This window comes from Centruroides vittatus, unplaced genomic scaffold (assembly GCF_030686945.1).
Source record: "Centruroides vittatus isolate TY-2023 unplaced genomic scaffold, ASM3068694v2 scaffold_899, whole genome shotgun sequence".
NCBI lineage: Eukaryota > Metazoa > Arthropoda > Arachnida > Scorpiones > Buthidae > Centruroides > Centruroides vittatus.
The window spans coordinates 532297-664680 of NW_027122719.1; the positions used below are offsets into that span (position 1 = coordinate 532297).

Genomic DNA, 132384 nt, shown 5'->3' on the forward strand with positions numbered 1-132384 from the left:
ATAGAAAACATTATGACATCATTATTAAGTAGTTTATTGGAATAATCATTTCTGAAAGAGTAGTCAAGTCGAAATATTACATAGATTTATTTTAAACAACGTGGAAATGTTGAAAATATCTCCAATAATCTGAATATCATTTAAATATAACGTAACTTTTAAGGGTCAATTTGTAAGAATATTCTCTAACTTATCTAATACTTTCATCTATTTTTTAGTTACAGTTAACCTTATTAATTATTTTAATTCCGTCTATTTTATTGTAAATGTAAATATTTAGCATAAAATATTAATCTGGTGTTTATTGTATTAATTATATATATATATTTATAAACATTTAAAAAAAATTATCCTGTCATTATTAAAGTCTTATAAAAATCAGCAATTAAAATTTTTGAGCATGTTAATTAATGATTCAATGATTCAAATTAAAGAAATTGCAATAAAATCGAAATTAAAATATTTTAGTTATCCGAGTGAATACGAACAAGGGGCCGTTCGAGAATTATATTAACAAAAATTTGCCCTTTTTGATCCCCTTCCTCCATCATCACCATTCATCAGAAATCAAGCTATCCCCTTCCCCTAATTATGTCATCAAGGCAGAAGTTAAAACCGTTCTCAAATACAGAAGAATTATTTCCAGACAATTTTGTGATGACTGGAGAGAAAAATAAACGACGGCTGCAACTTTACGTCATCAAAAACTCACCCTGTTTCTCCCCATCATCTACAATCCCCTCCCTCATAAACAATTGATGTAATACTTGAATGGTCCCCAACTTTCAAATAGATAGAACTTAGAAAAGTGGAAAGTTTTTCTATAAATTTCATTTCGGGGAAAACTTCGGAAGTTTTATCCAAATAAAAGCAAGTATATTTTCAAAATCCATAATGTAGAGAATGTCTACACTTATCAACATCAAAGTGATCAGCGAAGCATTAAATATTTTATATCCTGGTCCTCTGTCCGTTTTTTGATATGGGTTATTTTTTTATAATGACCTTTCATTATACCTTCTATAACTGCGTATGGGGTAAGCACGAATAAATCTTTGAAAATGGATCTATATTAAGTAACACACTTTCCACTTTGTGATTTTAGATCATTTTTAGAAACCCCGATGCCGAACATTGTAATTCTTGACGTTTTAATGATGGAAACTTCCGAAAAAGATTTATTAAGGATTATCAAATAATATATCGGTATGTTTTTAAGTCGAACCTCTCACATTTATTGACAAAGTCGGTCGGAAATTTGAAACCATGACCGTACCTAAAGGTCTTTCATTGATAAGAATACGTGAAGTTATACATGAGTAATTCCTTTTTGTTTGTTTTTTTTTATCTCAAGATAGAGAATTTTTTATTCGAAAGTTTTGAGATGTAAGAAATGATTTAATGATAACCTTTCTATTGTGTCTTGCCAACAAAAATCTTACTAAATAAAAATGCTTAATAGTATTTATAGATTTATTAATCTTGATGTCTGTCGATTATTGAACTCATATTAAGATTTCGGCCTACTATTTAAAAATTAAAATCAAATAAATTTATTTTTTACTTTAATGTTATTTGTGATTAATGTGTTTATTTTCGAATTTTTAACAATTAATTGTTACCATAAATTAAATGATAAAGTATATTACAAAACACTAAATGATAAAATATAGAACAATAAAATATATAAATCCGACAGAACAACACGAATTCTTCTGTCTAATTTATACATTATATAATTTTTTACCTGATTTAATTTGAAATAAATACATTTAACGAATCACTTATGGACATTTATGCATTTCAAACTGTGTTAAGTTTATTATAACAATTAATAGGTAAAGATTTGTTTCTTTGAAGCAAATATATAATGGAGAAAATAATAGAGACCGAAATATTTTTCCTATAAATAGGCATTTTAAAGAGAATAGGATAAATAAATTACAGGGTAAATAAATGTACAATTTATTACACTCTTTTGTATGTAAATTTTTTCATAAATTTCTGAAAAAGTCATATATTTTCTTAAATACTTGTTCAAAAATTTGTAATAGAAATTCTATAAATCAGTGTTATAGAATTTTGTTTCAAAATTTTCCTTGGTAACATATGTTTCATTCTCTTAAATTTGAGTCTTTTTATCTTGAAAAGGATAGACATAAAATCAAGTCTATATCTAAATTGCCTGAAAATATAAATAATTAAAAATTCTAATAAAATTAATAGATCATTAAAAGTCGTTGGATCCTCTATTATTTTAAGCTCATAAATTCTAAAATGATACAAAAAAAAAATATTTTTAAGCTTCATTTTATATTTTAAAAAATGCTAAAAATGATATTATCTAGTAGTTTTCATAACTCTGGATAATTTTTTATTTATTAAACATATTATTAAACATTCATAAAATTATAATAAATTGTCATATTATTCAAAGCACTTTGATAATAGCTTCATCAACATCATATGAAATATTAAAAATCAAATTTAGAAGTTTTAAATTAGCTTCCATTAAAGTTTATTCTTCTTAAAAATAAGAATAATGTGTAAAAAATTAAAGTATTATACTGCTTTACACCATTCTAAAATTTAATTATTTTCTTTTCACGACTTTTTTTTTTGCATTAAATAAAATGAATATTAAAAAATGTTTATTTGCTTAAAATTTTTATAAATATTTTATAATAAATGCCTTAAGCAACAAAAAATAAATTGAATCCATACAATCGCCAAAATTATGCAAGTACAAATAGAGTTTAAATTTCATTTATTATATTTTCTGCATATAAGCGAGAATTCATTTAAAATTTAATTTAATTTAATTGTAAAAGAACTTCATATAAGTGATTGTTTAAACTTTTCTTACATTGTAGGAATTTTTTTTTTCATTTTTATTTCTACAAATACAAAAAGTAGTCCCAGTTCCGCATGGCACTGCTAAGACAATAGAAATTGCATATTTAGATATATTATTGTTTTATATTGTCAAGTTCCAAATGAACAGAATTAACAAATTATTCTTATTAAATAAGAATAAAACTTACGTATGTAAATAAATAACATGATAGAGTACGATGTAATAAAACAATGGTATTTTTTAAAACTCTTTCCGCTCTGTGGACACTAACAGGGCCACTTTTAGCAAGCCCATTATGGGTTCGGCCAGCCCCACAATGGGGCCTGGCCGAACCCATAATGGGCTTGTTAAAAAAGGTCCTCACTACCTGGCCGAACCTGGCCGCGTAGTGTGGAACGAGGTCTGACATATCCGGGCGGACCACCTCCGAAAAATTCTTGGAGATGTTTTGACCCATCCGCATTCGATCCCAGGTTCCCAGAGCGGTAGGCTGCATTTTAACCTACAGGCCATCTGAAGATCTGAGGGTTCGATCTCATACAACAGACTGAAAGCTGCTATGACAATTTGGCCGACTCATATAAAACGGATATATTATGTGGACCAAACCGGCCATCAATATGCATAATTCATCCGGCCGTTTGATTTTTTTTTCTGTTTTAATTCCGCAGGATGTTAGAAACATTGATTTTTTTAGAAATTGTCAAGGCGCGGGCCGGATATGAAGCGTTAACGGGCCATATTCTGCCCGCGGACCGCCATTTTGCGTGCGACCCCTGATCTAGACTCAAACTAAAGCAATAGGCTTGTTTTTTCTTTTCGTTTTTGACGTTTTCTATTCTGAGCACATTAAAAGGGCTTGTTTATGTCCATTGCGAGTTGAATCAAGTCCATAACAAAGGTGGTCAAGTAGTGATAGATAGGAACAATGTATACCGGACAGACCTCTCCTGAGGATCTGAGGATCGATCTCATACAACACTGATAACTGCTATGACAATCCGGCCGACTTATATAAAACGGAAATATTATGTGGACCAGACTAAATTTTGTGATTGAATCTAAGCAAAAACTATAGACATTTTATTTAAACTAGCACTGTACTCATCCCAGGACTTATTGGAGCAGCGGCCTGATACTTTTTTAAAAAAGACATCAGGACGCTGCCCCAATAAATAAAGCAGGCGAATCTCTTATACTTTTTGAACATCTATGTTGTACTTTAGACTATGTACCTCGGCCAAAAAACTGAGAAAATTATTTTTTGCGCAGTATTTTGCGCCGATTAAGAATATAAAGGCGATTTTAGGCCATTTAAGCGGTTTCGCGAATATTGCGCCACAAATTTGCGCTTTGCCCATACAAAACTCCATAGACGGTGATGATTCAAACTCGGGCCGCCGGTTTTATTATATTTTAAAACTCTTTCCGCCCTGTGGGCCTCTTTTTAAAGCCCACAGAGCGGAAGGGGGCTTCTTTTTAGCAAGCCCATTATGGGTTCGGCTAGGCCCACAATGGGGTGGCCGAGTGGTGAGGGACGGGGCCCGACTTATCCGAACGGACCACTCCCCCCAAAAATTCTAGGGATTTATCGACCTGTCCGAATTCGAACCCGGATCCCCCAGAGCGATAGGCTGTCACCTTGACTGCTCGGCCATCCAGCCGTCGACTGGACAGCCAGTTAGCGTCCTGGCACTTTTTAATGTGCGACTATACTCCAAAGTTATCAGATAAGCAATTAACATCGATTCTTGTCACAATAGTTCATTAAATCAAAATACAATATTCGAACTTTATTTGATTAAAAAGATGCGAGTACTGAATTCAATCGATTAAAATACGCAAATGTATTCACATTCATTACATTTTTATAGTAGGCTTGTTCATTGTCCACAAAAACATTAATCCATCCGAATCGTATCAATTATATCATCGTTATAAGATTATTATTAAAGCCACTGCAGACGGGTGGCCGAGTGGTTAAGATAGCAGCCTGTTTCTTTGAGGGAATTCCGGAATCGAATCCGAACAAGCAACTCTAGGAATTTTTCATGAGTGATATATCCTCGATTTGTTAGGCTCCGCCCTTCAACACCCGACCGCTCTCACTGTTGTCTTGGTCAAACCCATGATGGATATGTGAAAAAAAGCCCATTAATGCCCACAGGGCGAAAAAGTAAAAAAAAAAGTCAAGTTATGCTAATCCAGATATTTATTGTATCAAAATATATTCAAATGTATAATGTAATCGAATAATTATTTATTTTATAATAAAAGTACCTAAATCGAAATTCTCGAAATATAGTTCAGAAAAAAATGAAAGTTAAATTCATATAGATGGCGACATGTAGTTAATGTTTATCAAACACGTGACGTTTAGAGACGATGGATTCTGCGGTAGGGCAAGGTAATTGTAATTAAAGAAAAACATTAAAATGATTGTCTGTTTCAGACGGTGTAAATTAAAACAATTCAAAACTAATTAACCTATATAACATTTTAATTATAAAAAAGTAATTTTTCAAGAATTCCATGCTATGTAACATCCCATTAGCAAATGTAAATAATGTTTAATAATTACTGTACTTTCATATTTTAAATGATTTAAAACAATTCTTAGATGAAATTTACATAGCTGAAATTGATATAAGGTAACTAATATATATATTATAACTAAATAATAAAAATTAAAATGCTTTTTTTTACAGAAAATGCAAAAACTATGGAGATGAATACTTATCATGGCACATGTAAAGAAATTGACAATCTTTTATTAAAGTTATTTTCTCTCATGGATGCATTGATGGAAGAAAGGAATGAGATGAATAACTTAATGAAGTATGCTTATGTTGACATGGCTAAAGCTAGATATAGCCTTGGTAATGCTAGAGTTAGTTCTTTACAATTTAGTATGGAGGAAATATCAGCACTGAAACATGTAATAGCAAGAAAAGAATCTAATGATGGTTATTCGTTTATATCATATTTGGTGATTGATTCAAAAATTACAGGAAAGAATGAAAATAATACTACTATTAATGAAAACTATATGAGGAAAAAAATTCTAAACAATGAAAATAATGAAATTGATCAATTAATTGAAAAAACTTCAGAATTAGAGATGAAAGAAGAAAAGATTAAAAAGGAAAGTAAAGATACAAAAAAATCTCATGAAAAAATACAAGATCCTCTAAAGTGGTTTGGAGTTTTAGTACCACAAAGTCTAAAAAATTGTCAAAAGTATTTCCAGCAGAATATTGATAGAATTGTAACTATTGCATCAATTCAAAATGAAATTAAATCCATATTAGACAAAATTGAATATTTACAAACAGAAAAAATAAAAATGAAAAGCAATAAAACCTAAAAATAACAATAATAAGTTATGATAACTTTTTAATAATATATTTTATATTTAATTATTTGGAAATCAGTACATAATAATAAATAGAAAAATGTAAATGAAATATGTATGTAAATGGAATTAAATATATTATTGTAAATATTTAATAAGCTGGAGCTTTTGAAATGAGTTATATTTTTTTGTAATTTATGGATGTGAATCAAATAAAGGAATGTACAGTATTTTTAATTATAAAAATGGAGATTCATTAGTTATTGTATATATTACTTTAATGAAATTTATTAGTTAAGATTTTTGTTTAATGTGGTATGATCACTTATAAATCTGAATAATAACTTTAATTTCACAATTTATATAAATAGTCTAATATTCAGTTATCAATAATTGAACTATTGAATAATGAACTATTAATAATACAACATATTCAACATGAAAGATCCCTAGTAAAAGTATTGACATTACTTACACATTGAAATAATGCAAAATGATAGGAATAGATTTCAGATGATATGAATGACTTGTCAGCAGAATATTTTACATCTTTTCACCTATTAAATGTTAGACTTTAGAAATATTTCAAATCTTTGGCTAACTTTATGTCATTTTACATCCATATCAATTATAACCAGCTGAAATAATTTGAAATTAGAATGAAAGAAGCTCATACCTTGAACCTAGCAATAAATTTTAGTAGAATAAAAATTTTTTCAGCTTTTATGTCTTTACCAGGGACCTATATAACTTTAATTTAAAATTTTTTGAAACAAATTTTAAATGAAAAACAGCACACAAAGATTCCAAATAAAATTTAAGTGTAAAATTTTAATTAAATGAAAATAAAAACACAATACTAAACATAAAAATGAACAATGATTAAACAAAATAAAATTAAAAAGGCACATGCAAACATTGTAGGACAAAGAAAAAGTTAGAGTTTGTACAATAACTTTACGCTGTCAAATAAAGAGTTGACGTCCTTGTGGTTGATACAAAATCACTTATTTTTTGCTTTATAAATTTGTATCATCTCTAAGTACTTGAGTGAGTTAGGGTTCTTGGAGGCTTAATGATCCTAGCCATTTAACAGGTACACCTTGCTGGGTGGCATAGGCTGCTAATGCAGTATTATATAGATGTTTCTCCACTGTGTGAGATGTTGGAAATTTGCAAAACAAATGAACAATTTTGTATCAACTACAGAGATGCTGATTCATTATTGACGACATGTATGAATGCTAACTTTTGCTTTGTTCTATGATATTTATTTATAGGTACTTTTATTTTATGTTTAATCATTATACAATAAAACCTATCCAAAACAGAAATTGCTTAAATGGGAAAAATTCTTAGGAACTGATTTTCTGTTAAGGAAGAACTTGTTCAAAATGGAAATCTGCCAAACTGGAAGAAAATATTCGATATCATAGGAGTCTGGTTTACACAGGTTTCATTGTATTATTTATTTTTGTTTATTTTTATTTCTGTTGTGTTTAAATTTTACACATATTCTGTTTTAATTAGAATGCTTTTGTGTTCTTTTTTGTTAAAAATTTTTTAACATGCAAGTCTTTCAGCAAATAATATATATTGGAATTAAATGAAAATGGAATGTTTTTGATCTCCCAAGGGACTAAAAAATATGTTTGGCTCAATGCATCTGTATTACATAAAATACAAAGTTTGGAAATTGGTGATTTTTATAAAAATATGTGACAAGTGGTTAGGAGAGGAACTGATTAGACTAATTAGGGACTTAACAACTAAGTTGGGAATTAATAGTTAAGAAAGATTTAAAGGAGTTACAGTTAAACTGTGCAAAGTAGAATAGTTTGGAGGGTTAGCATGTTAAAACACCTCTGTCAGAAAGAAAAAAGTCTGGGTGGTGATGATAAAGATGTAGTTTACAAACTATAATGATTAATCTTTTTCAATATTATTTAACACGAATTATGTATTTTGTTTTATCTATACAAATAAATTTTTCTTGAATTTCAACAATAGATTTTACTGAAATTATAGGTTGTTTAAAAGTTTTTTATATGAGTAAAGTTTGATTCTTTATGGACAAGACTATTTTTACAAATTAACTGATTATAAATAAAATGCACCATTGTTCAAGAAAACTATCTATTAATACAGTAGATGGCACTTATTGTAATCATTTTGAGACTAACTTATTTTGATAATAACAAAGTGATAAAATTAAGTTATGAAAGAAATTAGACCATAATCAGTGAAAATTCTAGTTTCATTGAATCAGATAATTTAAAACCAAGTTAAAACAAAAAATATTAAAAATAAATTTAAGAGATAACCATTTATTAATTATTAAGAATCGTTTATTAAGAGTTAAACATTTATTAATTATAATAAAATTATTCAAATAGTTCATTTGTTTTATTTGTCAGCTATTTTTGGCAATATTTTATCAATAAAAAGTTCATAATGTTTTTGAAACACTGATGAAGTACTTGCAAAGCTATCACATCTGAGCATTTGTTGGGAGGATCTACACCATTATCATGTTGATTTCTTTCAATTTAATCAGATAATTGAAGAGCTCAGAAGTAAAAGATTGTAAGCTCCACTTCCATGAATTTCGAGTTATACAAACTAGGAGCCACTGTTGTAGGTGCAAATTGTCATGAGAAGTTGAAATAATTGAAATTCTATTAATATTAACAGATTGCATGGAAAGTTTGGTATGTCATACTTGTTTGGAGTAGAAGAAGGTAAGTGCCAAAACAATAGTTACCAATTGTGCATTAAAGAGATTATTTTTGCCAGGAAAATACATACATTATGAAGATAGTAGCCTGGAAGATCTCTTAGGAGGTTGCAGTGAGTTTGAGCCATCAGAAGATAATAAAGGAAATGACAGTAATGAGGCCATAGGCATACCAAGGTATGTTATAATAGAAGTTTTGGTTACCAAGTTTTACATACCAGTAATGTAACTGCATTCTTTGTGCCAAACCAACCTTCTCTTGCTCTAATTTTTTCAAAGTTGCTGAGACATATTTGCAAGAAATTGATTCTGTTATGGAGGAAAATAAGGTGCAATGGAAGACAGCAAGATGCAATGAAGAGAAATGATTCTGGTTTATCTTACAAGAAGCAAAGGAGAATAGGCCAGGAAATGGTAGACAGAGCTATGGGTGCAGATTGTAAGTACAGTACATCTTAAAATGTGTTGAGAGGTTTGGTGAGTAATGTTCTTATGATGAGAAATACCATTTTCCAGAAGTTTTGGAAATACAGTTTCTTTGATGTTCAAAATGCTTACCTTGCACAATTGGAGGTTTCTCTGTTTCTATTAGGAATCTATTATAGTGATTACAATTTTATTGGTCTGCAATTTGAAAAAATTGTAGACATAAATTCTCACTGTTGTCCATTTATCTTTCTTTAATCTCAAAAACAGAGTCAGATAGATGAAAGATGAGACCAGATATGGAAACCTTAGGGAAAGGAAGCTTTGATTAACTATATACAAACTTCCAATGCAAACTGAAAGTCATGTTATTTCAATTTAAAAATTTCCCCTGAAAGGTGTTAGATAGGTGACTGGCACAATTATTGATTGAAAAGTATGATGTACAGGGGCAAGCCACTACTAATTTCAGGTAGAGAGCATATATTTTAAATTAAATAAATTAAAGATATGACTAAAAATTGCAGCCTTGCATTGTGACAATGTCACAATAAATAATTGCTTGTTAATTTAAAAATTTTATTTTACTTGTTTTCTGTTTGTTTTTATCTTAGCTATCTGTTTTCTAATAACATATATCTGATATTTGCTTCTCTTAAGTTCATTTATCTTATCTTGCATTAACTCCTTTTATATTAATGAATAATTTAATCAACATTTTCATTTTATATTGTTTTATTTAGAATCATTGGCTGATAGGTAAATAGGTGTTTTATAACACTTTAATGTTATTTGGGGAATATGGTAGGGTGACTTGAATTATGCCAGAATGAGGTACAAATTTTGACCATAAGAAATAATCAATAAAACTCATCCCTATTTATAAGATTTTGATTTACAAGAGGTTTTCAAAGATGAGATTTGTTTTGTAATTCAAGATTACACAATATCAGTGGTGGATCCAGAAATACCCAAAGATGGAGCTAACTCAAAAATTAAAAATACTTGAATAATCAATAAATACCTTTCATTAACATGTGCATGACAATTGTACTGCAGATGGTCTGGTACTATATTTATCATTACAAATGTTTTTAAAAACAATATTTTGAAGTTTGAATAAATAATTTTATTTTTGTTTCAGTGGGGAGAGCCCATGTATCCTTCTCTTTGTATCCACCGTTGCACTGTATTGAATTGGAAAGTGTTGAGATTACTGTTAAGATTTAGGAAAATAACCCCAAAGGTTAGGATTACAGAAAAAAGTGCAAATAATATTTGTAATTTAATATTACTAATATATAAATAATTTTCATGCTACTGCTCATGTTGATATCAGACAATTTTCTAAGACTCCTTAATTTTTTTTCTTCAAACACATCTGTGAAAATGATTGGAGTGTTCTATTCTGTATCATTTCATTTTTAGAATCATTTATAATCCTGCTCTTTTTATCAAAGTACAGGAATACTCTGCTTAATTTGTTCCAGAAAATTACCACACTAATTGAATCTGCACTAATCAAGGAATATATTTAATAGGAAAATGATGATTTATTTGAAAAGAGAAGTATTTTTATTCATCTGAAAAATAATTAGAATTGATTTGATGGTCATAAAAATCTGTAAAAAAAAAAAATACAACTATAAAAAGAATGAAATGAATATCTAAATTTAATGAAATCTAAATTATAAAATGCTTTTTCTTAAGTTCACTTAGCCCTTTTATTGCCTGTTCTATGTCAGGAGTGATCTTTTCATACGTGTAGTATATATTTAGGGCCAAATTTGCAGGCCTCATTGCTTTTATTAAAAGAGCAAAATTATTTAATATATTTGGATTTCTCCCTCTTCATGGTCTCAACAGTACCAAATTGTATTTTCTAATGCTATTTTGTATAAAGTCTGCATTCTTCATTGGGATTGTTACTCAAAATTATGTCAGAAGCAGATCTTTTAAAAATTTGCACAATAAAGTTTGAATTATAGTACCAAAAGGTAATAGGTAGGTAGTAGGAAGTGAGTGGTATGAACAGAGTGCCACTAGAGTTTTGCCAATTCTTCTCAATCTGAATTGATAATATTGTTGCCAGTATGTATTTAGTGATTAAAAACTTTAAAAACTTTATAATAAAAAATGTTGTAATCACTAAATATGTGCTTATGTACAATTATGAATTTTCTTTGCATTTTCCTAAAGTATATGTAACTTTTTATTAAAATAAATTAATAATGTACATTAACAGTTCATTTAAAATGGCATTGATCTGCTTTTTAGCATTTATATCATTTTAAAGCCAAATGATCTTTTCAGGGCTTCTTTTGGATTACATTAATAATTAATTCAACTAGAAGTAGATGTTTAAGTTGCTATCTTGTATTAATTTTAATAATTATAATTGTTAAAATTAATAATAATAATAAATTTTATTATTATTAGTGCTTAACCACCTACCTCTAGTTGAATTAATTATTAATGTAACCCAAAAGAAACCCGAAAATTCAAGATTGTTTTGCTTAATCAATTAAAATTGGGTTAGGAGTTGTTTATATATGTCATTTTTTATCATCATTTACTTTTGAAACTAGTTGTAAATTCTGTTATATATATTAAGTTGGCAGTGGCAGAATTATAATGAACCAATCCTTTGGCACATACAATGATAGAATGGAGAGTAGGCTATCTTGCTGATAGGATCATCCTATTTGTGTAGTTAGCCTGCTTGTGTTAGAGCTACACAAATAGAATGATTCTCCAGAAATACACCAATATTCCAGATGGCCTTCCTACTGGTAGGATGGACAGTAGGATAGCTGGAGAGAGAAAGAGGGTGAGTCAAGGACACTGGAAAACTGTGAATCTTGGCATATTATAAATATATAAAAATATAATAATTTATCATAGGGATGCTTGTAAAAAAACCTTCTAGTCTTCATGAGTTGACAAGATTGTATTTGGCTCCCATTTGAGTACTAGTATACATACAGTACATACTGTATAATGAGTAGTCCAAGAATGAAAGAATGAACTTTTATTACTGAATTCCATTTATTACCAAAATGGGCTTTGCTCCACTTGTTACTTTTTTAGATGTCAAAATACTTCACTGAGATGAACACACAGTCTCCTTGCCTATAGGAGCCATTATGTTTAATTTCACAATTCTTAGCATCCAGATTACAAAGTTGCATATCTCTGTTGCTTAAAATGCTTGCTGTTGAACTACAAGATGTAATATAGTTCATCCTGCTGGTGTGCTTTGTTGCTGTACAATAAAGCAATTAAAATCATCCTACCATTAAAATGCTGTCCATTCTATCAAATAAACTTCACTAAATGAAGTTCCACTAACAGGGCCATTGAGAGCTTGTATGGGGCCCAGGGTAGAGTGAGACCTTTGTGCCATTTTTTTGAACAGATGAAATACAGAATATTTCTTTATTAACCCCTTCCCTTTGGCAATTCAAACAGAAAAATGTTTTTATGTTAACAAAATTTACAACTTATATTTATTTAGTACTGTACCTGTTCAGTTCTTCTGTAATCTATTGTATTGTAAATATTAATAAATTTACATTAAAAAGAAACATAATTTTTTCTTAAATCCCATTCTTTTAAAAATCCTGTGCACAGGCATGTACCTTCCTGTTATACAAAAACTTTTTGTAACAGCAGAGGATATACAAAAATGAGTGTAAAAAATTAATTATTTTATTTCAAATAACCAAACTAACATCTTCACTTTTACAAGTAATTGCTTGTTTTCTTTAAAAAATGATTCTTAAAATGTTAAAAACATGAATATATAATAATATATAATTTTCCAACCTTACCCAATGTTAAATGTAATCAATATGCTTTTAACAGTGTATTGATTACACTTAACAAGGTTGGAGAAATGTTAATGCTTTCAACCTAGTTTTTAGTCTTCAGAGATCAATAGATGTAAGAGCAATCATTCCTCTTACATCTTTTCACTCTTGAAGATGGTCTGTTAATTGAGTAAATAGTTATTATTGGGTATGAGATTTTGTTTAAAAAATCCAGCAATAAATGTTGCATAACTTTCCCAGCTGTTATGAGGTTTTATTAAAAAAAAACTTTTATATCATTAAGGAAAATAAATAAAATTGTGTGTGGCACCATTTGTTATGAGATTTTGTTATAAAAAATTTTATATTTTTAATTACTATAAAATGGCAAAAAGTTTAATTTTGAGGATGGAAATCTGTTTTATAAAAATGCATAAGTGTTAATAATGAATAAAATCTTCATTAAGTCCTACCCCTCTTGAGATGACACATGACACCCCATTATCTCCTCACCCTCTCAACCTTTAAGCACCAAAATTTAATAGTATCAGTGCCCCTCAAATATAAGCCATCATGCCAAATTTCGTTACTTAATCTTTACCCCATCCTGAGATATTAAGCAAAATAGACATGCACACACACACACATCCAAACAATGATTTTGCCATTTTTTTACTTTTTTGGTTCTGGAAGTCTCAAAACATGGAGATTTGCAAAAAACTGAAGGTCAAATTTGACACAATTCCAATACTTTCCCAGCTGTTATATATACATAACAAGGGAAAGTAAAACAGGATGATGATGAACAAAGCTTGTTACAAAAAAAATCAAACATTAATTTGCCATTTATGGAAAATTATAAACAGAACTAGAATTAATAATGAAATGATTATATTTTGAATAAATGTTTTCAATCTATTTATTTAGTGCATCATATTCAGTTATACTTTTCTTTTTAAGGAAGATTATCTTAATATAATTAAACTAATTCCAGAAGTCTTATTTCTCATGTTGATTTTGGTTTCTAAAATTTTCCATCTATTGAATAATAGCATCCAGAAATTCTAAATCTATTCCGAAAGACAAATTTTAAACACTGCAAATTGCAGATAATCCATTGAAGGATTGAAAACATTACCAACAAAAAGTTGTGATTTGTTTGTTTATGGTAGTTGTTTAATATTGAAATTTGTTTTGTGTTAAATAATACATGAATTTAAACTTGTTTCATTATCTTATTTTTAATGTAATTTCTGAATACATCAGAAAATTAATAGAAATATTTACCATGGATATTGTATTTATTATTTAAATCATGCTTTTATATTTAAAAAAATTGGTTTAATAAATCTGACTGACTATGAATTTTTATAAAGTTTTGATGAACAAAATAACAATACTTTTTAATAAATATCATTTATTAAAGTCAAAAATTTTATCAACTTACTCATATACAGCTCAAATTCCTTGAAAGATATGGCACATCTCTTAATTACACTAATTTTTAAGAATAATTCCCAAAATTTTGAAACACACTTCACTATGAATTATCCAAACAACTTCTCAAAAAAAGACACTGTTAAATCAGTTTATATATCAATCCAAACTTGAATATTTATTATATTTGAAGTATTTTTGACTAAATATTCCTTCTTGTTTACTTTTACTATATTTTAAATTAAAACTACAAAATATTTTTGCCATATTAGAAATATGAATAATTGAGACCAATTATTACCACAGTTGAAATAATTTCAAAAATTCTATACATAAAATGTGAAATAACTACTAAAATAACAATCAATTTTTACTGTAACAAACTGTAACAAATTTTTAATAAAATATAAGGCACTTTTAGAATTAAATTTATCTTTTAAATATGAAATATTTTATCATTTCACTGACAAAATTTTAAAATATCACAATGATTTATGCTGCACCGATTAATCAATTTCATAAGAGTTTATATATCTAATGCATTAATTTTCTTTGTATCTTCAGCACGATAAACTTTCACCTTTGGTACTAAAAACAACCCCTGGAATATATAAAAGGGACCCTTTTACTTGAAATAATTAATTCATGCATGAAGACAAATTCTGGAAGAACAACTATATACAAGCAAACACTAAGTAGAAAAGTTTGATACAAAGTTAAAGTGGGAGTGATACTTAAAAGTTTGTTGAGCACAAAAGTTGGAAATTTATAAAACACATCAAACAGGTGATGTTGAATTATGACTGTTTCTCTTATGATTCCTGAGAATACTTGAAAGACGATGTGGTTCTGGAATGTCTTCTGGTTCTGACTGTGTATCTGCTTCTGAAGGAGCTTCAGAAGGTGCCTCAGAAGGTGGTTCTGAAGCTCTGTCTAAATGATGATGCCCACTTCCTGAAAGGACGCTACCTTCACAAGGAATGGGAGTTGATCTTATAAATCCTCCACTATGCATTTTTTCAATTGATTGACGTACCTGTAAAATATTTGATATACCTGTATATACTTGAAAATTTTTATAATTTAAATCTTAATATAGTTTATTTTTAATTCATAATTTTATTCTTTAAATATTATGAAATTTATGTTTTACCTTGAGGAATCAAGTACAATCTTCAAATAATTAATATTTTAATTAATACAATTAACCTAAAATTTCAGCTTTTAAGTGAGAGAAAACTTAAATGATAAACTAAATCAAAGTCAATTAATCCTTAGCAAAATAGTGAATGATTTTATATGTAGTATGTTGTATATACTCACATTTTATTTAGAATGCTTTCTTTATTCCATTAAATTCCTACTATTTTTAGTATGAATTTAATAAAAGCAAAGAAGAACTGAATATGAGTAAAACAGTAAAGATGTGTAATTTTTGAAAAATTTTCAATGTATAGTTTGTTTTCTTCTATGTTTCTCGATAATTTATTACTATTGCAAAATGTGAAAAAATATATATATTATAAATATCCGTTTATTGATAAATTGATACATGTAGTTATTTTTATTAACTAGTTAAAATATAGGCACTGTCCATAAAGTCCTAGACAGTTTTCAAAGATGTTATGTACTATTGACATGATTATAGTGTTTCAAATGCAACAAATATCAATTATCAAACACTAATAAATTTTTTTGTTTAAAGATATTGGTTATTGGTATTATTGGATGATCTACAAATTTAAATGAAATTAAAATAAAACAGATAGAACTATCACATAAATTCATATAGTAATTTCCTGTGTTACATTCAAGTTGAACAATAAAATTATAAAAGAGAATTCCAATATGACTATTATATGTATCAAATATAACAAAATTTATTTTTCTATTATACTGTATGTAATTTTTACATAATAAAATTTTGAAAACTTTCAAAGACTTTAGGTACATTCTATATTTTCAAAAATACAATTTCTTCTTCATAAACTATATATTTTTTCAAATGTCATCAGTTGTGAAAGTTTTGCTTGCTTTTTTAACAACAATTTGAATGTTGCAGATCTATGGCTACTATTTTGCACAAATATCGAGTAGAGCAACACAGTGGCGTAGCGTAGTGGAGGCGGCACAATTTCACAATAAATAATAATATCTTGTAAAAATACCTAAATAAGGGGGCGGCAAAATTTACTCCACCCCAGGCGGCTGACACCCACACTACACCACTGGAGCAACAGACAAAAAAATATTCCTCAGATTAGTTTGTGACTACTTTTTGTTTGTGTAATTGTAAATACTATTCAGTTTTATTTATTATTACATAGAGTTCTTAGATTTAAGAAGCTTTTTCTGATATATAATAGACTAGAGAAGAATGATAAGTATATAAAATAAATAAATTCTTACCTCTTTTAATGCAACAACTCCAACTAAACTTCCTGTTGCAGTGACATATGCATGATTCAATCCTAACAATGAAAACATAGAGTGAACCTGTAAAACAAAATTGGTTTTATTAAAAATAAAAAATTTTAAAAAAGAACAATTATAATTATATTTCTAATATATGGTACCTTTATAAGAGAAGTACGTTCTACCAGCTGGAATGGAGCTGGATCTACATGACATTTACTGAGATCTAATGCTGTATTAAGTTGTTCTTCTTCCCAAGCTAATTGCTAAAATGATCAAGTTATTTTAATAGTAAAATTAATAAATGAAGCAATAAATATTACATTAAATTAATAATAATTGAACTTTTAGTTACTTTTAATGATAAATCAAATTTTGAATCTTACCTCCTCTTGCGACATATCAATTACTCTCTCCCTTGGCTAAATAAATAAAATAATGGAATAATCCATAAGAAAAAAAAACATACATTTTTATATTAATTATGATAATTCAATAAATTAATTACCAGCTGAACCCTTTTTGGCATAGTTGGTGTAGTTGGAGCACTTCCTTCTGCCTGTACAAGTAATCAAGATTAATTTGTATAATTAAAATGAATTATAATTTATTAAATTCCTTTTCTGAAAAGTTTTCATGATTTACAAATTATGTTGTAAGTTTCTTACAAGTAACTTCTAACTAAATATTCAATTTTTAATTTTAACTGTGAAAGATTAACATTAAAGTAAATAAAGGACATTTAATTTTCAACAAATTAAATCTAGATTTTAAAATTTTTAACTTACTTTGTCACTTGGATATGCATCTTGTAATGTCAATGCCTTTCTAAAAATAGCTTCAAAAGCTTGTCGTAATCTGGAATCTATTGATAAAAATAATATTTTATTAACTGATATACATAAAAAAAAAGAGCAAATCATGATAATTCTTCACATACTACATTATTTTAAAAAAGAAATTATCAATATTAAAAATAAATATTTTTAAAAACTTAATTTCATAATAAACTCTATTTTTTTTCTTTATCATATATCATTGATCATTTAAATTTTAGAATAAAATTAGAATTTTTAATATTCAGTTAAATTTGAAATTTAGCATATCTAAAAATATATAAAATTTTAATTAGGATGAGCAATAAATAGAATATTTTGTATGATCAGAAATAAATATATCAGATTAAAAAATTATAAAAACTGGTTTTTGTTTTGCTATCTTCATATAGCAATTGATTCATTTTTCTTTTAATCTTGCTATTATATTGCCAATGCTCAGATTTTCAAAATCCAGCCATACTGCACTATTATTCAGTTTGATGCGAATTATTCAAACAAAATTTGGAATAAATACATTTTTAGTTTATAAATGTTTTCACTTAAAATTTAGTTAAATGATTTGAATGATTATTAAATCAATATACAAGATAAGGGCATTATGCATATTGGTATTTTATATATATATATAATAAATATAATAAAAATGCATCTACAATATTTGTTATAAATGGTAAATATTTTGAATAAACTGTTAAATACAAGATGGTGCTCAAGTTTCAGACAACTCACTCTTTCATACATATTTTGATATCTAAATCATTGTATGTACTGTACTACATGTGCTCATATGTTTTTAGCTAACATTTATTCAAATTATTGTGCATCAATACTTTCTGTCAGTTTTGGTTAAGATTGGTCATTCTGTCAAGTATTAATATCATTTGCAAAAATTAATTTTTATTGTCTGTTTTCTGTTTAACGTATTGTTTTAATTGATGTTTTATACATTGTATTATATTCATTGAAAAAAGCTAAATCTTTTCTACTTTAATAAGAGATTTTTATAATTTTAATTTTTAATCTCTAGGAATAGCTTTTTCTTTCTTAATATATAAGTCAACTTGTCACTCAGACACTCAACATTCATACAAATTTTTAGAAATGCATTATGTCTGAAAGTTAGACTGTCTGTACTCAAAGTACTATTTCATCTAGACAACAGTACTTTCGTTTTTCTTTACACATCAGAAAACCCACTAATGACTGAGTAGATAAAACCACTGAACACTGGTTGCTGATGTTGGATTCACATCCTCACCAATGGGCTGGCCATGAATTTTTCAGGTTTTTTCATTTGTCTAACACCTAAGCAGGAGCCAGTTATCCATAGAAAGTCCCCCAGGAAGCATCCCTCCTTGGCAGATCACCTGTGTGTTTATACCCCAACAAACCAACACATCAGAATTGATCAATCCCAATACATTAGAATCAAAACACATTCAAATTTTTAGGATCTTGGCAATATGAGGTTCTAATGATGTCTAATCATTAGAATCTTAAGGACAAAAGAAATATTTTTATATAATAATCTTTATTTCATATATATGTTACCGGCAAAACCCGATTTTATGCCAAACTAGTTTTGCCTAGGCCAAACTAGTTTGGCGTAAGCGTGTCAGGCCAAACTAGTTTAGAATTATCATTCAAGTATATTAATGGTTAAATATATTAATAGTTAAAATAAAATTAAAAGGCAATCAATTAGATGAACAATATTTATTCATAGTCTACTTAATTATAAAAAACGGGGTTGATATTACCCTAGATATCAAAGGTGGCGGCTCGTCTCCGATTTCAGCAATCAGAAGACAGGGAACAGTAGGGAAGCACGTTCTAACCTAACCTAACCTATTCTAATAAATTACCATAATTATTAGAATAGGTTAGAACGTGCGTCCCCACTGTTCCCTGTCTTCTGATTGTTGGAATCGGAGATGAGCCGCCATCTTCGATACCTAGGGTAAAATTAACCGAAAACGGTATTGATTAGAAGTGACACAACACTTGTACAAAACTATAAAATAAAAATAAGCTAATCAGTACTTATCAATTTGTATTTTTTTATTAAGCCATGCACTTTTAAAAGTAATTAACTTTCAAAAATATTTTCAAAAATTCAAACGAAATAATAAAAATAACTTTTAAAATCAAACTAAAATTAAAAATGAAGTTATTTGTGTTTTATGATGAACTTAAATTAACCATTAATATACTTGAATAATAATTCTAAACTAGTTTGGCCTGACACGCTTACGCCAAACTAGTTTGGCGTAAAATCGGGTTTTGCCGGTAACATATATATATATATATATATATATATATATATATATATATATACATAAATGAAAAAAAAGAAATACGGTGTGTATATATATATATATACACACCGTATTTCTTTTTTTTTCATTTATGTATATTGCTGGTTACGGTGTATATATATATATATATATATATATATATATATATATACATACACCGTATTTCTTTTTTTTTTTCATTTCAATTCTTTCCATCTTGTAGGCATTAAGAGGGCCTTTTTCTTCCATAGCAATCATGTGTTTGGCCAGGCCACAATGGAGGCATCAGGATAGTGAGGGACAGAGCCTGATGTATCCAGGACAGATGATCCATGAAAAATCCTGAATATAATATAATATTTTGATGTAATCTATTGTAGTCAAATCTATACTGTGTTTATCATTATGTAATGATAAACACAATATAGGAATTGCAAAAATAGTACTTTTAACTAAACAGAGTATTACATTCAAATATTTGTCATATTAATCCCATGTATTATTTTGCCCATGTAACTAGTTACATATAACATACTTAAAATATATATACAGTCAAACCTGTTTTTATGCGGGGGATAGGGACCGCATTAAAAAAAACGCATAAAAAAAATCTCACGAAACTTCACGAATGGCTGTAAATAATAGTTTTCGCAACACAATTAAAAAATATTTTTTTTATGCGGTCAACAGGGACTGCATAAAAAAAGTCTCACATAGAAAATAACTCAAAACCGTACGAAATAGAATTTATTGACAACAGATGTCAGCACTTGACTGCATCGTCTGGTCTATCGTCTGTTTTACATATTTTTGTCCAGGTGGTGTTTTGTTGACTTAAAAAGTAAATTATTTCATTTTTCGCATATTCATGCAATAATATTACTATAATAAGTGCATTTATGCTATAATAAGTCAACGTAAGACATGACGAATCGCACGAGACTAGTCGCCAACTATACCGCACAAATTAAAAATTCGCATTAAAAAAATCGCACAAATAAAAATCACACATAAAAAGAGCGCATAAAAACAGGTTTGACTGTATATATAATATATATATAAAACATATATATATATATGTTTTACATGTTTTCAAAGATAATTACATTAAACTTTCATGTTTGTATAAAATATTTATTTTCTTATGGTTTTCTAAATCATTTTTAATACAAGAAAGTTAATATAATAGAAAAACTATACCATGTGAAGCTATGCTCATGGATGTAATTGTAGAATAAGGGGAATGCATTGGAGAATGTTTTAAAATGGATTTTTTTGGTGTTGTTGGTGTTGCAGGAGGTGAAGGAGGGGGAGATCCTTTTGGAGAGTGCTAGAAAAAATGACAACATATTTTTAAATTACATTTAAGTTAAATCATTTTTTATTCTTTAAATTTAAAAATTACTTTACCTTTCCAACAAAGGAAACAGGAGTGATTTCAAACCTAGATGTCCTTCTTTGTTCTTGAATTCCTTTCAATATTCCATCATCTTTTGACTGTCGTCTTGCAACTTCCTTCAGGCGGCGTTCTCTTCCTAAATGTCTTTCTAAAAGACGAAGAATTTCCATTCTTTGCATGGAACCAAGAAGGATCATGGAATCTATTCAAATGTTAAAAAATTCAAAATTTATTTTTATTTGCACTTTAAATTTCAAACAAAAATAAAAGATTTGTGAATTATTATTTTTTAATAAAATTTACCAGAAGATTCCACAAGTGGAAATGAATGCAATCTTTTATTGGCTTTCAAAATAGCTTTTGCTTCTCGATATGTTATGCCTTGCCAAACATACACAACATCTCTTACCATGATATCTTCCACATAGATGTTGTGAGCTCTAAAATTTAAAATTAAATTTATATATTATTTTTAGTTGTAAAAACAATTAAGAAATTAATCTATTTAAAAAAAAATAAATTTGTTAATCAATATTAATAATAAATTATTAATATTGATATATGATATATAATATATAATATACTATATAATACATTATATAGTATATAATATTAATAATAAATTATTAATATATAAATATTATTATTATTATTATTTATTCTTAATTGGGTTGCAATTTTCAAATTGCAGACCTGTGCATTCCAATTTTTGTCCCTCTCAAGAACAGAGTTAGATAGATAAAAATCAAGACCAGATATGGAAAGCTTATTTTTAAATTAAAATATAGTTTGATTAAAAATTTCAGCCTGGCATTATGACAATGTCACAATAAGTAATTCCTCCTCCTGTTTGTATTTAATATTCAGAACTGAATTTACATAAATGTCAAAGAAAAAAGTTGAAACTTCTGAGATATAAGTAATGATATAAAACATCTAGAATAATAAAAATTATTGGATCTTACAGCAAATTATTTATTATAGTATCTTAATATATTTAAATAAATTTATCTCAATTTCTTTTATTCTTTTTACTATTGTTAGAATAGAATAATAAGTAAATGTTTCCATTTCATTAAATTATATTCTAAATTTAAATTTCATATTCTGTTTAAAAATAAAATTCAAAATTTTATACTACTCAATCAGTAGTTAGTTTTATTTGAATTTAATTTTTGTATGTGTATAATATATACTTATCACTGGAAGCTCTCTCTCTCAAATTGCAAGAAAACTAAATTTTTATTCTTTATAATTTGATTATCTTTGTAATCTGATCAAGAACCTACAATATAATATAATCTGCTGTTTTGTCAAATTAGTCATTTGGCATCATTTGTATCATTTACATCAACTATTATTATTACTTGTAATATTTTTAAAATTACACTCTTTAAATAAACAATAATATAAATTATAAAAAATCAAAATTTATGATTTAATCTTACTCTGATGATGTTGATATGATTGGAGGCAAATATGGAAGCTTCTTAATTTGAATTATACTATCATAAATAGATGGTTGTAGTGACTGAGCAACTGCATTTGCTATTAAAACTGCTATCTAGAATATTTTTTATTATTTTAATTATTTGAATATATTAAATTAAAAAAATATGACTATATTACATATAACAATTTAATAATAAAGTTTTTATTTTTACAAATATTAAGTAAAATTAGCAAAAATATTAATAAATTAGCTTAGAATATGAATAATTGCTTAGATTAAAAATTTTTTAACCTATAATAACAGATAAATTTAGTAATATGTTAATCAAAATGTTATCTGAGTTTAGATAAGTAAAAGAATAATGGTTACTTACAATTACTGGTAATATATGTGACATTTGACCAGTTAATTCAAAAACAATGACTGATGTGGAAACAGTGTGAGTAGCACTTCCAGATAAAGCAGCAGCACCTAAAATTTTCAATTGTTTTAACTCTTTGTATTTATATTATAAATAAATAATAAAGATAAATATATAAAATTAAATTATAATTTTCATTATAATAAAAATGTATAAAAACCAAACATGCTATAAAATAAAATGATTATAAAAAATAAGAATAAGGTTGAAATTGATATAAAAAACTCAAAGAATGCAGATCTTAGTTTTTCATATCTACTCCAGTATTATTCAAACTAACAATTAAGAAGATAGTGGAAAAAAGTCAGTATTCAGTCTGTTCTGATTATCAGTTCCATTAAAATTTACCTTCATATTCATCCATATCTAATTAGTTTTGGATAATTTCAATCGGTTTATTGAAATTTGTATCTAGTCATTAACTGAGCCATACAGAATCATTTAAGGAAGAATATTTCTCTCATTATTATTTAAATAATCAAATTTTATTAGCTCTAGGATATTTTGAAATTGATAAAATATCTTAAACATTAAATTAAAACATTTTGAAAACTTGAGAAAAATATCATTAAAAACCATTAATTCTGTAACAGGAAATTCTATTTATCCCCCATCTATGGACACTAAGTGGACTTTATTAGGTTCATTATGGGTTCAGCCAGGCCACAATAAGATAGCTAGGGTGGTGTGAGATGGAGCTTAACATATCCAAGATAGACTATCCCAAAAAATTCCTGGGGCTTTCTAACCCAACCAGATTCATTCCCAAGTTCCCAGAGCAGGAGGCTGACACCTTAACTGCTGGGTCATACAGCCATCCATGAAATTATATTAGAAAATGGCTTGCCTGTAAATTAATAGTAAATCTTAATCTGTACAATCATAAATTTAGTCTGGCATAGATTTCATAAATAATTAATAGAATATAAGTTTCATAAAAAGCTAAAATTAGCAATATTAGCCAGATGTAATGTATTACTTTTCTAACCACTTAAAAGAGGTTTTGGACGAATAATAAAACAAAAATTGTTATGTCATTCAAATCCAACTTTCACCCACATTCAATAATTACTCAGAGACAATTAATTTCCAGATGTTTTATTTATATGCATTTCAGATCTAACTTTACATCGATCTGTTCTCAGTAATAGGTACAATCTGTGATCTAGCTACACCAGCAATTCATATTCAGAAATTATTAGTCTAATTATTTACTGAAAAAATAGATATCAGAATTGGATATCTTTATTTACAATAATATTCTTAAGAATTTCCCTATTCTTTTACATTTAAAAAAATATATTACTACACAGCAGATTTAGGTCATCTGGACCTTTGGCCAATGAGAGAAGGCCAGTGTGGCCTTCTCTCATTGGCCAAAGATCTTTGAAAAATCTGTTTGAATGAGAGGAATATTTGTGAAACCATTCTATTCCAGAACTTTTTGAGAGCAATCTCTGTTCATTATTATTATTATTTTTGTTTTCTGGAATTCTTGTGTTTTCAGGACTCATGCTAGACTTAAAATATTCTGTCATTTTGACTTGTAATGACTCACATTTTTATGATCCACAAGTCAAATTTAAAAAATTTATTTCCTGATAGTCATTGATTTCATAAAATTAAATTCATATTTATGACCAAGTTTGATTCAGATTTCTTATTTACAATAATACAAAATTTTAATTAATTTATGGGCCATTTAAGATGCTTGCCATCAAAGTTTATAGATTATCCTCTTTCAAACAGCACATTGAGAGCACTTTATTTAATTCTCTGCACTAAATGCTCCCACATGATGTACTGTTCAATGGTAAAACTAGAACAAATGTGATGTGGTTGCTACAATACATTTATTAATCAAGTTTCTAATTCATTGAAGCTTTTATTTAATTATTTTATTTAATTTATTTACGTTTTTACAAAATTTTATAATTTACAAGTATTAGTTACAAAATATCTTAAAATTATTTTCTATTCCTGCTAGTTATTTTGCTATGTCAATTCACCAAATTAATCCATTCCTAGAGGCCATTTGTTATAGGTTTTTGTGTTAAATATCTTTAATTACTTAATACAATACAAACAATTAACAAAATTAAAAGAGTAATGTATGATAGTATGTTTACTTATTGTTAATAAGCTTTTATCTATTGGTAGTTTCATTAAATCCAGATAATTTTATTCATCAGAAAAAACTAAGTAGCCCAAAAAGTCATCCAAATGACAAAAAAGTTACAAAACCTTTATCATTTGGCCAACTCAAAAAATAGCTCAATTCACAATTTTTCAATATTGGCCATGTTACTGATGTTAGTGAAAGAACAGTCATGTGCTTTTGTTATAGTGATTATTCATAAATCAGGAAGTGCATGAACTTACGATGTTAGACTATTAAAAGTCAAAGTTGATCACAAGTGAAATTTTTCTGAGACAGAATTTCCCAAAATTTCAAAATTCTTAGAAATTTGCCCTGTGTTTTAATAAGTTGTTCTAAGTACTTTTTCACTTGTTTTTATTCAATTTCTATTTCATAAACATTGTTTTGTTCTTAACAAAACTGGCCATAATCTTTCATTCCACAGCAATATAAAAATTTTACAAAAATTTCAATATAATTTATTTAAAGTAACATATAAATTATTAAGAAAAATAAATATTTAAAAATTTCTAAAAGATTTTGTGAATAAAAAAATAGAAGAAAATAAAATGCTTTCTCTTGTTTATATGACAATAAATAACTTCATAATCACTTAATATATTAAGAAAACTGCCACTTAAAACTGGTTAAATTAGAATTAAAAACACTAAACCTATACCATATGGTTTATAGGTTTAATGTTTTTAATTTTAGTATATTAGTTGCAAACTATTATATAAAATAGTTTCCATTACTTTTTGATAAAATCTTACCAACAACAGCATAACCACCAGGAATAATCTTCAATACTCTATCACCTAAATGTAAATTTTCGGGTAACCAAATTGCCAAGCACTCCCCAACCAGACGACCAAAAGCTGCCCCTGTAATATAAAATTTATTTAGTTCTTAAAGGATAAAAATCTGTTTATGAATTACAGTATATAAAAGAAAAACTGTGAAAGTACCCATTTTAAACAGAGGAATAAATAATCCTGCAGGAACTGGAAGTGTAACTGCCAAAGCTGTCATCATAAACTAAATTTAAAAAATAAATTTAATTATTACAATTATTTATGCTTTTAAATATAGATAATTTTTAATTGCAATAGTTCTATACTTATGTAAAATTAATATATTTTTCAATTTTTCAAATAGCTAATTACTTAAAAAGTTTCTCAAAGGAAAAAAAAAAACAAACTGGAATAAGTTCAAATTGAGTTAAATGAAAAATTTTCTAAATTGTCAGATTAAATGGCATGTTCTTTTGTATATTTTTGAAATATAAACTCTTAAAAATTTATCTTTAATTCTATAAATCTTTTATCAAAAATCACCTTGCCAAAAGATATCATTTTTAATTCCATATAATTCAATATAAAGTATATTGGCAGTTTTATATAACTATTGATATATTTTTGATGGAATAATACTAAATTACTGATATTGTATATGAATCTTAAATCAATTGTTACATATGCAGTGGTACAAGTTCTAACCAGGAAACCTTTGTAAATACATTTACCATGCCCAAGAGTTGGCAAACACTAGTGTGTTCTATAAATAAGTTTAGTAGTAATTTATATAAACAAATAAGATTTTAACAATTGAAAACTGTTTGTATTTTAATTCCTAAATATTGATACTCCAGCTTCTTTTGAGTATTTTCAATATATTTTTATCATGGTTTTTAATGTTATATGTATGCACTTTTATTTGATTAAAAGTTTTTATATAATTCAAGAATTATTTTAGACATATTTTACACTTATCTCCATATTTTCTAAAAATACTTTTATAAATCAATTACAAATCTACATCATCAGATCATTATATTTTAAGTTACATTAAGTTTTAATCAATCAAATAATTTGGTCTAAAAAATAAGCAGTTGTGCCGCCATCTTACATTAAGCTTAATTATTACAAATTTTGAATTTTAATTGTAATATATAATCCAGTAATTTATATTCATAAATTTTTAGATGTTCTGAGTCTTAACTGGAATTTTTGTCATTAAAATGAAGAAGGGATATGATGAACTTAAAAATGGATGTAATTAATAAAATCTATTAGATCATTTTAAAATAATTGCTTTTTTTTATTTTATTTAAGAAAAATGAACAGTGAAGTTTACTTTTGTATAAACATGAACACCAATTTCTATTAGCTGACAAAAAATATGAGGTGCAATCAAAAAGTTCTGGAACTGGTCCAATAAAAAATGTCTGATGTACATATTAATTTATTGAGAACCATCATCTTCAAAATAAGTTCCTTCTGCAGCTATACATAGATTCCAACACTTCTCCCAGTTTTTTGTGATGCTGTTAAGCACTCGCTGCAATTCTGTTTGAATGCCATCAATGTTTCAAATCGTTGTCCTTTCAGCACTTTTTTCACCTGTGGAAATAGAAAAAAGTCACACAGTGCCAAGTCTGATGAATTAAGGACTGTAGGGTACCACAGCTATTTTATTTTTGGCAAGAAACTGTTGAATAGAGATCGCTGTGTGAATGGGGGTGTTGTCATGATGAAACAACTAATTCTGAGCTTTCCAAAGATATGGTCTTTTTTGTCTGACATTTTCATGAAGGCAGCTCAAGGCATCCATATAAAAATTTTTATTCATAGTTTAACCTTGTGGAATAAATTCTTGGAGAACAATCCCCTCCCTATCAAAAAAAAAAAAAACAATAAACATGTTCTTGAAATTGAATCTCACTTGGTGTGTTTTCTTTGGTCTGGATGATCCACAATTTTTCTACTGAGTCAATTGTTCTTTGGTTTCAGGGTCATAGCTGTAAATTCATGTTTCATATCCTGTAATCACTTTCTTTTCTGTTGCAGTATTGCCAAGTTTGAACGAAAATTTCACACACACACTGTTCCTTAAAATAATTCATTTTAAAAAGTGATCAAAATCGCAAATCTGCAAAAATCATAAATCGGCAAGGACATGGATCTAATCTAAATAGCAAGAAACAAACATTACATAAGATAATGGCACAAAATTTGATGGGAAGCTAAATAACAATGTCTGTTATGCATCCTAGTTTGTGCAAGTTCAGCAGGTGGCCGATTGTCACGCCATATCACCAGTCCTGGAACTTTTTGATTGCACCTCATATATATATTTTAATTTTAAAACTTTTTATATATATTTATAATTACATTTGAAATACATTATTAAAAAAATATTACATAAAAAATTTTTTGAATTAATTAATTTTTTGAATTATATTGACTATGTAAGACATTATAGTTCATATAACCAGCTTTTATCCTGTTCTAAAAAAAGCCTTTTTTTTTAACTCTTTCTGCTTTGTAGGCACCAAGAGAGTCTTTTTTTTTATCAAGCCTTTTATGAGTTTGGCCAGGTCCATAATGAGGCAGCTGGGTGAGGTTTCTCAACCTGTCTGAATTTGATCCAGAGTACCCCAGAGCAGTAGGTTGCCACTTTAACTGCTTGGCATCAAACTGTTGAAAGACTTATGCTAAGGAGAGTAATTAATATGCTTTTAAAAAACAAAAACAAATTTGAAATAATGATTCCTAGTGGTCAAGAAAGTTGTCTATCTGATAAGTTTACTTTAAATAGAAAATCACTGAATATAATTAAAATTTAATTATTTCAATATGCAGTATGTTTCTTCTATGATGAGGATCAATGCTGAAATATCAGGAAGATGCCTGATTTTAAATCTTATGAAATAAAATATAAATTTTTAACTTTATAGGACTATTATCAAAAAAATAGTTAACTTATTATTGTACAAATAGGAACATCCATTAAATCCAAATAATTAACGTAGTGAATTTTTCATATTACAAACTAGAAGCTATGTCCCTAATTGCCTTTGATGATTCAATGTTTTGTGAGGCTCTTCACATTCACATTGCAGTTTATAATAAATTTTTTATAATATTATTATTATTATTATTATTAATCTTTATTAGCGTATTATGGGAAACTCCCGTTACAAGGGGGGAAATCATAGAAAAGCGGAACAATAATAAATAAGGTTGTACAATTCTGCATTATTTCTAAATTACAATTTATATCAGTTAACTCTATGATTCGCTTACTATGTTATTACTTACATGTTCAGACATTTTAATATATTTATTGAAAAAGTTATATAACCTAATTAACACTGTTGCACTTATTTGAAATAAGTTGATATAGAATTTCGTGGTTGATTTACTGTTAGACAGGGCAGTAATACCAAATTGATATCTGATCTCTGTACATTCCTTACATACACAAATTATATGATAAATCGAATTTTGTTCTTTACATAAGTTACACAAATTGTTCTTGATATTCAGATAATTCTGATTGACTATTACATAAAAACTATTCAATCGGAGTTGCATGTAAAATCTTTTCATCGCGAATGGAATGGGAAAATGCAAATAAACAGTCGAAGGAGGGAAATTAAGATTATCAATATACCAGGGATGAAATTTAGAGCTCTGTAGTTTATCCATTTCTTGATGGATTGAGTTGTTATACATGTTTTCTATTAGAATGGAGTACCCAAAATTCCAATCTGCTTCCGTATTATTAAATAGTGTAGGTGATATTCCATATTTTGCCAGCATTTGACAAAATTTATTATACCAATTATTTACGTAATTTTTCTTTGTCTCAGTTAGACTCTTAAGTTTTTTTAATATAATGTCTATCCAAATATTATGACTATTAGTCAATCTTTTATAGAATTTTAGTATTCTTAATACCAGATAAGACTCCAGTTGTAAGCGATTTGTATCATGTCGGATCGCATATCCGGGTACAGCTCTGTCTAAGCCATATATTTTCCTTATATATAATAATTGAATTTTTTCCAGTCGGGATATCCAGTCCATGCCCCATATCGGAAAGCCATAACATATTGAGTTTATGACTATTGTTGAAAATAGCTGCATTTGTTTCTGTATAGAGTTTATTCTTATTTTAGTTAATAAGTAAATAAGGTTATTAATTAATTTGTGTGCTTTGTTCCATACATATTGCGCATGAGCTTCAAAGGATAATGTTGAAGATAAGCTGATTCCCAGGTACGAAACCTCCTCGACTACTTTTAGTTTATCATTTAAAAGGTAAAAATTATGATCTTGTCTAGACAGTCTTCCACCCCTTCGGAATATCTGTACATACGTTTTGTTTGGATTGATTTTTAAACCTAGTTGTAAGAAATATTTCTGCATTAAATTAATTTTTCTCTGTAGACCCATTTTAGTGTTCGAAATTAACACAATGTCATCTGCATATTGAATTGAGTGAATTAACTGATTCTCTATCAAAATCCCATCCTCTTCTTTTTTAAATTGCCCATTAATGTCATAAATCATAAAATTGAATAAGTGAGGCGATAGTGGGTCACCCTGCAGAAGACCACCATAAATATCAAATGGTGGGTATACATTTTTTCCACATTTAATTGTAACAAAGTAATGACCAAATAAAAATTTTATAGCATTGATAAACAAAGTATCCACACCATGGTTTTTTAGTTTATCACATAGTGTTCCTATTGGCACCGAGTCAAAAGCCTTTTCTAGGTCCAAATAGACTGTATATAATTTGTGTCTTTTTCTGGATAAATGGATTTGAATGATTGATATTAATGTAAATAATGCTGTTTCTGTTCCAGTCTTTTTAGTAAAAGCAAATTGGGTGTCTGAAATCAGGGAATTTGCTTCCGTCCATTGAATAAATCTTGACGCCAAGATTGATGTAAAAATCTTCCTTAATGAAGAGAGAATTGCAATAGGTCTATAGTTGCTAGGATTTAAATCATCGCCTTTTTTAAATATCATTCGGAAATATGACGAGCTCCATGACTTAGGGTAAATACTATTTTGATACATATAATTAAAACTAAGTGCTAACAATTCAGCCGTTTCGAATGGTAATCTTTTTAAAAAACTATTTGGAATGGAATCAGGTCCCACAGCAGTGGTTTCTTTTAATTTTTTTATAATATTTACTATTTCTAGAGCCTGAATTGGCGAATTTAATACACCCTCATTTCTGTTCATTGTATCCTGTCCTGATTCTAGAGTATTATTCATATTATTTGCTTTCCTTTTTCCAAAAAATTCAAACCATTTTTCAAAGACAACAAACACTTGCTTTTCCTCATTTATTCTCGGTCGATATTTTTTAACTGTTGACCAGAAAAAATTATTGTTTTTCTCAGTAAGTAATTTTTGATTGATCATATTGAAATATTTCTTTTTCTTCGCCTTTATAAGATTATTATATCCTTTTTTTGAGTCTATATATTCCTTTAGTTGTTCTCTTAATCGATGTTTACGAAATAATACCAATGCATGTTCTTTTTTTCTCTTTGCTCTATAGCACTGCATATCAAACCATTCTTGCTTAAATTTGTATTTCTTCTTATTTAAGTTTTTAGTTTTATGACAATTCGGTTCTATAATATAGTCTTTAAAAATTTTTATTAAAGAATTATATATTTCTCCAATCTGTACTCTATGGATTAATTTGATTCTTTCTCCTATTTCACTTTCGTATTTTCTAATGTTAAATCTACATTTCATCTCTTGTAATTTCTCTTTTATATTTTTCCTTTCGCACAATAATAAGTTAGGCAGGTCTTCTCCTATAATTAATTGTAAAGGGAAGTGATCGGATAGATCGTTATCTAACACCTTAAATTCAGTACAGTGGTCCAATATAAATTCTGAACATATTATATAATCTATAACCGATGCTCCTCTTGGAGACAGAAAGGTATGTCTGCCAGGATAATCCTCTATAGTACGACCATTTAGTATGTAAAAATCGTGACTTTTGGCCAATTTAAGTAACAAGTTTCCTTTTTTATTACTTCCTGTGTCAGAGCTACTCCTTATATTGTAAATTATTCGATTGTTTCCTTTATAGTATGAATCGTTGTAATTTCCAATTCTGGCGTTAAAATCGCCTATAATTAGCCATAATGGAGTAAAATTTAACCAGTTCGATAAAATCTTTTCAATTTCTTGATAAGGACTTTGAAGCGTTTCATAGGGCGGAATATAATTGACTATTATTGCCAGATATCTTTCGGAAAAACTACTAAGTTTTTTTGTTTCCAATTTAATCAATGAGAATATTAAATATGAACTTGTATAAGAATAAATCAAGCTCCCCAAAGTTTTATTCATTATTAACATAATTCCACCTTTAGGCCTACCTACACCGGGATTTTTTATTGCAGGGACCATTATATAATCAAAAGCCCGCAAAATATGTATGTCGTTTGTGGTTAGTTTATTAAGCCAAGTTTCTTCTAAACCTATTATATCATACTTCTCCATCATCTTTTTTAAATAAGTTGAAGAAAACTTATTTCTGAATCCTTGGACATTCCAAGTGAGTATCCTAATTCCAGACTCTTTCATATATTCCATTTTAGATTTATCATACTTACTGCTGTTATTATTAAAAACATTATTATTATTGGGTAAATTTAGTAGTTGAAATTTACATCTAAAAAAGTGTTAGTATCCACTAGGCAGTTATTTGCAAAACTGTATGTAATTTTCTTATTCTTATAAATGATATAGTCATTTCTTAGTAAAATCTGTACACCTTTTTTCTTAGCCTCTATATAATATGGAAGAATTTTGGCTCTACGATCTCTTGTTTCTTGGGTAAGGTCAGATGACATGCGCAAATTATTATATGGCTCTTCCAATGAAACTTTTTTATAATTATAAAAATAAGATATTATTTGGTTCTTCCTTTGGACAGTAGTTAAAGAAATTTTTAGAATAGTAGGTTTTTCCTTTTTAATTATATAAATGTCTTTAACTTCCTCTAATTTAAAGTCTGTTATTTTTAAGGTTTCCTGAATAAATTTGACTAGGCTTTCTTTTATAATTGTATTTTCTTCTATTGGGTATCCGAATAACATTAGGTTAGCTTGCTTAATTATATTTAAAGTGTTATTTACCATATACTGCTGGGCTTCGATTTTTCTGTCAAGGTCAGGAACTATTACTTCAAGTTGATTTACTTTCTGCTCCAACCGGCCAAACTTTGTTTTGAATTCCTTTAACTCCTGGTGAATTAAACTTATTTCGGATTTAAGATCCAAAATTTGTTCAGTTATGGATTTATGAGAAGCTTGTACTAGTTTTGACAGTTGTTCTATGCTGGTTGTTATCGGATTGTCATCTGTCTCCCTCACTTCATCATAGTTTTCCAACATAGCCTCCTTTTCCTTTTCTCTCTTATTTTCTTGTGTTATTTCCGTCCTTTCCTTCTCCTTGGATGATGTATGTTGTCTACGGAGCATTGTATCCACACAGGCTGCTTTAGACATCTTAACTGTACTTGTGCTTCTAGTCAGTGGCGGTCGTCCTCTCTTTGGCGGAGAATGTGACAATGGTCCTGGGTTTTGTTCTATCCCAGCCATTATCAGCTTAATCCGTATAATTAACAATAAATATACCTGAATTAACCACAAATTTATCGATAAAAGTTTCTTTTTTTCATACCAAAAAAGCTCCGACTTAATTCGCACCCTCATGATCAAACGCCTGTAGCGCCCCCCAATTTTTTATAATATTAGTTTTATATATATATATTAATTAAACAACTATAAATAATATTTTAAAAATTTAGTGCTCCTTCATCATTGCTAAGACCAAAGAAATATATTACAATTTAAAATAATACAGAGCCACTAATAAAATTAAAAAATTTTAAAAGTAGGTACATAGGTATGCCTAAATTAAATCACTTGCATGAATATCATGGTTATCTATGAAATGTCAAAGATAAACCTCTGAAATGTATGGCTTAAAATATTTTACTTCTTTGAAATTTCAGATTTTTATATGTATTCAATGTTGTCTTTCAACGATATCATTTTATTTTTCTGTACAAAATTTGTTTTTACTCAAATATTTCATATCAATGAGCGAGTGAGTGAGTAAATCAATCAGTCAGTCACCATCCATGTAGCTTTTTACAATAAATTTTTTATGGAGGATTTACTTGTTTAAATATTTGTACTTTAAAATTATTCATTTTGAACCTGGTATCTTTTACTCTGATTTATCATTATATCTTAACATTATTAAAAAAATTATTTAATTTTGTATTTGTAATATTTATTAATAAATAAATATTTAGAATAGAATAATTTCCAAAAATACTTGCATTCATTACAATGAATATCATCAAATTAATATGAATACTTGTATGTGGTGTTGACCAATGGCCAACTATAATTGCATCATCTACTTCTTGATGCTTGCTACTCCATGTAATATTGCTAAATAATTCATGCATTGCTTCATGGGTTGTCAACTGAAAATAGTAAAATTTTAATGATGAGTTTTATCTGTAAATTTAGAAATAGATTGAAATGTTAAATGAAAGTTATTTCATTTCAAATAATATAATTCTAACCTCAGCAGCCATAAACTGTCCTAATCCATTTGGAAATGTGATGCTTGCAATGATAGTTGTAACAATGGCAGGATATAAGAATCGACTGTCATGAAAAGAATTAGAAATTTAATTAAATGGTAGCAAATTTATCAGTTTATAATAATATTTAGTTATAAAAAAATATTAGACAAATAATGATTAAAAGATCTCCTGTCATATAACACAAGCAATACAAATCTATATCAAGCTAAAGCAATCAAATTAAAAACAAAGAATGTGTAATGTAATATAAGATGGCCAACAATTTGTTTGTTCAGGAGCAAATGCAGATTAATGCACACTACTGGAAATCAGTGATTGCTGTGCAGAGATAGTGGTGTATATTGAAGGGACATCATACCACAGTCCATCTGGAAATAATCAAGAATTGTCATTTGACCACAGGTTTGGTTGTGGATACACATTAATGGTTGTCAATCCACATCATGATCTGAGAATAACATGTCATTGGTGGGTGGTGCCAATGCCTACATTGAATTTTAAGGTATGTATCCATATTTCCATTTAATAAGGTACATGTCAAATTTTTTTCAACAACATTGCATTAGAAATGTGGAAGTTATAGTGATTTTCCAATACCTAGTTACTTTCCATCCACCCTATTTATAATTAGCTGTTATGATATAAATTATTACTCTGTTGATTTTACAATGCGAATAACTACATTAAACTATTTTTGAATGTTATATTGTTGTAAAATTTAAGAGTTAAAATACTTATAAAATTTACCTTGTTTTCTACATTTTGTAAATATTAGTATTTTCATTATGTTTGTTAACTTAATATTTATTATAATATATGTACTTAGTGATTTAATTGCTAGAAACAAAGTGTGAAAGGTTTTTTGTGTTACTGATGTTATTATAATATAAATATTTATATATAATATAATATTATATTATAAATAAAATAATAAATATTAATTTTTAATTAATTGTTTTACTTAATATATATACATATATATATATTTTTTAAATATTTACTTTTTTTGAAGAAATGCATTCATTCTCTTATGTTTTCTGTTAAAATTGACAATTTGTCTATGAAGCCAAACAAAAAAAGCACCAGCAAAACCACAGGCAACCCTAAATAATTTAATAATTATAACCTGAATATTTTAAAAATTTATTTAAATCTATATTTTCTTAATATCAATAAAGTTTGCTTACCCTATTAAGCAATAGGCAATTAATTCTATAGGATCATATGGAAAATCCACAGGAAAATTAGTTTTAAACAAAGCAGTAATTGTTTCTAAAAAAAAGGGATATATCTTGTAATATAATTATTAATCTAGAAACTGAAGTAATTCATACAGGTTTAAAATCATAATGCAGGATTTTTTATGTACTATAATGATTTTTAAGAATAAAAAGACAAGAAAAAATTAAACTTTATATTAACAATTAAATTTAAATTATTTTAAATTAATAATAATGTTATTCATAAGAAAAATCTACTAATAATTAGTTCTAATTATTGATGATTTAAAAAAAATAGTAATAAAATTTGTGAAAAATAGTCCAATATTTTATTATTTTAAATTAAAGTATCAATTTTTGTAAAATATTGGCTTTACAATTATTTTTTTATCATCAATAATTAGAACAAATTATTAATAAGCTTTCCTTATGAATAACATTATTATTAATTTAAAATAATTTAAATTTACTTTTTAATGTAAAGTTTACTTTTTTCTTGTCTTTTTATTTTTAAGAATAATTATAACACATACATATAATGCATTGCTTTTAAATACTGTTAGTCAGTTTTATTTTTATTGCACAAAAATATTTATCCATAACTTGCATAAAATCATCTTCAGATACAAAAGAATTTGACTCTAATGGCAAGAAATACAATGATAATACTCTATTTTATTAAATTGGATATAATTTTTATGTGCTTGAAGATGATTTAAATCAGCTAAAAATCTTTGTAATAAAAATAATTTGTGATATTAAAAGCAATGTGTAAAGAATCATAAAGTGTAAAATATTTTCTGAAGAACTGAAAATATTTAAAAATGATTGCCAAATATCTGGATTACAAAATACCAGATTGTTTATAATTTGACTGCAAGCATTAACGGATATTTATCATAAAATTGAAGACCTTGAGGCAACAACTCAGTTTCTCTGTTGAATATCTAAACACATAGGGCAGATTTGATTCATGACCCATAATTTCTCATAGACTGACCTATCAACTTCTAATATAATTAATCACCTGTGACCTGTCCTAAATACAGGGCAAATTCAGAACTTTAAGGTGATTTTCCCAGAAATGTGAAAAAATGAGTTAACATGTTCTCGCCCAAAGGTTTTCAATTGTCATGATGAAAATGTTTTGTTATAGTAATAATATAAAACTTAAACAAAGTGTATCAAAAGCAAATAATTTCTATTAACTTTTTTTAACGGAAAATTAAGTTATTTTTTTTTACATTTAGAAAATTTTTGTAATTAAAATTATCACTATTACTATTACTAATTCAAATACAAAGTAAAATTTGAATAAAAAACTTGTATAAATAATAAAAACTGCAAACAAGTCAATTTATTTTATTTTATTGTCAATATTTAATTGTTTTTCGTACTGTTGAAGATTACTTAGTTGTTATATTTTAAATAGTTCAAAACTATAAAAAAATCTTAAATAAAATAATAAGATTCAGAGTATGTCAACTCCAGGTAATGTGAGGAAAAAACAAACACTAAGAAAATTATACAAGTCAAAGCTTTTTATTTGGTCAAATGTTTTTTGGGACCTCTCCATCCCATCATCAGATCCAACAATATTCAAAGTATGTATCCAAATTAGACCATCTGTATGTTTTCATTGAGTGTTCTGGAAGAATTCAAAAGTGTAAATAGTTACCTAAACACTCAAAAAACCATTAATTTCAGCAAAAACTATAATTACTATAATGTTTTTGTCCATATTTTAGCAACCTTCCTCAGGTAGAACATAAAATTGAATGAAAGGTAAGATTGAACAAAACAGTAATTTAAAAAATAATGTTATAGAATAAATATTTGAAATGTGGAAAGTTGGATAATTTAAATTACAAATAAACAAAAATATAAGTAGTACTGAACTCAAAAAATATAAAATACATAAAGTTTACAAAAACATAATACATAAATACATAAAGTTTAATTATTAAAGTTTTTGATGCAATTAATGGTTTTATTTTTTGGTGTTTCGGTACTTGTCACTGCAGTTTCCAGTTGTTATGTTTTCTGAACAGTTTTAGACCTTAAAAGGGAGTTTCTGTTTAATTTAAAACATCTCAGTGTAATAGCATCAATTTTTAAAAGTATATATCATAAATTTAGAATTTATGATTCAAACTTGTTTGGGTTTGATAGTGGGATGAAGAAGTTTAAAAAAATGTTTGACCAAATAAAAGCTTTGACTCCTAAAATCTTTTTTAGTGTTTTTTTTTCTTTTGATAAAACATTTGTTATTAATTAAAATAACTTTAGTTATTTATATAAAAATTAATATGAAAAAGTTTTTTTATTATGAATTACAAAAATTTTTTCTATCATATTTATTCTTAAGATTATTGCATAATGAATTTAAAAACTTTATTAGACAAACCTTCGCCTTTAAACCAGACTCCCAAAAGCCTCCATACCATGGCACCACAACATGCTGCAAAAAAACCTCTCCAATAATTTCTCACAGCAAAAAACACAGATGTTACTTCAATGCTAAATAATACACCTAAAATTTAAAAAAAATACTTGATTAATTATTCTAAAAAGTATTCAATTTGACAACTGTAAATAAATTCAAGTGTCTTCAAAAACTTATATTTTTGAAAAGAATGATTCAAAACAATCATTTTTTATTTATGTTGAAAAATAATTGAATTATATATAAATATGATTTAAAAATTTTGTTAGCATATTAAAATGTGTTATATCTACATTAACAAGGCCCTATATGCATTTGCAACAGATAATGTCAAAATCCCTCTATGACTATAACCCAGATTGGCGAAATCCCTCTATGACTATAACCCAGATTGGCGAAATCCCTCTATGACTATAACCCAGATTGACGAAATCCCAGAGCAGTATAGTTGAACGAAACTAAAACCATGAGATATGAAATAAAGCAGTGATCACCAACTGGTGGTCTGTGGACCACTGATGGTCTGCAAGAAAATTTTGATGATCTGTGGAAAAATTTCAACATTGATTAACTCAAGGTTACACAAAGTATTATGAAAGAAATGCAAAATGCTTGGTTGCTTTTTCTCTCTCATTGGGGGTTTTTATTTGAATCTAAAATCAAACAAAAAATGGCTGTTGTCAATAAATCAATAAATAATGTTGTGAGTGTGATTGTAGTCCTTCATGGAAAAGAGCCAAGAATCCATAAACTTATTTCAAACAAGCAACAAACTTTACACTAATTTATTATAATTAAACAAGTGAATTTCATATTATACAGTAAAATAATAGTAAAATATACAAGTAAAATATAGATGTTAACTACTTTGCAATTTGTTTAAAATATTGTTGCTGGTTTATTAGGTTATTGCAGTGTTTATTAATTTTATATTCTATAAATGTTTGTATCATTTAAAAATAATTCATGATAGTGGTCCATGGATTCAAAATTGAGTTTAGTGGTCCATGAGGTCAGAAAGGTTGGCAATCTCTGAAATAAAGAATTGTTATAACATGTATTATAAAAGATAGCTTTGTTTTCTGATTATTAAGATGATAGTTCTAAATGAGAAGGTAGGTTGATTATTATTACTGTCAAACAGTAGTAACAAAACAAAATATAAGAATAATTAACTATTTTAATGTAACTAAATATCTTGCATTTTTTCATTAAAAAAGACTAAAGAAAACTACTGATATTTCACTTCACTTACAAACTAAATATACTTGTGATTTATTGAAAATATTTATGTTTTAAATTTTATAATTTTATTCTATTTTCCTCACACTTGAATCTAATATGGTTTATAAAGTAGTTACATTTATGTGATGTAAATGAAAACACTGTATATTTAATATATATTATTAAAGTAAAATATAAGTTTATATATAAAATTTGCACAGCTTTTAAAATTTCTCAGAAAATAAGTTATGATAATTAAAAACTGCTAGTAATCTTGCTTTCAATAGAAAAGTAATAATGAAATATTTTTCTTTATACCTACTGTGCAATTTATATAAATGTAGCTGGTCACATTTTCTTATGAATACATTACAATAATTTAATACAGAATACAAAAAGTCTGGAAACATTTAAACAGTTTGAATTCTTAATCAATTCTATCTTCAGAAGTAATTCTGTAACAAAACTAAAATGAAAAAGCAATCTACTTTCCTCACATATTCAATGTTCATATATATAAATTAACAACCATTTTTGAATATAATTTATATCAGATTTTTTCAAAACTAAAGTTTTTATAAATAAAAAAATCATTTTCAAATTTAAAGTTACTTTGTTATTAAGTCACTTTTTTAAACTGAACCAATATAAAAAACTTAGTTTTTTTTTTATAGATTAAAATTTTTTAAAATCATATTTCAGAATTGTAAAGTTATATAAACTTTACAATTCTTAGAGAGTACAAATAAATTTTAAGTACTCTCTTTTCTATTTATAGTTAACTAAATATATTTAATAATCATTTTTTACAAAATTAAATTAATATACGAATGTCTCTTAAATTAAAATTTCTAAAAATTGATCATCTACTGGTTTCTCCTTGGAAGATTAATAAGGTCCAAAGTTTTTGGTCAGATCTTCATTTACTAGAGGAAAATAAATTTGTTTTTATTTTTCAATATAGTAAAGTGCTGTAAGAAATATGTTACATATTTGCTGTAAGAAATATGTTAACATATTTCTCACAGCACTTTATTAGCAGTTATATGCTCTTAGAGAAATAGATTGAACCCTCCTCTTGACTGCACTTTATCAATCTTGAATCTTTTCCCCTGTAAATCCATCTTCATATTTAAGAATAAATAGTAATCATTTTGGACCAGATCAAAAGTATAAAGTGAGTGATACAGTTACTTGAAGCCACATTTCTGACTAGCAGCCTTTGCAATAATTGATATGTGTTCCAATGCATTGTCATGCAACATACTGCAAGCTAGCCTGACACATCATTTTTCTTTAATGGATCCCTTGATTAATGCATTAAAGAAATATATTATTATCTGGTGATAAAAGTATTATGTTCTTTGAAATCAGTCTGACCCCTTCAGAATCCCAAAAAATTTGTGGCCATGATTTTCTTTTGAGAGTACAGTATATCATCTTTGCTTTCTTGGGTCTTCAGATGATGTCATTTCATTGATTCTGTAGTGCCCAGGCAATATATATATTTTTTTATTATTATTAATTTTGTTTTTTTTGCATTACACATGTCGTGTTGGGTTTTTATTTTGTTTTGTTTATGTTTTGCAATTCCGTTTTGTGTTATGGTATTGGTTTTTGGATGGGTGTTGCCCATCATGGACGTTGATTGGTCAGTGGCCTAGACCATGTGTATTGTACTGTACATCATGTCTAATGGCGGGAGATATAAAAGCAAGGAACTTTTGTAGAGAGGATCATTCTGGTTCCGTCTTCGAGCTATTCAACGGTTAACACAAACTAGGAGTTTTCCGACCAACAAAGGAAAAGGGCTATACGTGCGAGTTTCGAATGGAGAGGTAGAATCCGAATACATCAAAGTCAAGACATCAAAATCTTACGAAGTGAGTACTAACAAAGGAAAAGGAAGCTCTAAGGAACTTGTGTAAGACTTCATTTTCACTGTCATACGTGATTTTCATCCTATTTCGAAAAACCCATGTATAGTGTATATATCATTAGTTTATAAGAATTACGTTTTCTGTCCTCCCATGATTCTTTTTGTACAGAAAATTATCTGTAATTGTCTACTATTAAATGTCTATTGTTGGATATCAAAGAGTGTGTAAGGTCCTTATTTATTGTCTTACATATCTTTACCCTTCAAGTTCGCCTAACAGACTCGGGTCTACTACAGGTGATACAATTCTCTATTTGGTAGAGGATCACAATAAAGAACATAGTTTCAATAACAACTTGATTCAATAAATTCTTTATCTTAGGGATAAAGAATTTATTGAATAGGGATAAAAACTCTCTGCAACATCTCATTCACTGTTCCTTTTGAATCAAAGAAAGAAGTTTTGACACACATCCTGCACTGACCTCATTCATACTGAGATGTTCATGTAAGATCTGTAGTACTGTGGTTTTTGATACAGCACATCTTACTTCTAATTCCTTGGTCTGCCTTTCTTCCAAAATTTTTTTGCACAATATTGATGGTTTCTTCAATAATTGCTTCATTAGGTCTACCATAGTGTGGTTAGTCTTTAACAAACTCTCTTCCTAATTGGAGTTGTTTTACCCATTCATTTACAATGAAATACAAAAGAGAAGAGTCACCATAAACAGCATCCAAACATTCTTTAATCTCCAATGGATTTTTTCCTTCTTTTGTTAAAAATTTGTTAACAGATTAAATGATCAGCCAATGACAAAATGATGTACCATCTATTGTTTAAAAGGGATCAGTTGAGAAACTTTTGGACCTTGCTATGCATATATACATAGTATATATGTATAGACATATAAAGACCCTAAATTATATATTTTGTTAGCACTCTGTAAGAAAAGAAAAAAAAATTGCACAAGATAATAACCAAAAATGTAAATGAACATGCACACAAATGTAAATGAGCGGGAGGTGCAGTAAAGTATGATGTCACCCCAGGAAGGATAAAAGCCGCAGGGAAGCGGGCCTCGGAGAGGTGGAGTTGCAGCTAGCAAGGAACTATGGTGCCAAGCTGGTTGCAAATGTACTGGATCTTCCTAGCGATGACATGTAGAAATGAATTGGAGCATAGGACCTCCTTAGTAAATTTAGCAATTAGTCAGTGTGGCTACACAAGGGGTGGAGATAGATGGGACATTGCTGTTCATGCCTTAGAGCAGTGTTCTGCAACCGGTGTGCCGTGGCACACTGATGTGCCATCACAAGGTGAAAGGTGTGACGTGAACTTTTACATATTCTATTAATCATCAAGTTTTATTTATGATTTTATCACAGTTGCTGTGTTTCTTATGCTGGTATTTCATTTCAGTCCTGTTAATTCAGAGTTCTTGGCATTTAACAATTCACCCGTTCTTCTGCAACAAATGTAGTAATTTCATGTTGGTTTCCATACCACGTTCAGGGATAAACTACTGACTGACCATCTACTTTTGTTTGTGTAGCGTCTGTACTGTTAGGGCATTTCCAGGTCAAGAAGAAAGGATGTTGCAGACATATTAAAATTATTCCTTCAAAATGGGCCAATGAAAACTATACATACTGTAACCATAAAAAGAGGGAAATTATATATGCTCATTAGCACTTTGTTGATTTTATGATTTGTTAAAAATACTTGTTCATCTTGGTTTATTTTATGCTGCTTTTCTGTTTATTGAATACAACAACTGCTTGATATTAGAAATGTCATGCACAGTACAGCCTGTTTGTTTATGCTGAAACTCATCAGAAAGGTCTTCACAACTTGGAAATACTCAATGGCCTCTCTAAATTTCAGCACTACACTTGGACCAGCAACTGAATGTTCACTAGGTAACTCCTCCTCAATTGTACAGTACATATCCCAAATGTAATAAGTGTATCATCAAACTACAAATTTCCAGAAACAAATATTCCAAAGATTAACTAAATGTTGAAAAAATGCAAAGTTTACAACAGATTTGGGATAGAAAAAATCTGTTATTCCAAGTAAAAGATCTACTAAAAGGAGGTAAAATTACTTTGATTTGGCAGGACCTGGAAAAATAATCTGTTGTTCCGCAATCCATTAAAATGAGATGCTACTGAGATTAATGAGATTTAACTTAAAATATATGCTCTCTACCTCAAATTAGTAGTGTCTTGCCCCTGTACATCATACTTTTCCTGTTAGAAATAGTCATGTCAGTCATCTAGTAACTTCTTTCAGGGGAAAGTTTTGAATTGAAATAATGTGACTTCTGGTTTTGCATTGAAAGTTTGTATATAGTTAATCAAGGCCTCCTGTCCCTAAGTATCTGGTCTCAATGTTCATCAATCTAACTCCATTCTTGAGATTAAGGAAAGATGAACAGACAGACAACAGTGTGAATTTATAGGTCTACAATCTTTTCAAATTGCAGCCAAGTTAAGTGAGTGCCAATAAAGCAGATTACTATAATAGTTATTTCTTTCAAGTTTCTAAATTTATAAAACTCTTCTTAATGATAATTCTGATAGTGATATTTTATTTTTAAAATCTAATAAAGAAATAGTCTTTCTGCAATCTTGAAAGCAATCATATTAGAATAGCAGCACTTTTAAAAGATTGTTATTATTAGATAAATTAAAGAATGATCACTTGAATAAAAATCAAAACATATTATCTTTAAATTCATTTCCAAAACAATCATTAAAAGGGTTATGCATTCAATGAAATGATTTTTAAGCAGAATTATACTAGTTTTAAACCAAGAAATAAAATTATTTTAAAAAATTATGTAGTCTTCTATTTTAAAAGAAATTATTCTATTCATTAAAAACTGAAAAAACAAATTAACACAGTATCAATATTCAAAACTTTTTAAAAATTATAAACATTTTTATTAAAAATCATTCATGCTTCTATATTATCAATAAAATTAATAAATTATAATATTATAACAAATATTTGAAAATATAAATTTACAGTAATACCTCGGTTTTCATTGACTTTGGTTATTGTTGGTTTCGGTTTTTGTTGATTTTTTTGTGAAAAATTTGTCTTGGTTTTTGTCAGCGTACCGAAGTGACCTCGCTGCTAATTTTATGAAAACAAAGGGCAACCCACGTGTTTTCCAGCTCAGTGTGGCATATTTCTCATTCTGTGAACATTCCCCGCAACAGCCCACCATTGGTCAATGTTTCCGTTCCCTGAACACTGGGAGTTCGGTTGCGGGTTTGTACTTCACCAGGACAGGCTGGTCACGTGGAGTTTTCAGGGTTTTCTCCATGTCTGTAACACCTGAATAGGGGTCAGTTACCCTTAAACAGACCTCCCGGAAAGCATTATTCCCCAGGTACGACAATCATAAATGCATATAACTACTATTACATGGCAATTACATCATACTTTACCACGGGGAGATATAGGCTAGACGCTCATGTCCAACAAACTTCTACAAGACAAAACATTAGCAATTACATGTGTCTAGCAACCAATTCCATTGCTTTCCTTTAGATTAGTTTTTTATATTAATTTCTTATTGCTTTTAGTATTCAACGCTATATTAATTCTCTATAAAATGTGTTTTTGGTATGTATTTTAGACTGTCTAGAACAAATTAATTGGATTTACATTGATTCATACGGAAATAATTGCCTCAGATTTCATTGATTATTTTCGAATGAATTATCGATGAAAACCAAGCTATCACTGTATTATTATAATAAGATTACCTCCAATTGGAGCAGCAAAACTGCAAGCAACACCAACTGCACAAGCTGCTGCTAACATTTCAGTAGTTCTTGACTCATTCTAAAATATAGAAGTAAAATGTATTATAATGTATAATTTGCAATAAAAATAGATAAATCATTTATTAACTGAAGTGATCTATAGATCATATAAATTGATCAGTAAATCTAGAATTTTTATTTTCTCATTTCTTTGCAATAAAATAAAAAGTTTTTACAGATTATTTTATGCCAGAGAAAATATTTTATTTAAATTATTGATATAAATGGTTATTTCTTCTCTAATGTTTGCTTTCTTTATTCTATAAAGCAAACATCATTTTAAGCATTCCTCCTAAAATTAAGAGAAAGAAAAGAGATCTCAATCATTCAATATTGGAGAAAGATGCTCCAGAACTGATGATGTTCCATGGATCAGAATATGGATACTATTTTAAAAGATGTGTCTGCCTCTGTTCTAAATCGTATTAATGGAATGGATTGAAAATCTAATAAGTCAATGTGCAGGATACTGTAAAAGTTCAAAACATAACAAATCAAGAAGAAGGTGTAATGGCAGATCCAAGGGTAGAGCTAAAGGCTTGACCTCCCAATTGACACAAAAAACATTAAGATCTTTTTAAAAACTTTTATGAGGGCAAACTTGGTTTATCAGATCATCTGCAATATAATCATTAATAAGCATCTTTTATTACATATGCACAATTATTTTTGTATTTTTAATTTTTGATTTGCCCTCTTTTGAATATTTCTGGATCTGCTATTGAGAAGGAGATTGAAGAAAAGAAATGTTGGTAGGAGCAAGAGAAAAAATTAATACAAATTGTATAAAGAAAAGAAAGATTCAAGTTAAGAAAGGGAGACCTCCTATTTCTTCCTTTCTAAACTATTCTGGGAAAGGATTATTAACTAGATATATTTATATTATAATACTGTTAAAAATGATTAAAAACCTAGGAGAGTAAAATACTCAGACTACTAACTTCTTGGAGAACCTTTCAATATTTTTCTGCTAAACTTTTCTGTAAGTTCTTTCATCTTCACACTGCATTTATTGTATAACACACCTCTGCAAAACCTCACCAGTGTCCAGTGACAGATTTCAAGGGTTAACAAATGTTTTTGGGCTCCTTCTTTGTATTGAACATATATCGAAGACTTTGGTTCTTTGAATTCAATCAAAGTCTTTGATATGTGTTCCATTCATAGAATGGAGAAAACCTGAAGTAGAGCTCAGAAGAAGCCCAAAAACATTTGTTAACCCTTGAAATCTGTCACTGGACACCGGTGAGGTTTTGCAGAGGTGTGTTTCTACAAGTTATCTGAACTTGGTAGTTGCCAAAAATTTGAGTATTTACATGATGATTATACTGAAATCATATCCTATTCTACTATCAAAGTAGAATTTCAGAGTAATTGAAACAAACTGATTTCAGACTCATGTGATAGCTTCCAAAAATTAACAGCTTAAATCTGTCCTAACAACTGTTTTTTATAATCTTTATTAATTTGCTAATATAATTTATATCTGATTAACAGGCTTTTTTATATTTTAAATATTTTGTAATTTTAATCAATCAATTTCTACACTCAAAATATGTTTCCTAACATATGATATAAAGGTGACCTGCTTATGTATTAAAGTAATATTAATATTCAAACTTATCAGTAAGAGTTATGTTGAATTAATTCAAATCAATAAGGTCTTGGGACAGTTCCAAAACTGATTTATCAGTTTGAATAATTTCAATTATATTTTTAATCTTTTCAAGAAGTGATAGAGATAAGTCAAGGTAAAAATTAAAACTTTTTAATAAAACATTTTTATTTTGGAGGCTTTCTCTAAACTAGAATGCATTCTATGCTTATAAAGATAGTTAAATGTAATCAATATAATATTTAAAAACATGCAAATATATGAAAGTTTTCAATAATTTTGACAACTTTACCCAGGCAGTTTTTAATTAAATATTACTGAAATTTAATTAATTCAATTATCAAATATGTTCAAGTTTTTTAAAAAAGTTTTACTTTCTATAAGTATTAGATATTAATGGTGCAGTTTTTTTTATATATTGTTTAAGTATCAATTTTCTTAAAAAAATTTCTTTTTTCAAAAAAATTAATTGATTTAACTTCACAGTTAGTTTAACCGTTGTTATTTTGTCTGTACCGCATTTTATCAGAGACAAAGACTTTTGGGTTTTATTCTCATCATTCTTTATTCCACTATGCATTTCGGGTGCAATCTTTTTCATCTATTTTGCACCCCTCATCAGGTGTTACATTTCTAGAATTGGTAGAGAACACATTTATTACATTGATTATTGTAGTTGGGTTTTTTATATACAAGTTATAAAAGATTATTACAGTTTTTTTGTACAACTTGTATATAAAAAACCCAACTATAATAATCAATGTAATAAATGTGTTCTCTACCAGTTCTAGAAATGTAACACCTGATGAGGGGCGCAAAATAGACGAAAAAGATTGCACCCGAAATGCATAGTGGAATAAAGAATGATGAGAATAAAACCCAATAGTCTGTCTCTGATAAAATGCGGTACAGACAAAATAACAACGGTTAAACTAACTGTGAAATTAAATCAATTAATTTTTTTGAAAAAAGAAGTTTTACTTTCTTCATATAAGTTACATAAATATATGAATAGAGATTCTGAGAAAGTTTTTCTGCATATTAATTAATTTAGAAGGGATTAGGAGATAAAGATCATTAGAAAGCAACATAAAATTAGTTTAATAATTTTCAAGTGCACATTAATAAGTAAAAATATAAAATGAAGAATAAAAAATTAAAATTATTAGTATCATATTGAAAATTGTTTTTATTCTGAAATTTTTTGAATGATAAATGACAAAAATTTCTAAAACAGAATATTTCTCAATAATAATTCAGTATAATTTATTTATGTAATCATTTACTCACAGCAAAATCAAAACAGTCAGAATCAATGGCTTTACTATAATCAAAAATAAATAGCCTGTCTTGAACAATAATATTCTGAAATATTTACACATCTGCCTCAAAAGATTTATTTTGCCAAAGTTTTATAAAGAAAAAAATAGACAAATAATACATATTTATAATCATAGGAAAGACTATTTAGACTGAGTTTAATTCTAAAAACTCTCATCCAGTATTTTTTCTAGGCTTTTAGGCTTTTTTATTAAATACAGAAAACACTGGATTTAAAGCACAGCTCTATATTATATATTTATATAATTAAATATGATTAAATATTTATAAATCGTAATAATGGACTTCTGTAGTTGAATCATCTTTAAAAAAAATTTTGAACTAAATACAGCAAGTTCAAAATAAAACTGAAGATCATATTGTGAAAATAAAATTTTTCAGAAATCAAAAATTTTCATATTATTGGTCAGTAAAGAAATAGTAGTTTAGTAAAAAGATTTATAAAATTTAATTCATGTAAATATTTATTAAATATTTGCACTTCCCTATCTACTGAATGCGTGAACTATTTATTTTTATAAATGCTATTAAAATAAAATCATTGATTAATGAATTAAAAAATAATAACTTGTAATTTTTGCTTGATTTATTTATTTACATTATGGAAATAAAAACTAAAATAGATGTAGCAAATTCAGAAGGTTTTTGAATCAAAGATTTTTACAATAAGGTGAAACTTGCCAAATGTCATCTGGCTTTTTACACTTCTGTTTGTTTCCTTTGTCTCTGATGGACTACAAAAGATTTTAGATGCATTATTTGAATCCCTACATCAATCTTTACACAATACACTTTACTGTTTTCCTAAATCTTTTTCTTGTTTTTGAAGGTAAAAGTTTTGTAAAATCATCTATAAAGAAGATAATAAAAAGAATGACTTTCATGAAAAGAAGAAGAATGCTGATTAATTAAATGTTAATGTTAAATTTAATTTAATTATGTTGATGAATGTTGATTTGTCTTAAAAAATAATAAAATTAAATAAATAAATCTAAGCATATTAATGATTATCACGAATAATTTACATTTTGAAATATAATGTATTTCTAAAAATACATTATATTTCAAATTGTAAATTATTTATGATACTTCTAATAAAATATTTGTAGAAATGTATTTTATTACAATGTAAGCATAAAGTTACTGTAGATTAACTAAAACATTACTGGTAGATTTTTTAAATTAAATTTTTGCTTTTAAAGTGTATAAATTGGTAACAATTCTCTATAAACTTGTTTTTGTTGTTAATGATTAGTAAAATAAGTCAAAGATAAAATTTCAATAAACATAATTTTTTATATAAATATTTGAAATCAAAAATATGTATAAAATGTTATTAATTTAGGTTTCATATTCATTCATTTGCAGGTTTCAATGTCATATAATCAGTTCATGAAAGTATAACTAGAATACATCAATGCTGAAATAGCCTGTTCTAATTATTTAGAGGAAATATGCTAGCTGTATTACTTTAATCATTTTATAATCTACAAATAAATTATAGGGGAAAAAATTAAATGACTAGACTAGGAAAAATATCCTAGATGCAGAATATTATTATTTTTTATTAAACACAACCAAGTATTTTTAATTAATCATTACTAAGGAAAAGACAAACATCTCATGACAAGTTAAATCACAAGAATTATGATCGAATCTCAAAACAATAAAATTATGCTAACTTTTTAGATAATCAGATTGTGCATAAAAAAGTATGTCATTTTTAACAGCAGTTTGGTTATTATCTATTGTTATCATTACTAAAAAAGTATAAATATTGTAATTTCAAATACACTGTCTGGTGGAATGATAAAGCTATTCTTAAACTTTTAAAAGTTTTGTGTTTCATTATTCTTAAAATTCAGTTAATTAGATATTTGTAATTCCTTCATTGTAAACTACCAAGAATAACTACTTTAAAAAATTTCATTAAATATATTCTCCTTTTTTATTTCTTAAAATACTTCTCTATTTATCAAATGAATAAATATGCAATGAAAATGGGTGAAATTTGGCACCATATTGAAATCAAAATTAGATAAACTGCTTAGTTAAAAAAGCAAAAAAATATATTCCTTTAATCAGAAATATTTTTTTTATCATTATTCTATCTACAGCTTACAAATATATTGAAGATTATACATTCTTCAGTATACCTGTAAGTTGAAGAAGGCCAGAATATTAATAAAAAACATTTCTAATTAAAGAAAATATAATTTTCACTTAAATAGTCTGTCTAATTTTAAATAAATTTGTAATATTCAATATTTAATTTTAGTTTAGTAAAAGAGATAAAAAAAGTATAGAAAAATATTTAATTAAAAATGTATATTTGAAAACAATTTCCTGCTAAGTTCAACTCAAAAAGTACAGTACGTATTAAAAAATGATAAGAAAGATCTATAATGAAAACTAAAAAGTTTTGATAAACCAAGGTTTTTTACTATATGAAAAATTCTAATTGATTTTTAATTTATCAATTCTTAAATAAATAAAGAAACAGTAGCATCAAAACAAAGAGTCCACAAAAAACAATTACATCTCATTTAATGATCCCAAAAAACATTTTATTAATTAAGTAAAGATTTTTCTGGACTCCTTTGGATGCTAGTATTTCTTTATTTATTTAAAAATTTATTAGATGGAGCCATACAATATAGATTAATATTTTTCATTTAGCATACATGTAAAAACACCTTCCAATTCTTATCAATATCTCTTCTAAAGCTATTTAAATAATTTAATATCCTCTTATTTGTTATTAATTTCAATAACAACTTATTCTAATCTCTGATTGCATATAAAGTTTAAAAAAATTGACTTAGATATTAGTTACAAAATATTAATTCAATTTATAATAGTATGAACAAATTTATAATAATAAAAATTAAAGCATATATTACTATTCAAAAATTTGATTAAGAATCTTACCTCGTAAATTCCTTTAAATGAAGTCACCATTCTACTCAGCAATGCAGCTACCATACTTGCAACATGTACGAATGGTCCCTGAGAAGACGATAGAGGACCTATTTGCATATTAGCTACTCTTCAGTAATTGATGAAGAGAATATTAGTATTTAATATTTAAAAAATTAATGAAAATTACATTAAAGCACTCGCTTCAATAGACATTGCCAACTCCACATAGGAAAAGGCATAATGTATGATAAATATATTTTACAGAAATGTTTATATGTGCATATACACACACATTGGTAAATAATAATCAGACTGTTTACATATGTATTATATGGGACGTTGATATGAATTACATAATTATCATATTATAAATAATACATTTTGTAATTAAATATATTAATTAAAATTTTAACAATTAAAAAAATTCAGTTGCTACATATGAGAAAGACAGAATAAATTTTATAAAACACAGCAAACATAATGTAAACATTTTAAAAAATAAATAAATTTTCAAATTATGATTTAAATCTCTAAAAAATACAATTTCATGCATGTTAAAATTTTTCCATTATGAAATAAAAAATATATTGATGAGAATTTCACTGTTATAATATAAATTTATTCTGTTAGGTAATTTTGTTTTGTAACTGTTTCATTTCTGTAATGTATGCACTATTACTAACCTCTTTTCCTAATGGCATACCACTTCCTAGAGAACAAGTCAATCCAATCATCTTAGATACCAAAGTCCTAAAGGTTAAATATTCTTTCAAAACAACACCTCTTAATACAGTTTTCATTTCAGGTATTCCAGAACCTAAAACATCATAAATTTAGATTATATTCTTATGTTTTTAAATACCATAATAATATATGATAAATCAGATTTTTGAATAAAAATTCATTAATATTTTTCCATCCTAATTCATATCTAAGACAACAAGAATATTGAAAATGTGTTTGTGAATCAAGAAAATTAAACAAAATAATTGAGCAACTTACCTATTGCTTGTGGAGCTACAACATGTACAAAACCCGCAGAAAATAAAATTAAAGTCAACGGAAAAGCAAGCCATGCTAAATATTGAAGAACAGGATGTAATGCTAGGTCTCTATACAACCAAATCCGAGCTATTTAAATAAAAAATTGTTAGAAATATATTTTGTAACTTTGAATATATTATAATTCTGTATTAAATAATAAGACATATCTTACTCCTCTGACATATTGATATTGCATGATCCATAGCAAAACTAAGTAATGAAGATATAATACCAAGCAATGCAAGAAATACCCAATCTTCTCCAACACGGGCAAAAGTCAAATTCCATATTCTTGAAAATTGATCTGTAGTATTATGATTTTTATTAGTTTAAAAAAGGAAATGATTCATTTAAAAGCCATTAATAAAGTAAAATAAATTTCATTGTTACAATAAAGTTATACCTATACATTATAACTGTATATGTATATACAATTATATAGTTTAATATTCAACAGAATTAAAAAACTGATAACATATTTTTATAATTTTCTAACAATGCATACAAAACTTATCAGTTCTTTTATTATGAAATTAAAATACAAAATAACTATCAACATAATAATAAGGATAATTTTTAAAAAAATTTTATAATCATAATTTATATCAAGAAACACTAATCATAAATTAGAAAAAATTCTAGAATGTAAATTTGATAATATCCAAAAATGATTTTTTAAATGAATTATAAAATAATCTTATTTATAAACTAACAATTAAAAAAAACAAACTCTTAATTTGTACATAATTTATATTTAGAAACTTAAATCATTCTGTTACAAATATCTTAATTGGCAGTTTCTGTTACATTTGTAACAGAAATTGCCAATTAAGATTTACAATTAAATTAATATTGCCAAATATAAACATGCAATTTTTAAATTCCATATAGAAACTAGTCTTGAATATAAATAGATAATATTTCTATAACTCTTCTGTTCTATTTTGTTTTCATTTATAAATGCATTAGAATTAATTTAAGTGTTTCAAAATTGTATGAAAAGTGAAAAGAATATATATTATAAAATGATTTAAATTAACCAAACTGATTTTAAGATGATTCAAACAAGGTTTATTTTAGAAATAATGAAAAGCTATTGAAAGCTATATTGAAAGATCAAAATTATTGAACACCAATAATCTTTTATGCTTAGTTAAAGACAAGTTTTATTGAATTATTAGATGTAAATTAATACAAATACAATTTCCTGCTAAGTTCAACTCAAAAAGTACATATTAAAAAATGATTTTATTTAAATTTTACATAGCCAAAGTCCTAATTCTATAATGTAGTGTACTTCAATAATTCCATGTTTTAATATATGCTTTCTGTAAAAATAGCTATGCAAATATGTTACATTTATTTATATATTCATAAAAAAATTTGAGTATTACTGATTGAACCTGTTAGAGAGTTTTATTTTAGAACTTTAAATCAAGTATTAAAAATATTTTCAGTCTACTTGATATATGAAAACGCGCATTCCATATAGTATTGTAAATACAGTAGAACCCCTCTAGTCCGCCCTCGGCTAGTCCGTCGCTCCGGTTAATCCGACCGTGGTCGGAGTCGAGGAACTTGTCCCGACTCGTCGGTGACTCACCGCCCGTCGCGTTCTTGTGTTCGTTACAGTGTACAATATATAGTAAATACATACAGTATTGCTCTTTTTCATTAATAATAACAGCTTTTGTGCGATTTATTGCAATGTTTTTACTGTAGAGAACAATACAATCATTCTTGAGTTGAAAGATTGTTTATTTTACTTTTTTCTGATAATCCGACCTTTTTTGCGTTCCGACCATACCCCCAGTCCCAAAGGTGACGGATTAGAGGGGTTCTACTGTATTCTAAATGTAAAAAAAAAAAAAAAAAAAATCTGTTATTTCCCTCACTTACTTTACTATTAAAAATATTTAGTAATAAAAAATATGTAAACAAAGTAAAAAACTGTATTTTATTTCATAAATTTCTATAATTCTAGAAACAATGTCGTTATAAATTTATTAAAAATACAGTTCTTACCTCTCTATAACAATAAATATATATTCATGAATAGAAACTGATATATTTGACATACAATATTAAATTGTAAATAACACCGAGGGAATCGTGACCACGTGGTTGCAATGATATATTTAATCTTCTATCAATAACAATTATTGTAAAACATCTTAAAATAAATTTTGTAATACGTTTTTAATTTTATTCTTTATTTCTAAGATGCTGTTTTTAAATTCTGACATTTAAATTATTAGAATCGTCCAAGAAAATCCTGAGTCTATGGAGTAGATGATGACATATGAACAAATCATGTCGCCATACTTCCTAAATAAAGTAACGTTTAGATTATTCTCCGAAATTTTATAAAATCATTATTCTGGATATCTGGCGCCTCTACGAAAAGTTTGCCGATAGGATGACTGAAATAGTTATAGCGCCAGTCTATCGCCGCTCTGGGAGATCAGGTATCTAATCCAGGCAAATAACCCCAGGAATTTTTCGGGGATGAGTCTGTCCCGGATATGTCGGTCTTCAATCGTAAGGGATGGGGACCGAATATGTCGAGCCCCATCCCTTACGGTTGAAGACCGACCATCGTGGGTTTCACCAAACTTATATGTTTGGAAAAAGGGTACTTTTATTGCCAATACCGCGGATAGAGTTAAAAGAAATCCACAGGACGAAAAGAGTTTTTCTGTATATTTTTTAAAGTCTTATCTTCTGAGAAAATAAAATATCAAGATACGATTTTTCTAATATTCTAAAGAAAAATCTTAAAATTTTAAATTTTGCAGTACAAAATTGATGACGACTAATTTGTCAACGCACAATAAAATATATAATTTCGCCCATTACAAACAGACTAGAATCGTAATGCGGTCAGCCAACATACGTGAAAATAGGAAATGCTATTGGTTCAGATCTAGTTAGGTACGGTACAATACGACGCAGTGCACCAAGACTAGGTCTCTGTAGGGTCCAACCGATTAAAAACACCCAGGTAAGAAAAAAATAAGTTTCAAATATCTCATAAAAATGGAATATTTAAATATGTATGCGTACAGTACATAATTTAACGAAAATGTAGACTTTGGGTCCTACAAATAATTTTTACACCGGGAGGGTTCTCGTTACAATCTTGCTCCGTTACTGCATCTTAACTCGTACTTCTTATGATAAATTATGGGGCAAAGAATCAGTGTTGGACTGGTTTCCAATATGCATATATTATACATATCCGGGGCTGAAATTTTGTTGCTACTTCGAACCCATATTCTCACATTTTATAGTGCGTCTATGCATCTACTGTATTTGTAAAACGAACTATATGACTATTTTCAAAGAGAAGATACAGTATATAAAGATTGATTTGTTAATCTTTCCGATACCTCTTCTTTGATGCGATATTATATGAAACATGTACGCAATAAACTATTGTAATATTTTTATTACGCTTTTTTTTTATTTAGGCTAATATCAAAGAAAATCGAATAACTATGATAAATTATACACATTCTTAATTTATAGAGTCTATTATTTCCAATAATATTTGAACAAAAATGATGAAAATAAAATATTGAAAATATTCACATAAAATTGAAGCATGATTGCAAGCAATATTACTGCATTAATGATCACTTGTTTGTATGTAGAGGACATAAAATTCTCATTTTCTAAACACTAATTTGGATGAGATTGAATTTTTCTTGGCTGAGACTTGCGAATTATACAGCTAACCTCAATTTTTGTTCATACACAAAGGAGACGACAAGCATAGATGAGGATAGAAAGAAAAAAAAGGATTATCGAAAGCAGTTTTAAAAAGTATAAACCACGTATAAACTTTCCTTTTAAATAATATAATATTCTTATCTCTACTATATTATAATTTTTTTATTCTTATAATAACCTACAAACAATTTTGTATCAATAATACTTATAGAAAATACAAAAAAACTAAGCTAAAATATAAATTTAATTCAGTTTTACATTTAAATAAGTCTGTTTGATTGATAAAATTCTTAAAATTTGATTTTGTAATACTGTTATTTAATTACAGTATAAATGATATTGCTATAGAATAAACCGAAAAGCTACAAATTATTTTACAATAAGAAAAACAATGCATCGTAAAATCCTCTCAAAACTATAAATTTTTGTAAAACAGATAAATTATTTAGTCTGTATTGTTCAAAAATTTATATGCCAGGTATTATTTAATGTAGACCACCTATGCTTAATTGACTTTTATCAAATATTCTTCGAATTATCTAACTGATATGAGAAATTTATGAACATTTCTACACAAATGACGTGAATTTTTATACGATATTAAGACTGTACGAGAAAAATAAAGTAGACCTATTGTATAGAAAAGTTAGTATTGCACTATGTAAACGATTATATAAATGAATCCTTATACAAAGGCGGATCAGGAGCAAGTCTTAAGCGAGTATCTTATATAAAAATTTTATTACTTTAACAATTATTTAAAATAAATTACATAAACTTAAACAACATAGAAACGTTCGGATATGTCGGGCCCCGTCCCTCACCACCCGGTCGCCCCATTGTGGGCCTGGCCGAACCCATAATGAGCCTTCTAAAAGAGGCCCTCTTAGTGCCCACAGGGCGGAAAGAGTTAAAAAAAAAAACAACATAGAAATGTATGAAAACAGAAGCAATGATACAAACAAATTAAAATATAAATATATCATATGAAAAATATAATGAAATTCCTTTTAACAATAAAAATAGGAGCGATCGCCCCCACCACCGCCTTTAAATCCATCCCTACTTATATATAGCAATAGCAATTAAATATTTTATTTTTATGTATAGAATCCTATTTTCCATTTTAAAAACATAAAATACGCTTTCAAACATAATGCAATATATTTTCATTTCTCTTTCGTGTTTGTGTCGAAAAGCACGAAAGAGAAATAAAACTCTGTTGCTTCAAACACTTTTGAGTAACTTAAAAGGACGGAATTTGAAATTTGTAACTAACGAATAAGAAAATTAACCTAAATTCAATAAATAGATCGTAATAAATTCTTATTAAAAATGCAGAATTTGATTTCTTATCGTATTTATTTTTAGTGTACGTAAATCATTGTTGTAAAACTAAGAGTAAATGTAAACAGGACCGAAAAGTACAGAGCGGTAAAAGTGATACTATATCAACCCCAAGTAGATCGTTAACGGTGTTAAGTAAACTTAACTTTTACCGCATTCTATTTTAGTTTTAAGCCGCACATTCGTCAAAAGAAGAATTGAAGTCATTTTTGTAAGTATTAATTAACTCACAATCAATTTTAGTATAAAATTTATAGTAAATATATATTAAAGTTATGTTAAACTTACATGAAAACTTCCATTTCTTAATTTTATTAGATAAAAATATAATTTTTACAATTTTATATTCAATTCATTAAATAAATGCCAGTCTTGTGATTTGTCATTTGATATAAATATTCTGTGTATGTATTTGACACTAAATTTCAAACCCATTACGAAATACCAATCCAAGTATTTGTAATAATATATTATAGATTATTTATATTATGATATAGAAATTTTAATAAAGTACAGTAAAGCATCGATTATCCGACCCCCGATCAACCGTTACATCGGTTAACCGACTGCGTTCTAGTCGGCAAATTCAAGTGTACGATAGTGATGTGGCGCTACAATATTTGGCTATGTCTTGGCTACTTTAATATTATTTTTGTTAAATGTTTGCATGTTTTAACTGGCAACATTGGCTTGACCATGAAAGGGAGGCCAGTATTTAAATCAGGCTTAATTTTCAATTTTTTTCTTTATTTTTGTATTTATTTTGTGCAAAATAAAGAAATAATTTTTAACGATACAATAGCGACGATTATTATTTAAAAAAAATTTTGTTAGGTTTAACATCGAGGAAAATTCAATGCGAAGTAGGTTAATAGCGATATACTAATATAGTAATTACATGGAATATACTAATATACTATACTAATAATGTATTTTTTCATACTTTTCGGTTATCCGTTTTTTCAATTATCCGACCAATCCCAGTCCCCAATTGAGTCGGATAATCGATGCTCTACTGTATATGAATGCCGTCTTGTATATATTTATCAAATTTAAAGATAATAGGCTAGACTTCTATTTCTAATAAAAAATATTTTATATTATTAAACTTTATATTTATGTGATTTATTCGAAAAGTAAAACTATAAAAATAATTTAAAAAGCATAATAATTTGTAACTGTGGCGTACTTATAGGATTGATATGAGTATTGGATAGGGGCTTTAGGAATAAAATTTATACTAAAAAATTCGTCTTAAACAACAAATCAAAAGTTATATTTTGTTAGAGAATAATTCAATATTAATCAATTATTTTATTTTGTATTTTTATGTGTATCGGGAACATTTGGGAACACAGAAAATTTATCTAGTGGGTATAGTCTTTAAGGGTTGTGGACGCTTAATTTTTCTTCATTCTGCTGTACTTTTTAGATCATGCTCTAAGAACATCTCCCACACAAAATCTTAGTTACGCTATTGGTTTGTAATAATTAAGTCATTGGATATATTAGATTTATTTATTGAAATTCGAAATAAGTCCTTTATACTGTATATAAAAACAACTTAATAGGTCTACAAAATAAGTTGATAATAATAAAATGAAAGAAAACGAATGATCATTTGTCGTTGGTTATATTTTCATTTTGCTAATAATGTGTACTAAAATTGCTTAAACGTTTATCTGAAACAGCTTAATTTTTAAATCTTTACGATAAAAATATTACTAATACTGAAGTCTTTTGCTTGTTTTTTTTTTTTTACTCTTTCCTCTTTCCGCCCTGCGAGCACTACGAAAACCTTTTTAATTAAATCTTTAGTGGTTTCAGTCAGACCCGTGAAAATACAGGGCCACTGTATCCAGAATGGCCCCCAAAAATTCTGGATTATTCAACCCGTTAGGATTCATTATCAGCCCATCAGAGCGATAGGCTGAAACAGTAACTGCATGGCCATCCGGCCGTTGTAAAAATGAACTCAGAAAAAAATTCCTGTTATTTTGTTTAGAAAACGTTTTATAAATTCAAAAATTCATCATTTCGATATAATCTAATAAGAAATGACTTTTACTTCTCCTATCTCAGTATAAAGCAATAAATGATTTTCCAAAACTAGATTTTTTAGTTACATAATCGAAAAATTCTCTTCTAAGAAAATACTGTTTCTTTTATAATGTCACGATTTCGGCAACCATTTAATTTCTGTACATAAATGGCAAAATATAATTTAATTTCTATTGCATTTATAAATATCATATAGTCATCACAACGTTTAAAGAAAAACTGTATACAATTTTAATACATTAACAAATTCTTCTGTAAGAGTGTTCTAAAGCGAATAGGTTAGCTTGGAATTATTTTATGTGAATTCAAATTTAGTTTCTTTATTATTTTATATGATCTTTCTATTGATCTTACCAGCACATTTCCTTTGCCATTTACTTCTATATGATTGCAATTCTTTTTGACGTAATGCTTCTTCCTTTTTACGTAACTTTTGAAGTGATTTTATTCTTCGTGCTTCCGCTTTTGCATACGCTTCTAGATCCTCTTTATATTGGCCATACATCTAAACAAATACGTAAAATTATTTTAACAAAATAATATATAATTTATAAAAAAATACATTTTACACTATTTTATTCGATAATTTAATTCTTTTTTAAAACGTTTGTTGGCTTTAAAAAACGTTTCCTTGAATAGACAATTGATAATTGTTGTTTAAAATGTATAATTGAAATACATTACGGATATCATCAATGTTAATCGTTAATGTCACTACCTAACATTATTAAAATTATCTTAATGAATTGTACAAAAAAATTAATTTTATTTAACAATTTTTTGAATTAATTATGTTATATTATCAAATAAAAACTAGCGATTTGTGAATTTTTACACGATAGACAAATTATATATTAATTACATAGAATGTAACGAGCCTTCGCACTTAAGTCGGCAATTAACTGTAATAGTTTTTGTAAGAAAGCAAAATAGCATGTAGATTTATCAATTTATATTATTAATTGCGAAGGGAGGGAATGATAAAGAGCACGTACAATTAAACTTTATTGAATTAAGACAGGTTATATAATATGCAAAGTATCATACTAAAATTCGCATTAATTCTCACGTAATTTTAAACATGTAATATTTGAATTTGAAAATATTTTTAAAAAATTATTCTTGGAATTATACTCGTTAATCAGCATGGAATATCTATTTCTTTGTTATGTATTTTTATTAGGTATAATTATATGAAAAGAGCGCAGTTTTCCTTTATGACCAAATAGACTGTATATTGCCAATCAGTTAATGAAGGTCAAATCATTTTTTATTGTTGAATTGAAAGAACAAAGGCTGAAGAATTTGAATTGAGAAATAAGCATTGTAATTTAAAAGAGTATTTAAGAGCTGGCATGCTGCTAATATTTTCAGAACCTGTTTAGAATTCGATTAATGCGTTTTAAAGAATAATATGAATACAAAACAACGTTCTTTCACCATTAAACGTTATAAGTTACAGATGGATGATCATGCGATGATAAAAATACTTTTGCGACTGCTTGATATCAATATTTCAATGCACGAAAGGTTTTTATAAGCTTACAAATTATAAAAACTTGTTGAAACTTTTCCGACGCGACATTTAAAACTTATTTATTTTCACAGACTGCACTTTGATACGCATTAAAAGTCTCACACCGATGAAATTTAAGACACGTTGTAATGTTTTGTAGTAGTAATAAATTGAATTTTAATTAAATATATTATATTAATAATTATCACGATATTCTACAGTTGATAAAATAGCCGTTTCAACATCGAAAAGTTAAATAAAAATAATGTTATAAAGATTATAATTTAAAGACTATTGTCTTGTCAAATGATATGATTTTAAAAAAAGTATGTAAACAACTTTGACTTCAATAGCATAAAAGTATTTTCCTCCTGTTTAATCCGAAAAATAATCATAACCTTTCTCGAAAATTGTTTTGAACTACAGCTAATAAATGACATGTCGAGCTAATTCTGTTGATTGACAAAACAATAATTTTTTTTTTTTTAATACTGATTATTCAATTTATGGAACGCAAATTGAATAATCAGTATTGTTCTGTCTTGAGGTTTGCGTAGTTGATTAACCTTTGACAATACAAAAATGTTCTAGGATTTTTTGCCTCTGGTCATTTTAATTTTATCTTTCAAGTTTTAAGGTTTGACAATATAGATTTTATTTCAACTGTTCTGTTTATGTCAAGTTTGAAATTCGGAGTATATATTTAAAACTTTGATTTATTTCATTTTTATGGTAACAATAAACGCGCATTTTCATTTTGTGTAAAGTTCAGTGTCTATTGAATAGCTTGTATATTGCTTTTCGTTTAACACAATCAATTTGATGTATTGCATCATTTAAGTATAGCCTACAGATAAAATATTTTGTGCTTGTGAAAGCTAATGAACATATTCATTACGAAGAAAGTTCAACGAACGAAATAATAACAAAAGACAAATATTACATTAATATGCAACTTTGATATTTTCTTCAACAAGTTTAATAAAGTTGATATTTTATAATTTTTTTTATTACTAAGATATTTTTTAAAGTAAGTAAATTGTCCAAAAATAAAAGAAGGGTTAAAACATTTACATAGAAAATCTTTAGATTGTTATGTAAATGGTTCTGGTCTTTAGAAGTTCTACGACCTCAGGCTGAACATATCCTGATCATATCCGACTTCACGATGGAATTAAGCTCGAACCCGTCTGGCGACTGATTGTCCGCGGAAACGAAAACAATGGCTTTTAATATTTATAGAAACATGTTTTTATTGTTCGATGACCTTGATCCAACGGCCTTGACGGAGGCTGTGAAAGTCGTTGTCAATGACCGCTGGCCTTAAAGCCTGTAAGGCTGGCTTCTTAGCTATTGACGAGACTGTAACACTAGAAAGGGGAACGCGACCCACATATCATTCACCTTTTACTCTTTTCCTAGCATGTTTTCTAATTAATCTTCATCATTCACGTTTTTGATATCGTTCGTGGTATTCTAATAATAAAAAGCTTATCGTATTACATGAAAGTTTTCTCAATGCTCATTTGCATTTAATTTTTTTAAAATTTATAAATTTAATGACAAAAAAATTGAATGATAATTTCCAGAAAGGACAATATATATATATACTCGTATATATGCCTATATGTACTAGGTCGTCTGAACGGGAGTGCTAATTACTGTTTCCTTCCTTCTCAGCTATGTTGAACTGTTGCCAGATAGACACTCGACTTGACCTCTTAATATAGGTAAGGTTATCTAGTTGCAAAATCATCTCATCGAGAGCAGCAAGGATCACTATAAATGTAGTGGTTTGTGCAAATATACTCGTCATCGATAATGTAGTCAGATGAATAGTGATCAAAGACGGGAATAAATACCTGAGGAGAAAGATTGCAGTCAAGTGGGAGATTACAGAGAATACTTTACTTTTGATAATGGATGTCATTTGTGGTCAACATACTAATTAGTTATTGCAACGATAATCTTATATTGCTGTAACTATGCACAGTAGTAAAACTTACAGTATTGTGCTTCAGGCTTATAATTTTTTAGTTTCCACAATTATTTAACGATAGTGATGAAAGTAATTAAGAGAAGATAAACTATATGATTTTAAAAGGCCTTAAAGGAAAACATTATAACTGTATCTAATGAAAAATTTTTAAATAAAATTTAAGAATCGATTGCTTTCACTTTATTAGTTAAAATTTTTATCTGTGAAAAGTAACTGTAAATTCTAGAATAATTCTAGAAATGAATATAAAAATGATCCTGACTGCTGAATAGCTGAGATGCTTTTTGATTAATTCAATGGTTGATTTGAAAAGAAAAAGAAACATTTTTGCTCTTGTTTTTGATATTCTTCTGGGTCACATGATTAAAAATAGGTTACGTGATCGACATCTGGCCGGAAGTATAGAAATTCGTCGGCAAGATAAAAGCAGCTTTTATCAATGACCAGGTACGTCAAAGTCCTATCAATATCTACTTACTGCCTGAATAAACAAAACCACGATAGTTAAATCTAATCATTCAATATCTGTATATTTTCTATTAACTAATAGAAAATACACACAATTCGATTTCAATAGTAATTTGTATAATTTATTATTGTTACGGTCATTACAAAAATAGCATTGCAAATCAGAAGTTTTCAACAGTATCTCGCACTACAAAGTCCTTGATTCAATTAAACCTTTTGAAAATCCATCCAATAGATCTTAATATTGAATAGTGTATAAATTTGATCAAATTCTTTAAATGGCAGGAAATCATTTTTCTAGTGCACTGATACCCCCAAGCTATTTCCTAGTTGATATAACCAGCTTGGTATAGAAATAGATCGTTGCCATATTTAACCGTATGTATAGACCTAAATTATGTGGCAAATAACGTAATAAATCGATCCATAAAGTTTCTTTTTAAAATTTTAATGAAGAAAATTGCCAAATGCTTGGCAACAGAAAACTATTAGATCTTACTAGTAGCAGGATGTAATCCCATATCAAAACATCCGTCGGTATTAATTTCCAGTTTAATGTCATAAAAAAAAATTAAACACCCTCTCGAAAGTGGTAAAAAGTTAAATTCTAAAATAGAAATTAAAAGCATATAACCCTAATCAAATGCTAATTATCTATACATTATCTCACTGTTATCAAGAAATAAAGTATCAGCTGCATTATTTTCTTTGAAACCCAGCAAGCGTGGAAAATTACATGGTTAAAATTTTGCGAAAAGAAAAAAAAAAAAAAAGTTAAATTATATGTAGAACTACTATATTAAACATATCCTTCTTTAATAAATCGTTTAAAAATGATGTAATATAGAATGATCATCGCAATATCTTTTTCTTATTTGTTCTTAAGATCTTATCAGTTTAAAGTAGGATTTTTAAAAAATTTACATTCCGAGATTTAATAGCAAAATACATAAAACTAATCCACTTATTTGCTGAAAAGATCGAGCAGAAAATTTTTTACATTTTTAAATAATTTACGAAATATGAACGGAAAAGCAATTCGTGTTTTGTATTAAGCAATATAACGCTTATCTCGAGGAGAACGTGATAATATTTGTAAAAAAAAAAAAAAAACCCTTAAAAATTTTCACTATCATTCAAATGCATCAGCACAATCTTCAAAAGTAGCCTAATTTTCTTTTTAAAAATAGGACGCCTCCGCCAATAATTTACCACCTGTAGACAGGCGCACCTGCTAACATCTCAGAATTTAGAATTTTTTGATATTTTTCCATAAGCCTGTCTTCTAAATAATCGTGACGCTATTTTTTCTTTTTCCTTTATAATTCCCAGTACGAGAAATGCACGCACTAAACACCTGCAGCGTGTTACATATCGGTCTTGCATTTTACAAGAAAATTATGTTGTACATTAACTATTTTGTAAGAAAAATCATTTCAAAAGTGACGAAATCACCTGACTGCCATCTTTTATTTTTTATTGGTATGCTGATGATATATGTAAAGATGTAAAGAAATTCTAATTAAGCTTTAATAAATTCTGCGTAACTTCTAATGTTAGTTAATGTTATTTAATAGTATTTAGTCTTAAATAAGGCCATAAGGTCACTTTTTTTTATTAATATGGCAACATATGTAAGATCCGGGAATATTAATTGAATTTTTTCCTATTTTATAATTTGAGTTATGGCGTTTAGAAAAACGTAAACAAGTTTTTAAAAATTTGAATGTTTTTAAATGTTATTTACAATTTTTATTATTGTATTATTAAACAATAATTAGTCGCGTAAAATACCGAATATTTTGTTTTTTATTACTCCTTTCTCTCGGACGATAAAATTTTAATGATTCTTCCTGCAAATTACATGTATTTAGCCTTGGTATTATGGAATCAATAATTTTATTTGTGTGAAAATAGTTTGTTCAATGTTCGATTTTGATGATCACTCAATAATATAAATCATAAAATAAAATTTTTGGAAGAAACATATTAAATTAAAACATAAATTCTTATAATTTAAATATGGCTGAATAAACATAATTTAATTAATAAAAATATTTATGCGCACAAGTTTTACGGTGCAAGAATACTCCTTTTTTTTAAAAAAAAGTTAATCAAATTGCAAGGAAATTTTTTATTTCCTTTTTTAATTTTGTTCGTGCTTTAGCTACAGCAAGCTATAATTATCTCTTTAATAAAAAATTACAAATATTGTTTATATAATTACTGGTGGAAATACATTTCTCGCTAGAATTAATTTAATATTTTTATTGCACGGGTCTTTAAAATATTTTATATTTAAAAAAATGTAGTCATTATGCTAAAAATAGACAGAAATTTCAACTTATGTTGCAAGTATTAATTTATTATAGTGAAAGGCTTTGTAGCGAAAATTCGAACGCTTTATTTATAAATATAAATTTGAATAATGTGGATAAAATTACTTTATGGACCACATTTCGGCAATATATTTTCTACTTACGTCATTAGATAGAAAGAGAGAGGATGGTAACAGGTCATGGACGAGCCGACACCCATCTCTAAAAGTATTCGAATTTCAATACTGTTCCCTTTTTACTTCGTATCAACAGGCGTTTATAGTTTGCTCGTTGCTTTCTTTTTATGCATTTTTATTTAAATAAGATTTTAAAAGACTTATCCTCTATATTTAACTGTCTGAATATTTTAGGATTATATATCGTACAATTTTTTTTTTACTTTAGGGATAAACCGAATGCCTTAGGACAGACATTTCGTGGCTCCGACAAGACTCACTTTCCTGGCTTCAATCTTGTCTAATAAGGCGACTTTAAGCCTTTATATCATTTTTTTTATTGTATCGTTGCAAAGGACTATAATTTTCTTCGTGAAAAGGAAACTTTTATGTAACATCTCTCTCAAACAGCCTCGTATGGCAAACAAACAATGAACATTGGCTCTCTTTAGCTTTGATTTTTTACAGCTGTAATCCTATTGTTGCAATCTGGCGTAGTTCCTGCTAAAATAAATTCAGACTAGACATTTAAAAAATGTGTATAATTAATAAAAATAAGAAGTTTTATTAAATAGTTTAGACACAATACTACGTATATTGCGTTTGTTTGTATACTCTAAATTTAGTGCAACAGTTTGAAAAAATTTAAAAATAAATTGCTTTAAACATAATATGGAAAATATTCAAATGTTAATTGTTATTTTGTACGTCATATTGTGCGGTTTCACTTTTATTAATGTTCTTAACTATACGTCTACCCGTCGTAAATAATTAGTGCAATGAAGTATAACATGAAATAAAAATATAATTTAAAAATAAAATATATAAAAATCGACAGTTTCCTTCAGAAAATAATATAAACAATCAAATGATCTTGTTCTAAAAAAGATACTTTAAAAACTCAAACATGATGTCCTTGTATGCATATATTATAACTTGAATGAAAAATTTGTTTTTAAGAATAACCTGCTTTAAAAAGACAATATAATCTTTTATTTACAATAAAATTCTGTTGTTTGCATGGTTTGCAGTTATAAATAGAATTTTAAAAAAATAGTCGCTGAGCTTTAAAAAGCATTCTTATTTAGGAACGAACAATGCTTGTTGAATCGAACCGTTTAAATACTCGTTAAAACAATTTAATAAACAATTGCATTTAAGTAAAATATGAAGGTAAATTCGATAAAATACTCCACTTTTACCAATTCAGTATAAGTAAAGTTTGCCAACAAACTAAATGTCAGAGTGTTTAAAAAAAATAGCAAAATATGCTTTATACTTACCAAAGTATGCTCATATCCCATGGCATGTTGGTTGTTATTCCTATTGTCAGACATGATGGACGAACGTTGGATATTCATCAGATACACACTTACTCACTCTCTTTCTACTTCACCGACTGAACCCATCCACGCTGGGTATACAAAACTAGTCTCCTCAGACCGGAACTGGATCGTGTGTGATGTCACAGGAAGAGGGCCGATAGTAAGTCGATGGTGGCGCCCTGCGGTGTCTGTTTTTACGCTCGTCTTTCTTAGTCTTTAAAACAATCGAAGAAATCATTTTTTTTTGTCACCATTTTTTTCTCTACTGTTAATGATTGTTTTAGTTCCGTGTTAGTGACTGTGACCTTAAGTTGCCTTTTTTATCCTCCTAAAATTATAACCAAATAACATAAAATATAGTTATAATCCCAATAAGGAAATTAGGTAAAAATAATAATAACAATAGAACATTGCCTGTAATTCCATATATTAAATAATACTATACTAATCCAAATAGATAACTGTTTCCAATACTCAAAATACTCTTTTTATTTCTTTTAAATCTAGAATTTCTTACAATAGAATTGAACTTTTTATATAAAAATTTAATTTAATTTGATGCTTTTAATAAAATTTTATACACCATTTTAGCACATTTATTAATTGATATTATATTTTTATGTATGATATAAAAATAATTTGCTAAATTGCTTTATATAAAATAGAATATTTTCAATACATTTAAGAATTATTTTCTTTACAATTTAATTGTTAAAAAGTTGTGTTTTAAATTAAATATTAATGGACTATATTTTAGCTTATTAATATTTAATTTAAAACATATGCTATAACTTTTTAACAATTAAAAATAAAGAAGAAAATAATATTCTTAAATGCAATAAAAGTATTAAATTTTAACTGTAATAATATATAATTAGTCAAGTAATTGTTATAAAATTATTTAAATCTTTTTATTATAATTTTGATCCAAAATGTATTTAAAGCACTTTATTTATAGAATTTGTTTAGGCCTATCGTTTTCGAGGGATATCTTTTTTTCTGAAAATAGGCTATTTAAACCACATTTAAATTTAAGAAATAATTCTCTAAATTTTAATTTATAATATTTCATTAATTATTATTGTTATTGGCATCGCTGAAAAGAATTCAATTTTTGTAAATTTTTTAATTAAAATAGTCTCAAATTAATATTTCAACACTTTAATTATGAAATGTATTGATGAAAACTCTTACATTATTAAAAAGAAAGAGGATAATTCTAATTTATAGCTCGGTTATAAATTAGAAATAGGCCACATGACAATAAAATGGATGATGTGATTGATTTAAATAAAATAAAATTTTAAAAAACTGTAATCTCATGAAATGTCTACATGAACGAATAATAATGAATTATGCAATATTTTATATTTTCTATATTTTAACAAGATAAGAAATGTGCCATTAGAAATACTTATCACATCTAATTTTTCGTGTAATTTGCAATTGAAATAAGATGATAGGAGGTTTTTTTCCCTAATACAAATGGACCTATTTCACATCTTTTCAAATACAATTATATATTACACAGCAATTTTACAAGTAAACAGTTTTACACTAACCTTTTTCTTCCTATACAATTACATCTCCATTATCTAAGCCTCTACATGGTGCAATTTTTGGAACAATTTACTGTTTTTACTTTAAATTTATCTCTATTCACTATTCAAAAATATATTTTTTTTTTACAGAAATAAATATTCGGTTATATAAAATATGTAAAAATAAACAATTAAAGAATATAAAAATAATTATTCTTATATTTTTAATTGTTCTATCACATATTTATCTTTGAGAAAAACTGAAAATACAAAATGTTACATAATTCACATCAGTATATCTATAAATCATTTATTTTTAATTATTTATTATTCGTATAGAAAAGTAATGAATGAAGAAAGCTTTAAGTTTTTTTTTTCTTTTTTTTTCTATTTTCTGAAATAATTTACCAAAGGTTTTTGTTACTGAAGCAAGATGTTTTACAGCATATCATTAAATTTGAATTTCAACATTTCTTTAAAGCTTGGATGCTTACATTTCTAATTTTGTAAGCATGTATATAATTAAATATATAGTTATACGTTCCCTGACCTTTAACTAGTTTCCTTTGACATAATTTTAACTAAACCCAGTTACAAGTTCAAAACTTTTAAAACATCTATAAATGAATTAGATAAAATAATTAAATTTTTTGCTTCGCATTATTACATTTAAACAGTACGATATCGTGAAAGATTATCATTATTTTAGTATGTATAATATAAAATTGCTGATATTATAGAAATATAATGAATATTTTATTTTTTAAAATAGTTTAATAACTATTTTTATAGACATATCATAAAGCTGTATCTCAATGAATCACTTGCTTTACATCTCAAGAAATACTTTGCTGTTTAGTTTTTTCTGTATATTTTCTAAATGAATAAATAATTATAAATTTTAAATCGAATATCAAAAAACATTGACCTTAAACATATCAACAAATACGAATATCTGCAGGAAAATGCAAATTGAAATTCTATTTTTATATTCAGAATTTCTAGGTCAATTATATTAAATAAATAATTTTAGTTTCATATAATTAATATATTTACTTAAATTATTAATATTTTATGAAATTTTATACACTGATTCCGTTCTATAAAAATCTACTTGCTTAACAAGTTATGTCAGTATGAACGTCATTAATGTCCCACTGACTGATGACACATTATATGCAACTGTTTCGTTATTATATATCCACTATCATTTATTACTCATGATGAAATACTCTAATGGACATTAAATGAATAGAACAGCGAATAATGAAATTACAACCTCTTATAATAACAATGTTTATTTGAAACTGTCCTCGTAAAGGAATACAATTTTAGAATTTCAATGGTTTGAAAGATTCCTGTTGCATGGACTGATGGCAAATAATGAATTCTTTTGACCTCTTTTACTTATGCGTTGGCGATTTTACAAAAACTAAGAATAATCTCATATTTTATGCGTAGGTATTTGGATCCATTTACAATGGGGATTTTTCTTAGATAATATAGCGTAGGTTCTATAAATATGATCAGAAGGGTGTTTGTCTTTTACAATAACTGGTTTTAAATTTTAAAAGTAACTTGTTAACTGAAATCTTTTACTTATTTCATAGAATTAAACTCAATATTACACAGAAATCAATTAAAGTATAATTTTAAAAAATAATAAAAAATCGAAAAGTTTTTAATTATATATATTATAATTATTAAATATAATAAACATCATGTTTATTAATTATGAATATATAAATAAGTAATGAAATATAAATAACACAATGACTAATTTCACTAACAAGCAGAGTACGCAATTTTTAATTTTACGTCTTTCTTCTGTCTTATTTAAATAATTTTTACCTGAATTTTTTCTACGACATATAAAATATTTTTGTAAAGTGACTAATTTAATTATATATATATATATATATTATTGAATCTCAATATTAAATACTGACAACTCCATCTTTACCTTAATGTATATTATACGCACAAATTTTGCCAAGAATTAATTTAAAACTGAGTAAAAATTCAGAAATAATCAACGAAAGAAAATAAGAATGTTTTTATAATGATTTAAATACAGATAATTTGTAATTTTCTAAAAATATTAAAAATTACTTTTGTATATAAAAGATGAAACATGGAAAATTGAAAAGTTGTAATTACGATAAAAATTGATAAATATTATTCATATATATATATTATATATTATATAAATTTCCTTAAAATTGTGTCCATTTTTTTCGCACAACAATCGAAATTTTCGAGTTTTTCTTTTTCTTTTGCATTCAGTTGTTCATAATTAACTTATTTTTAACAATTTAAATTAAATATCCAAGTTACAAATAGAATATTTATCTCGTGCACCTTTACTTCAAATACTTTAGTTTACTTTTCAACAAGTTCTTATATTATAACTTTGTAATTAAATCAGAGACAGCGTAGATGAGAAAACGTAATAATTTTCTCAATGTTACAAAATTTCTAACATTATGTTTGTAATTAAGTATTTGTAATTAACAAATATTGTATTTTCTTAATTACAATATTTATTATAAATTTTGTAACATCAGTAAAAATTATGTTTCTTTATTTTAAATTTTATCGATTCATTATAATTATTTCGCACATCGTTCTTAATATTCAAGAAGGACTTAGAGGGGAACGAACTGCACCATTAATTACTCGTTCTCCTACAGTTCGATCTTAAAATGAGTGGATTGAAAGAACTTATGTTTAAACCTCTATTGTAGGCCTACTATAGTGTAATGCCTTCATAAAATCTCGTTGATCCTACGCTGGATATAAGATATTTAATCATAGCACATCTACTTTATTTTATAATAATATCATATTTATAAATATTTTAATAATATACAATATACTATAGAAATGGTTTATATAAACTTTTAAATTAATTTATTTATGAATTTTTATTTAATTATCGAAAGTTTTATATATTTAATTTAATTTTTTAAATTTAGAACTATATGTATAATTTATATTTTTAATTAAATAAAAATTTGTATTTATTTATTTATTTATTTATTTATTTATATTTATTTATTTTTATAAGTTTGTTTAGTTCTCAGCTGTTCGAATGAAATAAAAATATATAATAAGTCTATTTAATAAAATAATATTTCCTACACAACACAAGTTTATTGATTTATTTTATAAATATAAATAGACTTAAATATTATAGTAAGTAAATATTATCCAATTAAACAATAAAACCTATAGTTTATTTTTAAAAAATATATTACAAGCTAAAACACTAAATGAATAATATTTAAAATAGACTTCCAGATAGTCTTCAATATCTTAATATTTTATATAAAGTTTAGTAATAATAATGAAAGAAATTTAAGTTTCTATAATTTTATCGTAATTACAGTTAATTTTTATTGTAAATATTAATACACGTGGAATTGATAATTCAAAAAAATTGGTACCTTTACTGATCCAACCTATAACCTTGTTCCATTTCGATAACCTTGTTGGACCGGAAACACAACAATAAATTTTATTATATTTTTAATAAATTATAATTATTTTTATTATATTATACAATAACTTTTTTAACATAAAAGTTTGTAAAATATTACGTATTTATTTAATATATACAAATAAAAGAATTTTCGAAAATGATAATATAGAGAAGAAAATGTTAAAAAAAAAAAATAAAATAAAACATGAACCAGTTAGGCAGGGTTTCATAATAATATTTATTCTATACGTTAAGTATTATAAAATTTAGTTTTAATATAATTAAAAATTACATATTTTATTGATAACGTAGTTTAATATCGATTATAAATATTTATTTATTTATAAATAATTAATTATTTTTTCACGTTTAACAAGATTAATTGATATCTTTGATTGGAAAATTCTGAACTTTCGCTTTCAAAATTTGATCGCGATAGTTTTATAGATAAACATAATACGGAATTCATTATTTCTAAATGAATGATATCAAAATTCGATATCAGAATGTTGTAATTTGAATATTATTTATTATCAATTTAGTTAAGTGTATAGTAAGGCTATAGTATGTTGCGTATGAAAGTTTTATTTATATTTTTAATTGTCGTTTGATAGATTATATACTTCATACAGTTGTGTTAGTAACCTACACAAAATTCCACTTTATAAAAACAATATGTAATTTATATATATGAGTCATCAAGTCATACTAGAAGAATATACTGTATGTATATATTAATATTGCATTGTTTTAATATAAACTATTATTCATTCCATGTTAAATCAACGCAATAAATTTTTAATGAAATTATTTAATACCATTTTCTTATAAAAGAATTCTTTAAAGTTTAAAGTTCACTATTATCATACCGCATAAAAGAATTTGTTAATTCTTTTTTCTGATGTGATATAACTGAAAAAGTTGGCTATGAGCTAGGATTCTTCAAAATAAAAAAAAAAAGGATTCTATAAATAAATACTTCGCAACTCTGTTGAACTGAATTAAATCAATATACAATAGATTCAAGAATAAGAAATCAATTTGCAATTGTACTGGAACGATTGCAGATTGATTTAATTTTATCTAAATGTCTGTAAATCACAATGACGATATTCTAATACGTAGTGAATGTAACCTATAGACAGCATTCTAAAATATAGTAAACAAAAATTAAAATATTCTATTATAGAATCGAAATAAAGCACGGACACTTATTTTAATCCATGTAAAACTATAGAAGAATTCCTTTCTTGAAAAACTGAACAATTTATTTTACCATATTTAAATGTACAGTACTTTACAATGAAGTCCTTGATTCATTCCTAAACATCTATTATATTGCGAATAACAGCTCTGTTTATCCTTTCTTATTCTAGAAAAACAGACGCATTATTCGCGATTCCAGAAAACAGCTTTTATAAATAATTTTATGAAGTTCACATTTTACCTTTGTGTTTGTTGTTATTTGAAGGTAAACCGTTATTTCTCCGTAATAAGATCTTGTTTCTGCATGATTGATGTATAAATAAACACGTAAACACCCAAATAAACTATGTACGAAAATTTGAGTTTTCATTCTGTATTTTAATAATGTTTGAAAGTAATGTACAGTACACATTAAAATGAAATGCATTTTATATTAATTAAAGTTAAAACATTATTAATTAAATATATTAATTAAAATGAAAATATGCATATTTCATCGTAATTTTATTGTTAAAATAATTAAGATCTAAATTATAAACAATTATGTTTATAATTTAGTTTCAAATTAATTTACATTTAAAATAACATCTATATTTAATTTCAAATTGTATTTTTATTCTTTATAAAAGTACAATATGTACAGTTTTTATTTTAATATATACAATAAATCTTTTTTGAAATTCATTAAAAATTTGAATATTAGATATTTTAATAAATAAAAATTTTAAAATTTTAATTTTCAAAAATTTTGAATTTAAACTTAAAATAAGAAGTAAATAGTAACACTAAAGAAATAAATATTAATGCAAACTATTTTCCATTGTTTTTTTTATTGGCAAACTATATTTTAGTGGCTCCATCTTCTGAGCAATTTTTCTAAACATTAAAATTTTTTAAATCAATTTTTATTATTTTTAAATAATAAAATCAAATAAAATGAATCTTATTTATTAAATAAAAGTAAAACTTATTTATAAAGTAGTATGAAAATAGCACAATTTTAATTTATAAATTATTAACTAATACCGCCGATTCATTATAACACAAAGCTGAATGAAAATAATTTTGTGTAATAATTATTTTATATCATAATAATATTATATTTATAACATATTAACCGTTATTTAAATTGATATATAATAAAATACTTGAACGTTTTAAAAGTGATCAGTATCAATTTTATTTTAATTTTGTTTTAAAAGTTACATAACTGAATTGTTAACATTAAATAATGGCATGTATACATTCATATATATATATATATACATGTACGGTATGTACTGTACACCCGCAGTTTAATTACACTTCCAATTATAAAGAGATAATCATAAAATAAAAGAAAGTGGCCTTCAAAATGATAATATCGAAGCTTTTACGCCCCGAGAGAAATAATTCAGGTTTTTCTATCCCTATAAAATTTGTTTAAATCAGTTAAATCTCTGTTATCTCTAACAGATGGACACTGGTTTGAGAATGTTCATCAAATTGAGAAACGCCCACGGCCACCCCAATTACGGTCAGTAAGTAGGCTCCGCCTTTAGCGCTGCTGCAGTGAGAAGGACGACTCTATGTCTTTTCTAACAGTTCACTCTTGATATGTCTTTAATATACGTATTCTTAGCTTTATTAGTCGTTACTTCAGAAGCTAGAAGAAGATATCAAGACTGCCATGAAGATACGATAGAATCTAGAGAAGAATCTGCAGATGTTGTTTTGACTGGCACCGTTAATCGTGTTTACACTTCATCAAGAGGTCATTACAGTTGCGAAGTTAGAATTAAGAGAATTATCAAAGGAGATAGGTTGGAAGCTGGCAATAATGTCTTAGTCGAAGGGCTAGGTAATGAAGACTTTTGTGATAGTCATCTGAGGAGTGGCGATACCCGTATATTTATGCTGAATCGGCTAAGTATCGGGCTTTACCGCCTAAATTCTAGCCTGTTACAAATTAACGTGCCTAATTTGGATAGAGTTCGAAACGCTGTCAAAGGTAATGTCATGTCAATTTATTTTACTTTATTGACAATTAAAAGTAAGCTACACTTATTCGTTTACAGAAATTGTTTTCAGACACTTGTAAGGCGTGACAATTTTTGTAGTTAATTTTTATTGGACGGAATCCAAAATTGAACGTACTACTTTACATTGACGTCATAAGGAAACAGATGTTCACTCCTATCAACAGGGAAAAAAATTGAAAATTCATATATATTTTGTTAAAAAGTATAGAATTACTCGCGATTTGTCAACTATTAAATAAGTGAAATGGCTAATTATCATAATGATAAATGTTTTATTTTCTTAAGAAGTGATACTGCATTTACTAAAAATAATTAATGCACCAGTCTTTCAGTTCGTAAAAATTTCTAAAACTATTAACTAAAACGCTTTTAAAACATGTTTTAAAAGCGTTATATTATCTCTTTATTACAAAGCACTTAAAGAAGTGAGTATTTTTATACTAGAAGTCGATTCTTATATTCGGGGAGGTCACGATATGACTGATGCCAGACATGATGGCCATTCTTGTTACTATGGTAACGAGACTGTTTTCCTCGTGTTAGCATCCAGTTTGGATGATATTATACAACAACATTTTTAAATTTGATTTTAGTCTATAATAAATGAGAAATCAATATAAAATAGTTTAAGTTGCATTATGTAACAAATTTTATGTTTTTGTAGATGAAATACGTCCAAGAAGGCCTCCAATATTAGATGGTTAGTAAATATAAATAGATTTTAAATGGTTTAAAAAATTGTAAAAATAAACTATGTTAACATTTATGTCTTTTCACTTTTTCATAGAACCATGCGAAAAGAAATATTGCCCTCACAACGGCGATTGTCACTTCGACAAAAGAATTCAATTAGCATCCTGCAGATGCCCCGATTCATGCATTTACGGAGGACACATCCCTGTATGTGGTAGCGATGGAATCACCTACCCTTCTTGGTGTAGTTTTCGCATTGACACCTGTAAACAGAGGAAAGATGTGTATATGAAACACGAAGGAACGTGTCAAATTAGCAGATCTTTTTAATTTCGTAGCAAAATATAATAATAACACATGATTAAAAACAGCTATAAATAATACTTAGATACCAGTAGAATCTTAAAACTAATTATGTATCAGCTGATACAATGATTTTTATTAACTTTTTACAATCTATTATTATTATAATACCTTTAAAGAAAATTGTAAAAACATAGATTTATGTTTGTTATTCGTTAAAGATAAATGCTTTTATAATTTATTAACCTTTAAATAATCTTCCACTTAATAAAATATATAAAATTTATATAAAATCTTGTAACTAGATTATTTTGAATTTCATAAAATCTACATTTTCTTAGTTCATATAGCCCTAAAATATAGATATATATTTTAAATTTTTTTTTGAATTATAGTATAACGCACAATCATTCTAAATATATAGAAATCTTTGTAAGCAATATTTAAATTACATTGTTTTGCAGGATTTAGCTCCCAAGTTTAAACTATTAGCTTCTATGGTTAACCATAGGAGCTAATAATTTAAATTTCGTTATTTTAAAAAAAATATTTACGTAACATTTGATTTATTGGATAAGTATGTAGGAACTTACTTAACATTAAAACTGTGCTTTAAATTTTAAATCGAATTTTGTACAGGAAAATTTCATTATCAAACAAAAAATAATTGAAAATTAAAAGAAGTTTTGAATATTTTTTAATTTTTTGCTCCATATTATCTATATATACGAAAGTAAACAACATTAAAAAACAAATAAATTCTTACAGATAATGAATTATCAAAAGAAAAATGTAGTAGTTAAATCGTCTCACAACAAAATTACACAATGAACAGTACAAGTTATACTATATTTACGAAAACAGCTTTTCATGTGTTGTGATTTTTAGTTTTATTATTATTATTAACTTGTATATTATAACCTGATATTTTGTATAATTTTAATTAAATTAAATACTTTGACTATCTTTAAAGTCTAATATAATTATTATATCATATTGTTTACTTCTGATATCTGTTAGTGAAATTTGATGACGTAACGCAATTCAGCTTTACTTTTCTCATAGTCAATATATTATCTTATTTTTATCGTTTCTTAACTTTTAAAGAGATATTACATTTTTTTAAAAAATATTACACAACATAAGAATATGAAACGAACTTTTTCCAATATTTTATTATTCGTTAATCGGCAGTTAAACATTATTTTATTCCATTAAACTTGTAACTACAGTTATTTTATGTTTTATTTTTCTTTAATAAGAATTTGATTTTTAATATGTTTGTTGTTTTGACTGATTTGCATCGACAATTTCTTAATGTTAAAATTATTATAAATCATAATATAGAAAGAATCTTTCTCTTCGGGCAAATGACAATTAAGTTTATATTATAATAAAATTTATATTTAGCAATTTTTTAATGTTACTACTTATAATATATAATAATTATATATATATATATAAACATATATAATAATAATTTATATATTTGACAATATTTGAAAGTAAACAATTTTTAAAATTTAAATATAATTTTCCATCATTCAGATGATTAAAGCGCCATCTCTTGGCTAACTTAAACTTTACTCTTAGTGTATATTTTACTAATTTTCTGATCATATAATAATAATGAATATAAATTATTTTGCTTATTTACAAGAACAACTTAAAATTTTTAGTTATATATTAAAAAAAAAAAAAAAAAAAAAAAAAAAAATAGAACCACGAAACTGTACATAATGTGTACAGTTTAAAGGAGAGAGGGGGTCGCGAAATGTGTAGTACTGTGCATCATTGAACTTGATGGGGAAGAAGGGGATCCAGACATTGTTTAGATGTACTTTATTTTAAAGTCTGTTCGTAAATTATGTAACGCAGATTAGGGTGGATAAGTGTGCAGGCAGTCGCTTTTTTTTATATCTCAGGATGGGGTAAAGATTAGGAAATGAAATTTGGCATAGTAAATTTTATGTAAGAGACATTGATGCAATTAAATTTTGGTGGATAAAGGTCGAGGGAATGGAGAGATAGAGAGGGGTCACGTGTCATATTTCGAGAAGGATCGGACTTAATGTAGATTTTACTCGTTATTAGCATTTACAATTTTTTATTTTTTATTTTTACAGAACTCATCATTATTCTCAAAATAAGTCTCACCATTTTATAGTAAGTAATAATATAAAAAGTTTTTTTAATAATAAAATCTCGTAACAGATGTCGCCACAATTTTATTCTTATGATTAATACAGTATAAATGCTACTTTTTAAATAAAATTCCATAACAGCCGGGAAAGTTACGCAACTCATTGCCGGATTTTTATATTTTGGGAAACACTATAGTTATATTATTTATTTTATTGATACATAAAATTTAAATATCAGAAGTATAACTTGAGGCGTCAGCCTATCGCTGTAGGAACTCGAGATCAAATTTGGGCGAGCAATTCCAGGAATTTTTTAGGGATTGCTTGATGATATATTCGTTCTGGATATATCAAGCATTCGTCCTTCGCCATCTTGCCTCTTCGTTGTGGGCGTGTGGGCGTGGCAGAATCCACGACGAATTTGAAAAATAGAGTTTATAGAACGAAGAGAGACAGACCGAAAATAAAAGTAAACTAACGGGAATGAAAATAATTCCGATTACAATTATGAGTTCCAATGTCTCGCGAGTAAAACGGACGAACTAAAAAGAAGAAGAAGAAGAAAAAAAAACACTTCTCCTCGTTCATTTTTCACAACAATTTCGAACAGTTTTCGTTTTTCTAACAATTTAAAAAATAAAAATAACTGAAATTCCGTACAGTTTAAAAAATTCCGAACAGTTGACAACCTCACATAGACACTGAACCTGGTAACCATTCACGAAATATAATAATAATTGGTAGAAGTATTTACTGTATTAAGAATTTAAGGACCTATTGTTTCGCGTCTTTTTATCTATATTATAATTGTCGTTGGGTTTTTTCTGGCTGGGGTATATTGTCTTCAAGACATCGACAGATAAAAAAAAAATTATATGATATAAATGATTTCAAGTCCATTTTCCAGAGATATCGAATTGGCAAAAGCATTCATGTACAAAATTCTTGCACGTTCTAAATTATTAAATTTGATTTGTCCAGACATAAATTAACTGGCCAAAGCGTTAAATGTTCTCTTGTGTTGCGTATTGCTGTTATAAAACAAAGACAGAAAACTTTCATAATTAAGAAAGCATAAAAATGTTAAAGAAAACGTAGAGATACAGTTATAAAAAGTCGCAGAATGGAAGATAGACACCTTGCTCATTTCCGAATTCGGAATAATTCAGAAAAGAGCTAAAATTCAATATAAATACTTAGATATGGAACAATTAATTGCTACGAAACAATGGTATTGCACATCAAAAAGAGATGTGATGATCATTATCATATAAACAGTAGAATCATAACTACTCAATGATGCAGGAAAAAAAGTAGCACAGCACAGTCATATTAGCATACTGTAAAATCATCAGCATAGCGTTATATTGAAAGACAAGCATCATGACGTATCAACAAGTATGCATCTGCAATAGAGTAGGAACAGAATGCCCTGTAGTAAATAGACTAAGTGATGTAAGATATAGACTATAAAATGACAGAATATACTTTCTAAAGATTGAAGTGATAATGCGACATTTATATATCTTTGTCGTTCCACTCATAATTTTGTATCGTGTTTCAGCGAGATGACTATCTGCCTTCTCGAGACTAAGGAACGAGAGTTTGCCTGCGGTATGCTTAAAAGAACAAAGACTTCATTTTCATGCAAAGCATTGTTATCTTTCTACATTCGAAATAATATCTTGTTTTTTCAAAACCAAAAAAAGTGTAAAAGAAAAAGATTTGATATATTAAATGCTATTGCGTCAAATCTAAAATTTGTATTAAGGCTGATAGTAATCTCTAGTTACGCTTGAGAACTCCAGCAGATAGGCATAAAAGCAATGGATGGCATTAAAGTTTTAATGCCATCCACTGAAGATTGCGTGCATAACCATAGAGATTGCAATCGATCGTAATAATGTTTTTATTCATTAAAGTGAAATGGAATTAATTTACCTATTGACATATATGTGTGACGAGAAATAAATTAGCATATATACACGTGTAAGTTATATGAAGTCTTGATTGATAGTTACAATGCGAAATATAAAATATCAAGAATGCTCGGAAGTTAACACAAAAACTAATAAACATTGGTTTTGTATTTTACTTCTTATTTGTTTAGAGTTATCCCGGTTGGTTATCCCGAACCGGGATAACTCGAAGTTATTTTCTTTCTCCGATCGTCTAGCATAGGAATTTATTTACATGTAAAATCAAAAACTGGTATGGAGTTTTAATACAGTATTTTCATAAACTCTTTGAAATTTTTATTTTCCGTTAAATAAAAATAATTAACGTTCATCTATCAAATAAACTAATCAGAAGCATTTTATTTTTTTCATACTATTTGATTGCGATAGATTTATTCTACTAGCTGATGTAATAAATAAATGGATTTTTGATAAATTAATTATAAAAAAAAAACTATTATAGTCTAATTCTATGTAAAAATTTTAACCTTTGCAACAAAAGTTTTAAAAATATAACAATCGTAAACAGTGGATTCTAGGCGCGAAATATCGCAATTTAAAAATTCCTTACTAAACGCTTAGGAGTGAACGGATCAACCATTGGGGAAAGCATTTCTCGATAACTTATTAGACCATTGGATTAAGAGTTTTCGAGTTTCTGGACAACACCGAAAAGTTTACATCGACACAATTCTACATAATAAGACCCAAGGAAATATCGTATAAATATTTTATTATGGGTCATTGATAAATCGATTCACAAAATCTTGATTCTTAGCCCAACCTCCTTAATGCCAAACTTTTTAACTCGAAATCCGAATTTTTTTTTCCGACCGATTCGACTTAACCAGGTTTCATTGTACTTTTAAAACAGTAAATTGATGTTACTGTTAAAAATAAATATCGTGTGTTAGAAAACCATGACATTTTGAGTAAAATATGTTTAATCCTATCCTTTGTTAGCACCATTAAATGAATTTTAAATTAAATTTAAAAACGGTTGATATAGGATAATCATTTTCAAATGATAAATATGATTCCAAGAATTTAAAATAAAGTTACCGAAACATTTAAATCGCCTCGCAACATATTACAAATATGCGTATGAATTATTTTAAATTTTATTATTGCATGAATTTCAAAATTAATATGAATGAAAATTTTGGAAAATTTACAAGATGTATACTGATTATGTTCCTTCATTGTCGGAAACAACTCTCATTTGATATATTATAAAATACTTATGGTGGTTTTTTCTCAAAATATTAGAATTGGAAGCAATAAAAAATAAAAATAAAAATGGTATCATTCAGAACTTTAATTCAAACATATACTGTGTGCAATAATATTTTTTGTTTTTTCAATAAAAATGCATCACGAACAATTTAATTATTTAATGTACGATTAGTTTATTTCATTTTCAACAGATGGAGCAAGATCTCAATATTTTTCAAATTTTTTCTAGTGTTGATTCAAAATCGAATCATTATTAGACTGCAGTTTTGAATAAATATAATTATAAAATAAAATAATATAATAATATATAAAAATAAATAAACTGGTGATGCTTAAAAATACGAAGTAACATCAGGAATGAAGTAGAAGTTAAATAAATCAAGAGGAATTATTCCGTATTTTTTTTTTTTTAGATGTAAGCAGGATTTTGTTTCTATTATATTGTAAGAAAGATTTTATATTTATTATATTTACATACAAATAGAATTCATCTCGTTTTAGGTCATGACGCCAACGGGATTTTAAAATTCGACTGTTACCGGTGATATACAACATCAAAGTTCAGTGTTAAGTCTATGGGAGTCCCATATGGGTAAACTTAACATGGGCAAACTTAGTTATTTATACAGTGTTTTGATAAAAGATAAAATGTATTTGTAAGTTCAAACTGATAGGTGACAAGTAGAGTGGTCTCGGAATCGAATAATAACAGTTTTATTTATGAAAGTGCCAGGAAGATCAAGTATTAAAGCTTTGAATTGTGGTTATTATTATTTGCTTGATTCTGTATTTATGCTGTTCTTAATTTTATATAAATAAAGCATGGTCTATTCAACCCATTTAATGTTTGTGTGTGATTTTTGGAAAAGTGACAGAACACCGTTCGATAACATTATTTTTAAATATTTTCGAAATTTCTGTCGGGTGTTCTTAGTCTGTGGAAAATTTTATTTTAAAGTTTGATAAAATATTTCCACGTTAAGCCACAAAGCCACGTCAAGGCGACACCCATTTTGTGGTAGTTTTCTTTTATTTTCCAGAAACTAACCCTGATTGCTATACAGAGTAACAATCGGAGAATAAAACTGGATATTTATTCATTGCTATTCCATTAATTCAGTCAACTGAAATCGTTCGCGAAAAATACGTGGTTCGATTGTTCGATTGCATTGCAATCGAATGTTCTTATTACGAAAGACGGATTCTCAATACAAATTTGTCGTTTTAAACTAAATACAAGAATGACTTAAAGTTAAAAATCTCAAGAATTAACGCCGAATTGATTTAAACATTCTTCAAGACGAGTCCAAATTTTTTTCTACAAATATTGCCTTTAATCATATAAGCAATGGCAATGAATAAAATATGAATTGTTTACATCTTAAAGCATATTCATACGTTATATAATATATTTTATAATTATACATTTCAAATGAATTATAACAATATAATAATATTTGATTAATGTTTCCAAATATATTGTATATATATTTGAAGACATTACTTAGAGATAAGATATCAAACTAAAATCAGAACAAGAACAAAAGAAAAAGTTCACTATTTCTAATTTAGTTAGCGCTCTTCGAAGTCTCTTTCACGTTAGTTAGATACAGATACGCCAATGTTTAATCAGTTTTCAAACTTGTTTTTGTAGAAATCTTCAGGTTGTTGTCGAAATCATTTTCTCGTGGCGGCTTGAACATCGTCATAGGTAAAATTAATTCATTTAAAGCATCTCTTCAAAGTATGAGCAAGCAAAAGTCTGAAGGCGCCAAATCTGGGCTGTAAAGAGAGTTGTCAAGAACTTCAAACCCGAGTTTCTGATGGCTTCTGATGTGAAAGCAGTGTTGTGTGATCTACCGTAGTCATGTTGTAGAATCATTGGTTTTGTCCACAGTTCTAAAAGCATAAACTGTCACTGATCTTGCATAAATTTCTTTGGGTGTCTCATTTTCATGACTGATCGCTGCTACACGCACTAACACAGTTGAAAAAGTCCATTTCAAACACAGTTAAATTTGAACTATTACGCGTTTGGACGTAGCCAATGAAACAAAGAATTATTTGTTTTTTAACTGTTTGCTAGACAACGAGTCCTGCGCTAAATATTTGCTTAAAAGCATTACTTATTGAATGGCCCATGGCACTTTTTCCGAAGATGGGTCAAAATTTATTAACTCCAAATCAAAGGTCGATTAATTTGAGTGATTATAATTAATCAAAACACAGTTAACAAATTTTGCTTTATTTGCCTTTTTAATTCATACGACAAAATAAGAATTTTTATATAAATAAAAAGAAAATAATATGATTATAAGGGAAACAAATATTTTGTTTAATGGTATGTCTGATATCATTTTTCTGTCTGAAGTTCATAATTAGTGGCCTTTAAGACTTTTTACGACAACTTACTTTCACACTATATATGCGAAGTTTTTTCCCCCTTTTTATAATTTATAAAAGCCTAATACTTTCTAAATGCTTTCAAATATGGGCTCCTTAAAATCGTCGCGCAGGTCATCATTGGTCTACGTATATAAGCATATAATTATTTATTAACATAAGTTTATACTTCTATACTTAAATGAAGAAAATATTTATCATCATAAACTCATAAATTGTTATCTTTATCTAAACTTATAAAATGTATTCGTTGTTACAAATATATAAATTATTTATAATTAGATAATGAAACAAATAGTATTCCTCTCAACTTATTTGCAGTGATAATTATCAAGTTTCTTCTATCTTGGAAATTCCGTAATTAGCACTAAAATCTTTTTTATATCCCCTCTTCAAATATATTCAGAAATCGTCATCTTACTCACAAGCTGATGCCGTTTAGTCTTCGGTCCGGGATCGGATACATCATTACAGAAGTTTTCTTTTTTCTAAACTTCTACTGCCAGATTTAGGCACTTGGCACAAGAGAAAAGTGTTCGGGAATCTTTTGTAAGTGAATACTTGGATAACAATCGGATGTCGCCATAAAGCAAAATCTTCACATATCTAAATACTCCATTTCTAATTCCCAGTGTGAATTACTGTTTTGATAAAAAAAAGTTTCCTTGTGAACTTGACCTAAATAATCGCCTTTAACAACAAATAAATTAAATTGTATTAATTATAATATTTAATTTTTTTAATGTTTCAAGCATTTTTTCATTTTATTACAAGAAAATTTTAATTAAGTTTTAATAAAAGACGATGGTTTGTTTAGTAAAGGATAGAAAGTAACTACAGGATTTTAAATTCTTAATTTAAATTATCTTCTACTATTTTATTTATGCAACGTAACTAGATATAATTATTTTAATTTATATTAGTATAATCAATACTTAATTGCTACTTATTCAGGTATCAAATTTGTTAAATTAAATCGTTTTAAATATTTATTTGTAATTTTGGAATAAGAAATTTAATTTCTTACTCTTTACAGATCTAAATAATTATGGAAGGAAACAAAGCTCAAAAAAATTTCTGCCAAAATAAAATTGAAATTTACACATTAAAGTTTTTAAATTGTCATAATCTAAATCCATTATAGAAGCAGAATTTTCTCTGTTTAAACAAACAGAAAACTAAAGAAGTAATTAAAGTAAACTAAATAAAATTTTCAATCAAACTCTTACCTTTCTGCCATTCAGATCTTATTAAATTACTAGATACGGGTGTAAAAATCGCAGAGTCTGCATATTTCTTTCTAAATTTTAAATAGCTTAATGTGAGTTAGATAGAATGGAACACATTCTTATTTAACCCATGCAAAGACGCAAATTAAGCTGACACGTAATTCATCATATATATGCTAATTGTCAAACACTCAACACTGCATGCGAATTGTATTTAAATTCTTTTTTATTGGGAGTATGAAGTAAACTCCTAAATTGTAGCACGCAGGTAAAAATAGCCGAAGAGGATAAGTTCTTTCTTTATTTTCCTTTGTTGAAATTTGTTATAAATTTCAAAAGGTATTGCTTCAACTTTAAGTTAATGAAAGAAGTATATATTAGTGATTTACTATACTGTCGTCTCTGCAATCAATTACAAATCTGGAAAGTGCGTTGAATTATATCAAGTGTTCCACTGATATTATAGTTAATACGGTACGACAATATATCCATTCTACAAAAGTAATTTACGAAAGAAGATAAGTTGAGGTGCGTTATTAAATAGTGTATCGAGTATATTGATTTGAAAATTATATTGAAAATTACAACTTTAAATATCATTAAAATATAAGCTTCTATACTGATTCAAATGCTCAAAATAACATGATTATCACATGCAAGTCCTTAAGTATTATCGATATTAAACGAAAAGAAAGTGTAGAAATTAAGCTACTTATCCCGATTCTTTTTCCTTGTGACATGAGGAAGAAATGACAAAATAAATCTCGATCATGAAGCAATACAAATCAGGAAATGAAATTCTTGTAAAATATCTGAAATGAAATTTTTATAAGATAGATGATGGTTGAGTTCATATTATCAGAATTTAATGCTTTAAAGGTTTATGTTGGAAAAGTAAATGTAATTCTTCAAAAATTAATAAAAGTGTGGTAAATAAATAAAAAATATGTGTTTATTAAAAGTTGCTTTTCTGCGATTTAAATGTGACAATTGATTCTAGTCAAATTATAAAACAAGTGATGATAATATTCCTTTTATTGTTTTATTTAATTCCGATACTAGCAAGTAGGTTTAGCTGCTTAGGACATCGCTTATATTAAATATATTTGACTCAGTTGTTGGTTTTCTGTCATTTACCTTATATATTTCCTATTGTTATTCAAACGTGAAATATTGTTTACGGACTCCAAAATTAAACTTTTTTACATACCAAATTATATCCTATATAAAATTAGTTAAGAGAATTAAGTTTATCTCCTGAATTGATTTCTGTTTAAATTATCACAAAATTTTTATCACACGATTATTTTTAAAAATTTTACGATAAGTATCTGATTTGAACTAAAATAAGTTTATATCTAACCAAAATATATTTATAAAATCAACACGAGCAATTATTTTATTGTGACACAGTCACGATGCCGGGCTGCAATTTTTAATTATATTTTTTAATTTATTTAATTTTAAAGATATGCTCTCCACCTTCAAATTAATAGTGTCTTGCCCCTGTACTTTTCCTTTAGCAATCGAGTCATGCCAGTCATCTATCTAACTCTTTTCGGGGAAAATTTTTGAATTGAAATAACGTGACTTCCGGTGAAAACCGAACGTTCACATATAGTTAACCGGGGTCTCTTGCCCTTACGTTTTCCATATTTAGACTTGGCTTTTGTCTACTTAACTCCGTTCTCAGAGTAAGAAAGGACAGACAGAAGACGGACAGTGAGAATTTATACTGTACGTCTACAACTTTTTTAAATTGCAGCCCAATAATTAATTTAATTTATAAAAATCTTAAATTTAAATGGTGAAAATGTTTCGAGTCCAGGCATCTATCCCAATTTATTCAATTTTAATCACGTAAACAAAAGACAAAGAATTCCGAATACTTACTTTCAAGAGACGTACTGAATCAAAATTCTGCCAAAAAGTTTCGAAATGAAGAGAACAATCAAGATTTTCTAAGAAATCTTCTCTCCGTAATTTCTACTAACAATAAGAAAAAAAAGAACAATTGGAAACTATTGTTAATTAAGTATGACGTTACGACAAATGCATCACTTATTACGTCGAAATTTTTATATCAAATAATTTAAATCGTTACTACAAATGCCTAATACTTGTGTATATTTTTTGAATTTCACATCAAATTTTGAATGAAAATTTGATTTGAAATACGAGGGATTATCTCTCAACAACATATTATATTATATTAAAAAGATTGTAACTCTACAAAAGAAATCAAATAACATCTAAATTAACGAATTAAATATGTTCGTATTAGGCGCTTTCCCTGTCTGAGGGAAAGCTTCTAAATTTAATATTTCCCATAAATGATATGGCTTTTAAAATGTTAACTAAAAAATAGGAATTTTTATTAAAACATTATTTTATGAATTAACGGGTTAATAAACAAAATTTATTTAAAGTAATAATTTTATTGTCTGAACTTTAATTTCGATTTCAAAGCTTGTAAATAGTGTTTTTCTTTTAAATAATTTATATTAATATTTTGGTATGAGAACCTTAATAGATAGATAAATAATTAAATAACTGAAAGCATTTTATTTAATATTATATATTTATAATATAAAGAACAAAAAATCTTAAAAAATAATCGATTCAAAGTTTTAATTATTAAATCATCACTCTTCTCATTTTAACGCTCCCGAAGCCATTAATTATTTTATTGGCATATAATTTATCGATTCCATTTCCTATGGCTATCATTGATATAAATAATTTACGTAGTTAATAATGAAATAACAACAACAAACTCATAGGCCCATTCACTCACTCGATTTCGATAAATAAAAATATCAGTTCGGTATAGTACAATCCGAAGGACTACCGAATTATACATTATATCAAAAGTAAATGTTTTAAACCAAGAAACGCATAACTGCAGGCTATACCATTTCTTTTATTTCGTGTTTAATTTAATCGTTATAGATCAGGAGTGGGCAAGCAAGAGTTCAGTGGGACGAAATGTAGGTTTTGCAAAATGCATGAGAGTTCTGTACTGTCATGTATGGTAAGGCGCGCGATTTTATTACATAATATAAATATAATATAAAACAAATATTGAATTTTTTTAATAAACATATTTTCACAAAATTATAAAAATAAAATTGTAAAAATAATAATAAAAAACAGAAATTAACACTTTCAGCAAGAGCCGCATGTGACTCAAAAAGAGCCGCATTTGCCCATGCCTGTTATAGATAATCAATAATGACATTTTAGAAAATGAATTTCTTTTATGAAACAACACAGTGCCTTACTATATATACACCAAAAACTTATACCATAGAATCTCTTACTTTGATAGAATTTTATATTTTAATGGTCTTATTATCCGACATAATAGATCAACTGTGCCTTCGTGTCCCGCCAGAAGTATACGTTATTCCAATTGTTTATACATCCATTCTATTCATTTAAGCTCATCCCAAAGAACCTTTTTTATCCCGCTTTATTTTCAATAGAGAGATCTGAAAATGAACTGCATCTATAATTTTGTAAATATAAACGCGCAATTATTTATTGAGACATTATCACAATGCCAGGCTGCAATTTTTAATTATATTTTTAATTTATTTCACTTAAAATATATGCTCTCCGTCTCAAATTAGCGTCCTTTTTGGTAGTTGAATGGACAAATTTATAGATCTACAAGTGTTTTTAAATTGCATCCCAACAACTGTGTAAAAGATGTTTATATGATAATTTATAATGCATTGTTTTTGTTCTATTTTTTATAATGTTTTATCTTTATTTACTTTTATACTGTATTGTTTTTCGGTTTATATTCATTTTAATATTTTGGGATTTGTTATAGGACCGTCATCAAATGTTATTAAGCAATATATGTAAAAATTAAATAAAATAAATAAATATTTTTATTAAAGTAGGGAAAATAACACTTTTCTCGAATTCTAACATTAAATTAGATTTTGAATATTCGAATACTCCCGCCGCAACTTAGTGAACTTAACTATTTTATGTAACTTATTGTATTTAATTAATGATTTTATTTAATGTTTATTATTTAACTTATTTTATTTATTTCAACATATTAAATAAATTAGTAAAGCAAAAATTAAAAACAATTTGCTAAATTCTAAGAAATGAAACTTCAAACTTTTTTCACTTTGAGTTTTATGGTAGCTTCTTTTTCTTATCTCAACTACAATAGATTAATCAACAATTGCTCTCATTTTCACTTAATGCTGATTTTTACTTAAAAAAAAAACAAGTTCAGGATCTAATCTGCTTTTTTTCTAGTCATAAATTAAACCAGAAGTGCTGTCCGTACGAATGACGCGATATTGGAGGTATTCATAGAATTCGAATGTCTTCTTTATTGGAATTATAATCGATATTTCAAATACTAGAAAGTATTCGAGAATTCGAGTATTTGAAATGGTATTCACCCATATTTAATTTTTACGTTTCAGCACTGTTTCAGCATTAGATTCAGACTTTGTGCATTGCGGTGTATTGACTGTAGAAGAGGAACTAACACTTTATCATTGTTTATGTTTACATTATTGTCACAAAAATAATTACAATATTATAGAAGTATACATTAAATAGTATTTTGAAATATTATTTTAAAAATATAAATAAGTAGAAACTACTTTTTAAATTAACTTTTTACATTTTTAATTGTTTGAACGGCATTCTATTGTGCGAAGCATTCTTATTTAATGCTTTCCTTGCTCTACTTTTACTCCCAGGGAAAAAATCGCACAAATTTTGGCTACGAGTATATATCATCATCATCATCATCATCATCCTTTATTGTCTAATGGGAATTTCTTCCCTATTACAAGGGGGTTACATTTACAATATTTATTTGCTTTTTTACTTTACAATACTCTTTGATTTTATTAATTTACACCTGTTTTTCCGCGGATACATTCCAAACATTTTTATTTTGCATCTTACAATCTTATTACTCTTTTTCATTAATAATAACATATTTTAATACTTCCTTAGTGTTGATTAGTTTATTTTTGTAAATGTCAATTATTTTACCAAAATAGTTATAACTTTTATAAGTCTTTTTTACTTGTTTTATTGAAGTTTTTTAACAGTTCTATTAGCGAGTAGCATTTATAAGTTCGAGCTATATCATAATGTTCACGAATGTCGTTTAATTTGGACATTTTAATATTAAATGACAAGGTGTTAAATCTTCGGCGCTACATAAGAAACGTTTTGCCGATAAGCTTACATAAGTGCTGTTTACAACGAATATTTATTTAAACGAAGTTGTACCACAAGGTGTTTTACATTCAAATTTACCGAATATAACCTATAAATTGAACAGATAATGTTTTAAACAACGAAATATAAGCAATTAATAACATTATTAAATTATTCATTTTATTCACCAAGGTGGGCTTCTCCACTTGGTCGGCCTGGACCTGTAGGTTTTGAGCTTGGATCGATTCCACTATGAAGTTATTGAAAGATTTTGTTTTATAATACAAATTCGAAGTAATCCAAGTTTCAGTAATTGCTAAGAAATCCGGTTCGTATTTAGCACAAAGGTTATTTATTAATGACGTTGTATTTTTTTGTTCCTTGGCCATTCCAGTTAGCAATGGAAGCCTTTCATTATTCTTTATGACTTTGTTGTATTGCGTAAATTTTTGCTTAACGTGATATCAACTGTCAATATTTATTTGATTACTATAAGGACGAAAATTATTTACATAAACCAATCTGCTCAATCTTAGGCCATATGTTATTTTTTCTTGGTTTATCGTTAATATATCATTACGGAGTTTCACTTGGTCTTTTTGTTTTCGCAATTCATGAAGTATTGGGAGTAAATTTTTCCTTCTTATCCTTGAGTTTTTAGTCAAATCTGGGGAAATTTGCATATCTTCCCATTCTTTTGATACGTTTTTTTGCTGTTTCTTGTGAATAAAGGTATAAAAAAATTTATCACGAAGTTGCTTATTGCTGAATGTTATTCTTACTGTTGTATTAGGTTGCTTTGTGATTAAATTTGTTTCTGTAATCTCAGTTTGGGCTATATCATGAATATTAAGTACATTCGTCATAAAGTTATATACCTCTAACTTAGATATGGATTTTGAACTCGGATATTTGTATACAATTATTTTTTTATAATTATAATCATTACTTAAGGAGTCTATTTTAAATTGCGTTAATTCATTTTCACTTTTTTGATTTTCTAGTTGTTGTTTTAAATTTTTAATTTCTTCCTCCATTTTTATCTGTCTTTCCTTAGTCTCACGTATGTCTTGACGTATTCTTTCTACGTCTTCTTTTATATAGGCCATTTGTTCCAACAATTTATCATTTGAGACATTTATTAAATCCGATATTTTAGTCCATAGAAGTGCGGATGAGGTGTCAAGTTGACTTGCCGAATTAGTAAGAAGACTTGAATTAATATTAGGTGACTCACCTGTTGAGCCTAATGAATTCTTCTGACCAGGTTCCATATTTTGATTCGAGAATTCTTTTGTTCCTTCTTGTAAATCACTTTTCGGTTGTGTTCCATAATCCGTAATGAGTTTGATGTTTGAAGTGCTTGGTTGAGCTTGTTTGTTCTCTGTTCTCGTTCTGGTCCGTGGAGGTCTTCCACGCTTGACTGGAGATCTTTGCATATTATTATTTTTTATATTATTGCTTTTTCCTTTACCTTCACTTAGATATTGTTAGTTTAAACTTGTTTAGTAATAAATTAATCAAATGAACAGTGATTCATCATTTCGCAGCACAAATGAAAGGTCCACCAAAAAGTCACTCGCAGCGTCGACGTTCAGACACGCCCCCGCTACGAGTAAATATTAAGTTGCTAGAAAATTAATTTTCTGGAAGAGTTTTGTACTCCCAGAAAATATCCCTACGGCTGTATTGTTTGTAAATATTTTTCTCTATCTTGCTCCGTGTGATCCAACGTATCTAAGATTGCTTATGTCTTCAAAAGAGTAAACTAGCTTACTTTAATTTTAAAAATAAAAAATGTCTATCGGTCTTTTGGACATATTCAAAGACATTACTCATAGCATTGAAGACTGTTTATCTGTTGTAGAAGAAGAAAATGACATTACACAAGATTTAAGTTAAATATTGATTATTATTAAACATTTTATAATAAATTAAAATTAATTACAATATATAATGTAGATATATGCATTAATTATAATAAAACTATGAATATTTTAAAATTTTATTATGATTTATAAACACGTTTATTATCCATTGAAATAAATGAACAATTGAACAATCTTGAATTTATATATATAAATTTAAAAGTGTGCAATTATCTGTAAATAATTCATGCTTTTATCGAATTAGTTGTATTTATTTTATTAAGAAATAATCTCTTAAGAGAGAGAGATTCTTGAAATTTTTTTTTCAATAAAGAAAATCCACGGGATAAAAGCGGTGAAAAATAAAAATGTGTATTTTCACACTTATATTTAATAGATTCTCTGTATTTATACAATGATTAAAAAAGCAAGCTATATCAATAATAATACTAATAGTTCACGTCGCTCTAAACAGTTTATTAACCGCTAAATTTTAAAAATTGTTGATTACATTTAAATAAAGTAGAATCACAATTAATTGGATATGTTTAAGGTAGATTTCGCATTATCCGAGGTAAACTATGGAAAAGTACTTTGTCAACAAAAACAAGAGAATATAGTAAAGAACAGCTTATTTCACGTATGACCGAGCGATGATTCCAAAGTGATTCCAGAAAATTTTAAAAGCAATTCTCCGATGAATTACTCAGCAATGTGAATTTAAAAATTATTAAAATTTTAATTGTTTCTTATATTCGGTTATTATACAAAAGAAATATATATATATATTTTTTTTTAATCAAGAAAATTTATAAATAGTTGTAGTAATTTCTCGCAGATGGCAGTAAGCATTATTTACTTTAATGTTGTATTTTTAATTATCTTTTCAAAAATAAAATATTTATGCAATATTTAAAAAATTGTAATGTAATTAATAATTAGAATTTAATAATAATTTTCCAATAATTTATTTTTAAATAATTAATATTTATTATATTTTCGAAATAAAAAGAAAATATCTATTTTCCTATGGAAAGAAATTGATAACTTAAAAATGCTGATTTAAAGTATAGGAATCGTTTCTTATTTCAAAACTTAGCCATTAGTGAACGGGTCATGCAACAAGATATTTCTTTAAACTTGATTTTTTTCTATTAATAGAAAGCTGAAATGAGACAAACATTGTAGTCAAAGTTCTTATTCGGATTTTGAATTTATTTTCGAATTATGTTTAATGTTATCTCTACGAATAAATAAATAAATGAAAAAATCAATAAAAGTCGAATATAAAAGTTATTTGAAACTTTTAAATAAACAAACGTTTATTCTTACTGAGTTTTCCATTTCAAATCGTTTATCTACTATTATTTTAATGTTTTATGAACGGTTAATATAAGATTTTGTATTTTATGATATTTATTTTCCAATATCAAATAATATAACTTGTTAAAACAACGATTTATCAATCCACTTTAAAAGATTACATAAAGAAAGAAATTTAAACAGAAAAAAGATGTATACAAAAAGTAAATAAGGAATTTAGAGATGATGAAAACAAACAAACAAAGAAAAAAAAGTATAGTTTTAATGGAATGCTAAACAAATTAGGCCAGAATTATTTAATATTTATAAAATATCTTAATAAATTTTTCATGAGAGATAACTTTTTGTTTTTCGGGAATTTCAAACAATTGAATGGATTTTCTACGCATTCATTTACTGATTGAATGGCTGCTTAGAATATATATGATTTATGATTCCATTTCGGAACAAATGCGCTTTCTACTTACTTTTGTCTTGTTTTCTTTTTTTCTATCCTTTTTGCATATAAGATTTATCCATTAGAATTCATTCTTTAAATGTTATTTGTAAACTTATTTTAAGTAATTTAATGAATTAGTGTTTCTATGCATTATAAAACAAACGTCTGAACACGAATAAAGTTTTCGATGACATTTCTGTTTATTTGTAAACATAATTAAGTTTATAAGATAAAAGTTTAAATAAAAATACTACTTTACTGTTTCCTTTGTAAATTTTTTTACAAGAAACTGTATATGCGTTAGCAAATAAAGGTGAAGCAAATACAATGAATATATAAGAAATCTCAAGTAATGAGAAAGTATATACTTTATATTAACGAAACTATACTGTATTTTAATATGAACACGAATACATCTGTATGCATTGTTATTACTTTCTGTATAGGTTAATTTTGCTATCAGTGCCGATTAATATTATGTAATATTGAATAATCTATAATATAAAAAACTCAAATTTTAACTCTAAATTTCTTGTTGACGATAGCAATTAACAGGTGTCTTTTTAGCACAATCTTAAATCTTTCGTGTCATTAATTTTATTCTCAAAGTAATATCGATTATACAAAAATATAAAAATCTAATTTAAACTTTCAATCAAATTTTCTATATTTATTAATAGATTTTAAATACAAAATAAATAATAGGAAACAGTAGAATAAAATGGGTAGCTCTTATACTGTGTTTCGGTTAGTACTGGATGTCATCAATTGGCTATGCATGGAAGCATAGACTAAGCACGTGTATACGTGCTTAGTCTATGCTTCCATGGAGGATTGATTCATATGCACGCTTTTACGTGAAAGTCAAGAATTTGACAAGAACCTTTGATTTTTCTTGTTTTAGTTAAACATTTTAAGTACTTGAAACTAGTAGATAGGAAAGAACAGTATGCTGCGAATTATAAGGAAAAAATTCCCGTGGATTCTAGGATTGACAGAAGTGATTCAGCCGTTCAGTTCATACTTTTCATGGCGTTTCAGTTCATACTTTATGGCAAGTGCAGTGAAGATAAAATTCTGTAATAGGAAAATTTTGGATTGTATTTTGTTTTATACTCCTACCGATGTTTTAGTATCCCAGTTTACCCAGCTAGAGGCACCCTTAAATAGCCTATTGATTATTTTGTTGTCTAGTTAATGATAATAGTACTACAGCTCTAATTATTTGCCTAGATAATTTATCCTTCTTCACATATCCTTCCTCGTCTTTCAGAAACATACCATCTAATTATCAACGGGAAACTAACTGATAGTCGTGGAATGAAAAAAAACCTGCGTAAGGTACTGGAAGATGTGTCAGCAGACTTCGGGCTTTTAAAGACAGCTATGTAGTATGGGGATTACCTAAATTGACTTTGGAGAGGGGGAAAAAACAAGGTACCTCAACGAAATTTAAAACTACTGGGGAGCAGGTAAAAGACTTTTCCTTCTGATATGGAACTGAAGCTGGTGGAGCATATAGAAAAATTGGAGGCAATGTTGTTTAGTTTTACGCACAATCCGCAGTATTACATATCAGTTTGCAGTAGAAAATAATTTGGGACACTGTGTCAGCAGTGAAAAACAGTTAGCTGGAAAGCATTGAATGCTTACATTGTTAAAATGAAACGAGTAATTGCCAGAGTCACGTTTGATGTAAGAGTGAGAAAGTTTAGTCGACAGGTAGTAAATTCATTTTTTCGTCTTCTGTAGCCTATTCAAGAGAAAATATAGTTTAGGGATATGGAGAATCTGCAATGTAAATGAAACTGGAATCACAACTGTTCATTTTCATCCTTCTAAGATTATCGTATCGAAAGGTAGAAAGCAGATAAGCACACTTACTACGGCAGAGCGTGGGATATTTTATATTGCTGTCATTTGTCGTTTTATTCCTCCATGCATAATATTTCGACGAGCTAGGATAAAGCCAGAATTACTGATACTTTGGACTTATGTCTCTCATCTGGATGAATGCTGTTTGAACCGTTTGAGAAGTGATTTGATCACTTTTTGATCCATAGTAGCAATCCACTTCGAAAGACAATCCAGTACTTATACTTGATAGACACAAAACGCACATCAAAACATCGCAGTTATTGAGAACGCGTGATGTAATTTTGTTATGCTCTCACACTATCATTGCATGTAGCCTGCCGATGTTAGTGTAATAAGGCAATTATCAACATTCTACAGCAAAGAAGTTAAATCTTGCTACCTGATAAATCGTAACAGTACGTTGTTACGATTAGATAGCAAGGCTTTTAAAAATACATTTAGGAAACTCTAAATCCAGGTAATGTAATCCGAGTTTTGAGAGAACTTGGATCTACCAATGAATCGGCACATTTTACGGATGACATATTTGCTGTAGCAGTACCCACTTACAAATCAACGCCCAAATAGCCTAATTTGCCTGAGGGAACTACTTTTGAAAATCAACCTAGCACTTCTAGGACTTCTTAACCTCAGCATTCGGAAGAAGCGAATTCAAGTCACGAATGCAGCAGTTAAGACGAATTTCTAGCCATAAATTCATCAGTTTCTAATCCAAAATATAAAGAGACAAATGGCTCTGTAGTCAGATTTCACGTGGTTCTGACATCAGTGTAAGGATTTATGAAATCAGCCCGATTCCAGGAGCGCAATCTCTATCAAGAAACAGTTTCAAGAGTTTCAATCAAAGAAGAAAAAGTTAAACCTGCGATTCTGACTGCTGTCCATACAAGACCAGCTTCGAATGGATAGGCTACAGCAAACAGGCAGCAAAAGCAGGACAAGTCAAAATAGAACACGAGTCCTAGAAGGTCGCAGAAACGTCGAAGAACAGACTTGTGCGAAAAGAAAAGAAAAAAATAAAAAGAAAACATTAAGCAAACAACAATGAGAAAGGCGTAAATATCATATGTATTAATCCAATCTTTTAACCGTTCATTTAATGAAGACGTCAATAGTTTACCAATTATAGGAACCAAATGTATAGGCCGATAATTTTTGGGGTCATACACATCGCGTTTGTAGAATACAATATTAATAGGCTAATATTTTTACACAGAGAATTATAAAATCTAACTTACAAATGTCTATAAAGGAAAATAATTGCCTTACAAATATTTTATTATTCTAGTTTGAGTTTTAGATGGCATCTAGCTGTTTGTTTACATACATTATTAAATACTATTTTACAGAATATTTAATTAACAATCAAAATAAAATATATACTCGTATTATTTTTGATACGTAAAACGATATATTTTACTGTATAATATTTTCTATTAATAAATTAATGTTAAATCACTTACATTAATATTATTAAATATTTTCTATTTAGTATATTGTACTCAAAAACATACTAGAAATTTCAGTTTGATCAGGAGAAGAAATTATTAAGATGTTTTAAATTTCTTTTTCATTTAATTTCGTTCATTTGATTACTTTGTTATTTTTCTTTCACGAAAATGAAAATTTGCATTATTTCTCTGACCATCTTACAAATTCTTTAAATTATTTTTAAATTAAATTTATTTTATTCGTTAATTTTATTGTCTTGTCTTTCGTAGGATTAAACAATTTTATTTGTTTATAAGTTTCTAATCCGAGTTAATTCCAATAACATAACTTCGTATTTAAAGATTAAACAATATATTTCATAGTAATTTTCTGGATAGTGTAAACATTGTATTTATTTATACTCTGAACTTAATCCAGCCATTATGGTTAATACGAAAGCTGGATTTTATTGAAACAAGAAAATTTTTAGATAAAGTTTTGCTTTATGTATCTTAAGTATTATTGCTATATAGATCTGTTATCCTTTTATCAACCCGGGTTTTTTTAGCCTAGTATTGGAGGCATCTTTGTTGACAGTATTGAGGCAAATTTTGATTGAATTTTACTACGAATTATCCAGTCTCGGTTTATACTGGTTGACTGGTAAATTGGGCATAAAGCTGGATTACTATTATTTTTTCCAATTAATATCTTTATTATTACTATTATTATTTCCAATTACTATGGATTACTGGCTGGATTACTATTATTTTTTCCAATTACTAGCACTGATGAGGGGTTGCAAATACACTGTGCCAACTCGAAATGCATTTGTAGTCCGTTCGTAAAATAAAAATAGTTTGCTGACCAGTGTGCTGTGAGATAAGTCTACCGGTCTACAAGGTTTACAGAGACTAATCCACATTGTGATCTTTATTATTGTAATGGCTAAAGTCGAAGCTATTCCTGAATCTTTGTCTAGGATTAGCTTCATAGAAGAAAAGATCCACAGAAGAAAGGAAGATCGCCATGGACGTCCGCAGAAAATTTTCCAAGGAAAAGCTTGGAGACAAATAATTACATCAATAAATTTTTATTTAATTTTTGGGTGTTTTTCACAAGTAGACTGTAGAATATAGTTATGATTATCGCTTCTCGTCCTTATTTTAAGTATTCTAAAAATCGTTCACGAGAATCTTATTTCATTTAAGGATTTGTTACGTCAAGGAGAAGGAGCGCACAAAAACTAGAGGACGACGATAATAGTTTTTCAGATATTTATTGCTTGAATTCGAAAGAAGGCATGTTAAAAATTACAGCGGCATATATTTTCATTTATTGAGAACAATATTGCATTTTCGTATTAGTGGAGCTTTGTCTAAAAAAAGAGTAACTTTTAATTAAACACGAAATTAATTGTAGTAAATGAATTTTCATACTTGGGAATAACACTGACGTTAACGCTATCTTTTCAAAACATTTCAAAAGAGCGAAGAGAGTTAGTTTCGAAAATCGTAAATAATATGCTTTTCTTAATGAATAAATTTAAAATAAATAAATTTCATATTCATTATAAATTTTTAATTCTATAGTGATGAATACCGTATGCCTCTCTGGGGAATAGAATGGATAAATAAATAGCGATGGTGCAAATATTTTTAAGAAGATTGCTTAATTTGAATAAAGCTATATCTGGGTGTGAGATATATAGAATAAAATAGAACCTTATTTAATTTCTCGGACTGTTAAAATTTTTATAAACGGATGAAATGGTATAATTCTCAAATTATAAATTATCTATTAGATAAGCTAAAAATATTGGCTAAACAAAACGGTAATTATAAAAATAAAGATAATGAGATTTTTTTTTCATTGATGTTGGCTAAATATGGAATATTACCAATTATATTTTCATTGTAAATGGAGGATTGGACATTTGGATATTTAAATCTAATGGAAAATGTAGTATACTGATTAAAGAAAAGCGTTTGAATGATTCGAGCTACCATACATGGTGTCAAGATATAATTTCATTCTCTTCATCTACTACTAATATGTATTTTCAAATCTCATTCAAAATAAAGAAATTTATTACACAGTTGAAATTAAATAGATTTTATCTAATGGACAATGAAGACTTACTTAGATCAGATGAATGTGCTTATGGATGTGAAGAACAGATAAATTTTTCATTTGTTTTATAATTGCGCTAAATATCAGGATTTGAGGCAAAAATATGGATTCAATTTTTTGTGTAATTATTCCTCTTCGATAGAATTCTATAATGATTTAAATTAAATAAAATTACTGTTCAGTTAATGATTAAATTATATATATTTTTTTGTTACTTCAATGAAAAAATTAAATGAAGCGCAATGTTGAAAAGACAAACAAAGAACTCAATTTTTGTTAGATCAATTTATGAAACATAAAGATTACTAAAGATTATGTAATCCTTGCACCAGGAAAAAATCTCTAATGCGTTAATAAAGATTGATTTGATATTAGCTTAGTATTCGTTAACTAAAAATATACTATCTGTAGATTAATTTTATTCTGGTCATGAATAAAATAGTACGTCACTTTGAGAAGACGAGACAAATTATTAATACTAGAGGCTATTTAAAATAATTGTGTAATATTTGATCAATTTATCAGATTCAATATACTTGAAAATAAAGATAAAAGCTGATAAAGGTGTCCGAATCTATTGACTGAAAAAGTATTGTTGCAAGAGTTCGTGTATATATTGATGAATTAGACCCTCAGGGTTTAAAAAATTTTTATTTTTTTTAATTCGAAAAAATTTAATCTCAGAAACAAACAATAGATAGCAATATTTCGCCTTAAATTTTCATTTTAAACGATAACGATAAATAAACTAAAATAAAAAAATAATCTGAATGAATAAAAGTAATAATTGCAATTACTAATAAACTATCAGTACAATTTATTTCAAACCGTGGCTAAATTACTTAAAATAATTTATTGTTCATTATTGTTATTTAAATATAACTTGTATTAAAACAATATATTAATTTTTGAAATGATATTTTTAAAACAGAAAATAACAGTAGATAGATCTTTGAGTAAATAAAATAATCTAATCTAATAAAGCAAAAATGATAGTCAGCGGATATTTGATGCTAAAGGATTAAGACTGTAAGCGAAAAAAATAATTTCGTTTCTTACGAATCGGGGAAAAAACGGAAAGAGAAAACAAATTACAGATCTGTAGACTTCTTCAAGAGACTTAGGTTGAAATCACGAATCAGACATGTTTTTATTTCTCTCTTAGAATATACGAACAAAAAATAAAGATAATAATGTCAACTCGCGATATGTTTTCAAGAATATAAAGTAAGGTCTTATTCTTATCGACAAAATTGAGGTAGGCATATATGTTTACATCACTATTTAATTGATCCTAGCAAAAAATATCTAGTCTAATCCAATTGATATAGAATTTGAAGTATTAAGTGGTTTGTTTCAACAATTCTCTCTAATTTTTTTTTCTCTACATTGATAAATTTTACAAGGGCTTTAAGTATTATTTTTAGACATAACCTTATATGAAAGTGCAAGTTTGATTTGAATCCACGTAACGCATTTTGGAAATTTTGTATCTGGGGCGATTTAAATTATGTTAACTTACCGTTTATATATAGTAATTATTATAAAAATAGTGTAACTTGATACAATTGTTCGTTTACATTATTAGAAGAAAATGAAAAGCGTTATACAAATATTATATATTTTAGAGTTTCTTAACTATCAGTCTGAGGACCATAATCGATTCTTGAAGAATTTGACTACGAAAATTGCTTATCAACGAAATTTTTTGCTAAAATGATAAGAAGATTTATATAAAAATAAACATTTTAGGATAAGAGATCGGTTAATTACTTGTCCATTTTACGTCTTCGGTCACTTTAGCTTCGAGAATCAAAAATTATTCAATAAGAAATAAGTCACACTATTAATTTAAGTTAATACATTTGAGAACTGCAAATTATTTATTTAAAGAATTATTTCGTTATTTTAATTCATTTATTTTGAAAAAACAAACAATTATAAAATATTCAAAATTGTGTAATAGGTATGGTGTATATAATATATATATATATATATATATATATATATACACATATACAGTAAGACCCCGCTTAACGCTGATTCGATATAACGCGGTCTGCTCCAAGCCTTAAAAAAAGCTCAAAATTTACGCCGATTTAAATTATCGCGGCATTTCATTGATTTGTATATAATACGATTATTTACGAACACGAACCAATCAGAAAAAGGTGGCAAAAAGGTACACTTCCTTTAAATCTATGTTTGTTTGGTGCAATTTTGGGAAAAAATATAACATCGTGGATGCCGTAGGCAATATCGGCTTCGCTTGGCAAGAATTAACTGATAAATGCACGAACGAAGTGTGGAAGAAGTTATGGTGAAAGTATCCAAGAATTCTCAAAGGGAAGAGCCTATCGCTGTATCGTTAGGTTGACCAAACTCAACCTAATCGATATAGCGGGACTAGGAGATGTAGACGAGCAGAATATTGAGGAGTTACCGCAGGTTTCTGGTGAGAGTCTTACCAACGATGACCTTCGAGAACTGGCAGAACAAGAAATTCACGTAGAACTGGAAAATAGAGATTCTGAAAACGAAGAACCCAAAAAATTTTTCTACCGATTTCCTTAGTAAAAGTTTGCTAACGATAACCGAAATCGTTTAAAAATTGTAGCGAATGATTCAGATTTTGAAAGGCGTGAAAGAGCAAAACGGTGCGATCTTCTGCCACCAACATTTTCTTAGGAAAGAAAAAAGCGACAAATAAAACTTCACGACTTTATTGCAAAAAACAAAATTTCAGAAAGTGACAAAAAATGATCTTTACATTTCTGTGTGCACATGTTTATGTGTTATTTAGCATATATTATTATACAAATTAATATAAAAATAACTTAAAATTAAACTTTGTTTATTTTTGGTCGCGTGTTTCCTATTTACTCTATGTTAAAATGACCTCTTTTAACGCTGTTTCATTTATGCTTTGTCGTCTAGGAACGCATCCCCCGCGTTAAGCGGGGTCTTACTGTATATGTATATATGTATATATATATATATATATATATATATATATTATTACATAATCATATTAATAAATAATTTTAATATGGCCTATTTCCAATATCTCGGTGTTTTTAATCAAATTGAGTAAACAGCGTCATTAGTAGTTTCCTGAAATCAAACTTAGTTTATTTAAAACTTTTAGTTTTGGTTTTGATCTTTAATATATTAATAGAAGCGCTCTTATTATGGCCTATGCAAACTGTATTAAGGACTAAACGCTGCAATAAAAACCGCATTTATCAGATTGTGTTTTTACGCAAGAAATAAATCAATTTAATTTAGATAATGGAGGATTAAATCATAACAGCATTTTAATTTTTTATTGCTTTCTAACCGGGGTTGGTTGTTGTTATTCTTTTAAGTGAGATTTTATTTATTTCAACTGTTTTGTTTTTGTTTCTGAAGAAATGAATGTTTATTTTAATCATAATCTCAGTTAATTACAATATTTATGTAAAGGCCATAACGGGAACGTGTTTCCAAATAAGGCCTTTTATTTTTGGCAACTCTAATGCAGTAATCGGATGATTTTTTTTCCAGTAATGCATTATTAGTGGTTCTAATGAATGACGCATAGAATTCTCTTTTTCGTTAATCCGGCTTCCTAGAAAAAAATGTCAAAGCTTAGCTAGGACCATAATAACACCATGTACTGAACCTCACTACCTTTTATTTTTGTAGTTTATTAAGCATTTAAATATTTGATAAAAATTGCTTTTAACTATGAAACTTGTTTTCAATTTATATTAATTTTAAAATAATAAATAATTTAATTTAAATAATTTAATTTTAACGTACAGATTTTTCTAAAAATAGAATTAACTTATTAGAGAGCAGAATTAACTCAAAAATCGATATTGTAAGTCATTTATACATAACTATTTTTAAATATATATTACACTGATGAATTAATAATACAAGTCCGAATTTTTAGTTTCAAGGAAAGAACTAGGGAGACATTGAACTTGAAATTACTCGCGCTCTGGCAACAGAAAGATACAAAAACAATCGAAATTAATATAAAAAAAAAATATATATATATATATATAATATAAACATATTATTATATGAATATATTCTAAGAAACAATGATAGAATAGTAACATTCTGAATTTATTAAAAATGTCGTGGATCTGTCATATTACTCTTGAAAGAAATCGATAAATCGTGATTTATTTCCAACATTGAATTCGCTATTTTAAAAGCTGTTATGTAAGTAAAATTATATTTCCGTGATCTAATTATATATTAATTACAGGAGTAAATTAATATAAAAAGAGAAATATAAGACTACATAGAAGTGACATTATTATCTAATCCAAAAGTCTTGACGTTTATTGATGTTCTGTATATTTATTCTAGAATAAACTTTATATGGATGACTTATCGAATATCCGTTGAATCGTCCTTTTACCTGTTTGAAACAATATTAAATGTTTTAAACATTCGATAACACACTTACATAAATTTTTATCTAATTACCTAAGCAGGAATTTATACAGTATTAAAAATTGTTTTACATGCATATTCGCTGCTTTTATCTACATCACAGACACTTTCTAACAATGAAACAGGCCATATTTTTTTGTAATAACACAAAGAGTTCTTATCAATTGGACTCTATTCAATAAGAATTCAAGACTAGAAATAGTTTCAGAATTGATTTTCTAATTTAATGCCAATATTGAATAAAGTTCGCATTTTGTTCGAGGTCAAAATACAAATCTAGAAGTGCTCCAAATTTATCGATGTTACATGATTTAAAGAATTTATCTAGGATTTTCTATTCAAGAGACACGTCTTAAAAAAAAAATCACATTTAAAAATAAAACTATTTCATTTATTTTAATGAATATTTCAAGTAATTTTATTGATATCATCTATAACTTCTTATTAATAAATTAATTACATATTTTTATGATTTCATTTAAAAATGATCACAAATTACACAATTAATCAACTAATTAATAATAAATCAATCAATCAATTAATTCGTATTTAAATAATAAATAATTAATTTACATTTAAAATCAAAACTAATTGAATTAATACATATATTTTTTTTTTTATTTTTCACACAATACTATACAGACAAAAAAAGGAAGAATATTTACAACACAATCAAATAGTACACGAATCCATTTCACACTCTTGACTTTTTCAAATTTGGGGTCGTCATGGTTTCTTATAGTTCTTTTATTTTTTTTTAAATTTTATTTACAAATACTTTATTTTAAAACGGGGTGTAGGTCAATGAAATAATCATCCCTGGCTTAATAATGATTTCTCTACCCGATGGAATACAAATGCCATCATACACCGTCTATGCGGGGAAAAAAGTTATATTATTTTATAAAATAAAAGAAATAAATAATGTATTAATAAATGTAATAATTTATTTTACTTAAATACTAACTTTTCCTTCTCGATCTAAAATCGTAATCTTCCACATCAGATCTTTTTTCATAGAAACTGTATCGAATCTGCTAACAACGTAACAACCGACCAAAGGTGAATGATGAAATGAAATGACTTCATCGTTGGGAGACAAACCTAATTCTCTTTGAAACTTAATGTCTGCTTGACGTAAAGCTTCTACTACCGTCATCATAGGCGATACCGTAACAATAACTTCGGGAATTTCGATTCTAGTATCTCCTGCGTTAATTTTAACCACGGCACCTGGCTAAAAAATATTTCAAAAATTGTTAGAAAATTATCTTAACGTGTAGCTTAAGAAATAATTAAAAGTTTTTTTTTTTTCTTTTCTTTAATTACCGGCGGTCTTAGTGAGTGAAGAGGCATCAATATCGGTACTACGTTAGGAAGTGGTAATTTTGGTGGAGATGGAAACATTAGTGGTAATTCGTGTTGTGGTTCTGGATATATCAATGGCGGGTGAGGTATTTTAGGAGGTAAAAATGGTTCAATTGGCTTCGGTACTTTTTCCTTCGGTAGATTTTTCGGAAACGAAAATATATCACTCGGTTGCGGAGGCAGATTATCAGGAATCACTGGTAATTCTATGTCAGAGTCTAATAATTCCTGTATAGAAATATCTTCCAAAGAGTTGAGGAAAGCTTCCTAAATTAAACAAAAGGATTTTTACTTTAAAAAACGCATAATTTGCGCATTAAAATAAATAACGTTATAAAAATTAACTGTAGAATAAACTTAAACAGTAATTAATTCTCGCAAAAAATCGTACAAGATTAATTAATATGTTATTTCGCTGCTTCCGAAAGGAAATATGGTATGATGCGTTTGAAATATTAAAACATTAACTCATCTATTATTAGTTCATAAAAAAAGAAAAAGGTAAAAGTGAGATTTAAAGATAGATTATTATATTATTTTCAGAAACATTTTCGAACTTTTGACTGTTTACATTAATAAAATATTAATTAATTTTAAATGATTGAAAGAATAATAAATTAACGATCAAATTTTAATATATAAAACGAAATACTTTATTAGTAAAATTAATTATTTAATAAATTTATTATTAAAAAGACAATTTAAAATGTTTCTGTAGTAACAGATAAAAGGCAATTAGAAAATCATAAGCAGATTATCAAAAATGTTATAAATTGTTACCATATTTATAAATAAAAATAGTAATTATTACATTAACACCAAAAAGAAGCTTGAACTATTGAGTATATCATAAAACACTTAATGAATTGTATACAATTCTTTTTAAGTGTGAATTAAGTGTTTGAAGTGAAATACTCAAACATAATCCGGTTCTTTAATAATAAAGAAGAATTGTTTATTAATATCATAAAGATTTGTTGGATTATATTTAAAATAATTAAATTTTATATCCTATAATAAAAGTCAAGAATCATCGCAACCATTCTTAATATTATTTTGAATCTAATTATAATTTTCTCGAGTCGTTAATTTTATTTAATACAATAAAATTTACAAAATTGTAACCCGAATATAACAATAACTTTTGTAATAATTCGACAAAAGAAAACGGCTACGTTCAAAACTTCGATAAATAACACTGATAATTAGTATTGTTATTTATTAATGACAATTAAAACAATTTAGAAATTGATTAAAGTTTAAACAAAGTAATTATTATACATTATTCTTAAAATGTTTTCAATGTTTGCTGTTTAAAAATAAACAACGTATTTAATTATGAAATTTAATTTATCTGATGCTATGCATCAGTGATAGGAAATGGCTTAAAAATTAATTTCAGTTGTTATTGTTTGAGAAAATATTCTTCAAATGATAACAATAAACTTCTTTAGGAAATTCTTATTATATCTAAAAATATATTTTCCAAAGTTCTAAACTAATTTTTAACTCACTTGTCAAATTGAAATTTAACTGTATGAAGGAAAAGAAAATCCAATAATTCCAAATATTATTTAAAAATCAATAAAATAAATACAATATATAAATATATAGATATGTATAAACAATAAAGAACTATCATGTTTTGAAATTTGTAAAGCTCTCAAAACTTTCATTCAGTAAATAAAAAGAAAAAAAAAGAATGAAATCCCGGATCTAGTTAATTGATTTCATTCGCTTAAATGTTTTCCTATTTTGGGTTTGGTATTTTAAATGTTTCCTCATCAGTCCCGGAATGGGTTATAAATAGAGTTCTTGACTTATTTTGACTGACGGCAATTTTAAGGAGATAGTGAAGGGGGACGACAATTTGTAAACGACTTCTTTGTAAAAGTTAAGTATTGTTGGCTCCAAAAGATATGCAGTAGATTATTTAATCTACAACTATATTTATTACATTATTATCTTAAGTTATTGATTTAATTGTTATATTAATTTTAGTGAAAATCAGTTGATTCAAATTTTTCAATTTTTCTACATTTATAATATATATATTGTTTCTTAATTTAATTTAGAAGATGATATGTATGTTTACATAGCCATTGTGAATTTTTAGAGAATTATAAATAATATACTTACGTTTTCCAGGTTTTGTTTGCTTCTGGACGTTTGATACAAACGTAATAATAAAGTGCTGATAGTTATTCCTTCGTTTTTAGCAAATGTCTCTACTAGGGATTCTAGATCCCTCACAGTTATACGTTCGACATCTCCTAATCTACAATCCTTTTTACGATGAATTCGTTTCAATTCTTCTGATCCAAACGTTCCAATGGTGAATCCGAAGATGAATAGTATTGTGTACATTGTGAGAAATTATCTGTAGAATCTTTAAAAACAAAATATATATTAATTAAAATAGTTAAAATGTTTTACTATAATTTAAAACTTTTAAAACAATTTAATTTAAAAGAGCTTATTTTACAAAATTATATGATTAAGTAAAATAATCTTTTAAATTCTTATAACATTAAAGATCAAAACGTCAAATTAAAATTTTATACTATTTTATTACTGAATGAAAAAATACGTCTAATCCAGTTTATTCCAAAGATAACAGTTTTAGTGCGGTAACTGAACAAACATCAAATCAGTAACAACACACTTGACTGAACATAAAGCTTGTTAACTTCAAACAAATTGATACTTCTGTTCTTTCATGTCTACTATTGTATAAATGATCGATAATAATTGTTATCTTTTATTTAAAATTATAATTATTAAATTAGAATTAGAATAGTTACTTAAGAGCACCTTTTCCGAAGCAAACAATACAAACACACACACAGCAAAACAACTAGAGCCGAGAAGGAACAAATTCATGTCTTTATTGCAATTCATTTGTACCGTTTGCGCTTTTAAGACTTCTTATAATACATTTAGGAGAACGAATGAAAAGAAACAGCATAAATCGAATGTTCTTAAAATAAAATAAAATCCAAAACAAGTCAGTATAAAACAAATAAGTATTTTAACGTATAATCTTCTAAAATTATCAATAAGAACAAACTTCATTTGCGTTTTTTTAATGGATATAATTTCGGCAAAGTCATCAGCCTACTCGATAAGCCATTATCCAATAGTAGACTATTATCTTAATAATTGAAAGGTGAGAAAATTATCAATAAAGTAACTTGCTTAACGCGTAAAAAAAACATTTTGTGCGAATTTATTCGTTTAATCACCACGAAGCTGGACTCTTAAACATTCTTTAATATCTTAACAAGTTTATTAAAAAGTATTTACATTTATAAATTTACGATAATAATCTAAAATAAAGATAATTCGCAAAAATTAATTAAGCTAATTAAATATCAGTTATCATCACGATTTGCGGTAATTCATCAATCGGTTGATTAACTATAATCATTAAATGTTCGTCAACTGGTAATTACTAAAATCTATCTGTTATCGTTGCAAATATACAAATTTATAATAAAGTATTAAAATTTAGATATAGTTTTATAAATTTTGGGTTTATTTGTCATATAAATTAAGATTTATAAAAAGAGGTTATATTCAAAATAGAGACGTTTATTCTTATAAATAGATCCATCACAGAATTTCCTGACACCATTAGTCATTTTGACTCTTTTCGTGACAACAACGGAATTTTTGATATCCGTTAAATAAGAAGAAATGTGATAATAGACACACCTTTTGTGAAAACTACGTGCAAAAATATTTATTAATAAAAAGGAGGAAAAACAAAAATTATAACTGATAAATTTAGACTTTTTTCCTCTCAGAAAAATAATACTTTTAATTAGAAAATCTCCAAATATCCTAATATAGGGATATAAACACTTTCAGATTTATCTTGAGAATCACACTTTGTTCTATGCGCTATCGTAAATATAAAATTTTTATACGAATTTTACGTAATTTTTTAAAAAAATTATTGGCTAAATTATTTACTGATTCGACAGTATTTTAGCTTTTACAATATATAATAAACTGTCGAGCTTCTCCGTTGGTCTTCTTTCTCCTACGGAAATGCTTACCTGTATGCGCTTTAAAACGGATTTTTGGAACCAAGCTTTAAAATTTCGATAAACTACGAAAGTGCAGTGTTTAAAATTAAGTTAATAGTCTGTTCTCACCTAACGATAAGCAAAGTATTGACATAATGACATTATCATAAATGGCATCTTCAAGTAGATAAGCTAAGAGTGAAACATATTAATTCTAATGATTGAACTGAAATGATGTCATTCTAAATTTTGGTAATGGATATTCAATATTCGACAATAAAAGACATTTTTCAAAGTTTTAAACTTGTTAAATTTATTATAACGTTTTTAATTTGATATTTCTATAAATATTTTGAAGGTATTTTCATTAATTTTTTTTTATATATAGGCTATATTATGTAAATAATAAATATTTAATATTTTAATGTAATTTTTTTAAATCTTATAACTAATTATATTTATTATAAATAAATATTTTAAAGTAAATTTCGCGCTTAGCGCGTAAAATTTGTTATATTTGTAATTATATCAATATAATAGATTAAGAATTATTTTCGTAAGATTGTACGAATTCAGAATAAATTTACTTACATTATCTGTAACTGATGTACAGTACACAATATTACGGAATTGCTGGTAACGGCAATTTTGTACACCAAACAGAACGTCCACAACCTATATAGACGCACGTGCAGCTTGCGGGGGCAGTTCTGTGTGACGTCATTCATTCGTCACATCCTCTTTTTGGCCACGTGTTGTTCCCGTTTGTTTAAGGTGCGTTATTTAAAATTAAGTAACTAGAAATTAGTTAGTAATACTTTCTTTTTTATAATTTGTTCGTCAAATTTATTATCTAAATATTCGTTTAAATTATATAGTTAATTTAAGGAAGAGACGAGCTTACCGAAGGAAAATGAACGTATATTGCAAGAAAAAAATTAAATAAATTATGAAATAAAAAACATAATTAATGAATAAAATATTACAAATCTCATTATTAAGATATTATATAATTTGCCTTGATTTTTAATTTTAATTTTCGATATTATGAAATTAGGAAATATAAAAATGTTCGAAAATGATAAAGAAATTAGTAGAAAAGAAGATTAATATACCCTTTCCACTAATTTCTTTATCATTTTCGAACATTTTAATATTTCCTAATTTCATAATATCGAAAATTAAAATTAAAAATCAAGGCAAACATACAATATTTATAATTAAAATTCTATATGTGATATAGCTATGTACTTATTACAAAAAAGAAAGTAATTTTTATCAGTTTATTTATATAACTCATTTCTTTGAAAAATTTTCAAGATATACTAAAGGGAATGAAACTGGGAGTTGTTGATTACGAAAATGTCATGGTAATTTAATAATGACTGTCCTGTTTTCTAAATCATATTTGGTTACTGAAATGACAAAATACGTTGTTTTTATCATAAAGCATTATTAAAAAAGCACTGACGTAGGTATTGCTCTTTTACACATAAAATCGAGTAATTAAAACATAATATTTTAACGAATAAATTAATTTAACTACATAATAATAGATTTATATTATTTGTTATTTAAGAAATGATTATTTTAAAGCAGCGAAAGCAGAAAGTGCAGCGAATACTTTTACTGCTATTCTTGGTCTTTACACTGTTCACATCTGATGTGACTTTATCTCACCTGACAATGTTCAAAGCTACCATCACAACAACATGTGTAGCTGACAGTAACTATAGAATATCTACAACAATTTATAGCCCTATCAAAAAGTTTGTAATCTAAAATGTTTTTAATACTAGTTGTGATATTTACGCTATATTTCTATTGATTGTAAATATGGAAAATATGAAATAGAATTATATTATTTTATTACATACATAATATTGAAAAAAATAAGACAGATTAATTATTTCTCTAATTTACAGTATTAAAACAAATGACTGGTTAAAATTGCAATTAATTATATTATTTTTTAAACCTGTATACTAGTTTATAAGAGGCTGAAAGGCAACAATCTTTATCTGTATCTTTTTGTTTTCATAATTTAAAATTATATTAACATTACTAATAACAATGATTTATTATGAATGTATAATATATACTAATAAATCAGATCATTTATAAGGAGTAATTATTTGAAATATTTGGAAGAACAGGTAAGCCTTTATCAAAAAGGAATTCTGCATTGAAAGAATACCTGTCTTCTTAAAGTTATTTATAAAGTTATTCATTGATACTCGTCGATTTTTATGGACGTTAATAGATACATTACTATGTATAGATGAATTATCAAAATTCCTGGTCTCCTACGCAGATTGCTTCCCTCTCTTCGATGCTTGTCTCACGGTGCCAGTATTAGGAATGTCAAGTGGCCAAAACTACGTGCAGATATCTTCTGACTCAACAACTTCGGTATTTTCCGCTATTTTCCCAAAATGGATGTGATACGATTGCAAAGAAAAAAGTATATTAACCAACGAATAAAAAAATTTACAAGCCTACCTTTATAAAAACCAGAATTGTTAACTGAAAGAACATCAATTATTTCTTAGAAATAACAAATTTGAGAAATTTTTGATGAATTATTTTATTCGTGTTTAATTCATAAAATCTCAGATTAAAGACTCTAGTAGGATTTTTAATGAATGATTCCTAATACACATTAATTATAGATTCTTTTATTGAAAATTTAAAAAATATATATATATATATTTAAACACCTAGAAATAAAAAAAAGAAAGAGAATTTTCAGAAAATTATTACCGCTCATTTAGGAAAGAAAAATAATGTTATTTTTTCTTTAAATTGCACGTAATTATTTTATCAAATGAATTAATCTACGATTGTAATGTATTTTTAAAAATATAATTCTTACCGACAACTTAAAATTAGTTTAAACACGGAAAAATTATTTTTATATAAAATATTTAATTTGTAAATTTAACACTTGTAAAACACTGTTCAATAATTTCGACAGTAGAGATGACAGATTATTTGATAAGTAATGAACAAACTGTCATTGTTCTTGATATAGTAATTAAGTAATAGACGCCATCTTTAAAATAAATAATTTCTAAATGAATATTTGAATTATTATTTAAAAGATTTTTTAATAGGAAAATAACTGATTAAACAAAATTGCCTACAGGAAAAATATATTAATTGACAAATTCTAGGAAATGATTAAGTATAACTTGCTGATATTTGAAGAATTCAATATATTTAAATAATATTTAATAAATTCTTATTTTTAATTCAATATTAAATATTAAATTAATTATAACAATTGAATGTTTATTTTAATATTAGTTTTCCGAATGCTAATATTAGTCATTTCAATTTAAATATGTTAATTTAATTTATTTAAATTTCAGTTATATTAAATATTTCAATTTTTATCATAAATTACAGTACATATACAAATAATGTAATTATACACTTTCTAAAATAAATTAGAGTGAATTTTGTCCGAATAAATAATAATAATAACAATAATAATTGATGATGCCATTATTTGTCTGTTAAATGTACACCTTATTTCTGTTTTTCACGTTTATTTGATATATATTTAATAATAAAATAATATTTTTTAGTTTTGAATAATATTAAATACTACTGTATATTCAATTATTAAAGGGTCTATTCCCAAAAAGACTTATCTCCATGAAATAACCTTTTGAGAAAACAGAAAAAATATTTCTTACCTTATTTATCATTTCTTTTGTGATTTAATAGCTATTATACATGCTTTTATGTATGTTATCTTTATTAAAAATTAAACAATCTAGCTGTAATAGAATTTATTATTTTTAAAATGTTTAATTGAAGGCAAGTGTTTTGATACAAGCAAGTGGAGTTAAGACCTAAAGCTTGCAAGAGTAACAATAGAAAAGTAATATCTTTTAACAAAATATTATAATCAAATGCATGAAAAGTTAATTTGGGTAAATCTATTACTACTTACGAAAAAATAAAGATTTTTAAATCGTAACTAAGAATAAATAACTAACACTGAAATCAAATTTAATATACTGTACTTTGTGCTTGACATCACTATTACAACTTTCATCTGTGTCAACCGATTCACTAGCAAACGTTGTATAAAATTTAAATGCTGGGTGATATTCAGCCATTTCACTTTTGTAATTAGACCCATAACGTGATCAACTTTTTTGTTTACCTCATTGCCCATTTTTAGTTTTTTTTCGGTTGCAATTTTGCCCATCTTTTCCTCTTTACAGTAAGCTGTGGCTTCACTGATAGTTCCAGCTATAGGTATTCTAGAACCTTACTAAAGTTGCTGTGATTTCGAATACTTCCATATTTTTTCGTGTTATTTCCTTTTTTCCCCCCTCTCTACTGGATCATTATAAACTAACATCTATAACTTTTTAGTTAAAAAATTGCTGTTAAAATTTTTTAACTAGAAAAAAATTGCTGATATAAATGTAGCTGCTTTATTTTTCTTCAGTGGAAACATTAGGAATCTTGTCACATGACTTCAAAAATGCTGCTTGATTGATGTATAGGAGATACAATGTTTTGGAATGAACACACGTGTGGAAGTAAGCCGCTTTGGAAATAACACGGAGGTTTGCTATTGTTAGCGAATAAGTCTTTTAGTAAACGAAATAACACAATATTATTTACTCCCATTAAAACGGAATATCGAAGCGTCGTTGGTTTATTAGTGTCATTTTGTAGTTGTGTCATTTTTGGAGATAAGTCGTTTTGGAAGTAGGCTCTTTAATTATGCTATTATCTATAAAAATAACTTCTAATTATAAAAAAAATTTTATACATATAAATTGAAGAAAAATTTATTTGTTTTTATCGATAAAAAGTAGTTTACTACGTTAATATCTTACGTTTTGTTCATTCGTTTTCCTACAGATTTTCGATTATACATGTAAAAAAAATGTTTTTAAATATAGCCTTTTGTGACTTCTAGTGAGCCTGATAAAATTTATTACAGTAGTTATACAAGTATGCTTTCAGTTCCCTTTTTCAATAAAAACATCTGTGTAAATGCAATTTATATATATTATTGCCACATGTATACTTAATGTGTACGCTTAAGCAACCTTATACATCATGTGACCTTATGAGTTCCTTCTTAAACAGGATGTGGCCTTCCGATTAAGAAAGGTTCTCCTACCTCTGGTTTAAGAGTTTCCTGTTTCCTTCTAAAATTCAATTTTTTGGTCATTTATAAAAAAGTTTAAAAATTACAATATATGTAGTTTACATAATTGTAAATTGTATTTATTATTAATATTGTAGTTAATATATGAATATATTATTAACATATTATGTTTCCCTGCATAAATTATGTATTATAATTTACTTACAACGTGCAATATGTTATTTTTGGTAAATATTCTAACAAATAACGATTATGTTTCCTATAATATGGTACACATCACTAATGACACATATGCATGAACTAAATGTGAAGTCTACAAAAGAAACAAAGATGTTATATATGCTACTTATATCGTTTTCTTTTTAAAATTTGTGTTATTTTATGTAAATGAAGCACTTTAGTTCTGAATTCGACAATTTAATTTATCCTTCCAAATCATATTCTTTCTACGCCAGAAAGGAATGATCAGAAAGATCCTGGCAATGACCCCCTCTCCTAGCTGTCCCTCGATGTTCATCTTCGTACCTTAAGTGAAGAATAAGGTAAATAACAAAATTAAAAGAAGTGTAAACGACCGTCCTTACAGCTGTGTCCACAACTTGTAGCTCTTGTTCAGGTTAGTACACCTGCAACTCATTAGCTGCTTACGATATCTTCTTTTCCTTGGATAGTTCTTTATTAGTTGGAAAACAATTGCGAAGAAGAGTGAAAGAAATTTTAAAGAGTTGCTATAGTAAAGTGAAAATTGTAGAAATTCTGTTACCGCGGACTGACAAAACAGAAACGTTAAACTGAAAGTTCGTTCTAAATACAATACGTTTGTACACAGTGGCGCGTTATCCCATGGGCAAAAGGGGCAATTGCCTGGGACCCCTATAAACAAGGAGACCCAAACCAATCTTTTATACGAAAATATTTCCCCCCAAAAAATTGATCAGAAGAAAAATATCCGAAGTCAACATTGTGAATGGGGCCTCTAGTTCAAATTTGCCTGTGCCCCATAAAGCTATAACGCGCCACTTTCTGTACAACTGAAAGATTTTGTCGTTGATTCCTACGGACGTTGAGTCGGAAAAATTTTAAAAATCGTTATTACGAGGTTTCTTTTAACGTGATTCCATTGGATGCATTTCGTGAAAGAATTATAATCATTTATAGAACGAAATATAGGTCTACATACACTCAATAAACATCATATACTTAGCTAAGTAAATTATCTGGCAATACTCATAAATAAAATCAACAAAGACAACAAATGAACTTGTATAGATGATGACTTAATGAACTTATATTTACTACAATAAACCAGAAATGACATTAATTTGTTAGTAAAACAAAGGTTTATTAGAAATATTATACGGAAAATTATTACAAATAGTATCCAAAAAATGAAGAAAATATTGATATATTACATTTCAATTTAATCCATTTTATATTTTATATACGTTTTTTAATAAATAATCATTTCTATTTATAGAAAAAGAGTAGAAAAAAGTATGTTTCAATTATCACTGTAAATATAGAATGAAAGAAGTCTACTATCCTATTCTACTAGAAAACCAATTCTATTTTATTTATTTTTCCAGCAGATTTACCGAAAGCTTTCATGTAATCTTCCAGAGAAAACATTCCTTTGAAAATACTATATCTCCTTTTTCCCAGAGTAGAAAGTGATCGTTTGAAAATGATTTAAAATAATATGTCATCAACTCTTTGTAAAGTATAACATATATTTGACATAATATACATTCATTATCTTCTTATATAAAGATTTATTTTTATACTTATATTTATACTTAAAAAAAATTTTTAAACAATTTTACCATTTTGTCAATTTTGTCAACAATTTTTAATTGTATTTAAAAATGTATTTATTTTATTTACAAGATAATTTACAATTAAACAATTTAAATATTTTATCTGAATAAATTAGTTTTAATATTATTGAAGCTGTCCAAAGTTAGATTTCTTTTTTCTTTTTGTACTATTCCTATACTTTATCACCTTTTGACGTCAATTTTTTGATATTTTTTACTTTAAATGTGTAAATTTAGTGTTTTTAGTAACGTCATTTGGAAGTACAATTCCGATAAAAGGAATAGTTTGAGGATCAGTTTATCTTTATAAAGTCGTAGAGAATGATATTTTAAAATGTATGAGTTGATAGAAAAAAGAAATAGTTCTTCGAATCTTTATAGATGTTATCCAGTAAGTAAACTTCAGATTTATATTATATTAAACAGTAATTAAATAAAAAACACCTGAATTTTTTTTATTAAATGAAAATATTACGAATTTGTTATAAAATCTGAAAGATATAACATAATAAAAAATGAAATTGGATTGAATTGGATAAGGCAACGCAACACATGGACGATCTGTCAAGAGGGTGCCACCGGGAGGACTTCTATGAGAGCATGGTTCCTATTTAAGTCTTAGATAAGTGAAGAAAACCCGGAAAATTCCACGCAGACAGCCTGTTGCTCAAGCGTGAAACCACGATCACCGTTCAATGGTGTTATCCTGGGCTACTGATGGGCTAAAAAATAAAATAATTCGGATTAAGATTGTTATTATCAAGTCATAATTAATTCTCTCTCTTTTATTGCCTTTTCCCATGGTGGAAGTCAGCTTTGTTGCAACTGTCGTCTCCACTTCGCACGGTCTATGGCATCTTCCGGGTTGAGGTTGGCAATGTGCATGTCCTTCCTGATGATATCCATCCATCGTTTCTTGGGCTTTCCGCGTGGGCGGCGCCCTCCTGGGTTCAATTGCATGGCTGTTTTTGCTACTGCTCAAGTCATAATTAATTAATAGTTTTAATAATTAGAATGAATTAAATCACATACATTGAAATGTATTTGTTTAATATTGCTATTATGAGTGTAATTAATTCACAATCAAACAAGATGCAGACAACGATGCTTAAATTCGAATTATTTCTAAAAAATCCAGAGCGTAAAAAAATTTGAATCTCGTTCTTCTATAGATACAGGCTAAGGGAATCTTCTAACAAACTAAATAATAAATCAACTTTTGAAAAAAGTAACATTTATCTATAAGATGATTGCGTTGACTAAACCAAAGATTACTCTCAGATTGACATTCTATAGCAGGCTTGGTCAACAAGCGGCCCGTCACGTTAAATTGTGTGGCCCGCTAAGCGATATTATATATTTATTAAAACTTTTGTTTCTCGTTATGTGTATACCAAAACAATTAAATAAATGAAAATTTGCCTGTGTCATTGTTATAATGCGCAAGTGCGAGTACGAACTCGTGGTATAACAATAAAATCTTACTCATTTTGTATTTGTTTTACTTCTTTAAAAGCATTTTTGCCTAAATTGTGGTCCACCGTAATGTTACGCGTGATCAAAGTGGCCCGCGAAACAATTTGGGTTGGCCAAGCCTGTTCTATAGCCTATTATCTAATATATTTTGAGGTAAATTCTCCATACTTTATATGCTTATCCCAAATTTTTTGATAAATTTACTTAATATTTAGATACAAATTACATTATTCTTAATTAGTTATTTGAATTATTTCTAGTCTTTTGAGGTTTTTTGTATGAAATTAATTAATTCCAAAATTTCAATTGCTTTTTCGAACCGACACTAAATTACAAATTCATGTCATCCTGCAATTAAAATTTTTTTTTTTTTTTTTTTATGACAAAATGTCTGTTATGAAAGTTAAAATATCAGTCAATTAGTTAATTTTATTCTCGTGTCTAATGTAAGTAATTGAACCTCGTGTAAAAAGCTGAAGCTAAAAAAGTTTTATCTAAAATTATTTAAATATTTCCATTAGAGAAAAACAAAATACAAACAACAACTTCCAAACCTTATTCAAGAAGTCAAAAGCAATTTTCAGTTATTTGAAATTGAAATTGAATTGAAACTAATTGAAATTAGCAATATATAAGCAATATATCAACAATACAAATACAGAATCGTCTTAAATTATGAAAATACAATTATTCTATTACCATAACAACAAACATTCTAAAATCAAAACATTAAAGACATTGTATCATTAGATAAAGATATTTTAAAATTTAAAATTTATGTTCATTGTATTGAAATGTACAGTAAGGTTGTTTCCTGTTGTTTCCTTGTATACAAGAAAATCCCATTTAGAATATGATTACGATTATGAAATAAATCTGTTTATTTCAATTTTTTCCTTAAATTCTGCAATTAGAGTTAATTTATACTTTAAATTAATATTCTATTGTAAATACTATTATGAAGCTAGGTTATAATTGGTAGTACGACCCTTTTAATGTTTCTTAAATACAGGAATATTGAAGCTTTTATGGGAACCAGGGGTACAATGGACTGTTTAGCCTTTTTTTAGAACAAATGAAATTGTAGAATGTTTTTTTATTAATATAAAGAAGAAGTCTTAGAGATTTTATTTTTTATTTGTAAAAATAATATTAATTTTTAGTGTAGAAACCACTACGGGCTCCTAATTTTTCTCTAGACCTTGAGAAAAATTCCCAGCTTTCCCATCTCGACTCCTGCACAAATGCGTATAATTTTATTTAAACAATTCATGCAGGTAATATTTCAAAAATACATAATGGATAATAAATCTATTTACTAATTATTATAGAAGATCAAAGTTTAAGATTTAATTATAAAATAATATTTAAAAATTTAATATTATTTATAATAAAGTTATTATTAAGATGACAATCTATTTCTAATTTTCCTTTTTATGTATGTTATATAAAACTTTTAATATTTAACAATATAATGTACTACAGGGGCAAGCCACTACTAATTTGAGGTGGAGAGAATATATTTTAAATTAAATAAATTAAAAATATGATTAAAAATTGCAGCTCGGCATTGTGACAATGTCACAATAAATAATTGCTCGTTTAAAGCTATATTAAGCCTTAAATAAAACGTGATAAATTTATGCATTATATATTAAAATGTTATATATTTTAATGACTTTTTAAAAATAAAAGAGTTGGTTCTTTTTTATCAAATTTTATAATTTATTAATTCTATTATTTTAACAAATTTTTCAAATTAACGCAATCGAAAACCATCAAAATATCTAGCGACGAGTTACGTAACTTTCCCGGCAACATTTGAAATTGCGTATGGCTCCATCTTTTATGATATTTTTAGAAAAATCTTTTAATATAATTATTATAAAATTGCAAAAAGCTTAATTTTGAAAATATGGACGAGTTTTACATTAAAAAAAATTGTAAATGCTAATCACGAGTAAAATCTTCGTTAAGTTTGACCCTACTCAAGATATGACACACGATTTCCTCTATCTTCCCACTCTCTTAACCTTTAACCACCAAAATTTAATAGTTTCAACTCTCCAATATACAAACCACTATGCAAAATTTCTGAAATTTTCGACAGAAGACAGAAGTTATTAAGCTTTAAAGTGGGTGAACAGAATTGTGTCGACCCAAACACATACAAATAACTATATATACAGGAAAATTATTATTATGTTTTATTTTTTACTTTTTAATGCATTTCTCGACGTTTCAAGGCACCTTGACTCCAAAACTAAAAATCTCGGAGGAGATAATTATTTGAATGATCACAATACTTTTCCTCTATTACATATAACAGCCAGGAAAGTAATAATATAAGATGCCTCAGATGCTTATTATTATTGTATGTTTTAATTAATGACTAAAATCTAACAGCTGAAAATAGGATCTTTTCGAAGTCCGGAACCGCTGGTCTACAGTATAATCATCATTTTTTTCCTCTGGTTGAATCAAATAATTATATGAATTGGCATATATTCTTTATTTCTCTCTTGGAATTTTAAATATAACACTTTTAAACTACCTTTTAAGCTCAAATTTTTCTGGACAAAGATAATTTATATATTAATTAAGAAATTTTCTATAGTTTTGTTGAGAAAAAATAAAATAAGTTATTTATTGGATAAAGATTCTATATTCTAAAGTTATCTTTATGATAATCAGTATTTTATTTTCATTTTATTGTACTTTTTCCCTTTTTATAAAGAATACGAAATCAAAGACGTTAATAGATTTGATTCATCTATAAATGTGACAAATTTCAAAGTTTTACAGCTAAAAATAAAATTAAATATATTTATAAGAATAACAATTATTAGCCTAATTTTTGGCTTTAAGACCAGATTTAATTTTTGTCCATTGGCTTTCCAAGTTCTTTAATGTGTTAAGTGACGGTTAGAGAAACCAGCGTTAAGTGACGGTTAGAGAAACCATGTTCGATCTTAACTGTACTGTACTCGATCGAACTCGATATTGAATCCTTCGGGATAATAGGAAAATACCTTGAATAAAATATTAGAATACAAAATTAAATTATCGGAATATTTTTTCCTATTTTAGAAGCGTCATTCGGCTGAATTGTTAGAATGAAGAGTTTGATTTCTAGTATCTGTTTAATTCAAAAATAATAATAAAATATTTGACAATTATTATTTTCTTGTTTACAAACTTATTTCCTCATAAAAGTACCCTTCTATTACAATGTAGGCAACCTGAACAGGATCTGAAAAAAATATAAAATCAACATAAATATTTATTTTCAGATATTGCATTATGTTTCTAGTCTAACAGACAATGGATAAAAAGCAAGTTTCATATTGGGAAAGAAATCATTAAACAATTTTTAAAGTTAGAAAAGTTAATATTGTTTTAGTGTATATCACATGCCATTAGGAATTTAATATGATATTTTAAAAGATCACCTAAATAAAATAACAAATTTTATATTTATTATTTTATTATATAATACAGTCTCTATTAAAGTTGGTTATTTGAAACATTCTATATATTATCTGAAAAACATAACAGAAAATCAAATGATGCAATGCAGTGTGCTGATGTTTTTTTTTTAAATAACTAACAAAATGTTTTTATCCGCATTTAAGGTTTTATATTTTATATATATCTGAAATATTTTTACAGCATATGAAAAATTGGATTCAAGAGCACTTTACAGATGAAGTCTGCTGGTCAGAATTTCAAAGAACAATTTAATATGTTAAAAATCTATATTCAGTTGTTAAAGCTATTACAACTTTTCCGAGAATAATAATTCCGATGTTCATCAGTCTACATAAGCAGAGAAAAATACATGCGTCATGATAAAAACCCAACCAGTGATTTATTGGGAAACTGCCGTAAGTTTATAAATGCCTAGCAGTGTTTTGAATAAACCGCGATTGTCGTCTACAGATAGTGAGAGACGGCCTAGTGGTCAAGCAGTTACAACCTACCTCTTAGGGGATCCGGAATCAAACTCAAGGAATTTTTACGGGGATAATCTGTTCGAATACGTCGGGCCCTGTCCGTCCCTACTCGTCGTTCCATTGTGGAACTGATCGAACCCATAATGGGCTTTGATAAAACAGTTCTCTTACAACAGGGGTACCCATACAATTGAGGCACTTGGGGCACCTGTTCCCTTATTTCTGTGTTGCCCTCCCGAGAGAGACTCAAAATCCATTATCAACGAACAATAGAAAATCCTTGATTTCTAGTCTATTCTGCAAACATAAAAGAAACTAATGAACGATATTTATCCATTGGCCCATGCAAATTCGTCGCATGTTGACCAAAACTTAGCCTCAAAAATAAGGAACCTTCCTTGTTTTCGAGGCCAAGTAAGTCCCGATTGCAACCAATGACACCTCGTGAGAGCGCTAATCCAACATTGAATCATAGTTTGAAGTTTCTTGCATAATATACGATGCCCCCTTTTTTTGTAGCTTGTGTCTTTTGAATAGTTTACAGGCCCAGTTAAAAGTTAGTTTCCATAGGCCGTATAGAGGTTAAATGAGCATACAAACTGTACTTTTTCAAATATTGCATATAAAAGTACACTAAATAAATGCATTTTAAAATAAAATTCAATATTATTTAAACAATTAAAATAAATGAAAACGATAACTCTTTTCAGAACCCAATTTGAGACAAATTCTTCTTCACGCTTTTCACGTCTAGTAGCAGAAATTTAATTTTAAAACTCTTCGAATCTAATTTGAAATGTGATTCGTTTCGTTTTAATAGAAAAAATTTGTTATAATAAAGCGATTTAGAAAACGAAACTCGAATAAAGTCTATAGACGGTCAAGTAATATGGCATTATAGAAAGAATTAAAAATAAATATGAAGACAAAAATCAAGTTAAGAAAAACGATTATAAGTTAAACTGATTTTATGAGAAACTTGTCTGTATAATGCAAAGTCAATTTCAAAGTCGAAGTCAATAAAAGAAAGGGGAAATAAATTAGAAAACGTTATTAATTTAAATAAACAAAGCATCTTGACTATTAGAAAAATAATCGATTTGGTAATGTCAATGTTGCAAATGTAAAAACGGCCTCTGAACAATAATCTATTATGGCTGATATCCAATTTGTGTTTTCTCTTGCTTGCTTTATTTACTTTTTAAAACACAGACACCAGATATCCCTCGTACAACACACTTTTACAGCACGGTTCGAGAATTTGAGAAATCCTCCGTATAAAATTTCACAACTTTTAAGTGCAAATTCCTTTATTCGACATGTTTTTTAAATTCAAGTAAGCACGCGTGTTATCTCAAATTTGCCCACGGATTTTGGAATATTAAAATTTCAATTTATTTTGTGCCTTTCGTTAAGTTTGATCAAAACTGATAGTTCATTTTTTCCCCTCGTCATAGCTTTCCTGTCGACCAAGTATCGTCGTTACTTCCAGATTTTAGCCTTTAAGACTGACACTGCGTTTTGTTTTTATAAATGAATCTTCGTATTTAGTAAAGTTTATTTAAACATTTTAAAGTAAGTGTTATTAACCGTTTTTTAACCGTAGGTAAGTAATCATTTGTAAAAATTATGATTGAAGTTCAGCTGGATCTTGGTACTTGAACTGTTCCCACTTGAACAATTTGGTATTCAAACACAAATTCTGGGGGAAAAAATTGCTTGGTACAGAAAATTGTTTGGACATTCGGACACAACGGATCTTTAAAAGTAAAACAAAATTTATTTTATCAATAAACTTAGTTAAATAGAACAATTAATATTCATGAGTATTTTAAAGCAACATAAAGCGTTTTGTTTTTTTACTGTTTTTAAAATATATTAAAAATAATGCAAGGTTTGATTTTTATTGCAAGGCACTACTTTTTTATTCCAAAAATATGAATTATAAAGGACATAATGAATGATAAATTAAAGAATTTGAAGTTCGGGTACAGTATTATGTCATGTGATAGCATTCGTGTACTCATCCAGGGTATCGAAAAGCTCGAAATGGCCGATGTACAGTGTCTCAGTTGAGTTCTCAAATGCATATGAGCAACGAAGTGTCGTTCATTTCTTGTGGACCAAAGGACTAAATCAGGGGTCACCAAACTACGGCCCGCGGGCCGGATGAATATTTGCATATAAATATAATTATTTATATGGAAATATCATAGATGGTAGATGCAGAAAAAATTAAAATAAGTGTAAGTAAAAATGTCAAAATTGGTCTAATCTGACTTTTGCATTCGACAGTAATATAATTTTTAGGAAAATCAGTGAAATGAAAAAATTCGACGACTGATATCTAGAGTCTCAAAAGCGCTCTGATATCCAAAGTTTTTTGAGACTTTGAATATCAGCTCTTTATGAGCTGATATTCAACTGAGCTGATATGGGATAACGTCTTGACATTATTATGCTTGCATGCAATGATCAGAATATGAGCTCTTTTTGTATACGTACAGTACCTGCAATGAATTTTCTGAGAAAAGCGATTACGAGCTTACTGCAGCGATCGTGTTTGTGTATTGGTAAATAAATATTTGATTTTCTTTGCTTTTTGTGTATTCAGTATACAATATTGAACAAAATGGTTATGCGGCTCGTGCTCGTCATTCTCTCAGTTATGTGGCCCGCTGTGAAAAAGTTTGGTGACCTCTGGACAAAATGATACTGAAATTTTTCACGAAATGGTTCCCATGTACGGAATCAAATTTATGACAGAAAGAAGGATACGTTGGTAGTGTTGCGATTCCAGAAAGAACATCTTAATTAATGTTGCACACGAAGATTCCCAGATCGTCTGCATATGTCCTTCATAGATAAAAAAAATCGAGTGAGACCTTGGTCGAAAACCCGTCACGTTAATCTAGAAAAATTCGCAACAAAGTTTAATGTACCCTTCGAGGCAGTTTCCGACAGGGTTCACAATGCATTAGTTTATCAGAAAGTTGCGTGTCGATAGTTTCCCAAAATGTCTGATGAAAATAAATGATAGTGTACAGATGGTGGAGACAAGTGTCCAGATGAACTGTTTTGTTCACCTGGACACTTGTCTCCACTATTTGCAATGCTACCGGGATGGAGAGGAATTCTTACTCGATAGACAGAACTGTCATGGGAGAGGAATCCTGGGACCACCATTAAACCTGGGAAATCAAAAAGTGCAAAACAACGCATCAGTTGGTAAGGTTATGCTCACGGATTTTTGGATCGATATGGGTCATATCATGTAGAATTTCTCTCCAAGAAATCTGTAAATGCTGCCATATACGTCTTGACATTATTATGCTTGCATGCAATGATCAGATGAAAGATGCCAAACCTCCAAATGGAGAGCATTATCATACCTCTTAAACAACAGGTATGAGGTTTTGCACTGTTTGTGCATGACCTCACACCGCCAACATCATTTAGCAGAAAGCCCAGACCTGGAGTTCGGAGATTATTCAGCACATACTGTATAGTTCAGATTTCGTTCTTTCTGATTAGTCTCTTCGAACTTTTAAAAACTCTTTTTCTGGAAAACACCTCACAAGAAGTTCAAGCAGCAGTACAAAGGTGATTTCGTATGCACAGGAAGTTTCTCTGATAGTGAGATACAAAAACTAGTAAATCTATGGGATAAATGTCTTAACAAGTTGAACAATTATGCCGAAAAGTATAAAACAGTCCGAGGTATCATATGTTTGTTACTTTGTACTTCTATGTCTTGTAGTTATTGATTAAAATTTGGTGGCAAAGTTAAGTAAATGTTTTAAATAAATTAAATTAGATTTATGCGACAAGGTAATACAATACATAGGCGATCTGTCAAGACGGAGCACCTACCGGGAGAATTTTAAATAGAAAACTGGCTCCTATGTAGATGTTAGATACTTGAAGAAAACCCGGAAAACTTCATGCTACCAGCCCATTGGTGAGGCGCCTGACCAGTGTTCTGAAGTTTATAACGAAAGTTCATTGTTCCGGTACAATGTTCATGGCAATAGCTGCTTTAGAAAATCCAGCATTAGTTGCGTAACTTTCCCATCCATTACATTTAAAACTGCGTATGGCGCCATCTGTTATGATATTCTGTTAAAAAGATTTTATGTAATTAATTATTATAAAATGACAAAAAGCTTGATTTTCAGGGTAGAGATCAGTTTTACATTTAAAAAAGTTGTAAATACTAATAACGAAGAAAATCGTCATTAAGTCCCATCATACTCGAAATATAGCACATGACCCCCGTCTATCTTCCTATCCCCTTGATCTTTAACCACCAAAATTTAATAGTATCAATCCCCCTAACACACAAACTACTGCAAAATTCCAGAAAGTTTCGACAAAAGACACAAGAGTTATTAAGCTTCAAGATGGGTGAATAAGATCATGCTCCCTCACATACTAACAACTAAAGCGCGGTTAAAAATTACGTTACCAAAGTCTAGAGAGGCCGCAAATTAGAACTGTGCAGGCTGCCCATGACTGATTTAAAGTAACCTTTAGTACCTTGAAGGAGAAAGGCATATTCATCCTCATATGAGTTATATATGTTCGACATTTTAACTTATCAATTGTAAGGGAACTTGTAAATAACTTTTTCTTTTATACTTCTCCCTTCAGAACCTTTTCTTCAACCTTTTCTTCACCCCTCTTTTTCTTCCTAGTGGGCTAAGTTTGCAAAAGCAGGCAGCCCTTCTTTCTTTATTAGAGTCTTAGAGTACCTTGAAGGATCTCTTCTTGCCTGGATATGTGAGGCAATACGGTCGGACATGGAGGTATACAGGCACCATATGCTATCTTTCGACAGATTTACCACAGAAGCTACAATTGTCCCTCTAGATCCAGTGGCGTGACTACTAAAGCACAGTTAAGCGACGCTTATGGGTCCATAAATAAAGGTGGCCAGACACTCTTTGTACGGAATAGAGAATATGAGAATCTGTTTAATTATACAGTCATACCTCGGTACTCGAACGTTTCGCAGCCCGAACAAATCGGTACTCGACCAAAAATTTCGAAAAATAATGCCCCTGTTCCCGAACAAAATTTTGGTACTCGAACGGGAAAGCCCGCCAAGTCGACGCCGACGCCGACGCCACGGCGGCGGCGTCAATTACGAGACAGTCCAGTTAGGCCTAAATTTATTTAAATTATTTAATTAAAATTCCAATTATTAAATTTAGCAAGAGATGGCGCTTAACGCCTAACTCTAGTACCAAATTATCTTAAATTATTAATATTACTATAGCCATTTGCTAGCCCGATAATACGGCAGTTGTTGGTCTTTACGAGACAGTCATTGTTTGGCATGCACATTAACTTATGCTGTGCTATATTTTTTGAATTAGCATCCTTTTCTTTTGATTTATTAGCCCTTAAACATGGGTCCAAAGAAGAATAAAAGTGAAAGTGGTCAAGTGAAAAGGAAAACAGTGAGAACAACAATCGAACTGAAAAAAGAAATCATTGCTAAACACGAAAATGGAGTGCGTGTTTCGGATCTTGCTGTCAAATATTCTATGGCTAAGTCGACGATATCGACTATTTTAAAGAATAAAGAAACAATAAAAAACATACTAGCGAATCAACTGGGGATTGGAACGCATTAATCTATTTTACATTATTTGTAATGGGAAAAAATGATTTGGAGTTCGAACATATTGGTACTCGAACCTCTTTCTGGAACGGATTATGTTCGAGTACCACTGTATAAGAAAAATACTGATATTTTTCGTGTTTGTTCTGACTAGAAGCGATTAATTTTAAATAAACGTTGTACTGTTTATTTTTTCAATTACAATTATCATTTTGCAACGTTAAAAATTACAATACTTTACACCTATTATAAGAGTATATTATACAAATAATAACAAAAAATTTATGAATTGTTCTTTACATTTGCAGCTGTTTCGTTTGTCGAACTATTTTATTTTTCTCAGAAATCCTGCAGTTTTGAAGAAAAAAAAAAAAAAAAAAAAAAAAAAACTAGTTCGAGGACGTATTTAGGGCGATGCAGCACACCCCTTCTGATGGTTTTCCTGAGTAAACCTAGAAGTTTGGAGTATCTCAGGTAGTAAAAATTTTGTAAAGGCACATGTTTCTTTTTTGCACTCCCTCTAAATATTTCTGGATTCGCAATTTCTTGGTTTTGTATTGTTTTATTTGTATTTATTTGTATTTATTAATCATCTGATATGATCTGGAATCATTAAGATTAAATGTAGATTTGATTTAAACCAAGGAAATAATATGCTGATCTCAGATTGTAAATAAATAAATATTAAAAGTTTCATTTCTTATTTAGAATTTAGATGAAATGTTAATTACAGTTTTACTTTTCTTTTATTCTAAAAATGAAATGTAATTATAAAGTATAGAGTTAACAATAAAGTATTTTAAGCTATTTTAAAACTTGATATGATATTATCTTGAATAAAAATAAACATTTGTAATATATTATAATGTAAAATGATATAACTTATTGATAAAGATATTTTATGGAGACATTCGAATTTCTTCCTGAAATAATATTGGTAACAATATAATTAACATTGCAAATATAACAAAAATTATTCAACGTTATTTTTATTTCTTATAATTTTGAATTTTTCTTCGTTAGTTCGTTGACGTTTCATATTCAATACAACAATTTAATAAATTTAAAAATATTCTTTAAATAACTTCAAATTTATTGCGAATACAACTACTTTATTCTAATAAATCAAACGTACTGTACTTCATTTATATTCTCAATTATTATTCTTCATATTGATAATTATATGCAATACTCCTTCTAAAAGCATTTCGCATTAAAATCTGACGTTAAGTAATAAATTAAGAACAGAATTCTCTAATTAGTATCCAATGACGTCTTTAAGAGGAATATTGACCCTCGCTTGACTTAGAATGTCAGATGTAAGTTACTTAATTAAGTTTTAATGTATGATATGAATTCGTATTGGATAATTATGTTTCTTTATTGAGTTAATAAGTGAAGCATTTAGTTGTAATGCACAAAAATTGTTAAAATGTTATCGTGGAAATATATATATTTTTTAAAATAATATTTATATAATATTACATATTTCTTTTCAAAATAAAATTATGTCATTTGTTATAAGTAAATTATTAACATCATATTAAATTAGAAGTTCAAATTTTAATCTAAATTTAAAAAAAAATCGGAAGTTTAATTAGATGAAAATATTTAATGTTTTATGAAAAATTCTTCAAAAATCTTTAGATTTAAATATATGAAAATATTTAAATCTAAACAAAATTTAAATTCATTATTGTTTGCATTTTAATATAGAATATTGGATGCTGATATTAAGACCTTTTTATTATTTTAATTGTTTTAATTATTAATTTAATTTAACAACAGCATACAGTAGTAATATTGCTTATCAGCAAGCTATTTAAAAATTTTTTTTGTCTAAAAGGTTGGCTATAATAAATAATTATGCCCATTCATTAATGTGCTGATGATAAGTGTTAACTATTCAATCATTCTCAAACTGATATATCCTTCTTGAATCGCTTGGAATTTCTTCTTGTTTCATAATATCAATGATTACTGTTACAAATAGATTTTAATCTGCAAGAGTTAAGTTTAAATGAAAATAAATCGGAAAAGTGAATTAAAATATGCGTTTATATATTTTTATACATCTTAGTAAAATGTACATTTTAATGATATTTAAGCTGAAATTTTCAAATTGCAGAACTATAGATTTCCAGTGTCGTCAGTCTGTCCGTTCGTCCTTTCCTAATCATGTGAACGGAGTTAGATAGATAAAAATCGAGATCAGATATGGAAAACTTGGGGTCGGGAGACCCCGATTAACTAACTCTATGAGAACTTCCGGTCCGCATAGAAAGTTATATAATTTTTAAATTAAAATATGATTAAAAATTGCAGCCCGGCTAATTATTGTCTAGTTATAATATTAAATTAGAATTCAGAATTTTATTAAAATATATTAAAAATCTATTTATTCATTTTAATATTTAGCATTTACATATGTTTTTCCCTCGAGCATATTAATTCTCAGAAAAAGTTTAAAATGATTATTTATTTGTTTAATATGAAATATCCATCGTTACATAAAAATTAATCCAAGAATTTAACTTTGTTAACTCTATCAATTTTCAATTTCCATAAACAGACAAAAATTAAAAATATGACTTTTTTCGTATGTTAAAAATGTTGTCTCCAAACTTCATTAATCTCAGTTCTATAAACATATCAAAATCACTGGTTTGTTAAAGGCAAGCAGCGTATTCATATGTTTTAAAATTAAAAAGATAGTTTATTATTATGAATTTCGTTATTACAAAATGCAAAATTTATTATTTTTACATAAAATAATAATTTTAAAATATTTATTGAAAAATAAATTAAAAAAAAAAACAATTTGTTGCAATAATTTTCCTTATTAATCAAGTCTTATCTCCTTAAATATTTATAATTTATTTCTAAATAGGCGTTCTAAACAACGGCGCCGGCAGACTATGAAAAAGAGAGGGGGCATAAGCTATAAAAAAGTGCATCGTATATTACGCAAGGAGCTTCAAACTCTATGATTCAACGTCGGATTAGCGCTCCTACAAAGTGGCTCTGGTTGCATTCGGGGCTAATTTGGTTTTGAAAACAAGGAATGAGGTTTTGGGGAACATACGACGAGATTGCATGGGCCAATGGACAAACATCGTTCATTAGTTTATTTTATATTTGATTAGGAAAAGGGCAACTGAGACAAAAAGAGAGACATGTACCCCAATGTACTGTACAAGCGACCCTGGTTCTAGATCCAGAATGATGTAGTCTTAGTATTTGTATTGTATTGAATAAAGTTATATTAGTCTGAATAAGGAATTTAATAAATCTGTTGTTATTATTTAGGAAAAAGTAGTTGAAATTTATTAGTTGGAAAAGTGTAGTGATTAGCATTTAGGTTACTACATTACTTATTAATATTAATAATTGTTAATATTTCCGAAATGCTGAAATCAAAACGTTCGTATATGAATATTTATATTTTTAGAAAATATTATTTAATATATATAATTTGATTATATATAAATGCGAGGGTTACCTTAATAAAAAAAAAACAAGATCTTTAGAAATGTTTATTTTATAGCATTATCATCACTTATATAAATTTTGTTATTGTTACAATTGTTTTTATTGTGTAACGAATGCGTCTTTTTGTTTATGAAACAGTTTTTGATTATCTTAAAAACTAAAATGCATGATATAAAAAACATATTTAATGTCAATTGAGCAACAACAGGAATTTCGGTTAATTCTGTATCTGAATGAATTAAAGATAAATTAAGCATCAAAAAAGCCATTCCACCATTTTGAAAAGAAGTCTCAATTACTATGACTAATATCTGAGGTTTCTCCAAGCGAAAAAGCCAAGCAACACTAAAACTGAATAAAAATCCGAATGAAAAAAGGCAGAAGCATGATATTATGACTTTCCAAGTGATTTGTAAAAATAAGTATTGATGAATCGATAAAAGAATAACGATAGCTATCATGATCATTATTATTAAAACTGGCCGGATTAATTTTAATATCACTAGAGCTAAGTTCGGTTTAAACCGACGAATTAATATTCCAATCCCTAACGGACATATTAATGATATCAGAGATACAAGTAATTTAAAGTAAGAAAAGACAAATTGACCTTCGTAAAATAATTCTCTCCCAAGAATGAAAAACCATAATGACGTCAAACCTAAAAAATAGAAAAAAAAAGTGAACGGTTACAGGTTAAAAAAACAGCATTTATTTTTGTTATTAAAACAAAATTTTGTGATTTTACTTACCTAGAGCTGCAACTCTATTGATAAACATCATAGTAATACTGAGATTTATATCTCCATTTAATAAATGAGACCATACGACATTCATATTTCCTCCAGGAGAACAACCAAGTGCAAAAAGTCCAAGACGAAGGTGCCAATCATTTAATAATAAGTAACCAATTCCTAATGATATCTATTATTAAAATGAATATATTAAAAAAGATTCATTTCTATATACAAG

General features: G+C 27.2%; 4 protein-coding genes across 6 annotated transcripts; 2 read left to right on the forward strand and 2 right to left on the reverse strand.

The window, feature by feature from the left end:
• Window positions 1-5185: 5185 nt before the first annotated feature.
• On the forward strand, window positions 5186-6449 carry LOC136990332 (coiled-coil domain-containing protein 115-like). Its single transcript, XM_067288724.1, has 2 exons — window positions 5186-5264; window positions 5566-6449. The coding sequence occupies exons 1-2, from the start codon at window positions 5243-5245 to the stop codon at window positions 6222-6224; spliced, it is 681 nt and encodes a 226-aa protein (XP_067144825.1). The 5' UTR covers window positions 5186-5242; the 3' UTR covers window positions 6225-6449.
• An 8135-nt stretch (window positions 6450-14584) lies between these two features.
• LOC136990309 (chloride channel protein 2-like) lies at window positions 14585-67847 on the reverse strand. Of its 3 annotated transcripts, none has more exons than XM_067288699.1 (25): window positions 67494-67847; window positions 60088-60238; window positions 52763-52894; window positions 52549-52677; window positions 52230-52363; window positions 51556-51633; window positions 45609-45687; window positions 38681-38806; window positions 36241-36325; window positions 36055-36156; window positions 35030-35114; window positions 34778-34927; window positions 26557-26626; window positions 26362-26472; window positions 23401-23498; window positions 23023-23138; window positions 21878-22014; window positions 21586-21776; window positions 21376-21505; window positions 17828-17904; window positions 17548-17598; window positions 17426-17461; window positions 17201-17305; window positions 17034-17120; window positions 14585-15660 (listed from the first exon to the last, which is right to left on the reverse strand). In XM_067288699.1, the coding sequence occupies exons 1-25, from the start codon at window positions 67569-67571 to the stop codon at window positions 15403-15405; spliced, it is 2796 nt and encodes a 931-aa protein (XP_067144800.1). In that variant the 5' UTR covers window positions 67572-67847; the 3' UTR covers window positions 14585-15402. The 3 variants fall into 3 exon arrangements, with proteins under 3 accessions (XP_067144800.1, XP_067144799.1, XP_067144801.1); XM_067288698.1 differs by having other exon boundaries at window positions 23023-23134; window positions 23397-23498; window positions 67494-67842; XM_067288700.1 differs by lacking the exons at window positions 60088-60238; window positions 67494-67847 and adding an exon at window positions 54616-54695 and having other exon boundaries at window positions 23023-23134; window positions 23397-23498.
• A 7418-nt stretch (window positions 67848-75265) lies between these two features.
• Window positions 75266-77076, forward strand: LOC136990263 (agrin-like). The gene is made up of 3 exons (XM_067288650.1): window positions 75266-75756; window positions 76452-76487; window positions 76575-77076. The coding sequence occupies exons 1-3, from the start codon at window positions 75363-75365 to the stop codon at window positions 76808-76810; spliced, it is 666 nt and encodes a 221-aa protein (XP_067144751.1). The 5' UTR covers window positions 75266-75362; the 3' UTR covers window positions 76811-77076.
• A 27856-nt stretch (window positions 77077-104932) lies between these two features.
• LOC136990330 (uncharacterized) lies at window positions 104933-110585 on the reverse strand. The gene is made up of 5 exons (XM_067288723.1): window positions 110488-110585; window positions 108002-108251; window positions 105824-106129; window positions 105462-105731; window positions 104933-105368 (listed from the first exon to the last, which is right to left on the reverse strand). The coding sequence occupies exons 2-5, from the start codon at window positions 108227-108229 to the stop codon at window positions 105279-105281; spliced, it is 894 nt and encodes a 297-aa protein (XP_067144824.1). The 5' UTR covers window positions 108230-108251; window positions 110488-110585; the 3' UTR covers window positions 104933-105278.
• Between the last annotated feature and the right edge of the window lie 21799 nt (window positions 110586-132384).

Coding starts and splice junctions, on each gene's coding strand:
- LOC136990263 (XM_067288650.1), top strand. CDS start 75,363: ATGTCTTTAATATACGTATTCTTAGCTTTATTAGTCGTTACTTCAGAA. Junction 75,757..76,451: donor AGTTCGAAACGCTGTCAAAG/GTAATGTCATGT, acceptor ATGTTTTTGTAG/ATGAAATACGTCCAAGAAGG. Junction 76,488..76,574: donor AAGGCCTCCAATATTAGATG/GTTAGTAAATAT, acceptor ACTTTTTCATAG/AACCATGCGAAAAGAAATAT.
- LOC136990309 (XM_067288699.1), bottom strand. CDS start 67,571: ATGAATATCCAACGTTCGTCCATCATGTCTGACAATAGGAATAACAAC. Junction 17,462..17,547: donor TGCCAAAAAGGGTTCAGCTG/GTAATTAATTTA, acceptor TTATTTATTTAG/CCAAGGGAGAGAGTAATTGA. Junction 17,121..17,200: donor AACGTACTTCTCTTATAAAG/GTACCATATATT, acceptor TTTGTTTTACAG/GTTCACTCTATGTTTTCATT.
- LOC136990330 (XM_067288723.1), bottom strand. CDS start 108,229: ATGTACACAATACTATTCATCTTCGGATTCACCATTGGAACGTTTGGA. Junction 105,732..105,823: donor TTCACTCACTAAGACCGCCG/GTAATTAAAGAA, acceptor AATATTTTTTAG/CCAGGTGCCGTGGTTAAAAT. Junction 105,369..105,461: donor TTTTAGATCGAGAAGGAAAA/GTTAGTATTTAA, acceptor TTCCCCGCATAG/ACGGTGTATGATGGCATTTG.
- LOC136990332 (XM_067288724.1), top strand. CDS start 5,243: ATGGATTCTGCGGTAGGGCAAG. Junction 5,265..5,565: donor GGATTCTGCGGTAGGGCAAG/GTAATTGTAATT, acceptor TTTTTTTTACAG/AAAATGCAAAAACTATGGAG.